This window comes from Lissotriton vulgaris, chromosome 4_1 (assembly GCF_964263255.1).
Source record: "Lissotriton vulgaris chromosome 4_1, aLisVul1.2, whole genome shotgun sequence".
NCBI classification, from domain to species: Eukaryota; Metazoa; Chordata; class Amphibia; order Caudata; family Salamandridae; genus Lissotriton; species Lissotriton vulgaris.
The window spans coordinates 1904073024-1904217202 of NC_141691.1; the positions used below are offsets into that span (position 1 = coordinate 1904073024).

At 43.5% G+C, this 144179-nt stretch overlaps 2 protein-coding genes across 2 annotated transcripts; both read right to left on the minus strand.

Annotated features, from left to right (window-relative positions):
* Positions 1-24648: 24648 nt before the first annotated feature.
* Positions 24649-74751, minus strand: LOC147724692 (vomeronasal type-2 receptor 26-like). The gene is made up of 6 exons (XM_086918087.1): positions 74709-74751; positions 67355-67473; positions 66613-66840; positions 64054-64119; positions 47112-47235; positions 24649-25571 (listed from the first exon to the last, which is right to left on the minus strand). Exons 1-6 carry the CDS (start codon positions 74749-74751, stop codon positions 24649-24651), a joined length of 1503 nt encoding a protein of 500 aa, XP_086774213.1.
* A 7948-nt stretch (positions 74752-82699) lies between these two features.
* Positions 82700-110319, minus strand: LOC147724693 (vomeronasal type-2 receptor 1-like). The gene is made up of 4 exons (XM_086918088.1): positions 110240-110319; positions 102244-102535; positions 83409-84309; positions 82700-82938 (listed from the first exon to the last, which is right to left on the minus strand). Exons 1-4 carry the CDS (start codon positions 110317-110319, stop codon positions 82700-82702), a joined length of 1512 nt encoding a protein of 503 aa, XP_086774214.1.
* Positions 110320-144179: the final 33860 nt, after the last annotated feature.

The following is a 144179-nucleotide window of genomic DNA, read 5'->3' on the forward strand; positions in this document are numbered from 1 at the left end:
TATCCACACACCTTGTACTCTCACCTTAACAATGACCCATCTACCTTGGGAATCAACTTTAACATCCGCTATGGTACAGTCTGCAGACTTTTTGACGATTATCACTAACCCTTTAACTGTCATTAATTGGTTTGTGCATATGCAATGTTCTATCCAAGATTGGGTTTTAAGAATATTCAGCCATCCCTCTCTCTTTAGGTGTGTTTCTTGTATAAAAATAATGTCTGCCTCCCTCAACTTCAAGTATTCCAAAATGTTATTCCCCCTTGGTGTTACTCGCAGACCATGTACATTCCATGATAATACATTAAGAATTTTATTAGGGACTACCATTTAGTTATTAAAGTAAGTTCCCTCTCTCTCCTCCTCCCTTCCCCCCACCTCCCTCCCACTCTCCTCCACTCACCCCGCTCTCTCTCACAAAAATCAAAGGACTGGCTAATGACCCAAATCATAAATAAAAAAAATAGGCTTCGGCATCCAACAATCAGGACAACATTTTTTGGGGATTTTCTCCCTAATCCTACCCCACCCTGTGTGACTTAAGTTATTATCTGAAAAAACAAGCTACAGATGAAATAATAACAGAAGATGAGGCAATACAGCATGAATGTGTCCAAGTTTTTCAGGATCTATATAGGGAAGATTTAATACATAATAAAGAACAGATTAAGTATTTTTTAATGATGTAAAACTGCTGCAGTGAGCAGGGAAAGCAGAGATGAGCTATCGGCCCCAAAAGCATTGGAGGAAGTTTATAGTTCAATTAAGAATCTGAAAAAAAAGCAAAGCGGCTGGTACTGACGCTATACCCAATGAGATACACAGTTCATTAAGGGAAATTCTGGCCCCATTTTTGTTGGATCTTTTTAATTCTATAGATATCTCAAAACAAGACTCCCCACTTTCATGGGATAGCGCAACTATAATTATCCTCCTGAAACCTAATAAAAATCCAAGAATATGCGAATCTTATTGCCCGATTTCACTTCTGAACAGAGATTATTTATTTATTCATAAAATTTGTAGAGCGCGAACTTATGCCCGAGGGCGTCTTGGCGCTAAAAATTTGATTCATGATTCCCTAGTGAGGTTATCGGCCAAGTCATTGGTTAAACAGCCAAGTCTTTAAGTTCTTCCTGAATGACAACAGCGTATGACTCATCAGAATTGACAGAGGAAGGGAATTCCAGAGTCTGGATGCTGCAACTGTGAACCGTCTATCTCCCCAAGAAACTGTTCTCGTACGGGCAACGTTTAAATGAAACAATGTGGCTGATCTCAATTGTCTTAGTGGACTGTATGGAATTATCTGATTCCTAAGAAACTGTGGACCTGAGTTCTGAAGAGTCTTAAAAACCAGGCACATTGCTTTGAATTTTACTCGATTTTTGATAGTCAACCAGTGAAGATTGCAAATAGTTTGAGCAATGGGTTTGAATTTAGGGGTTCTGGTCAACAGTCTCGCTGCTGCATTCTGCACAGATTGCATTTTATTGATGACTCTGGTTTGTGCCTAGTAAATAATCCATTACAATAATCGAGTGACGATAATACCAGTGCACTCACCAGGGTTTTACCTGCAGCGTCAGGTAAAAACGGAGTGATTTTTTTGATGAGTTTCAGCTTATGAAAAGCTGTGGCTGCAACTTAATTTGCATGAGCCGAAAAATTAAGATTATCATCAAATACCACTCCCAAATTCCTAACCTTTGGGACAGGACATGGCGGGGTTCCGAAGGATGAAGGCCACCATACAGGAGACCAGCAGAGGGAAAGGTTCCCAAAAATTACCACCTCGGTCTTTTGGGAGTTTAATTTAAGGGAGCTGGCGGATATCCAGTCCCCAATAGCCAGCATACCCTCCTGAAAACGTTTTGCCACATTTTCTCCATCATTATTAATGGTGATGACCAATTGGGTGTCGTCTGCATAAGAGGTAAGGCCCATCCCGTATTGCTTGATGACAGTAGCTAGGTCCGACACATAGATATTAAAAAGTGTCGGACTCAGGGATGAGCCTTGAGGCACCCCACAAGGTAGAGAAAGCTCACTTGATTGAAAGGGCCCAAGGTAACTGCCTGGGTCCTATCCGACAAAAAAGAAATCAGAAGATTCTTCACTTGCTGCTGGATTCCCATCTTTCCGACACGGTCGATCAAGATGGAATGATCGACCGTGTTATAACATATTCACACAAATTATGAGCAACGTATGATGGGTACAAATATTCACAGTGATCAGAAGGGATTCATGAAAGAGAGACATATGGAGGATCTGATATACGAAGTAATAGCTGCAGTAGATCTTGACAATGACCAAAAAAACCCTCTGTCTATAATAACATGTGATGCTGCAAAAGCATTTGACAGGTTCAATTGGCTATTTTTATATGAGGTAATCAGGTGTTTTAATATGGGGGAAGTCTTTGGGTCAGCAGTTAAAGCCTTATATAGGAATCCTAACACTCGGGTACTAGTAAATGGCGCTTTATCTAAAGTGGTACGAATAGGAAGAGGGACAAGACAAGGTTGTCCACTCTCCCCTACCCTTTTCAATATGTATATTGAGCCATTGTCTATTAAACTAAGGGCATGTAGGGGTATCCAGCCTTTCTCTTGTAACAACTGGGAAAAAAGATTGGGCTTTATGCCGACAATCTCATGATATTTACTACTCAGGTAGAATCAACATTACCCGTAATATGGGAAATATTATATTATTTTGGTACTGTTTCAGGCTATGCTATAAATCCTCAAAAAATATGGAAATAATGCAGTGGAATACTACCTCACAAAGTGATCTTGTCAAAAAGAAGATTAGGTATCTGGGGATTGATTTAGTGCAAGATCTGACCTCATTAGCAAAGGCACATTTTTGACCTGGCCACCTCTAAGGTCAAAAAACAATTGCAGCAATGGGAAAACTTACCTTTATCCTTTCTTGGCAAATCAAACCTTCTAAAAATGTCAATTTTACCAAAGTATACTTTCATTTTTAATGCAATTCCATTAGAATTTAAGACTGAGTGGATTAAAAAAGCACAGGGAGAACTGTCAAGTTTTATTTGGGGCAGGAAAAAGCCTAGAATTGCATGGAGGAAATATCGGGAAAATAAAGAAAATGGAGGTATAGCAAGCCCTGATCTATTACAATATCAAAGAGCCTTCCATTTAAAAAATGTCAGACCATTATTAAAGAACTCAAGCCAATATACTCCCATGTTTCGTGCTTTGACATATGACGCACCTGACCTTGCTAATTATTTTGTATATAAGTTTGGGGATCCTAAGTTAAAAAAAAAATTAGACTAAAGATTCTCTATGGGGCATGCAAATTATGGCGCCAGATCAGGAAGATACTATATATTCCATTTTTATAGTTTTTACGCACCAATATGGCGTTCTCCAGGAACTCCCACATGCTTGCAAGATGCTCTGGCAATTCCGATAAGAGGAAAAGGAATATGCAAATGGGGACAACTATTGGAGGGAACACAATTAATTTCTTGGGAAAAGTTTCAAGAGATTACAGAAAATGCGGTTTCTCGCTTTAAATACTGTCAATTAAGTTGGGCTCGAACTTTGAAACAAGGGCGACTTATAAGGAGACACAGGAGTCTAAAATCATGTTGCAGCCAAGTTTTAAAAAAGAGATCTCCATGTGGTACTGGATACTGGTACAGTCAATAGATGACCCCAAGATTTGGCAAGTAGAAACTTGGAGGAGGCAGCTGCTGGAGCTGGATATAGAAGTGCTTTGGCAAGTATCTATATCGCATTTATGGTATCATGTGAAATCCGCCCCACTAAAAAAAAATCATTTTTTTACTATACATAAGGCGTATTGGACACCTCGAAAGTTGGTGAAAATGGGTTCTCAAATGGTGAGGAAATGCCAGAAATGTGGAGAACCGAATGCAGATGAATCGCATATGTTCTGGTGGTGTCCCTCCATTCAAGAATTTTGGAAGAAAATAGGGGAAGTCCTGTCAGAACTGGTGGGTCAAGAAGCTAAGATGAGCTTGGCTTTGGTCAATTTCGGAGCAATTCCTGAAGAAGATCATATTGGTAACATATCTAAGTATTTAAAGGCTCTTATTTTTGTTTTGATATTGTTGGCACATAGAGAATTATGTATCAAGTGGATTTTAAATGTTCCACCTGTAGAGTCTGAATGTAAAAATTCAATCCATCGGATAGCAAGAATGGACAGGGGAATGCGGTGCAATAAGAGAACAAAATTTTGGAGTTTGCGGGATAATTGGGGCGGAGAAGGCTACCTGTTTAGTATAGTTAGAAATTTTTGTTTTCGTTCTTCTTCTTTTTTTCTCCTCTCTTTTCCCTCTTGGACCTTTCCTCCTGTTCTCTCTTTTTTTCTTATACTCTTGTTTTTGCCCTCTTTTAGTTTTAAGTTTCTATAATATTGTAAAATGTTAAAGGTTAATCCAATGATTAAGTATCAGTAAACACAGGTTATTCTCTTGTTACGGGGGTGACCAAGAAGGATTGGTGACCCCTGGAAGAGAATCTAAGCAGGTGCCTGTGATAAGGGAGATAAGAGAAAACTGTCTGTGTAACAAAGAGAATCCGTGATGGTAGCATCGCCTCCCGTGGGAGTGAGGGGATTCCATTCTGCAAGGGAAGTGAAGGAAACTGGACGGAAACTCTTATATTCCCCATCAGTATACTGATTAAACATATGAGTACAAAAAAAAAAAAGAACAAAAAAAAAGGCCCAGAGTTTATTCCCTGCCACCATCTGGGTTGAATACTTCTCCACAATCTTTGACTCTAATGATATCACAGCCGGTTTGTCTTCTCAGGGGGATCAAATATGTGATTGGGCTTCTGCTCAAGCCTTGAGCATCTGTGTGGGTTTTTTGCTTGTTTGTGGGTCTGCTTTATGGTCTGGTGGGTTGGTGTTTATTGACGAGTTCCCTGATATTGCCACAAACATTGCCTGAAGCAAGCACAAATACTTGCAAGTTCAAAACTACCAGGATTTGCAAATAAGGGCCACTTTTTAAGCTATATGATTTATTGATGGGGGCTACTATTATTTTGTTGCCCGGGCCAATTTTCGTCCCTGTCCAACCATGACTGCATGTCTGAATCCGTTCAAGATGACAGCAGTGTTGTGAATGCAGCGACATGGCGGTGATGAAGGAAACCTCTTTACCAGTAACAAAGTGAGGGGGTGACTGGAATACAACCAAAGAGGGTGCCCGATTCGCCATGGTAGAAGGTTTGGTCATCTCACCTACACTGCACCTGACTAAGCATTTGAGGGATTGAGAATGATAACTAACCCTGTGTATTGACGGCTGCCACGGAAGAAGATTCTGGGAGAGCTCATAGAATCTTCGATAAATAAGAAAATGGTTCACACAAACACCCCAGGCAAATGAGTAAGGGTCCCAATGGGCACACCTGGGACTTCTGAGGAGAACCACTTGAAACTAATATGGGACACTAGTTAGTCTTGCTGCTGGTCCCTACAATAGTGCAGTGGTTTGAAGGATTCAAAGATAAGGGAATGCTGTATCATGATCGAATATGAATGACAGTTGCTACGACACAGAAGTCCTCTGAATTGATGCCATAAGCCAAGCTTACCCTGTGATTGGCTGACACACATTTTTATGGACTTTTGGAGCAATCTTTGGTTGCTCACTGGGAATATGCATATTAAGACCACATGCACCAGGATGTCCTTCTGGGGGTGTTCCTCTGCATCCCCCAGCATTTCACTGTGCCTCGAGGATCATTCCTGGTTATTCCTAGCAGCTGCTTTGCATTCATATGTCTTGGGCTTGAGCTCAATGTTCTGTGTTCTGGCTGCCTAACAGGGCACAACTGCTACTTCCTGTCATCTCTGCACAATGCTATCTTCTGATAGCTAGACATTGATCTACCGTTGTAGTCCATCAAATACGAATACACAGGAATGCTTACTGTGATATATGACATCAGTTGGACCAGTGAAATCAATGGATTGTGGTGCAGGACCCGTAGCAATCGACTATGAGCCTCACCAACACTGATCTTCTAGACAGTCTAGCACTCTAGAATTACAGGAATACTAGGTGATGTAAGTTTTAAGATGGAATCCTTCAGAAATGACTTTTTAATGGAGACTTTGGATCTGGAAAATAAAGTTGCTTAATTGCAAACCATAGGCTTCCAGAATGATTGAACCAATACAGACGAAGCCGAAATTAATACTCATGAAATGTGAGGAGCTGGAGAACAACTCAAATTTTGACAATATTTGGATAGGAGCTCTAAAAGAAGAAGCATATGGCCCTAATCCAGAGGCGTTTGTAGAGGGTAGGTTTTTCTCTTTGCTGGGAGATGGTCACACAGCAGTGAGATTGGACAGAGTACTCAGAGTGGGCCTAAAAACTCAGGGCATGAACAGAGGCTGGGAGATGTTCTCGCATACTTCCATTGCTAACCAGAAAATAAGTATTTTTTGAACCACCAGAAGACCAAGTGAGATCTCTTTCTTAGAAAACTCATATGTATGCTATTACCAGAGATTTTCAAGGCAACCCCTCAGAGTAGTCTCTCGATAAAACGTACCACAGGAAAGCACAGAGCAAGCAAGGTTCAATAGAGATGAATATTTCTGTTTGGGATCACTTTCAAGAAGGGTGGTCAAATGAATTACTTCTCAGATCGAGTAGCTATGGTGCAACTCCTTAACATCCCACTGGAGGATGAAGGTGCTGCTGAATGAAACTTACAAAAGAAAAATGCATCATCTACTGCTTCAGTGGCAGAGGATAAGGGAGAAACCAAGATCAGACAGAAGAAGGGAAGCAAGGAAGAGAGTAGGCATATTTGGTACTCATATGGGGTGAGTGTACTGTACTTGAACTATTCTCCTACATAGTTAGGAGGGGTGAAAGAGTTGCCTAATACTGTACATACTTAGAGTTGCTGCCAGTGTGAAATATTAATCTCCGTCATATGGTAGAAAAGTATTGTAACTAACCCTGGGCGAAATACTACGCTATGCTCACGTAGTTTGTGAAGTTTGCGCGACTTCGCACTACGCGAATTGCACGTAAAACTGTGCAAACAAGCGTAGCAGTCCTTTTTTGCTTGCTCGCAGTCCACAACGTCAAGTTGGTGACCGGGAGCAAGCAAAATGACATCCCGGCACTACTTTTTCCACGTTCGCGATCAGTAACATCAAGTTGCTGATCACGAGCGTGGAAAATAAACCTCCCGGCAAGATTCTCAACGCGGGGAGGTCAGGTTTCTCATTGCGAGTGGTCGCGTATGCTCGCGACTGCTCACGATGAGAAACTACCAGTTTGCGTTGAGAAAGCTGCCACTTGAGTAGAAATTTACTTGAGCAGCAGAAAACGACCCCTTGCACTATGCAAGATGTGGTTTGCACTGATTGCACAGTAAGGACAAGCATCCGGCACTGTGCAATCAGTGCGAACAGCATTTTGCACAGTGCACTAAGCAGTTCGCGTAGCTACGTGTAGTTCACGTAGTGCGAAGCGCACTTCGCGTAGCTACGCGTAGCGCTACTACGCGAACTATGCCCAGGGTTAATTGTAATGGGCTGTGAGTAGAGGGATCTACACCCCTTTCTGTGACATAGGTTTGCTCTATTTGCTAAAGTGGGTAGCGGAATGCTGCTCACCCTCAGAGACAGAAGTGGGTTCTCCATTAGGGCTCATGGGCTGCGTCCCTCTAAAATTCCTACACATTTACATAAAACATGAAATAGATCGATTTATTTAGAGATACGATCGTCTGGGCTGTCTGTTTCAGGCTGCCTCCCTCGCCTCACCTCGCTCTGAAGCAGTAGAAAGAAGCCAGGCAGTAAACCTACTTTCTCAACTGTGATACATAGCGCAGGGCTTTCTGTTTCAAAGGCCTTCATTGCCATTGTGGTCTAAGGTTGTAGGCACTCTGTAGGCCAGTGACGCAATCAGCATCACGGTTTAGGGTGTCTGAGACTTCATTCCTGCATGATTTCAGACGTCCTTCATTAAAAGGAAAAGATCCCACTCTTTCATCATACGTGGGAGTGGATGTAAACACGTCTGATCTGGTGCCTTGTTTTCGGTAATGGTAAGCGTTTGCATGCTAATGTTGTGGTATGTATATTGTGCTGAGACCCCTCATCACGCTAACCTACCCCACTATAACACCCCAGGCCCTCACTGCAGATTGCTGGCCCCGTTAGAAGTGGAGCTGCTGTATTTTGTTCCCCAGCTAAATGGATCCAAATAACGAGCAGGGTTCTTGTTCCTTTACGAAGTTGATCCAAATATCTGAGTCAAGCAAGGTGAGAAATATGTACTTACAGTGGACAGTTCTCTGATGTATTGATATTAAAACTGGCCTTGTCTTCATGCCCCTGAGTAAACACTGATGCCAAAAACATGGATTGACTTGCAAACAATGATTAAAAATGTTAAGGGAATGCATTTTCACGATTTGTTCCTCTCTTATTTCACATGCTTTACTTAATCTTGCATTCCCCAAGAGATAGCTATTTTATAATTTTGTTGTTTATCTGTATTTCCTCTGTGCATACTTTGATGCTAGAGCCATGCCAGGTGTTTATAAGGGGCTTTGATTGAGCGTGCCAGTGCCAAGGCTGAAGCCAAACAAAGTTCCAATGAGTGGGTTGGCCTCCCTGCAGAGCACACAGAATTATGTTCATGTATTCCATTTGCAACTGAAATTCTGTGGATAGATGTGTGACGGGGTGCACAGTTGTCAAAATATTTGCAAGGCAAAAGTAAGAGGAATTAAAGTGCTTAAATTTGAGGGAGTGCAGTGTATGTTTGGGCTGGTGAAGTGAAAGAGATGCGAGGAAGGGCATTTGGGGAAGGGTGAAAAGAGGATGCTGAAGAGGAAATCATTGTTGTTACTCATTTATCTTAAACAGCAAAAACCAATTGACCAAGCCAATCATATTGTCAGGCTAAGTGTAGGTCAGTTGTGTGTCATTTATCAGGTGGCACACTATGGGAATCACAGACATTTATTTGACATGTTCCTTTATAGAGAGGCCCCACTTTTTTCGTCCCACTTAAAGACCTGTCTGCACATATTTCTATATGACTGGTTGCAGCCAGCTGCTGTGGGTGCTTCTTGAAGTCTGGTTAGAGCATATTTTTCCAAAGTTAATGCTGCTTACAGTGCAAGACACTGGGTAATCATACATTTTAAAGGTCCAACGTTGTCATGCTGTACAATTTATATGAATGAATTCTTTATTGTTTAGTTACTCAAAACCATTACTTTAAAATCATTATACGAGGTTATAAAATTACAAAAGGTAAAACCGACAGAGTTTGTACTGCCCAAGGGGCGGGCTTGCGGAGGGTGAGGGTCATGTTGCGACTTAGATCAACAAAGACTCTATGAGCGGAAGCCCTCCTGGGCCATCAGTAGAGTTCGTGTCTGGTAAATGAACTTTCCAAAGGAGGCCATATGCTTTACCGTTGTCAAGGTGTAGAGGAAGATGGTCGCCTCCTTTGCAGTGCGTGTTCCTGATTGTCTTAGAATTGGCCTGAGGTAGAGACTGCGGGCCGTGCGCAGGACCGGGCAGCAGAATAGTAGGTGGGCCAGTGACTCACGTTTGTACCTGCAGAGCCTGCATTCCCGGGCACCTGGGCCGGCAGTACCAAAGCCATAAAGTTCTTTAAGAGGCAGCGGATGTAGTCTATACGCTAAGATCTTGTGAAGGGCTGCGCGGCCCACGGCCTGCTTAAAATGGTATTTGGGATTATGCAGGATTTGTGGTGAGGACAAGGACTCGTGTAGGTCTTTTGTTACCAATGACTCCAGATCCAATTCTCTTGACCGCGCCCGCACTTGCTTTTTGATGGAATGTTTGATGGCAGTGTAGCTAACATATTCTGGGTTCCAAGACTCAGTGGCGAGATTGAGGTGGACCTTCGCCGCCTTGAGGGTGGCCGACCAGGGATTCCCTGGTTCCCTGAAGATGCAATTCAGCGTTGCCTTAAGCGTGTTCTCCTTTGCTGTACAATTTATACATTACAGTAACTGTTGAACATATTAATGCAGGAAGATAATGGGCAGTTTTTAATGTGTTTAATATTTCAAGACTATACGTTCCCACTGCTTTATAAGCCTTGCTTTATCGCTACTTTCATTTGTTTTAAAATGCACTATTACCCAATCTTTTTTTCATTTCTTTCTCGGGAGAGGGACTCACCCTGGACCCCAGGTTTGTCCATTGAACTTTTTCACATCGCTCGCTATATAAAAGACATGCCTAATGTTTATGCCTTACCACTTTCAAATGTCACCAGCCGCCACTGCTTAGAGAGTTCATAGTGTAGGAAGTTGAGCTGTGAGGGCTGACTGTCATGTAATGGTGTACTGTCTATGGGAAGGTACTTTCACTGCAAGGGAATTTTATAATACATTACTTATGTCTCTAACACTATGGGGCATATGTACAAGCCCCTATCGCCATCATACCATCACTTTTAGTGACATGGCGGTGGTCACCTTATATACAAGGTAGCCTTATGCTACTTAATGTGGCTTAACAATGCTAGGCTTAGCGTGAAAGGGGTGTGCTGCTGTGGGCGTTCTACCACAACATCTATTGACTTTGACACTGCCCCCTATTTACAAGGGCAGAGTAAATAGGAGGCAGCACCAAAATTAAGACCAGGTAGTGGTCCCTGGGACCATGCCTGCCCTTATAAAATATTTTCAGAGCCTTTCACAAAGGGGAAGGGGAATTTGTGACTCCATTAAAACCCTCTTGAAGAGGGGGGTAATTTGCGAGTGTTTTGCGACCGCAATTGCGGTTGGAAAACTTTCATACATGGGTTTGAGTGTTGCCATTTGGAAGGGAACGCCCCTTCCAAATAGCGAGTCTTTAATCACTTTTTTGCGAGTCGCAGTTCATTTGCAACTCGCAAAATTGTGTTCGTACATGGCCATACCAATTTTAGCATGCACAAATTGGTCGCTAACCGAATTGCTCGTGCTAAAATTGGTGGTACATCTGGCCCCAAATCTCTGCAATTGCACCCACTCTATCCACTCTATCGCAAACCATCCTTCTCTCTTCTTGCACATCCATTTCTTTACTCATCCCTGTTAAATTTCTATCTTCATTTTCCACTTTGAGTGTGGCGGATTTAGACTCTTTAGTTCTTAACAGCAAATCCCATGGTCCACCAGCGAACATGGTCCTACAAAATTCCTAAGGATTTACTAATCTAAGCACAATACCCGTCCAAATGCTTGCTTAACTCTGTCAAGCCTCAAGTTTACTTTTGCGACTCTGTTGCGGAAAGCTGTATTGTTTCCATTATCTGATAATGCAAAAGTTCATCAACACATTCCTGCTTCTCAAGTTGCTCTGACTTCAGCATTGAGGGATATATTTACAAGGAACTGACGCATCTGCATAGATGCATCAGTTTCCTTGCGCCAGTGTCAAAAGTCCTTGCGCCGCCATGGATGCGCTTTATTTATAGTGCTCCACGGCGAAAGGATTAACAGATGCGTGAGAAATACTGGCGCATATGGTGGCATAAAAGTGGCGCTTTGCTGGAGTTGCTCATGAAAGTGATGCAACTCTAGCAATGTGCCACAACAGATCCACGGCGCGATCGTGCACCGGGACGTCTCCTGTCGTTCCATCGAGGACGAAGGCACCTACTCAGCTCCACCTAATAGCTGTACACCCGGGTCTCCTATTCCCTGGGACCCCCACCGGCTCCACAGATCCGTGCCTCATAATCGAGACGCGTCGCATCCCTGACCATAAATCCACGCGGCAACTTCCATATGTTATCGCCCCCAGCTGTAGCGCTACCAGGATCCCCGCACCACTATCCTGATAATTTAACGTCAGACCCTTTTTACTGCGGTGCCGAGCCTACTGCTGCATCCCCTCCAGGGTACTCGGCTTTTAATCAGGCAGACAATGGTAGTCCTGATGATGAACCACCATTCTTGAATGGATCGAAACGCCGTCGACATGATATGTGGGCTTAACACTAGTTCACTATTATGTGCATAATCTGTTTTGTTCCCCGCATATGTGAAGCAAGCACATTGTAAAGTTTTCTTTTCTTGCTCCATTTTTTGTTACTTGCCTGATATATCCCATGTGTTTGTATTGTCTCCAAGTTTATGTAAGCGTTGTGGATACAGGACTGTGTCCCACTGGTTTATTGTTCTTCAAACTGATTATTGAATTATTGATTAAAATTGCAAGTTCGGCTGGACTTTCTTGTTGTTATAGCGCACATCGTGGCCTATAATTATTACAAATCTTCAATTTTTTGTGTCAAGGGCCGTTGTTTTTTGTAACAACAGATAGGTGAGTCCCATACAAAAAGCCATTCATCATTCCTTACGCCTGGTCTCAGTAGGCATAGAGATTTGGATGCATTGAAGGCATAGAGTGACACAGGGAAATGTAAATTTCACTGCGTCAGTTCTACATGGCTTTTTGCGTGGGAACGCCTAGCCTGCATACATTATACCTGGCGCAGGTATAATGTGACGCAGGGCTTTACAACGTGACTCATCTCCCTAGATGCGCCACGTTGTAAAGTTGCCGCATTAATTGCGCCACCGTTGCATTAAAAAAAGTGTTGTAATGGCTGTGCAAGGGGCTTGTAAATCTGCTCCTGAATTCGCAATTGGGACGGATCCGGATGAATTATGCCACTGTACTGATGGCAACATTCCAGCGGCATTGATTAAATTAGTCTTCTCTGTGGTGTTTGAAATATTGAACCACCAAATCCTGTGTGGTAGACTGGTCGTATATGTTGTTACAGCAGAGTCTTATCCTGGGTCACTGATTTTTTGGTGGATAGACCACAACAACTGGCTCTTGCCTCCTTTTCCTCCTTGGTTAGGTCGCGAACCTGTAGTGTCGCTCAGAGCTCTGTGCTGTCTCCCCTTCGTTTTAACCTTTGCATGATCAAGTTGGCTAACCTCAAATAGCCTTTCAGCTTTGAACTTTCTATGTATGCAGATAACACCCACATTGCTGTGACAAATTCGAGTGATGTCACCTTTAAAAAAAAGTCTGTTGTCAGAATATCCCTCTAAAGTCAAGAGCTGGGTGTGTAACAGCCAACTGAAGGGGAAACGGCCACTACAACGAGGCCGTTTCAACGAAAACCTTAACCACGCATGCATTACAACGCATGCGTGGTTACAACGACAGCCTTTACCACGCATACGTTTACTACAAGGTACGTAGTAAAGGCATGTGTGGTAAAGGGTACAAATAAAAAAAGGGGGTTGGGGGGGGCTTCCCCCCAAATAAAACACTAACCTTTAGACGAGATGTGCAGGCAATCGGTGTTGCAGAGGAAGAAACAGCTGTTTCTTTTTTCCTAAGTATGACGTCACCACGAAGAAAAACGTGAAGAAGGATAAGCGTGAAAATAGCATTCCGTAGTAACGCATGCGTGGTAAAGGCATGCGTTACAACGGAGTTCGTTGTAAGAACATACAACCAACTGAAGTTGAGTGGTATTTTCCAAACTTTCAGAACCTCTACGTTGTAAGGGTTAATTTTCCCCCCATCCCCTACCCCGCCCTCCCTTTTAAGGCTCTAAACTCACACCTTTTTCCTTTGTAAAAAGTCTTGGCATCAAGATTGCAGGCTAAATGTATACTCCGCTTGGTTTCCTCGTATCACAAAGTGCAAATTCTGAATTACTTGATTTCAGGTCGGCTGAATTTTTGCAAATCAGTATACTTGGCCCTCCCTTCTTTTTGGTTCCTAAACTACACATCATTCAAAATTATGCAGCAAGGTTAGGTTTTAATCCAAAAATGAGGAACCATGGGGCATATTAGCAAGAACCTCGTTAAAATTATCACCGTTTTAGCGGAAGGAAACTGCCGCTAAAACGGCGATAATGTGCTTGGCAATAGAAGCCCAGATGCGCATGACATTTAACCTGGGTTTCTATTGGAATTCTATAATGCATATTAGCAAGACCATTATCGCCGTTTTAGCGGCAGTCGGTTTTTTTAACGAGGTTCTTGCTAATATGCCCCCATATTTCTCCGTCTCATAGGTTTGTGCCTAGGCAGTAGATTGAATGTACATCTTTATATAAAGAGTTTTATGCTTCTAGATCCATACTCCTTTCTGAGCAATTTGAGAAGCGTGTTTACGTGGATCCATGGGTCATTTCCTCCTTGACATTCTCAAGTATCAATATACAAATTCATGGGTAGTGATGCCCAGTCAGGATGTGTACTCAGGTGGCTTTTATAATTCATTTTGTTGCAAACCAGTGCCCAAACTGACTCATCTTTTTTACTATTTCCCCAGCATGGGCAATGTTGACTTTTCCATGAGTCAAGCAATCGTCTCAGTTATTCTCAACTGGAAAAAAAACCTAAACTCAAAGCCCTGGCTTCCAGAGTAGAACATCTGCTGCTACCAGGCTTAGACCATCCTGCCCAGTCTCGATGGCAGAGCTGTCTTGAGCAGGGCAGACAATCACATGACAACTTTAGGAAAGAGAGATACGTTGAGTGGAAAAGGTGGGTAGTAAAGGACCCACTCCAGTGTTAGTCTCCATGGACTGCGACAAAATTAGACTACTTTTTATGCACAGTTCGAAGTAATTGTATCAGCTAACATGGCAAGGTTTTTAAGGGGTCACAACACCTTAGATTGGGGGAAGGGAGGGCTGATACTGACCGAGAAGGAGAAAAAGAGGCATTTTCTGATTTTCTAAAGAATATTAAAAGAAGTACTGTAGCAGCTACTGAGCAAGAGCAGGTTCCTGCACTTTTAAGGGGTTAAAGCGTGGTGCTTGAGAGAAGAAATTTAAACATCAGAACGGTGTTGTGAAGAGGGAAAACCTGTGGACATTGTCGGGTTATTATTATAAATTTACCCTTTTTTCTTTCACCCACACATATCGTGCTTCAGCGATTAGCTGGCAGAAGGTTATAAGCAGTTACTGCGACTGAACAGGAGTAATTTGCACAGCATTGTTAGGGCTGATTTAATAACTCAGTTTTCTCCTCGATGTATTGTTAACAATTATTTAAAATGTACATCGAGTGGGCCTTGACTCCACCTTGAGATTTGTTTATCTCTCACCCCATGCTTTTGGCTGTTTGGTATATCATTCCGAGTTGCGTGGGGCGTTTACATTTCAATTCTGAAGTGCTTACATTGCAATGCTTGAAAAACTATTTTACACGTCAGAATTAGACTGAATTATCACACATTGAATTCTTTATCTAACACATGCATTATATGCATCACACAATTTTATTTGGTTTTGGTTTTTCACTGCTGCAGAAACCTTAATTTTAGCATATGGAAGCATATGGACTTTTTGTCTCGGTCGATACAGCTGGCTCAGCATCTCTGGAGGGTAGACCTCTGGTGGATGCAACCCCAGGGTGTCTGTAGGCGTGAGATAAGGCGGTGGTGGCCACACACACCTGCTAATTATCACACAGGTGGAGGTTTTCCTCCAGGGAGGGCTGCACCTGCACTGATCTTAATCAGCACAGAGCCAGCCAGTGCGGGTGCTATATTCAGGCGGTTTAGGATAGGTGTCTACTGTTGTTCTCGTAAAGGCCCCCACATTTCATAAAATGCCTAAATAAGGACTTGGCGCTACTGGCAAGGGGGTGAACAAATGGAACAAACATTGGCAAAACCATTAGGTCTCACCTATGCAAGAGCTATTGGCTTTACAATGTGTTTTAGCCATGCTGTGGGTGTTCAGCATGCGGTGTTCAGCATGGCTAAAAGTTAGTCGTGTAGAGAAGCGTTGAGTGGTGTGAAGTAGGGTTTAGGGTTTATTGAGTGGTGTATAGTGTCATGGAGTGTCGTGTAGTGTTGCATAGTGATGTGGAGTGCAGTGAATTGGAGTAGACTGGATATTGTGGAGTAGAGTGGAGTGTTGTGGAGAGGAGCAAAGTGATGTAGAATGGTGTAGAGTGGAGCAAAGTGGTGAAGAGTAGATTAGTGTAGAGTGACTTCGAGTAGAGGGGCGAAGAGTGGAGGGGCATAGAGTGGAGTAGAGTGGTATGTGTGGATGTGTACAAGTAAAACTATGGCAAGACAGAGGACTGAGGGAGCGCTCCAATACCATCAAATCGTACACATTTTTTATAATAAAAGCAGCAGGATGAAGGAGGTACTGGGTGGAGAGGTCAAGCAGGGAGGCAGGACTGGATGGAGAGATGGTCATGCAATGACAGGAGAGGGCAGAAGGGAGCAACAAAGAAGGGGTAATAAAAACGTGAGGCAGGGTCAGTGACAAAAAAATGAATGTCTATTTGTGGAATGTAACGGGTGAGCACTTAAAGCTCTCCAATACCATGGGCTTTGGTTCACACTATGGCAAGACGGAGGACGGAGCGAGCGCTCCAATACCATTGGATTGTGCAAAAAAATAAATAAACACGTGCTGTTCATGTTTTAACAACTTTTTTTAGAAATGCATTTGTTGATGTACATGTGCATGCATTTTAGTGGTATGTGTGTATGCGTACAGGAAAGATGACCTGAAAACAGAAGTACTCCTATGAAGTGCTTGAAAACAAAGAAAACAAAGCCAACAGATAGAACAAAACACATCTCTTCGAGACAACAAATGCGCTTTCTAGCCAAGCAGTGCATGCTCTGTCTAGCATAGACCTAAAAGATGTTGCACAGGTGAAACTAATTGTCTTTTCCAATGCTTGTTGTGTTTAGAAATGGGGAGATTAAGTGCCAGAAACCAGTCCTCAGAAGCTTGTTTCCGGTCCAGGGAAGACATGGCTTGGCAGTTCGGGCTGGACTGTTCTATGAGGCACAGGTTCAGGCTGATTTGCATATGACCATGTCTGAACTGGGGTGGCAGAGTGGGCTAAAGAACGGTGATGGATTAAACCCAGATCTTTTGACTGGGTGTGAGTGTTTGATTGATTCAGATGCTCCGTCCATCACCACCCCCTTTTGTACCGCTTTTGGCCGCCATAAGTGTGGCAGGGTAGGCTCAGACATGAGTCCCTTGCTCACTTTGCCACTGGATTCAAGCAAGCCGGGCTGAAGACGGCTGGAATGCCAGAAACCGGTCCTCAGAAGCTTGTTTCCGGTCCAGGGAAGACATGGCTTGGCAGTTCGGGCTGGACTGTTCCATGAGGCACAGGGTCAGACTGATTTGCATATAGCCATGTCTGAACTGGGGTGGCAGAGCGGGCTAAAGAACGGTGATGGATTAAACCCAGATCTTTTGACTGGGTGTGAGTGTTTGATTGATTCAGATGCTCCGTCCATCACCACCCCCTTTTGTACCGCTTTTGGCCGCCATAAGTGTGGCAGGGTATGCTCAGACGTGAGTCCCTTGCTCACTTTGCCACTGGATTCAAGCAAGCCGGGCTGAAGACGACTGGAATGCCAGAAACCGGTCCTCGGAAGCTTGTTTCCGGTCCAGGGAAGACATGGCTTGGCAGTTCGGGCTGGACTGTTCCATGAGGCACAGGGTCAGACTGATATGCATATAGCCATGTCTGAACTGGGGTGGCAGAGTGGGCTAAAGAACAGTGATGGATTAAACCCAGATCTTTTGACTGGGTGTGAGTGTTTGATTGATTCAATGCTCCGTCCATCAACACACCCTTTTGTACCGCTTTTGGCCGCCATAAGTGTGGCAGGGTATGCTCAGACGTGAGTCCCTCGCTCACTTTGCCACTGGATTCAAGCAAGCCGGGCTGAAGATGGCTGGAATGCCAGAAACCGGTCTTCGGAAGCCTGTTTCCAGTCCAGGGAAGACATGGCTTGGCAGTTCGGGCTGGACTGTTCCATGAGGCATAGGGTCAGACTGATTTGCATATAACCATGTCTGAACTGGGGTGGCAGAGTGGGCTAAAGAACGGGGATGGATTAAACCCAGATCTTTTGACTGGGTGTGAGTGTTTGATTGATTCATATGCTCCGTCCATCACCACCCCCTTTTGTACCGCTTTTGGCCGCCATAGGTGTGGCAGGGTATGCTCAGACGTGAGTCCCTTGCTCACTTTGCCACTGGATTCAAGCAAGCCGGGCTGAAGACGGCTGGAATGCCAGAAACCGGTCCTCGGAAGCTTGTTTCCAGTCCAGGGAAGACATGGCTTGGCAGTTCGGGCTGGACTGTTCCATGAGGCACAGGGTCAGACTGATTTGCATATAGCCATGTCTGAACTGGGGTGGCAGAGTGGGCTAAAGAACAGTGATGGATTAAACCCAGATCTTTTGACTGGGTGTGAGTGTTTGATTGATTCAGATGCTCCGTCCATCACCACCCCCTTTTGAACCACTTTTGGCTGCCATAAGTGTGGTAGGGTATGCTCAGACGTGACTCCCTTGCTCACTTTGCCACTGGATTCAAGCAAGCCGGGCTGATGACGGCTGGAATGCCAGAAACCGGTCCTCGGAAGCTTGTTTCCGGTCCAGGGAAAACATGGCTTGGCAGTTCGGGCTAGACTGTTCCATGAGGCACAGGGTCAGACTGATTTGCATATAGCCATGTCTGAACTGGGGTGGCAGAGTGGGCTAAAGAACGGTGATGGATTAAACCCAGATCTTTTGACTGGGTGTGAGTGTTTGATTGATTCAGATGCTCCGTCCATCACCACACCCTTTTGTACAGAGATTAAGTGATTTATACATATTCACAAAATGTGAAACTAAGGCCGAGGCTAGGGAGATGATATAGCCTCCTTTCGGAAGAGGAAGTGGCGTAAAGGCTAGTGTTGGCGACTCTATAGCCCATAAACCGGATTCGAGCTTCGGCTTCACATCCTTGATTTTGGGCAAATACTTCCTCTCACTTTGCCTACAAAAATGAATGTATCCTTGCGTAACTGATGCTAATGTAAAGCACTCCAATACCTTCAGCTGGTGTTGGCGCTATATAAAACTGCAAAAAAAAAGAACCTTGTGTTAATTTAAAGCACTCCAATACCTTCAGGTGGTGTTGGCGCTATACAAAACTGCACAAAAAAAGTAACTGGTTTTGTAAAGTGCTACAATACCTTCAGGTAGTGTTGGCGCTACATAAAACTGCACAAAGAAATGTAAAAAAACAAATCGGTGGAGGAGGGGATCTTTGCAAAGGAGTTTAGTGGGGGCAAGCAGCAACGAGCAGGAGGTGGACGGGCAAAACATCAAATGGGGGCAGCCACAGGGCCAATGATTTTCCAGCTATAAACACCATTCTAAATGACCACAAATGGTGCAAACAAGCACACATATACTACCCTCATGTGCGGAAAATGAACTGACTACACATCTGCAAAGTAATATCAGCCATGTACACATACTCTAATCAGCATGTCAGCTATAAACAAAAAGTACATTAAAAGGCACAACACCACCACTCACTAGAATGAAACGGACTAGAATGGGGATTTAAAGCAGTGACAGGGTCAGGGCAGTGATTTGTGGGCAAGCACAAGGAGTTGTGAGGGAGCAAGAAGATTCGGGAGCGAGGAGGTGGGGGAAACCAAAAGGAACAAAGAAGGGAAAAGCTGTGACCAGTGAGGAGGTGATCTGTGGATGGGGCATGAGAGCAGGTGAGAGGAGATGGAGCTGGTAAAAGCACAAGCACTGTGTGGAGTGCTGAAAAAAATAACAAATTGCATAGTGTTCTTTAAAGTGAATGTTGGCTACACACACCGATGAGTGATGGCAGATAGACAGCGAAGGGAAAAGCAGGACGGTGTGAGGGAGGGAGAAGTGTTGCTGAGGCACCAATGGGAGGTGCGAGTTAGCAATTAGCGATGGGAAGGAGGCTCAAAACTTGCTGTAAAAGAAAGAACAAAGTACAACACTCAATATTAAAAAATCAACAAACAGCTTACTAAGCTAAACGCTCAGTCTAAAAATATGCAAAGAACTCAAACCAAAAAAATAGATCCTTAAAATATTCCCAAGCAATATTTAAATATGTAAGACGCACAGCAGCAATATTCCCATACAGTCAACCAAAACGCTTGCTCACAAAGAAAAAAGTAGATCGAAAAAAGCGGATAAAAAGTTAAATAGGAGAACTTGGGCAGAGCTCCACTGATAAGAAAAACACAAGAAGAACAACAGGAAATAGCATGCTAAAACCAACTGAAGCCCCTGGAAAACAAAGTGGCAAGCACACAAACAAATGAAAAGTAAGGCGGGCTGAAAGTCCCATTTAAGATTTATATTTGATTACAAGAGATTCCACAAGAACAGCTCAAGCACTGTGCTGGCGAAGCCTAAAAATGTATTATAGCTTGGGACACTAAAAATCGTTGTCTCTTGGAGAAGTGTGAGAAGTGTGGCTCAATGGTTAGAGCAGCAGACCCTGATGCAGAGGTCTAGCCCGGGACCAGGGTTCAATTCCCCGCCTTGGCGGGTCTTGGGCTCAAAAATTCCACGGACCTGATAATTCTCGCCTCAGTGCCTATTCCAATCATGGAGTCCCACTCTGCAACTCTGGGCAATAGGTTGCTTAATCTCCACAACGGCCCCCACAACGCTACGGATGCCTGGTCTCCACCTTGGGGGTGCCCAAGAGTGGACGCCTCACAGGGAAAGCCAGGATGGGTTCCACAGCGGTATTCGTACAAGCGCCTTGAGACCCTTGCGGGTGAGTAGTGCGCTATACAAGTATCAATTTACATTTTACATTTACATTTCTTTCGGAACACCCAGCAATGGCAAAGCCAATGTGACTGCCTTTAATGTGCTAAAGCATGCAAACAGCATTTGTGCACGCCTGTGTTTTATTTGTTAGCCAGTCAAAGCCAGACCATGTGGCTTTGCCAATGCTTGCTATTGAAGACATTTTGTGAGGCCTGCAGACGTATCTAAAGTTTTGGTGCTTCATAAAGGTATGCACCTGTTACAACGCATTTTTTACTCCGCACTACCATTACAACGCGACTTTTGCAACGCATACCATTACAACGCATTGCGCTGGGGGGCGCTCTAGGATAGGGAATAAGTATAATTTACTATCCAACACCTTCCCTAGGGTCCACGGGGACTGGAGTTAGAATAGTAAATTATACTTACCACTATCCAGCACCCCAAAGCGCTATGCGTTGTAATGGTATGCGTTGTAATGGTCGCGTTGTAATGGTAGGTAGTTGTAACGGTATGCGGAGTAACGTCATACATCCCTTCATAAAGCTTACCTGTTTTTTTTCTAAAAATGTGTAAGCTTCTTGCAATACACCCCTCACGTAATTTAGTTGTGAGTACTGTTCATTTGTCATGGCTTGGGACCTTATTGACATAATATAACATTTAGGCACACACATACAATAGAAAAATCCATGAGAGGGTGAGAGGTGGGCAAATATCTCCACTGCGACCATTTATGTCCTCTTTGTACTGGCATAGGAAGGGATGAAGGACAGCCACACAGAAACACCAGCACAGAGAATGTATTAAATACACTTGGCTTCACTGACACTGTCAGGTGACTTTGAAGCCAAAAAAGTTACAGAAAAAATTCACACTCACAAGGAAGTCAAGGCATCTGAGCATGAGCCAAAATGTTTAGCTCTTCATGGAACGGAACGCTTATTACAGCAGTGTCAGATGTTATGTCATTTTGATAAAATGCAGAAGAAATGGCCGAATGGACCTAATAAATAAGAATGTGTACCACGTTGCAGATTATTATGATTGAATTAGGAGTTGGGGGCCCATCCATTTGCAACTCAAGCAATTTGGATTAGTGGAGTTAAAAGCAACAAACACCAAAACAATTTTTGCTACCATGCATGACACACAGACTGGGAAAATTACACAAAAGGCAGGTTGATGCTGAATGCAGGTAATAAACTTGGGCTGACTAATGGAAATCAAATATAAAAAGGAAGCGCAGAGTAAGATTAATGAAGTATGTGAAATCACAGTTGTTGGCCTTCATCACAGGTGTATATTGTTTTCTGATGGAGTGTTTTGTACGTCAGCTGTTGGACTCATTTAATTTTTATATATAGAGCAAACATTCACCAAAGACATTGTGGTCCTAGGACAGCACCACAGCCAAATAAAGTCAGACCACAGAAAGAGAGCACTACAGTGCCAGATCCTCCGCTATGACAGTGGAGCTTCACCCCACTACTTTTAAGCAGTGTCAAACAGAAACATCAAATATTATTAACTTTGAGTTACCATTTGAGGGCGGCTGGGTGGGCAGGGCTGCTCTGCTCTCGGAGCAGGCCATGGGAGGAGTGATTTGCCTACTCCTAAGTGCACATGTCTGTTTGGCTAGGTCTCATGGGCCCCACAAAATAGTTGTGCGCACTTTCCCTCTTCTCCACACAGGCTACATTAAAGCCTGCATGGAAAACATGCCCAGCCGCCATTCTCTGGCCGATTGTCCAACCATGACGCTCAGACCAATTATGATTGGTCAGGGGAACCTGGGTGCTTACCAATCCCATGAGCAGGAGAAGAGAGTTGGGACCTAGCAGCATGGAAAGTTTATATTCCCCCACCACTTGCGAGCCATGCCACCCGCCACTGGAGCACTAGATGCAAGAAGCAAGACAGTTAGCACAAGAGCTTTAAAAACAAAGAGTTATAAATCTATTGTCGCTGACAAGGGAGAGGTTCAAGAGCTCTAAAGGCTCATCATCCACAGGAATCATTTAGAAATGTAGGGTTTTTAGCAGGTGCATTTACCATAATCACATACAAGGCATGCGAGTATGAGGAGCTGTAATAAGGTTGAACAGAGACTTTGCATCTGTGTAGTAGACTAACTACTGAATGAGGCATAACATTTGAAATTAATCCACTGCTTATCAATGAGCTGGGGAAGGAAGGGATGTTCTGAAAATGGCCACCTTTAGTGATGCTGGCACCCATTGTGAAAGCCATTCCTGGTGCCACCCAGTGACCTCCTTCTATACTCCCACCCTCCAAGGGTGCCCTTCACCTCTCAATTATCCTTCCCCCACATGTATTTTGTTTCTTTTATATAACGTTACCCGTACCAATGTAGGGTGTCAGAACACTTTACATCTCTCTCTCACACAAAAACACACACACACACTAAATAAAGACAATAAATCATACGTGCGTAAATGGGGAATTATCATAAGAAAAAATAAGGTCTATAAGGTGTAGGAAATACGTCATCCACAATGATCGGCAGTATACTTTAAGAATGCTTGGTCTGGCTTTACTAAGAATTTATTTCTACCCAATGCACACTTTTTTGCAAAATTAGGATGAAGAAAGACTGGAAAAAAATAAAGGTTCTAAAACTATGCCTTGCAGTTGGCAAGCAGCTCATTGATGCCAATTCACAGCTCACTGCGTTCTATTGGACTGGACTGGAACCTGAGACCCCACACCCCCGCACCTTGAGACCCTTGACGGGTGAGCAGTCGCGCTTAGCAAACACCTGATTGATTGCTTGAAATTAGAAGGACTGTAACTTATGAACTACAGGTAACAAAAAGGATCTTTATGACAAGCAGTAACCCACTGAGCTATCTAAATAAAATACAATTCTGTGAGATGCTTGTTACACTTGCTTTGCAACAGGCACATTTACCCTCTGCACTACTTTATAATAAGTCTACAATGGACTAGACAAACGCCCTATCTCTCCAGGCAGTGCATTCATCACCAGACATTGTTATTATTGCCTGAGAATTGCTGAATGCACAAGGGACTCTGCAGCAGGTGCTTTTAATCCCGTAAATTATTTAAAAGTACAGCAAACCCTACCGAGCTTGGGCTGAGCGGTCACACCGCCCAAAAGCCAGCCCTCAAGCTGAACCTCCATATTCTGCATTTGCTGGAATTTTCTCAGTTAGATGTATCTCATTCTGAGAATAAACATATTCTTAATTAATTTATGAAACTTCCTGTTTACACTAAGGTGCACATTAATAGAGCCTGGCTGGAAAGGCGATTATTAACTCGGCCCTTAAAATCCGATATGGCAGGGATGGGAATTTAAAAGGTGCGATAACTCTAGCTTATTAAATGTTGTGCCTTCTAAAACTAGGCATAGCCTGCGGAATCATTTTGTTACATATCAAATTCCGCATCTTTTGACTTTTTAGGAGCCTTTTGGTTCCATAAATTTGGTAGGTTGGACCTGCAGGAATTTATCAGGGGAAAACTCTGAGGGTATGATATCTATCAGACCCCTGTCACACCCTTGTCACTGTGATCCTTGTGCACACATGTTTACACAGAGATCGGAATTTAGCCCTGCACTTGTAATGAGGTCCTATATAATCAGTTTTCTGCTGCTTGCAATTTCTATTCAAAGCTGAAATCAAGTTATTGAATTCACAAATTCATAAATGAAATAGTTAAAAGATAAATTATATTCTTTACCTTTTACCTTAAAGGTAAATTAACAAGAAATTAACATATACAAAAAGTGAAAAAGGTTTAATAAATGCCTTCCTTTCTCAAATACTTCACAGAAAATGATGATGACAAAGAAAACCTTCAAATATTACGAATAACAAATTTCACGAAAAGTAGGCCTGATAAGAAAGAACATTCAGTTTGTCTTATAACTCAAGTCCATCAGACTTAGCTAAACGTTTACTAATGCATAATAGCCTCGCCAGTTTATTTTCCAATTTGTACGACCATCTCCCAAAGCAAACATCAAGCATTTTTCTTCACAGTTGTGTTCCTTTTTCCTGAGACATAGTCCTTGCTGTTCATATCTGGCCTGAACAGTATAATGTAACATTTAGGCATAAATATACAACAAAGCAATCCATGGATTGAAGAGAGAATGGCAAATATCTCCACGGCAACCATGTATTTCCCCTTTGTACTCACATAGGCAGGGATGAAGGAAAGCCACACAGAGACAAACACCAGCATGCTGAAGGTGATATATTTGGCTTCATTGAAGCTGTCAGGCAACTTTCGAGCCAAGAAGGCTACCAAGAAACTTATAGTGGCAAGGAAGCCAAGGTATCCAAGCATGAGCCAAAAGGCCACATTCAGCCCTTCGTGGCAATGAATGCTTATTACACCAGTGCGAGATGTCATGTCAGTTTGGGGAAACGGAGAAGCAATGGCTAACCAAACCGTACAAATAAGGACCTGGATGAAGGTGGAGATCATTATGATTGCATTAGGAAGTCGATGGCCAATCCATTTCCGTAAAGAGCTATTTGGAATGGTGGATTTAAAAGCAACAACCACCAATATAGTTTTTGCTAACACGCAAGACACGCAGATTGCAAAAGTGACCCCAGAGGCAGTTTGGCGCAAAATACAGGTAATGTGTTGGGGCTGGCCAATGAAAATCAAAGAACAAAGGAAGCACAGGCTAAGAGCGATGAGGAGTAGGTAGCTGAGATCACGATTGTTGGCCTTCACCACAGGTGTATCACGGTTCTTGATGAAGACAACCAGGATGGCTACAGGAAGGACTCCACTGATGATTGAAAGAGCAGCCAATGTGAAACCCAGACCATCGTGGTAGGAGAGGAACTCGATAGTTTTCGGAATGCATGCATCATGTCTACCATTAGCCCATTGATCTTCTGGACACTTCAAGCACTCAGTGGCATCTAGGTAAACAGGTAAAGAAAACATGTATATATATGATCAGTAAGTTGATTGCTTTTTCTGCAACAATAATTATTCTCAAAACACTTCTACTGTCGTTGCTGCTATTACCGCAAGAATTACAGTCTTAGCCTGCTGTCACAGCCTTTGCTTAGGATGTACCAGGAAGATAAATCAGTTCCACTCATACATTGATTAGTCAAGTCAAAGTAAACTTTATTCAGCTGAAGGCCATACCAGCACACACAAGATGATAAAACGTAATTTAAAATGCCATCTTATACAAGGGTCATAAACAATATCCGTTTATTTAGGGGGGCTATTTTCAATCCTGAGTATTAGGGAAGTAAAAGCAGTTCACGTTTTAGCATCTACATTTAAAGACTACTAGTCACCCCCATACCATCAACCCCAAAGACCACGATCCCATGATCAAGTAGATCAGAATTATGAGTGATCGCTCTTTAATGTGTATTCTGAGTTTGTTTTGATTAAATGCTGATTCCTAATATTTCTAATATTAATCTTTTATAAATTCAGTAGGGTGTACTGAGGCTGTAACTGAGAATGACCCATTTGCATGTGTTGTAAGAAGAGGCTTCATTTTTTAGATTTTCCATAATGTAGTAGGAAATGGTCACAGTAATATCAGTTTGCGCTACATTTTAAAAATAGCCCTGTCCCCTTTGACTTTAAATCTCAATTAAATTGCAGTAAAAAAGTGGGCAGAAACTGAAGTTTCCTCCTGAATCGGTATTATAAATAATGTGCTAATTTCACATGAGGTATTAATGCACCATGTTTTACTATCAACATATTTAGCCAGATCACACCTTGCAGAATCTAATCCTGTGGAAAGTGGTGTGGTAGCTTCTATTTCCCTGGTAATTCCACATTCTTTAGGAGACCACTCAGAATACTGCAGTACTTTTGCATGCCGGTGTTACTGAGACACACAATATCTGATGTTCTGGTAGTGAAATGATGAAATCAAGAGTGAATATATCAATGTTTTGTTAGGCATTTAGAGGGGGGTGCAGAATGCTTTCGGCGTTGAGATGAAGAAAAGCTAAGAATTATAAGCGCTTGACTTCCAACAAAACCCACATATACCTATTGGTTACGTGAACGAGCTCACTGCTTAACCTCCGAAGGAGTGCTGTGGAAGGGAGAAATCACTATTCACAATAAAAACCTTTAATGGTAAGGAACCAGTGGGAGAGAAATAGGGTAAGTAAAAATGTATTAACCACCAGGATGGCTCAGTCTGTTGATCTGTCTTAACTTAACAACAACTGATCTGTTAGAAGTTCAAATGCCTGTCTAGGCTACCATTCAATAGGGTAGTAGGAACATGTCTTACTGAGCTGACAAATTTTGAGTTTTTAGATGCTCTGTATACAAACAAGAAATTATTACTTATATTTAGCTATATCATTAGTTATTAAATGTCTAACATATTAAAGGGGCTAAGTGTGATGACCTGTCTTCCCAAGTATTCTGGTTCCATGTTGGAACCTAGTGTTTGGAACCATATGTCACCAAGGTTCCCATTACTGGTAATTCCAGGTTTGTCAGTTGTTAGATGACTGTTGGCTGGGGCTGAATAAACTATACTTATTCATCTTAACTTGGACTGTCTCAACTTTATTACACTGGCGACGTTTGAGGAGAGGTCCACGTGTGCAAGTCAGCCTCAACAACACGTATAAAGAAAAAAAGAACACTCACTCGGCTGCTGTGTGGAAGAAGGAAAGCTGATTGGCATATTCCAGGGAAGATTACAGCAAAACGAAGGAAGCGCTGTAAATAAGGAAGTGATAGACGAAAACGCGGCGAAAATCGGCAAAGGTAGACCATTTTCTTTGATTTACTAAGGAAAAGGAAAAAAAACGGAGTTTAAGAGTGACGTCGATTTTCGTGGGTAAATTCCCAAAGAAAAAAGACTGTTTGTTAGAGGAAAGTGGCAGACATCTTTGAATGGGGGCGTTTTAAGGATAAAAAGAAACAAGCCCGATCAGTCGAAGAAAGAAGTCTGATTGTTGTGTGGCAGCCATTTTGGATCGGTCTGGAAAAAAAAAGCCCAATCGACTTATGAAAAAAGACCAAGTGCATAAGAGAAGTTGGTGGCGGGCATTTTGATTTTTTTTTTTGTCGTTTTTCGAATTCATAAAGAAGAAGACAACGAGAGAGGCAGGAAATTCGGCGTTTCAACAGGAAAAACGGTATTTGGAAAATGGCATTATAGGAGTTTATTTTTGACAAAAACAGACCTGATGATATAAAAAAAGAAAAGTGGAGAAGAAGAAGGAGTGAAGTCGAAGGAGCATTTTGGACAGACTAAGGGGCATAAGCTGGAAAAGCGACAAGAGGTGTTGAAGAGACTAATCAATCTCAACTGAGTGTGTGTTTTGAAGCCTGTCAACAGTGATAGGCACACCTTATGTGGGAAGGGTGGAGGTACTTTGTTGGTGAATTATAAAGGTTAAAAAAAAGTCTAAGTATATTAAGGTGAATAGGAGTAGCAAAATGCAGAATGTAACTGCGCCTCCTTTCTTTCTGATGGAACCAGGGGAACCACTGATTAGGTGGAAAAAGTGGAAGAAAATATTCGAAAACTATGCGAGAGTGTGTGGTGCGAACTTGTCTGGCGAAAGGAAGCATGCATTGTTAATGCATTGTTTGGGAGGAGAAGGCCAGGAAATTCTGGAGACGCTTCCAGTTCTTTCACATGCAGATCAAAGGGGATTGAATGAGTATGAGGTATGTGCTAGGCAGTTGGATTTGCACTATCTTCCTAAAGTGAGTACCATCATGGAAAGGTACTACTTTGGGTTACGAGAACAAGGCAAGGAAGAGAGTGTTGAGGACTACATTACTGCGCTCAGAAAGTTGGCATCAAGTTGTAAGTTTGGGGTTTTGGTAGAAGAACGAATAAGGGATCAGTTTGTTCTGAGGTGTGTGAGTGATAAAATAAGGGAAGAGTTGTGGCTAAAGGATGAACCTGCACTTGAAGAAGTTGTAGGTATTGCAAAAAGGGTTGAACACATGTTAAAATGCGTTGGAGAACTAAGCAAGGAGAAAAAGGATGAAAAGCCAAGTAGTTCTTCAACACAAGAAGTGGTGTGTCAGGCTGTGAAGAGAGAGGATCAGAAGAAGAAAAAAGAAGTGTGTGAGGAGGAAGGGTTGAAAGGAGAGGCTGATGGTGGTTTTTCTAAAACTCAGACAAGTAAGAAATTCACAACTTCTTTTCAAGGAACTTGTTACAGATGTGGGAGATATGGGCATATGGCAAATGCGAGAGAGTGTCCTGCTCTTAAATTCAATTGCAACGTGTGTGGAAGAAAGGGACACATTGGTAGAAATTGCAGAACAAGAGTTGGGAGAGAAACAAACGAAGACTGAGACTAAGTTAGTTAGCTTTCAAATTAATGATGATGTTGTAGAACATCCTTCTGATTATGTGTTGATTGGGGAAGCACGTGGGTTGATGAAATTTGATTCATGCTCACATGTCACTTTTATTTCAAACGAGGTGTTTGAGAATGTGTTTGGAAAGGAAAAGACTTTGTGTAAACCGGATATAAGACCAACAGGTTATCAAGAACATCCCATAAAAATAATGGGTTACTTTTTTGACTGCATTGAATATAAGGGAAGGTTTACAGAAGCAAAAGTTTATGTGGTGAACAGGGGAGACAACTTGTTGAGTTGGTCTCATCAAGCAAGGTTGGGTGTGAGTCTCAATCCAAATGCTCATCCAGTTATTCAAGTACAGGCTGTAGACAATGTGGAGAACAAGTTTATAAAGAACTTTAAAGAGGTGTTCAGTGAGAAACTAGGATGCATAAAGGGTTATAATCACAACATCAAACTGAAGTTGGGAGCAGTGCCTGTTGCTGCTAAAGTAAGGCGCGTTCCAATTTGTGTAAAAGATGCTGTGGGAAAAGAGATTGAGAAGTTGTTGTCGACTGGGGTTATACAACCAGTGGAAGCAACCGAGTGGCTCGCACCAATTGTGGTCGCGAGGAAGCCTAATAATGAGATTCGGCTGTGTGTTGACCTTCGTGCTTTAAATAAAGAGGTAATAGTTGACAAATACCCTTTGCCAAACATAGAGGAGTTGGTTTCTACATTAGATGGGGCATGCTATTTTACCACCTTAGATATGGCTTCAGCCTATCACCAAGTCCCGCTGAAAGAAGAGTGTCAAGAGCTTACTAGTTTCATTACACCAATGGGTGCATTCAAGTTCTTAAGAATGCCTTTTGGGCTGGTTTCAGCAGCCTCGGTATTCCAGAGAATTATGGAAGATCTGTTCAAAGGAATACCGGGGGTAAGATGTTATCAGGATGATGTTCTCATTTCTGGTAAGAACGAACAGGAACATGATGAGAGGGTTTGCCTTGTGTTGAAGAAAATGTTGGAAGTTGGTTTAACTCTGCGTCAGAGCAAGTGCTAGTTTGGTGTCAATGAGCTAGATTATTTGGGCCACCACATCTCAAGGAAGGGCATATCTCCAAAAAAGGATCTTGTAGAAACAATTGAAAAGTTGAAGGAACCATGCTCGAAAGAAGAGGTTTCATCATTTTTGGGCATGGCGGAGTTTTACAATAAGGTCGTCAGAAATTTCGCAGATAAGACTGTTAATCTGAGGAAAATCATGTGTAAGAATGCTGTGTTTAATTGGACTGAGGAGTGTAGCAGAGAGTTTGATCAGGTGAAGATGGATCTGAGGAATGCACCAAATTTGCAGGCGTTTGTTCCAGGGGTTCCGACGGTTATTGTAACAGATGCTAGCAGTAAGGGTCTGGGTGCTTTGTTGTTACAGGTGAGGAAAGACAAGGAGGTCCTGATAGCTTGTGCTTCGAGGTGTTTGAAGGGGCGGAGTTGAATTACTCTGTCATAGAGAAAGAGGCACTAGGAATATATTGGGCTGTGAATAAATTCAGGAAGTTTGTTTGGGGTTCCTCCTTCACCGTCAGGTCTGATCACAAACCACTAAAGGAGGCCTTTGAAAAAAAGGGGTTAGACTCCATCTCAGCAAGAATAAGGAGATGGGTAATTTCGTTGCAGGAGTTTGTGTTCAAGTTGAGTACATACCAGGTAAAACTAATGTCTCTGCTGATTGTCTGTCAAGGTTGGTGGATGTGGTAGAGAATGGTGAGGAAGTTTTGGCTGACGATTTTGAGGGTGATTTAAAGGTGTGTGACGTTACCTTGGGGGCGGTGAAAGAAGATGCTTGGAGAGAAGAGCTGAGTAAGGATGAGGAGTTGAAGGAGGTCATTGTATTGTTGGAAGGTGGTAGGTCTCGTTCTTTAAAGAAACCTTGGTCTTTGATTGCTGATGAGTTGGCAGTTGTGGATGGTTTACTCATGAGAGGTACTAGGTTGGTTCCACCAGTTAATCTCAGAAGTATTCTGGTTGACATGTCTCATGAGGGACACTTAGGTATTTCAAAGACGAAAGAACGCATACGAATGGACTTCTGGTGGCCTGGTATCGATTTGTTGGTGGAACGCACCGTTAGAGATTGCTCTTCTTGTCAGGCAAGTGATAAAGTTTTAAGGACATGGTCTTCTCCAATGGTTTGCAGGAGGTTGCCTAAGTCCCCCTGGGATGAAATTGCAGTTGATATTGTGGGGCCTTTACATGGTGAGCACCAAACTCCATTTATGTTGGTTTTATTGGATTTGTATTCTAGATGGGTTGAGGTTAGTTTGGTAAGGGAGATTACAAGTGAGTCTGTTATTTCCTTTTTGGAGTCTGTCTTTAAACGTGAGAGTTTTCCGAACTCCATTCTTTCTGACAATGGGCCACAATTTTGTTCAGGGAAAGTTGAGGAGTATCTCAGTAAGTGTGGCATTGTTCACAAGAGGATTTCTTTGTATCACCCTGAGGCAAATGGTGCTTTGGAGAGACTCAACAAAACTTTGAAGGAAAGCATTCAATTGGCAAGGGTCAACAATTTGGACTGGAGAAAGGAGTTACAAAATAGAATTTCAGCATATCGATTCTCTCCTCACTCAACTACAGGAAAAACTCCATTTGAACTTTTCAAGGGTAGAGCACCTAACACTTGTTTATGTCCTGCCTGGATGATTGCAGACAAGGGTGTAAAAAATAATGAGGTGGGGGCATGGAGAGAAAGGGAATTGGAACTACAGAGGAAAAAGAAAATATATGTGGATAGAAGAAATTCTGCTAAGGTTTCAAAGTTTGTGGTGGGGGAGATGGTAAAGATCAGGGCTCCTGTAGGCTGTCAAAACTGGTGGAAGTTTTCTGTTCCTAGAACCATTGTGAAAATTTCAAAAATGCTGTAAAGACGGAGGATGGTCGCATCTGGAACAATAGTCGTGTTTCTCATTTTGGGGGTAAAGGGAAACGTGATGATATTGTTGCTGTTCCTGATCTGTGTACTAATTATTCTCGCAAGAGTGTTAGGGTATGCAGGCCTCCTCTTCACTTGCGTGATTATGTCTAGGTAGTTTCTTCTTTGATTTCTTTATCTTTCTGTTGCTTACTTCATTGCTGGACATATCAACCTGTTTAATGTTTAAGAGGGAGAATTGTGATGACCTGTCTTCCCATGTATTCTGGGTCCATGTTGGAACCTAGTGTTTGGAACCATATGTCACCAAGGTTCCCATTACTGGTAATTCCAGGTTTGTCAGTTGTTAACTGACTGTTGGCTGGGGCTGAATAAACTATACTTATTCATCTTAACTTGGACTGTCTCAGCTTTATTACACTAAGGCCTAGATGCATCATTGTAACATTTTGCGATTTCTTACTTGCGAAAATTAAGGAATCGCAATTAAGAAATCGCAAAATGCTACGCATCAAAAAATCGCAAATTTTATAGCGATTCGGTATTTTTCCTTAATTGCGATTTACAATTTGCGAATCGCAATTAAGGAAAACCCTTCCCATTCATTCCTATGGGCCAAAAGGCCCATAGGAATGAATGGGAAGGCATTCACATTTTGCGAATTTCAAATTGCGATTTGCAAAATGTGAATGCAATTTCAAGGGTGCACCCTGCACCCCTGAAATTGAAATGTAAGTGCAATTTAAACACACACATGACCCAAGGACATGTGTGTGTGTAAATGAAAACTTTCAAATATGCAACTAGTGCATGTTTGAAAGTTTTCGGTAAATTAGCATGAAGTTCAACTTCATGCTAATTTACCCGAATTCGCAATTCCAAAGTAATCATGCATTGCATTTAAGAAATCGCAAAATTGCGATTTCTTAAATGCAATCGCAATTTAAGAAATCGCAATAAAATTGCGATTTCTTAAATTGCGAAAATAGCAAAATGCTTCATGCATCCCAAAAACGGGATTTGCATTCGCAAACGGCCGAAATTTGCGATTCGCGCCGTTTGCGAATGCAAAAACCCTTGATGCATCTAGCCGAAAATGTAATAATAATAGAGATACTGTTAAAAATTGGGTTTCTGGTTGACAGAGGTATGCACCCTGGCAAAGCAGTAACAACAATCCAAGTAAATCAGATGCACACCATAAATTAACCTGTGCTCACCCTCTGGTAGCTTGGCACAGAGCAGGCAGGCTTAACTTACGAGGCAATGTGTAAAGTATTTGTGCAACACCTCTAACAGTAACACAGTGACAACACCACAAAAAATACTTCACACCCATTTATTATTTTTTGGGATTTTTTAAATGAAACAAGACCAAAACAACAACAAGCAGAAGATATGGAAATGTGTGCCAGGGGACTGCTTAAATAAGATGCTTTGTATGTGTAAATGTATGTGCTGTTTCGAAATGGAATCAAACGTGGACAGAAGGAAATGAGTGTGTACACAGCTCCAACAAGCCGGAGGGAAGAGAGGGGAGGGGGGAGGAGAAATGCGACACGGCGGGAAGGGGAGGGGGCGGAGCGGGTCAAATCAACAAACAAGCCGGAGGGAAGAGAGGGGAGGGGGGAGGAGAAATGCGACACGGCGGGAAGGGGAGGGGGCGGAACAGGGGAGGGGGCGGAACGGGGGAGGGGGCGGAGAGGGGACATGCACGCGCCCGTGACTTTTAAGGTCAATGCGCATGCGCATAAGCTTAATGCGCATGCGCATTGACCTTAAAAGTCACGGGCACTGCAAGGAATCGCCACGATTCCTTGCAGTGCAGATAAAGTGTGGATAACTCGCAATACTCTCGCCTTGCTCGATGTGCATGCGCATCGACAGGCGAGACCTAAAAATCACTAGGATCTGAATTTTTAAAGATTAAATGGAAAATAGCGCTTACAAGCAATTAGTGCCAATGGGAGTTATCTGGTCTCACAGGACTGATGAAAAGTCAAGTCGGAGACAGGAGGTACGCAAAGCCTGCTGAATAAAAGTACCTTGATCCTGGTCACACAACTAGATCTGGGGTGCAGCCAAGCGATGTGTTGATCCAGCAGTCAAGGAGATGCATCAATTTTCTCTATGCAACAATGGCAATGTGCCAGTTCTGAAGACGAATCACAAAGTCTGAGATGCGGTGGTTCCAAAGCGAATGCACTGGATTTCTCCACACAGTCAAGAGAATGCATTTTATTGCAGCAATGCAGTGTTCCGATGGCGATGCACTGGTTCCACACATCCCATCTCCTGCACCGTCGACGTTGGCTGCCTTTCGAACAGATAATCCAGTTTAAAACTCTCTGCCTCACCCACAAGATCACGGTTTGGCCCCCCAGATACTACTGGAGCTCTGCTCACGATAGGTTCCCACGCGAGCATTGCCAACAGCAGACTTGCATTTGGCTCGTACTCCTAGGGTACGCAGGAATAGAGCTTGAGGGTGCTCTTTCAGGTCTTTGGCCCCAACTCTTTGGAACTCTAATTCTCTTTTGGCACGCAGCACAAATGGGTGTGAAGTATTTTTTGTGGTGTTGTCACTGTGTTACTGTTAGAGGTGTTGCACAAATACTTTACATTGCCTCGTAAGTTAAGCCTGCCTGCTCTGTGCCAAGCTACCAGAGGGTGAGCACAGGTTAATTTATGGTGTGCATCTGATTTACTCGGATTGTTGTTACTGCTTTGCCAGGGTGCATACCTCTGTGTGACGGGGCACGGGGGCCGGAACCACAGACTACTGCCGAATGGTGGACAGCCACACCTCTTTTACCCGGCACCTTGTCCCCACAGAATATATCAACATCGTGGACCGAAGAGGACGACTCAGTCTGGATTCCGATTAGTAACTCGGAAGGGCCCTTTAAAACTTCTGAGCCAGGTAACGAGTCTCCACCCCCTGAGGGCGTTGCGGCGTCAAAAGCCGGAAAGACAGAATCCTCAGCGGACGGCGTTTCCCAAGGAGCGGAGGCACACGTGGAAGACGACGGGAGTTTCCAGGACTCGGAGCGGAAGGAGAACGACAAGCCAGGAGGCCAACGGTTCCACGCTTCGCCCCGCCACGTTCCCACAGGAGGAGCGTGGCTCCAAGAGGTACGGGGCCGGGTAGCGGGTTGGGTCGGGCGGAAGAAACAGCAGTGAATGTTTCTGTAGAAAAGCCCTCTATCCTTTACCCCTGCACGAGCACTTCCTTTCCCCACCTGTAAGGGGTAGAATAAGTGGTGCACGTACTCACGACGGTTACTCCCTCACTCCCGGTCCGGTGAGAACGTATCACAACATTATTTTGTCCTGACCCTCGTTTCCTTTCCTTTGCCGGTACCGGAGCGGAACCAAAAGACGACTCCCGGTGTGGACCTCGACCACCTGACGTCCCGAAGCCAAAGAGTCAACGCAAGAGGATTACTTTTCTTTGTCCCAATTCAAAAGACTGTGTTTTATGAAAAAGACTTACGTCCCAATAAAGCCTTCGTTAAAACCGTTACTGAAGGCGCCTGTGTTCCTCTTTTCATCAGCCCCACCTGTAGAAACAACAAGCCCCAGTGCAAACCCCAACGTCCCAACCACCTCGGAACACTCTGTCAACCAGAAACCAAAGTTTGCCCCTTTAACATGTTAGGCATTTAATAAATAATGATATAGCTAAATATAAGTAATAATTCCTTGTTTTTATACAGGGCATCTAAAAACAAAAAATTTGTCAGCTCAGTAAGACATGTTCCTACTACCCTATTTAATGGTAGCCTATATAGGGATTTGAACTTCTAACAGATCAGTTGTTGTTAAGTTAAGACAGATCAACACACTGAGCCATCCTGGTGGTTAATAAATTTTAACTTACCCTATTTCTCAATGGGTTTTAAATGCCAAGTCAACATGGCAGTAAAAATGCGCACACAGACTCTGCAGAGCCAGGCCTCATAAAGGAACACCATGCCACGTCCGCACAGCGGGCGGGTGCAGCGGGCACGCCGGCGGAGCGCCAAAGGTGCGCCAAAGGCAAGCCCGTCTGCGCCCATCTGCACTCGACCTGGGCTTAGGGCCACTCCCCCTGCTCGATCCATCCTAGGCAAGTTGATTCACAGATATAGCAGGGATGTACTGATAAAGCTCGATCTGCTAAGAGGTAATGCAACCTGCCCACGAATTGTACCAAATATTAAACCCAGGGACTAGAAACCCTGCCCAAACTGCTTAACTTGTCTACCACATATAAACCCTCTCCCACTCAATTCATTACCAAGAGCTGACCTGGCCATAATACCGGGAAAGAAGATATCGACACAACCCAGGGAAGCCATACCCTGCCAGACAAAACACTTCAGCCAGCACAACGGGATAGAAGTAAGGGTGAGCTGAGAAGTGGCTTACTCAACGTCAGATCCCTCCCCAAACATGCAACCGAGATACAGCTACTGATAGAGTCCAGCAACCTGGATGCCCTGTTTCTAACTGAAACATGGACGGTAGCTGGGCTCGAGTCAGAGCTGGGTCCGGCATGCCCAGTGGGGTACAGGGTCTTCCACAACCCCAGGCTTAAGGGACAAGGGGTGGAACTGGAGTCATCTTCAGGGAAGAACTGAACATCGCTATGTTAGACATTGAAAAAGTATCTTGTGCAGAACTCCTTGGATTCTCAATAAAACATGACTCAGGTCACTGCCTTACAGGCTTGGTATCCTACAGGCCACCAGGGGCCATTATTGCCAGGCAACAGCAGGAACTGATTGGCGTTATTAATAACATGACACTTACTCATAACAGTAACAGATGCAGGATGCCAACGGTGGACTCAAGATGCCGCACCAACCCCTGAATATTTCCGTAGGTATTAAAGAAGTACTTGTAAACTGTTAGTGTGCAAACTTAACTCCTGCACCCACCGTTGCGGGGTGCAACCCAAGAAAATGGGAAGAAAGTCACTGGTGATGATGGAGTTGTGCACTACTAGGATATCCAAGCGGTAATAATGAAGCTCAATCAGTTTCCAGGAAATACCCGGCACCGTGTCGAGACGACTGACTAACAGTACTATATCGTGGCCCTTATCAAGGTGGCGCATGTTTTTGAAAGACTACTTCACTCCATGATGCTTAAGACATGATAGATCAAGACGACCATTGCTCAATTTTGCTGACTGCCCTGACGAAGTTCTAAGAACGAAACGCGTTGGCTGTTGTTTTTACATTTCGGAATCATATCAATAAAGACTTTTACAACAAAGAAACTGATTGAGCTTCATTATTACCGCTTTGATATCCTAGTAGTGCACAACTCCATCATCGCCAGTGACTTACTCATAACAGACTACTAGTGTTGGGGGATTTTAACCTATGGACCAATGGCAAACTAGACACAGCTTTCCACAACATCACACAATCCTGTGCCAATTTAGGGCTAAAACAATGGGTAACCACTCCCACACACAGGGAAGGCAACATCTTAGACCTAATTTTCGCAGAAGAGGACCTTGTATCCATGGGAAAAACTCTACCAGTGGGATGGTCAGATCACTATTTAGTAACATTCAACGTCCATACTCAGAATAACGCAAGGCCTAGGGACAAACAGGTCAGAACCCTTATCAGCCGTGACTGGAAAGGACTATTAAAAAAAGGGGAAAGAGGGGACGCCCTTTTTCAGCTAGAAGCCCTTTTTAACCCGGAGAATGACATTACAGTGAACTATTGTTCGCTCTGTGAACACGTGACCATGAAACTTGATCAAATTGCCGCTCTGAAAGTAATCAGGAAAAGAGGCAACCCTTCCACGCCCTGGTACACGGGAAAACTGAAAAATCAGAAAATCGCCTGTAAAAAGGCGGAAAGACACTGGAGGAGGGACTACACAGAACAGAATAGACTACTCTGGAGGCTGTCAATAACAAAATATAAAAAAGAGATTGCCAAAGCAGAACACTTTGCAGCCATTATTTTGAAAGCACAAATAAGTCACAAGACATTTCTAACATAGTGAGAGAAATGTCCCACCCGAATTGCGCCAGCAGCAACATCAAACCTTCCCAGGAGCTATGCGATGGTCTGGCCTTTTCCTTACGGGATAAAATCATAAAAATAGTAGAGAATATGGAGGACTCTCCCACATACATAGCACAGCATCAGAGCACTGGGGACAGTGGGAAGAAGAGAGAAGGAATGGATAAGCACTCACCACCAAGGGCCATCCTGGACAAATTTGAAATCTCCAGAGATAAAGAGTTTGCTAAAATAGCACTCAGTATCTCCTCTGGATCCCCGCTGGATCCTTTACCCAACAAAGTTATAAAGGAATTTGGGGCTGAATTCTTTCCCTTACTCGGTCAACTATGTGGCCAATCCTTCTGCACAGGCATTGTCCCGATGGAATGGAAGCAGGTGGTTATTACACCCCTGCTAAAGAAACCAAATCTTGACCTCAGCTGCCACAAGAATTACCGACCCATCTCGCTCCTGCCGTATCCAATTAAGATCACGGAACAGCTGGTCAGTAGGTCCCTGTCCCACTTCCTGGAGACAAACGACATCCTAGAAGAGGAGCAATTTGGGTTTAGACCAGCCCATGGGACCGAGTCAGCTCTGTTGATGGTCCTGGACAACCTGCGAATGAGGGCGGACAGGGGTGATTCAGCAATTCTAAATCTGCTGGACCTGTCCTTCGCATTCGACACGGTGAGCCATGACATCCTACTGACAAGGCTGGAAACCTTTGGAGTAAAAGGAACAGCGCTCAACTGGCTGTGCTCGTACCTGGTAGATAGATGGCAGGCAGTGGCACTCCCTCCATACAAGTCTGAATTTGCCAAAGTCCCCCATGGGGTCCCACATCCTTTTTAATGCCTACATGCAACCCCTGATGGGCATCATCAAGGCTTATGATATCAGCGTGATCAACTACGCGGATGACAGGCAGCTGATGATCTCCCTTGATGGTGCCCATGCAGACTCCCTTGATACCTTTCACACCTGCATGCGGGAAATGGCAACATGGCTAAAAAGAAACTTGCTACAATTTAATAGCGGAAAAACAGAGGTCATGCAATGTAAAGTGGGGAGAATTGCCAGAAGCCTGCCTGCAGACTTCTGGCCTTTAGCCTCAGATGGACCACTGACACCAGTACAAACGGTGCGGAATCTGGGGGTCAGCTTCAACAAGAACTTAAACCTAGAGACCAACGTCAATAAACAGGTGAGCAGCTGCTTCACCTTAATGTGGGGCCTCCAAAAGCTGATTCCTCTTCTTCCAGCACAGACTAGAGCAACTGTAGTCAGGAGCACCATTCTTAGCCGCCTGGATTACTGCAACGCTCTGCTACTGGAATCTCCTGCATATCTGATTTCCAGACTCCAGAGCATCCAGGCGGCAGCAGCTAAACTGGCACTCTCACGAGCCCGCCGATCCTCCACTACTTTAGCACTGGCCGACCTACACTGGCTGCCCGTGCCTCAGAGGATCCTCTTTAAATCTCTATGTACTGTTTTTAAAGCAGTACGCGGTCAGGGTCCTAAACCACTACAAAACAAGTTCCAATGGTATGAGCCCACACGGGCCCTTCGCTTCTCATCTACTAACCTTATCAGAATACCCAGAATCAGGAAATCAACCCAGGGTGGCAGAGCCTTTAGCATAGCAGCAGCTCACCTCTGGAATAGCCTTCCAATTGCGATTAGGAAAACCAGTGAATTGTTGCCTTTCGCCAAAAAGGTCAAGACCTGGCTCTTCCCTAAAGTATAACTACCCTAGGAGCAACAGTATCTCCCCGCCATCCTTGCCCCTATGCTGTTCACTTCTTAGTTGCACCTTCTTCCTAAGCGCCAGGATGCCCGTAGGATTGCAGCGCGCTCTATAAATGATATTAATAAATAAATAAATAAATAAATGTTTAAAGTGCTACCTATGTGGGTGGCACAATCAGCGCTGCAGGCTCACTTGTAGCATTCGATTTACAGGCCCTGGGTGCAGGTAGTACACTCTACTAGGGACTCATAGGAAATGTAAAAATACCATTTGTGAATAATCAATCAAATCATGCTTAGGGGGAGAAGCACTTGCACTTAGGCACTGGTTGTTGGTGGTAAAGTACAAAAGAGTCCTAAGGCCGTCTCCTTATCCTTCGAGCTTTAGCTAATTGAACTTAAATTACGATTTTCGCAACTGTTAACCCAGCCATTCTGTTCCTTTATATTTTTCTGCAAAAGAGTCCTAAGGCAAACAACAAGAAATCAACAAAAAGATGAGGCAAACAGGCAAAACATTTGGGGAAGACCACAGTAAGGCTTTCAGTTCAAACGAGTGTCTCCCTAGATGAAAGTGGGGAGAGCTACCCAGGCACTTGGTAGTTCTCATCACTAAGGCGGAAGAACCTGGAAAGACCATCAGCATTGGAGTGGTCTACCCCAAGTCTGTGTTGCACTGTAAATTCCATTTCCTGTAGGGCAATGGATCACTTCAATAATTTTTGATGTTCACCCCTCATTTGCATTAGCCACCCAAGGGGCCTGTGGTCTGCCTGAATCAGGAAGTGAGTCCCAAACAGGTATGGTCTCAACTTCTTCAGTGCTCAGACCACAGTAAAGGCTTCCCTTTCAATAGCACTTCACCTCTGTTCCCTGGGAAATAACTTCCTAGAGATCAAAGCAGCTGTTTGAACAATGGATTCCTTGGAAAAGTCAGTGGGCCTCATTTATGAGGCCTTGCGTCAGTTTTGCACTTCCGATGGGTCACTTTTTGTGACGCATCAGCGGTGTAAAACATGCCTCCTGTTGCGCACTATTTACAAAGTGACGTATCTAAGCAGATGTGTTACTTTGTAAACCCCTGCGCTACATTATGTCTGCGTCAGGTGTAATGTATGCAGTGGGGCGTTCCCCCGCAAAAAGCCTCATAGAAGTGACGCAGTCAAATCTATGAGATTTCACTGCGTCACTTCTAGGATGCCGTTGCGTCAAAATCTTGTGCCTGCCTTACAGCAGGCGTAAGACTGACGCAGGCCCTTTCACATGGGGCTTGCCCATGTGAAAGGACACATTGCTGGAGTTGCGTCACTTTTGTAACACTCTCTAGCAATGCGTCAATTTTGCGCTTACAGATACGACAGAAATACTGACGTGTCTGTAACTCCTTGCGACATGAAGCGTCATACTGTAAATATGAAGCATCAGGTATGTCGCAGGGAGTGCGCACTGAGAAGTGAAGCATCGCTGCTAACACACAGCGATGCGTCATTTCACATAAATGATCCCCAGTGGCCTTAAGCACATGGGCAGTGGACATGGCCTGCTTTAGGGTGTGAAATGCTTTTGGCACGCCTCTGTATAGATCACATTTCTAGGCTGCTCCTTTGGAGTCAGCTATGTCAAGACGGAACAATGGTGCCATATCCCATGGCAAACCTTCTGTAGTATACTGTGAGGCCTAAGAAGGTTCTCACCTCATTTTGGGTTTTGGAGGCTCCCAAGCCATGATAATCTCTATTTTGGCCTGGAAGGGCTGCACAGTATTCGTGCCCACCAGGGTTCCTTTGTGTATCACAGATGCCCTAATTTGCACTTACTGGCCTTGGTAATCAGGCCTGCAAATTGCATGGCCTGAACACGTCCTGCAGGTGAAAAAGGTGGTCTTTTCACAGCTGCCACTGAAGGCAGCTATATCATCCACTTAAGCAGCACTGAATGCATCCGTGCCACCCAAAACCTGGTCCACCAGTCTCTGGAAGGTGGCAGGGGTATTGTTTAATCCAAAGGGGATCACTCTAAATTTGCAGTGGCCCTCTAGATTAGAGAAGGCTGACTTCTCCTTGGCTCCTTCAGTTAGGGGAATCTGCCAGTACCATCACGAAAGGTCAAAGAAACTGGACAGCCCCTAACCAGTCAATCAGTAAATCAGCCAGGGGAAATGGGATGAGCATCAGTCTTGGTGACAGAAAAGAGCATCCTATCATCTACACAGAACCTGAGGGCTGATGTGGTGTAGGTAGAGCATCTTTTAGTACCAGCACCACAGGGGTGGACCAGGGGCTACTGGAGGGTTCAATCATCCCCAAATCCAGCATCTTAGAAACCTTGGGGATATTTACAAGAAAATCGTTTTCAAAAAGCAGGGATGCACTGTTTTTACAAAAATATGGCGCACCCCTACGTTTCCCCTAGTTCTGGTGTTAAAGAAGCTGCCTAGCGCCAGCGCAGGCACCCTGCTGCCAGGTCGCAGGGGTCCCTGCACTGCAGAAGCAATTGTTTATGTGCAGAAAGTCACCTTCCTGCATATAAACAATCATTAATGGTGATTTGCTCATTCTATGTGTGCTGCATTCTGCCTGGCTGATGAGGGCTGTTAACTCAAAACCGTCCCAGGATGCTTGTTTCCGGTCCAGGGAAGACATGGTTTGTCAGTTTGGGCTGGACTGTTCCCATGAGGCACAGTGTCAAGACTGATTTGCATATAGCTGTGTCTGAACTGGGGTGGCAAAGTGAGCTAAAGAATGATGATGGACTCAACCCAGATCTGTGACTGGGGGTGAGTGTTTGAAAAGTTTCAGCACTCCGTCCATCATCTCCTTTTGTACCACTTTGTTCGCCCTAAGTTGGCAGGGTATGCCCAGACGTGGGTCCCTTGCTCAGTTTGGCACTGGATTCAAACTAGCCTGGCTGATGGGGGCTGTTAGCCCGAAACCAGTCCCAGGAGTCTTGTTTTCAGTCCAGGGAAGACATGGCTTTGCAGTTTGGGCTGGTCTGTTCCCATGAGGCACAGGGTGAAGCCTGATTTGAATATAGCTGTGTCTGAACTGGGGTGGCAAAGATAGCTAAAGAATGATGATGGATTCAACCCAGATCTGTGACTGGGGGTGAGTGTTTGGAAAATTTCAGCACTCCGTCCATCATACCCTTGCGTTTGCTATGTTCGTCCTAAGTTGGCAGTGTATGCCCAGACGTGGGTCCCTTGCTCACTTTGCCACTGGATTCAAGATAGCCTGGCTGATGAGTGCTGTTAGTCCGAAACCGGTCCCTGGTTTCTTGTTTCCAGGCCAGGGAAGACATGGCTTGGCAATTTAAGCTGGACTGTTGCCATGAGGCACGGGTTCAAGACTGACTTGCATATAGCTGTGTCTGATCTTGGGTGGCAAAGTGAGTTAAAGAATGATGATGGATTCAACCCATATCTATGACAGGGGGAGGGGAAGGGGGGAGTGTTTGAAAAGTTTCAGCACTCTGTCTATCATCTCCCTGTGTTTGCTGCTTCCTGCAGAACACATAGCGATAGCAAAAAAACAAGGAAAAATTGGTAATTTCTCCTTGTATCACCATCCTCAGACCAGGTAGTACATGGTGTTGGTTTTTAGCTCTGATCTAACTTTGTAAATCTGGGTCAGCGTAAAAAAAAGCAATGGGTGTTGAGGTGTAACCCCCAGCGCAACACCCATTGCCCACCCTTTGCCACAGGGGACTGCAGTGGAAAGGGGCATATTTACAAGGCGACGTTTAGCCACTTTCAGTGGCTTAATGCCACCTTGTAAACATGGGGAATGGCACAACACCACTGGAGCGTCAGGTGGCGTTAGGGGCTTGTAAATATGCTCCCTCATCCTTGATGCTGGCCCTCACTTTGTCAAGCAGCCTGTGAGTTTTATTCTTGCAATGGAGACTGTCTACTGTGTCCACATCATGGGTACTCAGGTGGGTATTCCCCGGAGTGAGAGAAAACAGAGAGGAGAACTGTCCCAGCAACTGGCGACAGTATCCTCTGCTGTTCTGAAATCAGGGTTGAGAAGAGGTTCACACCTTCCACTGACCAATCCTTCTCTTTGGAGGCTAAGAGATCAGGGAGAGATTCACTCTACTTCCTCCCCTCCATCTGTCACCATTAACATGGTGACCTCAGACCTCTCAAAGTGTGGTACGGAGCACCCTGCGGGGATGCCTGGGGGTCTTGATGTTCACCAGGTAGGTGCCCTTCCCCTTCCTCTCAACTATCTCATAGAGCCCAGTCCGATAGTCTTGGAGGGCCCTGGGCTCCACAGGTTCCATCAACCACACTTTCTGCCCAGGATGTAAGTCCACAGGGATAGCCATTTGGTTATAGCACTATATCATCACTTACTGGCTTGTCTCTAAGTTGTCAGAAGCTTGCTTCCACAACTTTGCTATTGGATCCTTAAGGGCAGCATGTAGCTAACTACATCCTGGGGAGCTTTCTTGGAAGCTTGCTTGCACCTTTACTTCACCAGACTGAGAGGTCCCCTTACAGAATTACTATATAGAAGCTCAAAGGGGCTGAAGGTAAACCCTTCTGTGGTAGCTCTCTGTAAGCAAAGAGAAGGCATGACAAGAGGACGTCCTACTTACGCCTCAGGCAGGCTCTTTATCATGCCTTTGAGGGTCTTGTGTATCTCTCAGCAGGCCCATTGGTTTGTGGATTGTCGGGGTGGAGGACTTGTAAGTAACTCTATACTCCTTTCAAATTGACTGCATATAAGCAGACATGAAGTTGGTGCCCTTGTCAGACACCACCTCCTTGGGAAACCCATTCTGGTGAAAATCCCCATTAGGGTCTTAGTCACTACAGGTACAGTTGCAGTCCTCAGAGGGATGGCCTAGGGTACCTTGTGGCATGATTCACCAGTTCCAGGATAAACCTGTGGCCAGATGCTGTGTGGAAATCCATAGGCCCACAATATCGATCCCTACCCTTTCAAAAGTGGTACAAATGACAAGCAAGGGATTCAGGGGTAGGGGGCTTTTAGCCTCTGCACTGCCTTCCCACTGGCCCCCAGGTCAAGCAAGTCCTACAGAAAGCATCTGAGGAAATCTTCCTCCAGGCCAATAAAAGTGGCAAAGGTCTTGTCCAGCACCAGATGTCCTGCCAGGGGTATCTCATGAGCCAGCTCTAGTAGGAATGCCCTGTAGCATTGGGGAATGACCTGTGCCTTTGTTGCTCCGGGCACAGGTGTTGTAGGCTCACTATACAGGAGGTTTCCCTCCCAGTTAATGTGATGATTCCCAGAAGCATAACCTACAGACTAGGCTTTGGCCTGTTGCCTCATGCCCTCCAGGGTTGGGCACTCCTACTGTGCCTCTCAGAACTCCTCACTGGTGGGACCCCCTTCTATTTGCCATCCAGGAAGTACTACCAGGTCACCAAGGGAGGCAATGTACTCTGGGTCAGCCTCCTCTGGCACCCCAACCACCTCAGCTAGGAGACATTCAGGGGTGGGTTTCCCACATCCCTTGGCCTTCCCTCTTTTGGCAGCTGTCAGGGCCATTCTTTTAGGCTCCACCCTTCCTTGATGCCCTTCCTGGACAACCATGGACCTGGTGTTAGCACATATCTATGAAGGCACCCCTAACAGTTCCAGTTGTAGCTTTACTTCACTTCCTTCCCGGTAGTGTGCTCAAGATAATTTCCTAACAAACAGTCCACAGGCATGGCAGGGCTCACAGCAACATTCAGAAGACCTGAGACCCCTCCACTCTGAGATTGAACAATGCCACTAGATAGTGACCCTCACAGTTGTCAGCCACCAACCTGGTGATATACATTGGGTATAAACTGCTCTGGGGCCACCAGCTGACTCATTACCATAGTCCTGCTGGCTCCTGTATCCTTCAGAGCCTGAACACCTTGCCTGTTGATGGTAATCCACTGCCTATACCTTGCAGCATTGGAGGGCACATGGGTTTTAGGAACCATTTCAGTTTCATCCAGGGACACTAAGGTAACTTTAGGAAAACTGTCAAAACGTTTGAGGAAAGCTCCCTACCCCCAAGTCTGTCAAGTCTAACACATACACTGATAAAAGGTAAGCTTAACAAAAAGTTGATATGAGGACCATGCTTTTAGCACAAAGGTTTCTTTCAAGGCACCCATTGAAATCTTGACCCTAGGATGTAAATTCCCTTACTCTGCTCATAAGCTCCTCTTCCCAGCACATTTTTCAAACTCTTTGAAACCCCATTTCACTGACACCTTCTAGTACCATAGAAGAATCACCCTTTTGCACACACTCTTCACATTCTTTATTATGTACTGGGTTAATGTTTACTATTGTACTCCTAATAACTAAAAATAAAATAAAAGGAAAATGAAATATATGTCAATAGAAAATTATCCATGCAAATTACTGAACATATATTTTATTTTATGGGAACATGGATCTGGCATTTATCTGAGCAAATACCTATTGGACTGCAGAACATTTACCCACTTACTGTATTAAAGAGCAACTAACTACCTTCTGACCCCGAGTTATGAACTTTATATCTGATGAAAAAACATAGTTATCACTTGACACTTGTACAGTGCTTGCCAGTCGCATAGTCACTTGAAATTAAATACAGTCCACACCATATATTATTGAGTGCAGCAACATCCTTTTTATTTGTAACCTGAACTCTATTAGCAACAGCTGTGAGATTTTCAGTATAAAACATTGTAAGTGAAAGTCTTCAGAAAGATATCGGATCCCGATTGTGAAATCAAGTTGTGGATATTTGAGTGACCACAAAGGGCCCTTTTTAGCGCTGGGTGGATGGAGGCATATGACAAAAAAGTGGCAATGTCGATGTCAATGGCATTCTAAATAGAACATCTGCCAATTTTGGACAAATGTACACTCTTTTGCAAGCTTTAAAGAAGGCTTTTTGGTATCCATGCATTGTCATATAGTTACCTAATACTTAGAAGGGAGATGGTTTATGGGGTATTTCACATAGTATATAACCAGGCACCTATTAACCTGAAAAAAATGCACAATAGGCAGCATTTTCAATGCATTTTTACTTTCTGATTGAGATACTTTGAAATTGCTCATAGTGTATTGTATTCATTGGGTAACTGTCTGAGGTCAGTCTTGATAAATAGTAAGCAGGACAGACCCAGGACATACAGGACCCGATTCACAAAGAGCCTCTGCTCTCGTGGCAGAGGTCCCACAGTCGTGGTGGCGGGTAAGCACTCGTGGAGGGACCTCTGCAAGGAGAAACTGCAATGCGGAGGTCCGGCTAAGACTGTAGGGTCTCAGCCATGAGTGCAGATGCCCTTTGTGAAACGGACTCATTCAAAATGATGAATTTGAAGATTTATGCCCAGCATGCCAGATACTTGGTTCTCCCTTGATTCCCTCAGGCTTGCTCTGCCATACTTGATGGCCTATCTCATGTATGTCTTACAATGAACCTACCAGTTTGATTGGAGATCTCGCCCTCAGAGCACATGACACAATCAAAACAGCAAACTGGCAGTCCAGGCCGCGTCACCCTTCTATGTCCTGGGAGGCATGGGTCGCTGCATTTCGACTGTGGGATCTAGAAAGAATCTTTGGCACAATGAAAACTCAGAAAGAAAACATTATTTTCTGCAAGGTATAAAAGGTCATAATAATCCTGGCCTGCTTATTTTGTTTTCGTACCACTCCTTAGAAAATCTTTCAAAGCAGCATTTATATAATTATTTTAATGCACCCTCTTGGTGTACTGCAAAAAGCAATATCTTTAGTAGAAACCATCTGTGGTGTAAGTGTGTTCAAAATGGTTCATGCACGCATGAAAGTAATACCACAACGAGAGAGATATTCATGCCATTATCTACCCCTCTTTCAATGCATGGATGCATGACTCCTCCGAATATAACAGATAAAGACTGTCATAAACCATAGAAGAAGAAGCTACACCATTGGATTCAAAGTGATCACTCAGAAATGTATACAAACCAAAGTAAAACAAGAACACAGGCAAGGAGCCAGCCTCAGGTCTGAAGGTCCATATAGTTTGAAAGGTGCATCAATCACATAACAAATGATAACATGGAATAATGTGTAAGTTCAGCTCACTACAACAGCACTTCTTCAGGCAAAGATTAGGGTCTACATGCTTCCGTGAAAGAAAAAGGTGGATAAAGAAATTGTTGCGTTATATAAAACAGGGTTAACCCACATGTAGTCACTGGGACCTGGGTGAATAATGGTTAAATATAGAGGGGTCCCAGACTAGGAAAGAAAAAGAATTGAAGAAGGTAGTAACAAAATATGTAGCATAAATCAAGAACAGAAACAAATCTAAAGTACAGTGTTTTTATTTACAAGGTACTGCAAACCTAATTACTGGTTGTACGTTATACATAAAAAAAATTCTAAATGTTTTTTTAAAATTAGCCCACAAGTACAAGGGTGGAAAAAGGGGGGAAGGGAAGTGTTGTGAAGGAGTTCCGTGAGGAAAATAAAGTAACAGTATTCATTCAAATGACAGATAAATCCAATACTCTCTGTTCATAAGTACAATTTTGAGGTTGTCCCCTAATTTGGGGCCACATTAGCCTGCAACAGTCAACACAAATTTATTAAACCAGGCTTCCAATACAGCCATACAAATCCTGCTAGCGGTAGAAGCTGGTGTCTGAAAGTGTAGCCAGTCTACGTTTTGACCCTGATTCTTGTGGGGGTAGTTTCCCTTACGATGCGGGTCTTCGTCAGGACAAAGAGGGGTGGGAGTTGGAAGTGGGCAGACCTCCTAGGGGAAATAGAGAAAAACCTATTGAGTGAGGGTCTCCACGATAGATCCCTAACACACCATAGCGGGAGAACCCCACTTTGGAAGAAAACTTAACTTAAAACTCACATATTGGTACAGAGGATTAAAACATGATCTATCTTAAAGAATGATCTATCTTAAAGAATGGCACAGCCAACAGGATACATGATAACCCCATCGGATTACCATGATACGCATTACCCTCACTGTAGCGAAAGTTATAATAAGTGGTTAGTGGTTACCGTAGGCTCAGGACAGTATGCCGCAGGCCACGAAGTTCTATTCACTCGAACATGGCACAAGTCTAATGGGGCCACAAAGTGAGAAACATTAAGTAACCTCAAAACAGGCCAGAAAAGATGACTTAGAGGGCCATCCATACTCATGATTTACCTCTTAAATGGAAAAAAGGGTTCCTTACAAATATCCAAAGTAGACCGTGTCCGCTCGTTACTGTGAAGAAAATGCCAGAAAACTTCTGTAAGAAAAGGGATCTGCTGGTGAGGTAAACAACATACACAGCAGCAGAGTGGAATACTGTTAAATGCAATCAAAGGCTCACCTATCTGTGTGATATGTCAGTAGCAACACGGGATGAAAAACTTTTCAGGTTGCAAAAACGGCAGCAAAAGCTAATGTTTCTGCTCGGGTCGTTTTCTGGAAGAACAAGCAGGATTTGTACGGCTGTATTGGAAGCCTGGTTTAATACATTTGTGTTGACTGTTGCAGGCTAATGTGGCCCCAAATTAGGGGACTACCTTAAAATTGTACTTATGAACAGAGAGTATTGGATTTATCTGTCATTTGAATGAATACTGTGTTCCTTTACTTTCCTCACGGAACTCCTTCAAAACACTTCCTTTCCCCCCTTTTTCTACCCTTGTACTTGTGGGCTAATTTAAAAAAAAAGGATTTTTTTTTTGATGTATAATGTACAACCAGTAATTAGATTTGCAGTACCTTGTAAATAAAAACATCGTACTTTAGATTTGTTTCTGTTCTTGATTTATGCTACGTATTTTGTTACTACCTTTTTCAATTCTTTTTCTTTCCTAGTCTGGGACCCCTCTATTTATAACCACTAAAGAAATTGTTGATCAAAGCCCATAGTTATTATTCTTAGTTGCAGGAAATATCAATAATCAGTGTACAGGAGTAGAAATTTAAATAAAATAAAGTATTTTTTTCAGTGCATTTTTCCAGTAGATATTACTCTTAAATATGCCCCATCATCACCCATGTGTGGTCATAGTGATTTAGTGAGGGTAATGTCTCCAGATTGGGTTCCATTTTCCCATCATGTTATAACAAGAATAAACCAACTCAGTTACAGAGTTGTGACTTTTTGGACAATATCCAGCATTCATTTCTCAAATTTGCTCTAAGAGCTCTTCATAATATTAGGACTGTACCAAAGTTATTTTATCTGTGGAGTTTGAATGTTGCTACTGCTATGGGAAGCCTATCTGAGTAAGATGTTGTCTGAGCTTTTCTTGATTATTTTTAGTGTACCTACAATGATTGCAACTATTTTTGATGTTTGGAAAGTTGTGGGCACCAGACATACTTTGCATGTGCCTTGCAGCCCTCAATTCGTTTCCACCAATTCCAGCCATTTTAAGCAAGGTTGGAAGCACACATTTGGGGCCAACATGAATCGTGGGTGGGGAGGTGGTGAGGGGGTCGCGCTGAGGTGTTCCGCAGGGGATGGGGGGAATTAAAACATTTTTTAAAACGTACCTTACTGAGTCCTGCACCACCTCCACTCCTGGCCGGGTCCCGCGTTTTCCTGCCGCTTTCTTGCTCTCCTGCCTCTGGCAGGAACAGAAAGAAGGCAGCCTCCCTCCCCTCCCCTAGGACAATCGCAACTCTGAAATTGCAGCGTTGTGATTGGTGAGGACGGCGCCCATCCAGGCACATAAGGAAAGGCAATTTTCTCTATGTCCGCTGCATGCAGCCTACTTAGAGAAAATCCAGAGTGTTCATGACTGGTTTGGTCGGCTCCAGAGGGCTGACCAAACAGTCAGCGCCCACAACATTGGGCAAATGTCTCCTCCCCGACTCGCCCAACCGCCTCCAACCAGGCATTCCCTTCTGCAGAAACATAAAATGGTATTTGAATTAACATTTTATGTTTCTTCTTCTTGCACTACGAGAAAGCAGTGGGTCAACGCTCCTCCGCCCTAATGGAGGAGCCATCCCTGGAAGCGCATAGTTTTGTAATGTTGTGAAACTCTTTGTTGCACAAAACCGTAAAAAACAGTTTAATCACCTGGGAGTCTGCTGGGGCATTGCAGACGAGTAGGTATGCGCCTCCAGTCTGAGCAATTGTGTGCTTTTGGAGACCGTTAGGAGGACTGGGTGTGAATCTGCAGTGTTTTTGACTGTGTCAATTGGGATTTGCCATGCCACCAAAGAGAGCAATAGTTTACCCTTCAGAATCAAAAGGGAGTTTTTTTTGTCCAAAACCCTCCACATCCACAGTAAATGTCAACCCTGGGGCAACTGTGGATCAACACACATGATCACAAACAGAATCAGTGCTATTTGAGGTCTCACAGCACTTTTAAAAAACTGCTAGACGTGCAACAAATACATTCCACAGTTGAAGCCACAAAACAAAAGGTAGAGAGCTGACAACTGATGTGAAATCCATGACGCACAGTTTATGGAACACAAACTTGTAATACAGTATCAAATCTTCTTAAAGATTGTATTAGTGTCATAATACACAGATGAGAGTGCTGGCGGTCCTACCCCTTTTGAAAGGGTCCTTTTGAATGTTTTCAACAGAGAGGTTTTTCCAAGAGAACCTCAAATTCATTTGACAATATCAAAGTGATCCGGCTTCTCACTGAATAGTAATGAAAGACACAAGATGGAGGAAGAAAACTATTGGTTATGCAAACAAAACATAAGCCCTGACCATGGTAGCAACAAAGAGGAACAGACACTATGAAACAGAATTCACTAGCTTCCAGACCTGTGGCCACACAAAATAGAAAGCTTTAGGACACTGAAAAAGAGTCCATATTGAAAAGTGCTAGAGCACTTGGTTACTTTGTCACATACTCATCACCATGAACCCAACATAAAAGGTCGATGGATCTTTGATGTCGACAGAGATGCAAAGAGTTGAAGTCAATTTTAAACATTACCTTAAACATTATCAATTATCATTACTTTAGTTTAGTCAATCAATACTCTATTTCGCATTTGTTTCCAATGCATAAAAGTTCATAAGCCACAAAATATCAAACACTTAAATTACAATAAAAATTCTTAAAATGTTAAAATTGAAACAATTAAAAACATGACAATAATTTCATTAGTCAAATTAGACACAATCGCATAAAGTGATTATACATAGGTTACAATGTTTCCCTTGTGGTCCCCTATACATCTCTGATCGTTGGGAGGCATCTGAATTCTTTCTCTTAGCGCATGGCCTCACATATCTTCATACAAACATTTACGACGCATTGCTGCCCATAAAAAAAACGATGCATGTGCATAGCATACATAAGGGTCTTTTAGTTTTTGGATAAAAGCAAGAGCCAGATGATAATGCCTAAACCTGTACATTCGTAAAAGGGGTAGAATAAAATCGTTCCTCTGCTTGGACATAAAAGAAACTGAAGAATAAAAGCTGTGAGTTAGATTTTGCTGCCCTCCCATCACATGGGCAAGATGGAAACTCCTTCAAAGAATATGCATTTTTAGGAAAACCAAGCTTAAGTGGGATATACTTTAGACGAAATCTTGTCAGTAGATATCTATGCTGGGGCTCCGATACAAAGGTCAAATAAGCCTGAGTTCCCCTGTTTGTGAGGGGCAGCGCGAGGTACACAACGATTGTGCTTTTATATTTATTTTTCTCCAAACTGTCTTCTCAGGGCTTTGGTTAAAACATCTTCCTTATCCTGGCCTTAAGAAGCGTGCACACAACGACGGAGAATCGATCAGACTGTGAAGACTGGTGCTGAAAAGGTGGTTTTCACATAGTTCAGCCATGATATCCTATGGTATGATCCTTTATTAAAAAAATCTAAGAACCGTTTGATTCAGGGGAACACTTTCTCTTTTCCAGACCGAGATCCATAGTAGTCAGGGGGCCAGTTTAATATGGTCCGTGAGGTATGACAGGCCTAGTTCACTGTGGGGGGTGTAATTAGTGCAGGAGAGAGGGCGTGATAGCAATCTTTTACAGAACGCATCCTCCACCTGCTGCAATAGCCCCACATCAGTCATGCCCCAGACCCATATGTAGCTACTGCTTTCGCCTATAGTAGACGTTCAAGATCTCAGGAATAGATCTGGCTCCCAATTTTTTTGTGAATTTAATAATGGCCGCAATACTATTTTCCAACTTGACGTTTCTAGTTACGTTTCAGTGCAAAATCTTTAATCCTAGATTACTTAACAATTTTTTCCTGACCTAGTGATTAAACTTTTTCCCCAATTACCATCATTTGGTCATTATTTTCTTATTACATTTTTCCTGTTACCTAATATGGAGTCGACTTTTCCATTCTGCACTTCACAGCATTTTTTTTTGTAGTATTTGTTGTTGTTTTGTTAAACCGATTGCTGCCTCCTTTTAATTTGATGTATTTCACAGACAAAGCTACAAAATATGAACCAGAATTACTCTCACTGATACAGGTGCCCAGCCATAGCACTTATCAAGGCAGCTGAATCGCATTACCTTAGGTTCACACTCAGGGGTATATTTACAAGCGCAGCGATGCGCCTAAAAAATGACAGCTCTGGTCTGACAGATTCTTATGTCATGAATGCGTCGTATTTACAATACAATGTACCATGGCGTAAGGAGTTAGCCAGCATCGGAAAAACCGATGCTAATGCCACACAAGTTATGGCAGTGGGGGATTACTGTAAAAATGAGGTGAACCATTTAGATGATGTCTTCCGAATTCTTGGTTGCTCCTCATGGACTGGGCAGATTTTATGTACAGCCATTTCACACAGCAGAAACATGAAAAGAGTGGAGTTAACTACTCTGCCGTAAGCAGTAACTGTTGTGGAGACTATTTCACAAAAAACAATCAGAGCCCTATATATTCAGAAATGTCACATTCTTTGGGTTCTGATATTTTTTCTACAGGATCTTAAGATTTCCCTGGGGCATAAGGTTTTAAGTTTTGATAGCGAGTCAGCACTGTCATTGTTCTAAAGGCACACTAATATGCTGCAACCATTACAAGTGTGACCTCTATGTATAAAGAGAGATTTAAACACTTTAGAACTAGTATTAAATACACATAGGCCCATATTATGGACAGGCACACTCCCACTGTTTGATCCATGTTGTGCATTTTAATAGATGGATTGAGCGCAATCAGGGATAATGCACCCTGGTATAAATAATGCACTAGCCTGAGACAAGCCATGAGCTTGTGCTGCCCAGGGGCTGCAGATTCAGTGAACTACAGAGTGGCTGACTGCAGTAGCCCCTCCATCTTTCTCTGTGAAGGAGACAGGCATCTGCTCTTTAACCCTTTGAACGCTCAAGACGAGCTCAGCTCGTCATGAGCCACCGTGCTCGTGTGCTCATGATAAGCTGTTCTCGTCATGATCATTGGAACGCTCACACGCTGGGCTAATTCCCCTGCTGTGAGAACGTTCTACACAAACAGGTGTGGTCATGACGAGCTGACCTCGTCATGAGCACTGAGGCGATGTCTGTGCCCCCCTCCCCCCAGCACAGCGTTGGAATGAGCCTCGCATGCAAGGGGTTATAGAGGGGAAAGAGAACCCACCTTCTGGTGGGTGCAGTAAGCGAATACAATCACCTGCAGGCTGATATCAGGGGATCCATGCGACCCCTTGAGAGGGCTGCCTTCGGGGGTGCACTGATGATGCATCAACTTTTTGTCAGTACGCCTCCTAAGGCTCTGTTTGTCTTTGCACCTCTGTTTGTAATAGGACCCAGAGGTAAGGTGATTCCTTCATTTGCACGCGGCAACCTGCCCAATCTAATGAGGGAACAACCTCTCAAGAAAGCTTTGCGCTATACGTGCACCTACGCTATCAGTATTACAGAAGGGGATTCATAAGCCCTTTCTGTAATACCATAGTGTCCTGGGAGCACACAAATCTGGCTCTCCTCCTTGGTGTGCCCCTAGGGCACTATACATAATAAGGCTCCATAAGTTCTATAAGACAATATTAACAAATACAATAAAATCTCTGAGAACCTGATATTGCACATCCATGAGATTCAGAAGAGTCCATTCAAATATTATATTAATACCATCAGCAAGACTGAGTTAATTTCATTCTTATATGCCATGCTGACTGTAAAACATAGATACAGCAAACACTACATGAATGCTGGTGTCCATTTTGCATGTGTTCAGTGTCCCCCTCCACTTTGAAACACACAACAGCAGCGTAAGGGACTATACAATTAGATTTGTGGTATGCCCCATAAAAAAAATAAAAAAATGTTTCTTACTTTGTTGGCAAGCTTACAAACCGGACAAAGACGAGCACTGGATCTATTAGTTAGTCATCTAGAAGTGCATTTTGGCACAGGGAGGGTACCAAGTCTAAAAATTGAAACTTTCATTAGCAGGTGATGTCAGCCACGCCCTTATAATAGCTATACCTTAATATTTGGTCTTCAATATTTTTAAGCCTTGTTGGGGATCGGCTTAGGGGGTGACCAAAATTTACCTATGCCCAGGGTATGCAACCATGATCTTCAGTAGGCAACCCACACAATCACAAGAGCACTTCGCCTGGGTACAACATTTTGTAACGCTTCACTGTAAACAATCAATTCGATAACTGCCCAAATGTTTACCCAATACAGAAGTGGTTTTAATTTAGGAAAGAAAGAAATTGGTTTTAAAGCACAATCAACTCTGAATGGGGGGGTCCGAGTACTTTTAGGGGCATTCAACAGTTATTTAATAAATTAGTTATCGCTCTTATCCAGCACTTCTAGCATTTGATGGTCCCTAAGTTTGGAATCATAGAGAGCTGCTCTAATAACTCTTGCCCTCTATATTTCTGTAACTGTTGATATAGAAAAAGTAGATGAGCAATTGGCCAATGTAAGTACGGCAGCTGCTCTATAATTCAAAAGAAGATAACTTTTAATAATTTGGGGGACCAGGTGCTTGATTATGAGTGTCTGATGCTGAAACAATCAAAATCATGGGAAAAATCCTTTGTGACAATCAACTGTTTGAAGGTATAGTTAGACGTACGATGCGGGTCTGGCAAGACATTTCTAAAGCATACTCAATACTTGATCTGAATGAATGTACCATACTGTGGGGTACCCCAAGACTGTCTGACATATTTTTCTGACTCAGTCGGGAGAGGGTGGCGACATTGCGGCTTGACTCGTCTCGAGCAGCTATATAATGAGCAAGGTTTTAAATCATTTGCATCACTTAGAGAATATTTTGGTGTAGCACATCACACGTTTTTTAAATTTCTCCAAGTTAGGGATTATTTTATTCGAGGAGAGGACCTTATAGCCCTACCTAGTATAACTGAGCTAGCACAGGTAATCATACAGACTTCTGGTAGGGGGTCTATAGGCTGCTAAGGATGATGGTTTGCAGGTAGTAGCTAAATTCAACCAAATATTTGTAATTGATATTTTAAAAGGGGATCTACATGAATCGTTGACTACAATCGATACTGCCGTTACTTCAGTTAACTTGAAATTACAGCAACATCAGATTATGTTTAAGTTGTACTATACCCCTGAAGTTATCTCTAAGTGGACGCCGACAAATGTTTTTTCAAGGACACACTGCCCGAAATGTCAGGAATACGCCACTGATCTTCGACAAGTTCATCATGTGTCAAAAGTTACATTTTGGGATGAGGTTACCCGCGTTCTAAGTAGTTTAGCAGGTATAGACATTCAACTAACTGCGAAAGAAATATTATTGGGGATAATAAATGATTCAGGCAATATATATATATCTACGTCACTGTTTCAATTATTATAGCTTGTTCCCGCCTTTGCATTGCCGGGATGTGGATCCAGAGCACCTGCCCGAAAGTTACTACATTTTGGGCACTTCTTAGGGGGATTTATGAATTAGAATAAAATTGGCCTCAGCTAAAGCCTGGGGTCCTAGGTCAAGAGTTAAATTTGCAGGGATCTGGTCAAGTCTTCATTAGGATTAGTTTCGATAATGCTTATACTATTTAAGTATGTGTCTAATTTTTAATGTTTTAAAAAAAATATTGTTAGAGCATTTTGTCCCCGGAACTTTAATTTGTGTTTTGATGATTGCATGTATACCTTCTACTCTATTGGGCAATGTTTTGTTTTGTTTTTCTGTATTCAACTGATGGCTAATAAAACTAAAAAAAACAAAAAACTTTTTGAAGGTTTGAGCACCATGAATTTTGATTTTACTGCATTTATTGCTAGTCCGTTGTTTGCACAAAACTCAGCACCTCCTTAGAAGTATTTTAAGACCCTTGAGTGTTTTGGATAATAATAATGTATCATCCAAAAAAGAACCTTTAGGTGTGCAATACATGGAAAGTCATTAGAACAATGTAACAAAAAATCCTAACATCCATTCGGCCAGACCCGCTCTAAAAAGTCTTCACTGGCTGCCAGTGAGGCAGAGAGTGGCCTTTAAGGTGCTATGCTTGGCGCACCGCGCCTTTTGGAAAACGGGCCCTGCCATAAACACCGGCCTGGTCACCCCCTACCACCCTAAGAGGAACCTTCGGTCGACGGAGGCATTCCTCGCTGTTGTTCCCAGAGTGAAGCGAGCCAGGTCTGGAGGTAGGCTATTCTCCTTGAACACCGCCAGGCTTTGGAATGCTCTTCCCATCTCACTCCTCTCCAACCCAGACCTCCTTGCATTCCGTAAAAATCTAAAGACACTGCTGTTTGCTCAATCCTATGTACCTTAGCTCCTTTTCAGTCACTTCCCCTCAACCCAGCGCTTGGACGCCTGCGGGCAGCAACCGCGCTTAATAAATACTTTTACAATACAATACAATACAATACATTCATAATAATTGAAAAGAGTTCAGGGGCTAAAATACAATTTCTGGTGAACTCCCCATTAATTTGTATCCTCTGTGTTAGTTGGCCGTTTGAGCCCCACTGAACTTGGGTAGGAATTTCTGAATACAGTTGGATTATTATGCGGGTAGATTTGAAGGCACACAACCTGTTCTGTTAGCACCCCCCACCCAAGTTCAAACCTCAGAACATAAACAAAGGTGGCCTGTAGATCCAAATAAATCCACAGACAAGTGCCAGTCACTTATACCAATAGTCTTCCACTTGATTACCAAAATGAAGAGAAAAACCTTGTCTACGGTATTGACCTAAGAGCAAAAACCAGCCTGAAAATGGGAAAGTATCTGATTTTCCTCGATCCATAAAATTAATTTATCAAGTACCTGTTTACTAACCTTCTGGACTCATCAGGTAATAGCTCCCCGGTAGGCTATTTGATCCCTTTGAATGCAGTGGAACAATCTCAGCATCCCTCCAGGATTCCGGGGTTGGCTCATCATTATGTTTGTGTTCAGCAGTTTTTGGCTATATGGAGCCCATACCAATAGTTGTAAACAAACCAGGTCTCCAGAAATTTTGTCCAGACCAGGGGCCTTACCTGGATTTTGTTAATTAATGGCATTTACAGTATACATTAAAGAAACATGAACAAAAGAAGAACTATCTAAGTTTCACGGCTTTAATTCTTTTGCACACTTGACTCGCTTTGGTAAATCTTGCAATGGAGTCTCTTACATCTTAAAGAAATATGACTCCCACTCATATGGCCGAATATGTAATTTGGTTCAGGTCACCCTCCGTGACTTACAATGTACCAACATTTCTTAGAATCATGAGATTGAGAAGCCTCTAACAGGTCGTCCCTGATTTTATTTCCAATTTATTTTCATTGATCTTAGAGTTGATCTATAGTCAGCCCTAGCTTCATGTATATTTTTTCACCTTGACTAATTGTAAGACCTAAAAGAAAATTGCCAATTCTGCATTCACTATTAAACCATCCACTTGTTTTATGAGTTCTATAACATGGTTTGACTTAGCTAGAAAAATTGCTTTTTAATAGTCAAATATTGTGTGGGCATTAAGTATCCAAGAATTGGAATCACACATTAAATTAAATAACTCAAAGATGATATATTTCAGATATAACAAGTGGTGAGGTAGCTATATTTCCAAAATAGATGTTGTTATGGTTATCGGAGATATCAATTATACTACCTACATTCCTAATAGAATCTGCTTGATCAGCAAAGAGGTCCCCCTTCATTGTTAATATAACAGACTCATAGTCACTCTCCTGTCTGAGGTAGTCTTCCATATCCACGATTTTGTGCCAGTTTTCTAAGTCTAACATAATAAAATCAATGTTGCTTTGTAGGACTTACCTCTTAATAGTAGGTTTATCTGTGCATCTGATAGAGAATGACCACTGCATGCTCAAATGCTATAGATCACACTCAGGGCAACAAGCTGGATAGCCAACTTAGACCAAGATATTTTATTTGGTAAAGCAAAAGGGGAAACTCTCCAGGTCTCATATTACTCCTTAGTAGTATCATAGGCCACCCCAAGGAATTCAAAGCATATATTTACGTTACCTACAACAATCACATAGTTGTTTTTGCAGCATTATTCTAAGAGGTCACCAAGCTGTTGAGAATGATAGACTTGGTGTTAGTATGGAATTTCCCTTTTAAAGATGTTTATTAAGATAATTTACTTCCCACAAGAGAAATGTATATTTAATCCCAGGACAACATCTGAGTATGTGTTAACTGACATGAGTTTACAAACTAGGGAAACTTTAACCCACACTATGAAACCCACGCCGGTTCCCTGGCACAGCGGTGGTGGTCCAAATGGCCGGATCAGAATAGGGCGGCTGCTGGACCCCCACCTCCGCGCCATTGTGAGACTGGCAGTCAAAGACTGCCGACTCGGAATCGACCCCTAAGTTGCTTGCAACTTGATTGTGATATTTCTCTAATACTTTGTGCCACTGTGTCAAAACCATTTGACAATTAAAAACTTGATGCTTGTTGTGTGGGTATGTTTCTATACAAGATTTGTGATTCCTTATCTACAAATAGGGAATCACAAAATCAAGTTTTCGTACATCAGGTCTTTGGTTCAAAAGTCTCATTACTATATATAAAGTGCCCGGGGGCATAACAGGCATGTGCACCAATTTATTTACCCCCCTGGGCACTTTGGAATTACTGAAGGTGCTGCAGATGCTTGGGTAGCCCCTTCTATGATACAGATAGCGCTGGTACACATGTAGCACCAGTTCGATCTCAAGAGAGTGGTACCTCATTTGAGAGAGGGCATGGCCCAATGCAAATGAGGGGATCTCTTTACCTCTGCACCCGTGCTGTATGATGCACTCGGACGCAAAGGCAAATAAGCTGTCAGGAGGCGCACTAACAGTGTGCCCCAAAAAGGTGGCACACTGATTGTGCACTCCTTGATGACATCCCTCTGGAAGAGGTCGGGGTCCTATGGGCCTGAGGGCGGGGCATTCAACATAATAGAATGCACTTTCCCCGTTTGCGCATAGCGCACTTGTTTGAAAGTGCACTGTGGTGCAAACAGGGAAGGTGCACCCTATATGTATAGGGCCCCTGGTGTACACCAACACTGGGTGCGACATGTCCTGCACCTTCTTCACCAGGTACCAAATAGCAACCCTACAGATCGAGACAGCAGACCATGGAATTGGAGCTAATTGTCAGGATCCAAGGTATTGTTCCTTATGTTATAATATCCAAAATGAAGTGTAAAGAGTAGGCACATAACCATCGAATCTGTTCTCAGATCCCAGTCATTTTTTGTTTATAAACAGATGACAAAGGTCTATGGCAGATTTAGAGTTTAGAGAAAACACAAAGCAAGGATGCCTTGTGGCCTCAATAGAGATTCTTTCCTGGCATACTTGGGCACTGTTTAGCATAAGGCCTGCTGCTTTTCCCAAGAAGACATGTACATAAAACACAAGCTAGAACATAAATACTTTTCGTGACAAACATGCAAATTAAATACCTTACACTTCCCTCTTGATTTATATTCCACAGACTCCTCTGAGCGACTATCATAGTCACATAATGGGAGAGGAAAATCTTAGATAAAATAGGGTATGCCAATCAAATAATCAGAGCTGTTTTAAGGCATGGGCAAAGTGGGCTGTGGCCCAGGGCACTGATTTCAGGGGGTCCCCTGATAGAGCCAGCTCTGTTATGCAGAGTCTTGCCCTGATGACCTTGAATAGTTTTTTAAAAGATTGTTTTAAATACCGTTTTCCTTTATTTACATTTTTAATGTAGGTGATGTGTGAGATTATATTATATTAATTTTGCAGAGAAACATTGTGTCTCTGTCTAATGCAACATCCATAAAAAGTTTATTTTAGGTATAAACAGGAACGGACGAGGGGGGCAGACGTAGTCTGGCGTTAAAGAAGATTGGAGCTGGCTAACGGTGCTCTGCAGTGGTTACTGTAGAAGGACACTTTTCCACTCGGACTCGGCATCCTAACACCATTGCTCCACATGTTTCTTCTTTACGATGATGTGTTGAGAATTCTGATATGCTGCTGCTTGTCCTGGTAAACGGTTACCAATGCATCTTCATTTTTCACTTTTGGCGCTGCATCTCCCTGACAGGTTTCACGCCCACAATTTTACATAACACACATTTTGCCTAACATGCATCTGGCAGCGCTGCAGTCTTCTATCTGCCTAAAGCTATATTGACTTGCTTTCGACTGTGTTTTTCATAGCCATATTATCTTATTGGGTTTCAATGTCTATTTCACAAACCTTTTCAGCATTATGTGGACTCTTTCAGTTTATCTGCCTGCACATATTAGTCATCCCTAATATATAATCCCTTTCACTATTTCTTTAGTTTTGCTGCCTATAGATGGCAATATTATCTTTCAACGAAATATACTTGGTTCTCTACCTATGCCTAATTTGTTTGCCAACTTGTCATTTATGTATATGTGGAGAACCAGGACTGCAGAGGCAGCTCTTCCAATCCACTGTTGCATGCTAAATCCCTAGTTTTGTCAACTTCTAACCCATTTTCCATATTACAGTGCAATATGGAGGATTCGGATCACATTATTTTGAATTCTACTTCTGGGATTTATGTATCAAATGCAACAAATGCTCCTCTTCCAAATACTAAGTCTCCCACTAAGCTCATTCCTTCCTCAGCATCTGCATCAACCGAGCAAGGTACAAAATACCTTCCCTCACCTGCTAAATCTCCCCCACTAATAGCTTTGGAGAGGCTTTTGGAGGAGATACAAGCTCTTAAGCCTAATGTGGAAAAAACAAATAAACACATTCAAAGCCTGGATGATCAATGGTCTGCAACTGACTCTATGGAACGGCAAGTGGAATCTCTATAAACAACTTCTCAACAACTTATTTCTATGCTGAAGGAAATCTCTCAACTTCAAAAACAGGTGAAGAATCTTGAAAACTGTTGTAGGCACAACAATCTTCGCATTTATGGCCTGTCCGAAAGACTTGAATCCGATCCTATTGCTTTTTTCCAAACTTTTCTTCCGCAGATTCTTAATTTACTTGAAACACCACAATTGAATATACAATGGGCACATAGACTTAGTCATAGTTCACGTTCTTCATTACCCCCTCATAAGCTAGAGGCATCATAATTTATTTTTGGGAATATAACGACTTGTTGAAAATCCTCCAGGCAGATAAATTCAAACGCTGTATCTCTTGGCAAAGCTCTCCATCGTTCTTCTCTCAAGACTATGCTAAATCTACGGCAGATAAAAGGAAATGTTTTCTGCCCATGCATCCAGCATTATCAAATCTTAATGCTAGATTTGGATTCATTCATCCATGCCTCTTTAAGGTGACTTATAAAAACAAAACCACTACATATGAAGATCCTATTTCACTGCAGTGATTTGTAGACAATTTCAAAGAAGAAAAGATAGAAATTGCAGGGTTGTCTTCTACTTGATATATTTTGTTTATTCTAAACATTGTTGTTAGCAATTGTTTGAAGCAATGTTCTGAAAAACATGTATGTTTTCTCTTTTATGTTTCCTTGCTGGGTGTTGTTTCTCCTGTTTTACCTATTGCTGTTATCATACATTTGGATATTTTTGTTCTCCCTTATCGTCTGCCCCAAGTCTCGGTCAGTTGTACCATCTTCCCTGTGTGACCTCAATACCCTCCACCCCTGTTTGTGTTCTTAGTATGTTGATTTATTTATTTTGTCCATTATATTTACCCAGTATTTCTACTGTCTCTCTATGTTCCCTTCCCCCTCTTTTCTCTCATCTTCCTTTTCTCCCTTCTTATCAAGAATTTCTACAGTTCTTATTACTTTCTGTCTATGTTTGAGAGCTTAGTTTGCTGTTATATTGTATGTTTCAGAGTTTATAATATTAAGGCTTTAGTTGTTCCTACTTCTTTTTTTATCTTTTGATAAATGACGTCACGTATTATTTCTTGCAATGTTAAAGGTTTAGGTTCACCCATGAAAAGGCAAAGAGTACTTACCCAGTTATCTAACCTTAAGTCAGATATTGTGTTCCTACAATAATCTCATATAATTGCATCCAAAGTTCTAAAGCTTAGATGACAATGGGTGGGAGGTGTTTTTTCCTCTCCTGGTACGAGCAAAAGAAATGAAGTTATTTTTCTAAGTCATAAAACACTCAATGTTACTCTTCTCTCTTGAGATGCAAATGATGAAGGTCGTTGGTTGAATGTAAATCTAACAGGTAATACCATACCTTTATGTTTGTTTAATATCTATGCGCCTACCAAAATTGATAATGATTTTTTGCCTGTCTGCCTGCTATATCTGTTAAGCTGATGTCTATTCCTACACAATATGTTATTTATGGCAGTGATTGCAATTTAGTTGTTGAGCCTCATATAGTTCGTACCTTTAATGAAACTTTTGTTCCTTCCCCTTTGGATCAACAGTAGCTTCACTACACTCCTTGACCAACGATCCCTTGTTGATTCTTGGAAATGGTGTAATCCAGAACTGCGAGGATATACAATTTTCTCTCATACACATCTATCCTAATCTCTCATAGAATATTTATTTGTCTCTAAATTACTATCATAAAACATTCACCATGCAGATATTGGTTCCATATTAATTTCTGATCATGCTCCAGTAATTCTGGATTTAGAATTACTCCCTATTAATATGACCAAAAAACAATGGTATTTTAATACTTCTTTATTAATTGACCTGGTTTTTACCTCTACATTTGAGCCTTTTACTACTGAGATATGTAACTGTAGTAGTCCTATAATATTCCCTTTCCTGTTATATGGGATGCTTTTAAAGCTTCAGCCAGAGATTTTATTATATCTTACATGCCTAAAAAGGAGAAACTTAATTCTCAAAAAACGCTTGAAATTCTTAAGCGTGTCAAATAATTGCAAAATCTCTATAACACTACAAATTCTGGATCAGATCACAACAGTCTTGTCATGGAAACATTTTAATATAAAAAATTATCTACAGAAATGGCAGATTCCTACATCCTTGGAGGCAGTGCCCGCTGTTATGGAGGACAAAACAAGAGAGGTAAACTTCTTGCCACTTATCTTAAAATCAAAAAAGAACATATCTAAATTCATTATATCTTAAATTTAGACTCTTCCCCAAGCGTTAAGGATGCTGACATTTTAGTGGAATTTAAGAAACATTATACTAATCTTTATACTCCTGATTCCACTCCAATTCCATCTGCTGTACGCATTACTTTTCTTCTATTTAAAAACAGTTTCCAATGGATATTGAATTTACACTAACGGAGGATGATATTTCTTCAAACGATGTCTCTAAAGCACTGAAATTAATTAAAACTGGTAGAGCCCCTGGACAAAATGGTTTTCCTGTAGAGATTTATTCCTACTTTTCTAAATCTCTTCCTCTATATCTTTTATTTTCTCATTTTATCTCCTATAAGGGTTCAAGTGGTACCTTTCATGAAGCTCTCATTTGTCTAATTCATAAAGATGGAAAAGACCACCATTTCTGTAAGAATTATAAACCCATTTCTTTAGTAAATATATTTTTACAAAATATTTGCTTAAAGTATTGCTCTTCGACTAAATCCATTTTTACCCTCGCTGATTTGCAAAGAGCAATAAGGCTTTATTAAAGGTAAATCTATTTCTGATAATACTAGAGTTTTCTGTAATATATTAAGTAAATCTAACAAACACCCTTACTCATTAGCGGCCATTTCCCTTGATGCGGAAAAAGCTTTTGACCCTATGGATTGGTCTTTTATTTTTCATATACTTTCTTGGTTTGGTTTTAGTCCCACATTTGTTTCCTATATATCTTTATTATATACTGCACCAACAGCATTTATTTTTGCTAATGGTTCTATTTCCTCTTCTTTTTCTTTAAGAGGAGGGGTTTGTTAGGGGTTTGTTAGGGGTGTCGTCTTTCCCCACTTCTGTTTATTCTTGCATTGAATATACATTTTATTCTCGCATTGAATATAAGTATGGTAAGTTTATGAGTGTGACTTGTTAAATATAGGTTCCATCCAAAGGGAACATTTCTTTTAAGTAGACCTCAAGGTCAGCCAGCACAACTCAAACTCTTTTCTTCTTATATAAAAGACTCATGATCATACCCACTATTCTACATAAAATGAATCCAGGTGTCCTATCTCACGGTTGGTCATGTATTGCTACCCATGCTGATCTATTTCATATGCTTTTTACATGCCCTTTCATCCACCAATTTTGGCTGAGGGTATGGTTTCAAATTAATACTATTTTTAATACACACTTCCCTTTTTCTCCTATACTTATTTTTCTAGGTTCTCTCTCAGAACATTGGCACTCCCTTACTTGCACCACCACAATAGTGGATTTATTCATCGCAGTTGCCTTTTGGCAAAATTCTAAACATTGAGAACAATACTCACAGCTTTCTTTTCAAGTTTGGTGGTATAGTGTTTGCTACAGATAGGATCCTGCATATGTCTAGCCCCTATCCCTTCTTATTAAAAGAGAACACATATGGTCACCGATAACTATCTTCTTGGATACTTCTGCTCGTAATTTTGCTCATCACCAGCCATTATTGAAAGAAGTTCCCAAACCACCATGAATTGTTTTACTTCACCTACTTCTGCTTATATATTTTTTATGATCTTATGTTATAGTGATTATATTGACAGTTTGAAATTTTATTATGCTCTGTAGTTGCCCTCCATGCCTCTCAGTTTCTCACCATATAGTCTTATTTAATTCTTGCTCTCTTCCATATACCTTTAGTTATGTTCTAACTTTTTCATATATGCAACCAGTTGATTCCATTGACTGTTACTAAACGTAGATTGTTCCTTTGTAGTTTTTACTTTTGAATTTTCAAATTTAAAAAAACAGGACCTCACATATGAGAAATGGAAGGGGTCACAGAGAATATTTGCAGTAATATTACTGAGCTGCTGCTGTGTTACAATATTGAAAACACACTATCCCTGAATATTAAACATAAACACATTTAGAATTTGGACCAGTGTGCTTGTGCGCTGTCAATGACCTAGCCAAAGAGGGCATGGAAAAGCTGAACTTGCATCATAAATTCAAAGCTGTTTCAAACAGGTGTCACCAAAATAAGTTTAGCTCAGGGCCCCCAAGGTCCTTTAGATGTCCCTGCAAATAACCCAATCACAACAACAATTACAGCAACTAAAACAAATCATAAACCACACTTATGGTGCAGCCAAAACTCCAGAGGATATCCAGCATCCCTATCCATGTAGTATCCCATTCTAAGGGAAGTAGTACAAGCAAAGCAACATGATCACTTTGTAGCACTATTCAGTAAAGGTCAAAGTCAGCTACTGAACAAAACATTCTTTGCAAGGCTAACCATATGTGATTTTAAGTAAATTAAGCCTTCACTGTTTGCTACTGCTTATTTGACTCTTACCAATGACTGTTTACTATATTTGCATGTTCAGGTGAATATAGTGAAGCAATGTAAGGCTACACTGTCTTGTACTCAGTGATCCTTGCAGAAAAGTAAATAGTGAGTTGTGAATTGAAACTGAAGGAATAATCCCTTACCTGTCCTTGCTCGGTAACATTGAAAATAAGATCATCATTCATTAACAGTCGACTGCTGTCCGAGGCACTTGCATCAAAGAGTCCAACTGTGATGTACCTGGCATCCCCGTGGGGGTCCAGCTGCCAGTTCACAATGTCATACTGCTCTGGAGGGTCGCCATGCTTATCAAAGAAGACCTCGGCCCCAGCTGGGTTCCGGAAGCGCACGCGCTTCAGATAATGGAGAAGCTGAAGAAGGAAGAGGGACAATCATCTCTACTTACAACACATGAAAAAAAATTGTGGTTGTCTTATGGTTTTACACCGTCAATTACAAAAGGAATGGTTTTAGGTGACCAAAAGTAATCGAATGACATTGAATTTTTATTTTAGAGGTTAACAAGGGAAGAAAGCAGGTCATGCGAACTGTTTTGGTTATGTAGGTTGCGCCTCAGTGAAGAAAGAATAAAGAACAAATTACTTCCCTCCGGTATCGCTCTTTTTGGAGGAAACTCTAACAACAAATTCCTCTTCTTAGAATACTCCCCAGGTGCCAGGCAGGTGGTGCCGTCCAGTTCCCCTCTGGCTCCACCCTAAGCTAGAGTGGAGACACATATAAATGCCACCTGTCACAATCCCAATCACCTGAAAACCAGGAACCACAGAAACGGAGGAAGTCCCCCACTCACCTTCAGACCAATCCTCCACTCTAACTATACCAGGATGGGCGGTTGATCCTAAGGGGAAAGAGAAGTGAGTATACCTCACAAGTTTTGGGGGAAATGGTGAATGGTGGAGTATCCCAGAGTTCTCCGTTGGGGATAGATGGAACAGAAGACAGTGTCTGGCTCGTTTGAGTCTTGGGGTCGCTGGGGAGGGCCACTGTTTGGAAGACACAAAAGAAGCAGATTTGAGAAGGAAACAAGAAGAAGGTATACACACAACAGATTGAGAGAACCTACTCTACTGTTTAAGAGTACACAAAAAATTGTATGCACTCACCAAAAAAATCAAGATAAAAAGATCTTTGTTAGAATTGTCCTTGAGCAGGGTACAATCCAGGGAAGGAGAAGGCGTCCTAAAAGTTCATTGGGACAGTGCACTGAAAATCAATTTATAATGCCAAGGAAGGAATCACATCTTTGGATATTATGGTAATGTTGCGATGCTGTACAGAGGGGACTGTACCTAATCAAACCAGAGACAAAGAGGAATCGCTCCTGCGGTATGTACTATAAAACGTTAGCGGTGTTCCCGACAATGGCCTGGTGAGAAGTGTAGGTAATAAATAAAAGAACCACTCCTGTGGTCCTCCTTCTTGCCTGCGTTTCAGTGCTCGCGGTAGCAACCGGGCACCATGGGGGAGATATGCCAAGGAACAGCTTCTACTTTCCTTGATGGATTTTGGGGTGCACCAGGACGGGAGAAATAATAAAGAACTGGTCCTGTGGTCTTTGTTCCCATGTTGCTGTGCTCGCGGTGGGGGCGGGACACCATGCAATCCAGGAAAATAAAAAGAAACTACTCCTGCGGTCTTTGGCATTTGCAGTGCTAATGGTGGCGGCCGTGCACTGAGGAACAGGAAACGACACAGAAAAGGAACCGCTCCTGCGGTCTTTGGTGATGCGGTGCTCATGGTGGCGGCCATGCACCGAAGAACAAGAAGGAAACAGAAAAGGAACCGCTCCTGCGTCCCTAGGTGATCAGGAGTGCACCGTAGATATTGGAATGAAAGGAGAGCAAGTGGGAACAGCGTTCTCACTCAGCAAAGATCCATGACACGAAGTTCGATAAAGTCAAGCAACTCGAGGTTGCTTCAGGTATTTCCATTATAGTAACACCACTTGTCACATGGTATGCCTTACTCCAATGAGGACGGAGAAGGTGCATTAAAGGGAAAGTAGGAAAAGAAAGAATGAAAGTGCATTATACTGATCACAGTGAGTGTGACACATATTCAAGTGGTAACACCACTTCTCCATGCTGACATCATTTCTTGCTTGGCTTTCTGCACTCTCTAATGTGGAGCGGAAAACATTTGCTGGTAACAGTGTGCCAATCCATAACTTCGGACATTTTTCCTTGTTAGTAAGAGGCCTCTCCAAAAAATGTGGGAGGGAGGTGAGAAATATGAGAATATACACCAGAAACAGTGTTACCATGAGAAAGTAAAGTAACATGCTCTTCTGACTGATACTTCTAACCCTTGAATCCTCACTTTGCAATAAATACCAAAGCACCATCTCCCATGTTACAGCTTGCCTCCCAACACAGTGATAGTAGCCTTGGTCCTGGTGGAATGAGGTCTCAGATCTTCGGGAGGCCACATTTTGGCCAGTGTATGGTATCTATTAATGCAGAGGGTTATTCACCACAACAAGGTCCTTTTCTACACCATCTTCCCTTCTACACCCTGGAGAACCCCACAAAAACACTAAAGTGCATATTTCTAAGTTTTTGCTTTTTACCACGTAGTTTGGATTCGCGGTAAATAGCGACCTCAGATTGCAAATTCGCAATCTTGGACTGGTTCATGCATTGCATTTAAGGAATCACAAATTACGATTCCTTAAATGCAATCGCAATTTGAGAACTCGCAATTATTTGCGAATTCTTAAATTGCGAGTGCATGAACCCTTGATGCATCTCAAATGCCATTTTTGCGTGCGCAAACGGCCTAATTTTGCGATTCGCACCGTTTGCGCTCGCAAAAATGCTTGATGCATCTACCTGAATGTCTTTATTTGTCTGTTTTAAACACATAAATAAAAGGCATTGTCATTTGCAATGCCAATAGCTAAAACGCTCGCAAATGCGAGACCTATTGCATTGCAAATGCTTGTTTATTAGACTAATAGTGGATAACTCCTGTTATCAGGCACATCGGAATTAACAGACCACTCGTAATCAGGACTTCTGCTTACTCCAAAGTTAAATATGAAGTTTTGTTAACTTTACTAGATATGCATAAATCTTGAACCTTGCAAGACATCTTTTTCACTCTCCAACGTCAGTTAACATATGCGCGAATATTACTGTAGTGGTGTATCTTTATTTTTCACGTTTGTTATACAAAACAGCATGCATCTCCCTTGCAAACAAACCCCATACATACCTCCCATACAATACTCGCAACAGGCAAGGCAAACAGCAACAAAATGACAAAGATATCTGAGTTCCTAGAACTAAAAGCCCCATTGGATTGGAACAGTGCAAATGGAATAGTTGGGAAAGAGTTCTAACGGTCGAATATGAAGGCTTTCAATATTATACTTGTAGAAAATAAGGTTCAGGACAGTTTGATTGCAACATTTACAAATCGTGCACATAAGCACAACATCCCACATTCTCAAGAATGGGGATAGATAAAACTGGCTCACTCTTTCAGAAAGGTACTGGTGACGTCACCCATAGATCTGCCACAATCTACAACCCGAGAACAAGAACAAGGGGCACCCTACTCACTAGGAACCAGGGTATGTCATGTGTAACAGAAACAACGGTTCCAGAGGAAAGTTAGGCTAATCTATAATAATAGTCAAATGCACAATCGCAATCACAAAGACGGGTTGAGGTGATGTCAGAAAAAAAGAAGGCCTTGAAGACTTTATATTCACATTAATTATTTTTATCAGATTTGTAAAATTCAAATTGATATATACACAGACCAAGAAAAAAACAATCTTGCTTTTGTGTCCCCAAAAAATTGTGGTAACCAAGTTACACACGTTACATGTTTTTTCACTGTTTGTTTTATGGTTTCATTTCACTTGGAGACACAAAAGCACAATTGTTTTTTTCTTGCTCTGTGTATTTATGAATTTGATTTTTACAAATCTGAAAAAAAGAATTAATGTTAATATAAAGTCTGCAAGGCCTTCTTTCTGTCTGACATCACCTTAACCCGTCTTTGTGATTGCGATTGTGTATTTGATTATTATTATAGATTAGCCTAACGTTGTCTCTGTTACACAATATACAACCCTACATTATTTACACACATTGAGAGAATATAGAGGGACAATTTCAGACATATACTCTGGCAGCTCTTTCTCGCAGGAAACCTCAGAAACACTTCATATAGCCTGGGAATTCAATTTAGAAACACAATTTCAGGAAGGAAATTGGGAGAAAATACTAGAAGAACATAACAAGGGGATGAGAGTGGGGACAGTCAAAAAACTGCAAGTAAAGCTTCGTGCAAGCCTGGGTCTCTGAAGGTCTTGGGGTACACACATGCTCGCAAACATTAATGTGTTTTTAGTGACCAGGGCCAGAAGTATACAGGAACAGTCATGTACAACATTCATGCAGAGACTTCAAACATAATCTAAATAGCAGGTCTTCTACCCCTGAAGGCAATCAGGATGGATTTATGATAAATGACAAAGAGGTGTGATGATTAAGAACTGTGCTCGAGTATGAACTATCCGGTTTTCATTTTCATGGACGGAGTTTAAAATGTGCAATGGGACTTAATAAATAATTCCAAGCAATATTTCCCTATTTAGGGCCCGATTCACAGAACTAACTTAAGACAAAATCCTAAACTTACTGCTTTTGGTATTAACAGAAGTTAGGATTTGGTCTTAAGACAGACTTAAGTTAGGATTCAGTCTTAGGTCTGTTTTAAGTCTGTCTTAAGTCTATATTAAGTCTGTTTTAAGTCTGTCTTAAGACAAAATCCTAACTTCTGTGAATACCAAAAGTAGTAAGTTTAGGATTTTGTCTTAAGTTAGTTCTGTGAATCAGCCCCGTAGTGTTCAGGAAGTCTTGGACTATGTTTCTTCGAAACACTTTCAGTTTTATCCATCTATCACTCCCAAAAGTCTGCACATTCTCCTGGAAAGAATCTCACTACAGACCACACACCAACTAATCATAAAAGAATGATAACAGGAAAAAATAGCTGATGATACAGGAAGAGGCCAGGTTCTTTGACAGGTATGTCAACAAGTATGCTTATTACTTTCACAAAGTGAGTAGAAACCATTATACTAACTCACACTTGAATTAAGCACAATAGATATTGAGGTATCTCAAACCGAAAGTAAATGTTATCTCTCTTTATGCACTTTGTAAATTAGGTCTGTAAATGTAACAGAAATATCAAAAGCCAGTTCTGAAGGCACATATGACAAGTGTTTGTCCAAAAGAAATAGTTACAACTGTCAACAATATTTCTGGTGGATACGTAATCTTTTTGCAGGGTCTTCACTTTCTGAATTATCTTATGACGTTTGAGGTTGGTCCAGAAAAGGTTTTATTTAGCAGTAGCTCTCCAGTGCCGTCTTGTAGTTCCATGTAACACCAGCCTCCGCTCTGCCTCCAAGAATGACCATATTTATGTATAGTAGGCATTAACCGGTAAGCTGATGTCAGTTCCTGGATGTTTTCTGTGCTCCCAAGGAGGCATGTAGAGAGGAACCAAGAAAAAAAAGGACAGCGAAAAAACAGCACAAAACATGTTTGCATACCTTGAGATCTGAATATTCATAGCACTAACACAGAAGGACAAGGTACTCAGTAATACTTTCTTCTGATAGATGCATCTTCCTGCAAATTCATCACTTCCTCAAAGTAGTGCCAGTAAACCAAGAAAGCTATGTAGCATATCTCAGGCAAACGGCCCACCACTCTGTGTCTGGGACATGAGACTTGGTAAACGAATGCATTGATGACTATGTTGCTGCCCGGTAGATGTTTGCACCTGAGAGGCCTGTAGAAAAAGCCCTGGTGGCAGATATGGCTCTAGTGGAATAGACATAAATGCCACCCAGAATGAGACAGCTTGACATAATGTATTTAGTCACTGTCTTCTTTTTAGCGCAGGTGAAGTCCACAAAAAGGTGATCATCCACTCTATCATAAGTGTGGTTGATAGAGTCAGACACTGCATGACTCGGGTCCATTCTATGAAATTGGTCCTCCTCCTTGGTTGGATTTGGAGGAGTAAAGAAAGATGAAAGGGTAATGGACTGGAGCATATAAAATGCAGAAACCCCTTGGGTATGAAGTATGGATAGGTTCAAATGAACATCATATCCGGGATGAAAACTGTTATAGGTGGGCCAACTGAGAGAGCTTGAAATTCTACAGCCCAATGCACTGAAGATATTGGCACCAACAAAACTGTCTTCAGTGTAAGAAGGAAACCCGGTCAATTGTGCATCGGCTTGAATAGTTATGCCATAACAAAACAAATGGCTAATCAAAGGAGTGAGAGAAACAAGTAAGAGTCAGATCAAACAAGTGAAGTAGGCATTTTATAAAAGCATGCTACATTACGTAATCCAAACTGGAAAGGGTGAATAAACAGAATTGATCTATGAACTAGGAAGGTTGATCAGGGAGACAGGTAATTATTGTCTAGGTTACCAGCTAGCAATAGTCCCTGTCAGCCCCACCTGAGCAAGGGACAAAGCAAATTGCAAGATGTCTGAAAGGTAATATCTAAGAGGGTTGAGGTCTTCCTCACTGAACAAACATGATCTAGAAACTTGCAGAGATGGATTTTGGTAGCAGGCTTCCTGCCACCAAGATTACACATGGCAAGGGGACTCTAACTAGCATAACTTAATCTCCATGTGTTCAGCCTCAGTGCATGGAGACTGTGGTGAAAGACCTGGCCATCCTGTTTCAAGAGTAGGTCCACACTGTATGGGAGATATAGAGGAGGCTGACTGCCAACAGATCAGTATACTAGATACTCTGCACCCAGTCTGAGGCAATCAGAATCAGCTGTCCCCCATCTTCCTCCATATTATGTAATACATTTGACAGGAGGTGAATTGGTGAAATGCATTCAGAAGGCCCTGAAAAACCATTCAGAGGGAGATATATGGCAGAAAACTGAGGACACTTCTGATTGTGGGCTATGGTGAAGAGATCCACAAAAGACACCCCCATATATGAAAAATATTGCCTCTAATTGAATCTGCTTCTGTTGAAGATGACCCCTAGACCAACCCCTGCTCAAAAAGAATTATAAATTTGCTGGGAGATCTAAAATGGAAGATCAGGAGAGTGTGCTGTAGATCTGCTATTCATGAAGTTTCCAGAGGGGTGTCAACAAGCTCACTGAAAAGCTGCTCTCCATCAAATGACATGTGCATAGGAGTGGCTTGGTTTGAACGTCTACCTAAATGTCAGTGGAATACATTCAGGTATACCAGGCTGGTATGGTGGGACTAGATGGACTACCCTATCCTTCAAGTCTACGTGATACTTCAGGGTCTGCTTTGAAACATACAAGCTGATACACCCATTCACGATAGAGCTGTCGGAGGCAAGATGGCGGCCGCTTGAGTGGCCGGTGCAGAGCGGCTATGAGGACGCGGTTTGCATTGTAGCCCAGAAACTGAATCTAAGCTAGCTCACATGGGCGGCATGATTCGTAGCTTGAAACGCACCTGAAAGTAGGAATTTGGCGACTTACAGGCTTGGATGAGATGCTGGGTCTCACTCGTGTCAGAGTATCGAGGTTGCTGCTTTGGGCGGTCCGGCGGGCGCTGAAGTCTCTCACTCTCGCCCGCTACACTTCTGGAAGAGGGTGGAGCCAACCGCGGAGTCGAACGTGGAGCACAAAACTGCACCCTGGTACTCGGAGGCCCTCAGGAACAAAAAGCGCCAATGCCGCAAAACTGAAAGAAAATGGCGTTTAGACTACTCTATGGAGGACAAAACTCAATACCGAGAGGAAATAAAAGCCTACAAGAAAGAAGTAAAAGCTGCCCAAGCGGCATACTTTTCTGACAAAATCCTAGCCGCAAAATCTAAACCCAGGGAAATCTTTCAAACTCTACAAAAACTAACTAAACCTCCACCCCCCAGTGTATACGAGGAAAAATCTGTTTCCCAATGCAACGACTTGGCGGAATTTTTCTCGGCTAAAGTAAACAAAATATACACTTCCTTCCCAGGCACCACTACTCATCCGATAGTCCTGGATAAAACCAGGGGAACAGATCCCGCTCTAGCCCCTTCATCCACGCTTGACCACTTCCCTTGCATGGATCTCGAAGTATTAGAGTCCATGGCTCGGAAAGTAAAGTCCAGATCTCCTTCTGACCCGGCACCCCCTGAAACCATGTTGCTGGCATCTCAGATTGTCCTACCGATCATCAAAAATCTTCTGAACGCCTCCATCGCTTCCGGCATCGTCCCCCCTGCCTGGAAACAGGCGATGGTGCGTGCTCTGATAAAAAAGCCAAACCTGGACTCATTGGACTTTGCTAACTATCGTCCCATCTCCCTGCTACCCTGGGTAGGTAAGATCGTGGAGAAATACGTTAATCTCCAGTTGGTTAGCTTTCTTGAAGACAACCAGCTGCTAGATACCACCCAGACAGGGTTCAGGCCTAAGCACGGAACAGAGTCCGCCCTCCTAATGGTCATCGAGGAGTCCAGGAAAATTCTTGACCAGGGAGGATCAGTGGCAGTGATCTTCCTTGACCTCAGCGCGGCATTCGACACGGTCAGTCATAACACCCTACTGAACCGTCTTTCGAATGTCGGCATTGTGGGCAAGGCTTGGCTCTGGTTAAAATCTTTCCTAAGTAACAGGTCATTCCAAGTGTTTGACGGTCAGACAGTGTCCTCCAGCATACCCCTGAAGTGTGGAGTCCCCCAGGGCTCCTCTTTAAGCCCCGCGCTGTTTAACATCTATATGAGGCCATTGGCTGAGGTAGTTCGTCCGCATGGAGTTAAGATCATTTCCTATGCGGACGACACCCAGCTGGTGGTTTCATTAGCGCAGGAGGCTCAACAACCACTCTCAGGTGGATTAACAAAATGCTTGGATGAAGTGAAAGCCTGGATGACTCTGTCATCGCTAAAGCTCAATGGCGACAAAACAGAGCTTATGCTCCTAGGCCCTGCCGACCCTATCCTTTTCAACTCATTATGGCCCACCTGTCTAGGCCCCCCCCCGGTCTCGAAAGAAAACATCAAAAGCCTAGGGGTGTGGTTGGACAGGAGTCTTTCACTGAACACCCAGGCCACAAAGCTCTCTGCCACCTGCTTTGGACTACTCAGGACACTGAAGAAAGTTCTTCCTTTGCTCCCAATGGAGGCAAAGCAGATAGCCATACAGGGCATCATACAATCCTGATTGGACTCCAACAACGCCCTCTATCTGGGTGCTCCAGAGTACACACTAAGGAGACTGCAGCTAGTCCAAAACTGCGCCGCCCGCACTCTATTACAGATCCCACGCAGAATGCCAGTTAGAACAGCACTGACCAGCCTGCACTGGCTCCCAGTGTGGAAGAGAGTCACTTTTAAGGCAATGTGTATTGCGCACCAGGCCTTCTGGGACTTAGGACCCCAAATTACTCGAAGCCTTGTAAGCCAGTATCGTCCAGGCAGAGACCCGCGATCTAGCCAAGCTTTCATGGCAACAGTCCCTAGAATCAAAAGGACAAGATCGGGTGGAAGAACATTTGCCTTCAATGCCGCCAAGATCTGGAACTCCCTTCCTTTGCATTTGAGATCCAACCCCGACTTAGTCTCTTTCCGCAAACAACTAAAAACACACCTGTTCAATTCTCCGCAATAAACCTGCTCTCCTTCCCCCCTCCCCCCGGCTCTGCAACCTCACTCACCTTCCCACAGATACCTCTAGCGCTTGGACGCCTCAGGGCAGCAATTCGCGCTCTAAAAATCCACTTTCATTCATTCATTCATTCATTCATTCATTCATTCAGCTGTAGGAGCGAGGAGAAGCGGCACGGAGTGGTCAACGGAGCTCATAGCCGTTCAGGTTTACAAGAGAGGAATCACCCGCAGAGACCCCAGCGCGGAATGGCGCCGAAATTGAATCAGGGTACAAAATCCGCCAGCAATAGAAAAAAAATGCAGAAAGAGGAGGCTGAAAATGCAGCCCCGGACGTCATACGCGGTGATGAAAATTCTCTGCCTGATCAGCAAAAAAAAAGGCAGCAAGGAGCACCTAAGACCCGGCTGGCAACGGCGTCAGTTTTGGAATTGCTGGTGAAAGCGGGTAAGGAGAGGGGGGCTAAAGGCACGGGTGAGAGTAATGCTCCAGATGTAGCTCACAAGTTGGGTGCCAACTGTATCCCCCCCGATCCAAATGCCGGAAGATATAATCTCGACAGAAATTGAAAATAAAGCGGAGGCAGAGGCAGAGGTGGCAGATCCAGCACGTTTACCCTTAAAAAATGAAAACTTGGCGGCTACTGATATTCCACCAGCTCTAGAGCAGCATATAAATATCCTGCACCCTCAGGCTAAAAATACTAGTGGGGATATTATTAATGCTGAAGGATAGGCAACTGACTTTTTAAATCCCCCATTAGCCAAAGAGGAATTAATGTTAAACGGGGCAACAGGAGGGACTGGATGCGATAAGGAAAATGATCCAAGTGAAGCCTTTTTCTCTGTCTCTGATGGGGGTGAGTGGTCCGAAGAAGAAGAGGAACATAGCTCTTGTGTGGAGACTGACACTGATTTGGAGGATAATACGCCGGCCACCACCATGAAGGCAAAAAAAGCTGTTTGGAGTCAAGAGATGGTGCAACAGGAACTAAGCTGGGATCATTCTTCAGCTCAGCCCCTATTAGGTAGCCCCTTGATAGAACAGGCGCAAATGTCACTACTTGAGACAATACATCAAGAGATATTAGCACATCATGAAGAAACACGCCAAGACAGCCGGAAATCACAGGCTGCAATGAGAAAAATGCAGGGAGTAGTGCGGAAACTTTCTAAGGCATGTGCTACCACCGGGGACAGAGTGTCAAATCTAGAAGAGAGGGTGGTTTCAACAGAGACTGAGATGGCAGCGGCCACATCCAAGGTAGATGCTCAGAGCTCCCAAGTGATAGATATGCGGTGGAAGCTGGAGGAGATGGAGAATAGGCTCCGGAGAAACAATCTGAGAGTTTTAGGAATTCCCGAGGGAACAGAAGGGTCAGCTATAAGAGCCTATACTATCAAACTCTTCCAGCAGGCTTTCCCCGAATTGCCCGGTTGGGACTGGTCAAAGGAGATACAAAGAGTGCATCGCACCCCCTTCAAACTAAGAAGAAATGCTAAAGAGGGGGATAAACCTAGGGCGGTGTTGATATTTCTGGGCAATTTCATACTTCGCCAGGCAATCGCGGAAAGGGCTAGACCTGATGCCAGGAAGAACTGTGATGGGGTGTCCTTTTTTGTTCGCCCGGACTTCTGCCACATGACAGTAGAAAGACGCTGGTGTTTAAGGGGGTTGATAAAGCCCTTTCAAGATAGGAAACTCCAAGCATATTTAATAAACCCAGCCCAGCTAAAAATCATTAACAAAGGGAAAACAATATACTTCTCATCTGAAATTAAGGCCAAGGAGTATCTGGATAGCCTTGATAAATAGACACATATAGTATTTATACTCCTATAGGCTAATGGACAGAGCCCTCAAGTGCGCGAATGTTTAGATTGTTTTTACTTAATTTTTGTTTTCATTATTCATTATCCATTTTTTGGGCTGTTTTGTAATTGAGTAAAGTTGTTTGATGTACTCATCGCAACTGCATGTCCATCACATGCACAAACTAGAGTTGTGCGCCTCACAGTGTGGGTGGGCGAGCAGGGGGGATTGGGTGGAGGGGTGGGAGGGTAGGGGGGGTGGAGGGGGATGGAAAGATGAAAAATGAAAAAGGGAGTTCCAAGTGCATCACCATGATTTTGAAGATATTCGGACATAGGGAGCAGTTGAGAATGAATAACAGGATCAAGATGGTATGTCAAACTAAACGCCAGGATGTCAGACATTAAAATATGTACAGTGAACATGGGGGGGTTAAATGATTGGAGGAAGAGACAAAGATTGGCTTACTTTCTTAAGTTTAATAAAATTGATGTTTTATGTCTCCAAGAGACACACCTCCCATGGGCAAAGAGGAACCTTCTATTAGTAAATGAGTTTGACTTGGTCGCCTGTTCACTACAATCTTCAATGATTAGAGGGGTTGCCATTCTGGTAAGGAAGTCTTTGGGAGGTGTTAAAAAGGTAAAAGCAGATAATTGCGGTAGATGGGTGATTGCAGATCTGGAAATGGGCTTTACCATTTGCGTAATATGTGGCTCGAATGGCGATGATCCAGAGATCTTTGATTTCCTAGAGATTGAATTGGTAGGCTGGTTGGCACCCGTAATAGTTTGTGGAGACCTAAATATCTCAGCCAATTGGGGGGAGAACGCAAACTATATTGGTCGGAAGCCGCAGGTCTATAGAGCAATCAAAGCTTTGATGGAGTCAATAGACTTAGTGGATATTTGGTGAGCCCCTTAATTCTGGTTTCACCTACTTCTCAAACCCAGCTCAGAAGTACTCTAAGTTGGATTATTTGTTTATTTCCTCTTCAGAGATTAATAGAGTAGCCATATCTAAACTACAGAGGGTGCTCTCGTATCATAATCCCTTAGTTATTACATATCAGAGGAGCTGTAGTAGAAGAGCTAGACCTCCATGGTCTTTTGAGAGGAGACTATTGGAGGATGCTAGATTTATTTCCCACATCAAGAGCTGGTCCGATGACTTTTTCTCTGCTAATAGATATAGTTCCTCCCGTAATATAGTATGGGACTCCTTTAAAGCGGCTCTGATAGGAGAAACCATCAGCTATTCGGCTAAACTAAGGAACGAAGACAGGATGGCCGAATTGAAACTATTAGAGAGACTTACAACTATAGAAGAAGAACATGTCAAGGCTATTGCTTCGGGCGGGGATGGTAGCAATAGTCATAAAGCACTTATGACCATTAAGGCAGATCTTCAGAAAATGACTACTCAGAAGGCGATGGGGGAATACCAGGCTACAAGAACTAATCGATATGAAACTGGCGAACATGCCGGTAGAGCCCTGGCCCTCCAACTTTGGCAATAGCGGTCTAAAAACACTATTAAGAAGATAGTAGAAAGGGGCAGAGAATATACAGAAACCAAAGACATTCTGCATGTTTTTAGAGACTTTTATCAAAGTCTATACGATGAGGAAATAAGGGATGGAGAACAACAGATAAACTTAGAGGATTCAGGCCCACGCCTTGATGCCTCTCTCCAAGAGGAACTAGATAGGGACATTACTGAATTGGAGGTTAAGGCTGCCCTCCAGGAGTTAGCCCCAGGGAAAGCCGACGGTCCTGACGGCTTCCCCCTGGAGGTTTATAAATGCATTGAATCAGAAATCGTAGATCTGTTGGTAGACCTTTTCAATGGGATAGTATATACGGGACAGACCCCGGATTCATGGAAAGAGACAAACATCATCATCTTTCATAAAAAAGGGAAACCTAGTGAGAATCCGGGGTCTTATAGACCGATATCTTTGATTAACTCTGACACCAAGTTATACTCCACGATATGGGCCTCGAGACTGGGCAGGATTATTGGCGGCCTTGTCTCCCCCTGGCAGCATGGGTTTGTTCCCAGCCGTGGCACGACGGATCATACCAGCAGAGCAATAGCTATATTCGACGCCCATGCTGCCATGGGAGACGAGGTCGCCATGATCCTGCTCGACGCAGAGAAGGCTTTCGACCGTGTGGTCTGGAGCTTTCTCTGGGACATTCTGCTAGGAAGAGGCTTTGGGCAGAAAACTATTGGAGCATTGAAAGCAATGTATCAAGATCCTCTAGCGAGAGTCACTGTCATGGGCGAGAAATCTAATATGTTTTCTATAAAAAGGGGAACTCGCCAAGGATGCCTGTGCTTCCCAATTCTTTTCTCCCTATATATTGATCCTCTTATTCAGGCTATATTGGGGTGTCCTAGGCTAAAGCCGGTGATAATTAACAGTTTTGAAAACAAAATATTAGCCTATGCAGACGATCTGGCTGTATTTTCTTCTGACCCCCAGCAGGCAATGTCAGTTCTGGTTGATCTGACAAAACAATTTGGTGCCAATTCAGGGTATTTACTGAATGAAGCAAAGACTCAGATTATATGCACAAAGAATATAGTAAAGACAGATTCCAGATATGTGGATGCAGCAGTGTACTTGGGGGTAACAATTAATGCTGCAGTCGAGAAAATAATGGAAGGAAATTATGTACAACTTATTAAATCAATAGAGACTGACCTGAGAAGATGGGATGGTCTGCATCTCTCATTGATTGGAAGGATAAATGCGGGCAAGATGTCAATGTTCCCCAAGTTATTATATCTCTTCCGGGCCATACCACTATTTGTCGAGGAAAAAATAATGCTGAATCTGGAATCTGTGTTTATTAAATTTATTTGGCAATACGGCAAGATTAGGCGGTCTACAAACCTCCTCTCTCTCCCAAGGGAAAGGGGGGGACTAGCTCTTCCCAACCTAAGACTATACCATTGGACAAGTCTTTTAACTCAATTGACTGTTCTCTTCAGCCAGGCGCCCCCTATAATAATGTAAGTCCCGAAGTTTACCAACCCCCCTCTATTTATGAGCTATTGTTAGGAAGAAAGGCGCTGGGCATAATGCTCTGTGAGGTAGATCGTAGATTTTATAAAAAAGCGAGATATAAAATCATTAACAGTGTCTGGAGGGTATGGAAGTTTAGTAGAAATCTGTGTAATATCCCCAAAATTAATCCATATATTCATATTTGTAATTTTAGTCTTTTTTCAAGATTAGGGGTAGAGAGGACCCTAAAAATTTGGAGGGGGATGGGAATTAAGACTCTACGGGAATTAATGGATGGGGATGGGATTATAAGCTTTGAGGCTTTACAAAAGGGCTTTGGAATTCCAGATAATCATTGATTTGTATGTGCCCAACTGGCTCGCCCCCTGGAGGCTATTAAACCAAAACCGCCACCCCCAGGTAACAGTCCCCTCTTGGACGCATTGACTAATGGGTGTAAAAAAATTAAGTCTATATATAACATCCTTATTTTTGAGATCCACGATGATGTTGATAAGACCGAGGTAGCATGGTCCAATAAACTTGGAAACCCAAATGTAGACGTTGACCTGGCCTTGAATAAAAGGATATTTAGAGCCACAAATTTAAGAGCCCAGCACTATAAAACGGTGTTTAACCTGTACTATACCCCTGCTAAATTATTTGCATGGGGGGGCAAGAGCAGATGATACCTGCCCAAGATGTGGGGGGCACAAGCAGACTTACTGCATATGTTTTTCAATTGTAGACTCCTGACCCCAGTGAAGAATGAGATCGAAAAATTTTGGGAGGGGCTGCTAGGTCACAAGATCGATCTATCCCCTACCCTGATGATCTTGGGCACCGATTCTAATCTAAATTTGGGCAAGGAGGAAGAAGCTCTGGCCTTTATATCTGTGGCTGTGCTTAGGATTCTGATATCAGCTGGGTGGAAGGATACTGCTGCACCGTCTTTCCAAATGTGGCTATCCAGGTTTCTTGGAATACATAATATTGAGACATGATTATATGAGCGAAAGGGGGTGAAAGCACAGGATTTTGGAAGAAGGCTTTGGGCCCCGGTTACTAATTGGAGGCAGATTAATGCAGCAAATGTATGAATTGTTACCTCGCACAATATTTGATATTTTTATTCGGAAATAGGCTTTTTATAACTGAATATTGATGGTTTTATGCACTTTTTCAAGTACTGGCTTTAAGTATTTATTTAATGAACCTGTTGATCAATTGTTGTTTTTATGTCCGGATTAATCTAATAATGTATTTTACTTATGTGATGCATTTTGATTCCCAATAAAAATAAATAATAAAAAAAAAGAAACATACAAGCTGTCACTGACCAAATACGAAAAGTGCTTCTTCATGTGTTACAGTAGACCTACCACTACCAGCTTTGCCTGCTAAACCAAAACATGGACATAACCTCCAGTAGACATGCGGAATTTGCTGGCACCCAGGAATATAGACCTGGTGTCTGGAGGGGTCCATAAGGAAGGCATTAGTGTTCATCTTGGAAGATGAAGCCTGAACCAACAAAACTCTCTAGCGGTAAGTGCGAGGACAAACACTTTAGATCATAAAGGCCTTTGGGGTCTGGCAATATGTCTGTGGACTGCGTGTTCCCAAGAAATGCTTCACCCAAGCAGCCAAGACGAATACAAACGTAGATTGTTTAGGAAGCAAGGACTCAACAACTGATGTGGCAGGATGCAAAATTACTGTCAGAATATTTTCTCCTCATAGGGAAAGGTGAGCTCTAGAGCTTCTGTAGCCTTGCTCTCCAGTGTGGTAATTGAGGACACTTCCTCTGTGGCAGACCTAGACAGGTATGAGATATCCCCTTCTGGTAAGGTATCCATAGCACTAGCAGTTTGCAGGTTAAAATAACAGTCAGTATTGGAGTTAAAAGGAAGGAGCAGATTGTTGGCCTCTGAATCATACTCTTCTGCACAGTCATAATCTGTATCAGCATGGTTATGGTTTCAGAGTCAGTTCCAAGTAACTCCTCAACCGGGACAAATCAATGGGACCTACGAAGAGGCTGTTCATCAGTGCAAGCTCTTACCTTCTCTTTAGCTACAAATAGGCCGTGGTCAATCATACAGCATCACGTCAGGAGGTTCTACTACCTGATTGGACCAGGAATTATGCCAGTGAATTGTTAATTTCAAGGTCATAGATTGCCTGTTAGAGCATGTCATTTGGGAGTTTAAATTGATAATTATGTATTATTTTAAAAAAGAAAAGCAATATCAACAAATTCATACTATAATTGGCAAAATTGCATAATTGTAGCATGTGCACTATGACACCAGCAATAATCGCATACATATACGTAAGCATTAGAATAACTGTGTCCTAGAATATTGCCAGTGTTTCTAATACAGTAAATTCATTTTGTGCAATATTATAGAGATATCGTAGGCTTACAACATGGTTTGTGTTTGTGAACTTTTATTGTGAGGCTTACATTATTCAGCTTGATTCTATAGACTTTTACCTGCCATGGCTCAAACTTAGTAAGACTGGCACATGTTCCATTGACAAAAGGTCCTTTTCCATTCTGACAAGTGTCCAGGTTCTGTAGGGCATGAGCAATAGCAAACACTGCATTGTAGGTGGCATATCTAGTTCTAAGATTTAGAAAATCAAAGAAAGAGTTATTTGCATTCTTGAGGTCTTCTGATCCTGTGCAAGCAATGGCTCCCTTGCTTGACTTATCAGTTGTATGATTTACTTCTGGCCACCTGCACACAAATATATCCTCCCAGAACTCATGGATGAAGACATCACTTGCTGCAGTGTCAGGGTGCATGCCATACACATGTTCTTTGAAGCCAGGCATATCTCCTCTTGAAGGTACTAAACCAATGGTACCTTCAATGGTTCGCCATAAGTCTTGTCGGCCAAATATGGGAGAAACAGACCACCCGTCACTAGCAATCCAAATCTTCCTAGTAATATTTTGTTTAGAAAAATCCTCCATAAATGGAAAGAGGCTATCATCAGTAGAAAATATGATAATCACATTGGCCGTGGTGGTTTGGATGGTGTTCCTGATGCTTTCACTTTTCCGGCTGGAATACACGGTAGGTAGAGTGTCATAGAACGCAATGCAGATGCCCGCTCTCTCAAACTCTTCTTTCAGGATCTGGCTGCCCTGTAGGCCGTAGTCATTCTCCTCTGCCAGGATTCCCACCCAGTTCCATTTGTAGCGAGCCATCAGCAAGGCTATGACCCTCGACTGGACTTCATCATTAGACACTGTACGAATGAAGGATGGGAAATTGTGTTTGTCTTTCAACAGTGGTACGGTGGCTCCATAACTGATCTTAAAAAAACAAAATAGTAAAGTAGTAAGATGAGTGCTCAATGGGTAGGAGCTACTGCTGATTAGATATCAACTGCTACTTCCAGAAAATCTTATATCAGTGTATTTGACCTTCAAATAATTCATGCATTTAAATAGCAGCTGCAACGAATCTCTAAAATATCAGGGATGATTACAGAATTGGATGATGATGATGCTGCCTGTACTTGCCTGCAATACATTTATCATAGATTTAGGTATTTTCCAGACTCCATCCATTTTGGGAAATGTAATCCATTACAGAAATGTGTTTGTGGTCACATTAGGCAGTGAAGGCAGAGATATAAGAATGCTGTTCCTTCAAAAATAAACACTTTCATTCAGAACCTTGAATGAAAGATATGTTCATATATGCAATATAATATAAAGCAGGTGCTAACAAAGCTATTTTTCCATGAAGAATTAGGCAAATGTTATGTCCTATTAACTTGTTAATGTGTATTGTTTGGTTCTATTACTCTGGTAATCAGACCTTAGCAACTACTACCTCTGTCACTGGATTCTGGATTGTGGAATCTAGGGGCAGTAGTGGCTTTGCTGGACGAGGAACGGCTGCTGGGGGTTATTCTTCCTATACTTGAATAAAGCCTTTATTTGAAGACAACTGCTATTGACTCTTCTTAAAATTGGCGATGAGGATGGGATACACCCTATGAAGAAGAAGAGGACGAAGACATTTTTTCAGCAGTTTCAACTTTTCTTCAACTTACCTGATCGGGGCTAAACAGACTCAGTTCATATGATTGCCACTTGGTAAGCTTTGAAAACCCCTGACAGAAATTTCGGAACTGCATCCTTTCTAGGAGGGTATATAAGTAGCTAAAAAACGTACATTTTGGTTGCTTGGCGGTTGCGTGTGAAGCCTCTGCGTGCACCTGCGCCATTCGAATCATCACAACCATGCGCAAGTGGGATTACTGAGTGAGCCATCTGTTGTCATCGTCATCCTTGATGTGTGCCTCAGAACTGTGATCCTGGCTTTGTTCCTGCATGATTACGTTTGTAGTATCACGTACAATGTGCAACGTGCCGCCATTTTGAAAGGATAAAGTATTCCTGTGTTCCTGTTTACACTGTTTACGTACTTACTTGAACCTCGTTGGTTGAGGTCACGCTGTGCGTGCTGCCATTTCAAAGGAAAATTGCAAAAAACACAGTTGATGGACAGAATGTAGAACAATGTCATACATTCACCCCAGTACAAGGATCTGGGCCTAAATCCATCGTTTTGTTGCACTCCACACCACCCTGGGTTAGACACTGGCTATATGCAAATCAGGCAATTAATCAAAGATTGGGGAGTAGGGTAGACAGTCCATTCATTACCCCAGTAGCAATGGTATTGTAATCAAAAGAAGAATGGACACTTGTTACCACTTTAACCATTGGTTAAGATGGGACACTCTCATAAACGCGGTGTTACTCGTGCGGTGTATGTCTTTCTTCCGCCCCTCACACGCGTTATGGCATTCATCATCGAGTGTTCCAATAACGTGCTATATGCCAAGCCTCAACCCGAGGCAACCTCTGGCGCTAGTGGTAGTGTCCAGAGATAAGGGAAGGGGAAGGTAAGGCACCCAGAGAGAAAGATAAGAAGCATATACTACACCAATGAAAGTTTTATTAAAAAGGTGAAGTATTGCTATTAAAATTGGTTGCGGTATAATGGGAGGTCACTACAACTCACAGATTCCCTCACCTGGACACAAAAACAACACACGAATTGTAATTCGACCCATGTGGTCTATATGATCCAGTGCCCATGTGAGAAGAAATATATCGGAGTGTCCCATCTTAACCAATGGTTAAAGTGGTAACAAGTGTCCATATATATGCAAATCAGCTCTGACCCTGTGCCTCATGGGAACAGTCCAGTCCAAACTACCAAGCCATGTCTTTCCCAGACCGGAATCAAGCATCCAAGGACCGGTTTCTGGCTATCAGCCTTCATCAGCCTGGATAGCTTGACTCCAGTGGTGTGAAGAGCCTGGGACTCACGTCTGAGTATACCCAGCACACTCGGGGTGAAAATTGCAAAAAACACAGTTGATGGACAGAATGTAGAACAATGTCATACATTCACCCCAGTACAAGGATCTGGGCCTAAATCCATCGTTTTTTTGCACTCCACACCACCCTGGGTTAGACACTGGCTATATGCAAATCAGCTCTGACCCTGTTCCTCATGGGAACAGTCCAGTCCGAACTACCAAGCCATGTCTTTCCCAGACCGGAATCAAGCATCCAAGGACCGGTTTCTGGCTATCAGCCTTCATCAGCCTGGATAGCTTGACTCCAGTGGTGTGAAGAGCCTGGGACTCACGTCTGAGTATACCCAGCACACTCGGGGTGAAAATTGCAAAAAACACAGTTGATGGACAGAATGTAGAACAATGTCATACATTCACCCCAGTACAAGGATCTGGGCCTAAATCCATCGTTTTTTGGACTCCACACCACCCTGGGTTAGACACTGGCTATATGCAAATAAGCTCTGACCCTGTGCCTCATGGGAACAGTCCAGTCCGAACTACCAAGCCATGTCTTTCCCAGACCGGAATCAAGCATCCAAGGACCAGTTTCTGTCTATCAGCCTTCATCAGCCTGGATAGCTTGACTCCAGTGGTGTGAAGAGCCTGGGACTCACGTCTGAGTATACCCAGCACACTCGGGGTGAAAATTGCAAAAAACACAGTTGATGGACAGAATGTAGAACAATGTCATACATTCACCTCAGTACAAGGATCTGGGCCTAAATCCATCGTTTTTTTGCACTCCACACCACCCTGGGTTAGACACTGGCTATATGCAAATCAGCTCTGACCCTGTGCCTCATGGGAACAGTCCAGTCCGAACTACCAAGCCATGTCTTTCCCAGACCGGAATCAAGCATCCAAGGACCGGTTTCTGGCTATCAGCCTTCATCAGCCTGGATAGCTTGACTCCAGTGGTGTGAAGAGCCTGGGACTCACGTCTGAGTATACCCAGCACACTCAGGGTGAAAATTGCAAAAAACACAGTTGATGGACAGAATGTAGAACAATGTCATACATTCACCCCAGTACAAGGATCTGGGCCTAAATCCATCGTTTTTTTGCACTCCACACCACCCTGGGTTAGACACTGGCTATATGCAAATCAGCTCTGACCCTGTGCCTCATGGGAACAGTCCAGTCCGAACTACCAAGCCATGTCTTTCCCAGACCGGAATAAAGCATCCAAGGACCGGTTTCTGGCTATCAGCCTTCATCAGCCTGGATAGCTTGACTCCAGTGGTGTGAAGAGCCTGGGACTCACGTCTGAGTACACCCAGCACACTCGGGGTGAAAATTGCAAAAAACACAGTTGATGGACAGAATGTAGAACAATGTCATACATTCACCCCAGTACAAGGATCTGGGCCTAAATCCATCGTTTTTTCAAAGGAAGCAAATTCATTCTTCAGCATCGGCATCGATATTTGGAATTTCGCCACATCTGCAGTTTTCGTCATTGGTGACACATTAGTTTACCGGCTGCTGTGTGATTTAAGAGTTGTGGCATTGTGTCAATGGCTGAGACTTTATCTTCGTTATTAACGACAATTTTGACCGTTTTTAATTCCGGAGTTTTCATATTCTCACTTTTGATATGCACATTATTTATTGTTTGGATGTCCTTTACTCTATGAAGTGAACTTTCTCACTATACTGTTTACAACAATACATTGTTTTAGAAGAACGTCCATTTCTGGAGATCGGTACAAAAGGGGGTGGTGATGGACGGAGCATCTGAATCAATCAAACACTCACACCCAGTCAAAAGGTCTAGGTTTAATCCATCACCGTTCTTTAGCTCACTCTGCCACCCCAGTTCAGACATGGCTATATGCAAATCAGTCTGACCCTGTGCCTCATGGGAACAGTACAGCCCTAACTGCCAAGCCATGTCTTCCCTGGACCGGAAACAAGCTTCCGAGGACCGGTTTCTGGAGATCAGCTTCAGTGATAGACATATTGTTTGTACACCTCGTTGTGATTGCCTCATTCAAATCTTTTGAAAGTAAGTGCTTCACCATGACAACTCAGTCTATTCCTCCACCTCCTGTATTTTTGGAAGAACCTGGTCCTACGTGTATGGATTGGGAAGACTGGCTAGAAGCCATCAAGACGTATCTGGAAGATTTTGGTGGGGAAAGTAGAAAATTAGCAATTTTGAAACTAAGCCTAAGAGTAGAAGGGAGGAAGGTATTGAAAACTCTTCCCAAACCTATTATTAGAGTTAGGAGTACTGGAGAAGAGGCAATGGAAGAGGGTGAAGATATTTATGAATTAGTCATTACAGCGTTAACGGAGAACTATAGAAAGAAACTAAACATAGTAGTAGAAAGACAATTTTTCCCCGCAAACAATTACAAGTGGAAAAGATTGAGCAGTATGTAGCAGCATTAAGAAGATTATTTATAACATGTAAATTTAGAGATCTTAGAGATGAGATAATCAGAGATCAATTGATTAATGCTACTAACAATTAAAAAATCCAAGAAAAGTTACTGGACTTAAAGGATCCCACATTAGAGAAGACTTTAGAAATTGTCAAACGCATTGAGAATACATTCCAATATGTGAAAGAATTATCAAAAACAGAGTCTAATATTGAAGCCAATACACCTAAGATATGGGATGTAAGTAGCAACAAGAAAGCTGGGCTTCAAGAGGATAACAAAAACAACAGTGTTAAGAAACAAATTCTAATTTCAAGAGGTTATGTTACAGATGTGGGAGCAATAGGCACACCGCTGATGCTACTTATTGTCCTGGACTTAAGAGCAGATGTTACAAGTGTAAAAAAATAGGTCACTTTTCTAGAGTTTGTAAGGCAAGTGACACTTCTCGTACTAAACAAATAGTGAATGTCATAAGTGATACCTCAGTAGTGAATTCAGGAAGTGAAGGTGACATAGAAGTTTTAGTGGTCAATGAAATAGATGCCACTAATGAGAAACTAAGCAACATATACTGTCCACCCAAATGCATTATTTGTATAGACAACAAAAAATTTGCCATGTGGGCCGACTCATGTTCACCTATCACCTTAATTGATAAACAGGTGTGGTTAGATTTGGGTTCTAAAGAATTAGAAATGGCTGATGTAAATCCTGTAGGATACTGTAGCCGAAAATGTACTTGGCTATTTCATTACAAAAATTATGTTTCACAATAGAGAGGCCACGGTTGAAATATGTTGTAGAAAAAGGTACGTCATTGTTGGGTTGGTTAGAAAAAACTTTAAATATCGTATGGTATCCCGACCATACTTTACATGTGTTGATGACTGAACTGCAATGTATTAATGATGAGGTTTTATTACAACCTGAATCCAAACATATAACATCTTTCATAACTCCTGAAGGTGCATTCCAATTCATGCGTATGCCCTTTGGACTGGCATCTGCTTCAGCATTTTTCCAAAGGGGGATGCAAGGAGTTTTGAAGGATGTCTCTAATGTGCTAGTCTTTCAAGACAATGTTTTAGTGTGAGCTAAGGACAATCTTCAACATGATAAGATTTTGAGAATTGTATTTAGCAGATTGGAAGAAGCTGGTTTAACTTGAAGTTTACAAAAATGCAAATTCTGTAAATCTCAAGTAGATTATTTGGGTCATACTCTATCCCAAGATAGTATCAAACCTAAACTCAAACTGGTGGAGGATTTAGAGAAAGCTCCCATTCCTCAAGATAAGGACCAGTTAAGCTAATTTCTTGGCCAGGCAGAGTATTGTTCGAGGTTCATCTGTAATTTTTCAGACAGTGTTTTTCCTTTACGTGGACTAATGAAAAAGAATGCAATGTATGTGTGAACTGATGAGTGTCAAAGGCTTTTGACAATGTCAAGGTAGCTGTTGCAAAAGCCACCGCCTTAAAAAAAAACTTTTAATCCCCATGATAAAAGCATTATAGTACCAGATGCCAGTGGGTATGGTTTGGGTGCAGTCTCAATGTAATCACATGAAGGGAAAGAAAGAGTGGTAACCTTCACATCATGCACACTCAAGGGTGCTGAGGGCACGTATTCCACAATCGAAAAAGAGGCTTTAGCGTGCTGGTGGAGAGTACAGCATTTTCGTACTTTTGTCCGGGGCACCAATTTTGAACTTCATACTGACCACAAACCCTCATTTATATATTTTCTACAGCCAGTGCAGGAAGAGCCTTACCACGCTTAGCCAAGTGGATTTATCGGTTACAGGAATACAATTTTGTCTCAAAGTACGTCCTAGGAACCAAAAAATGTAAACGCTCATTGTCTATCTCATTTACCGGTCAATAAACCAATTACCAACTAGCATATGAGCAGAGACAAAACGACAAGTTGGTTAAAAAACCAAGAGTGTTTAAAGAAGGGATGTATGTGAGAGTACACATAGGAAATTCCTCTGGGAAAGGTCATTCTAAGTTGTCTGAAATTAAAAAGGTTTCCGAGGTTAAAGGCGATTCTATTAAACTTTCTGATGGAAGATGGTGGAATTCCAAGCATGCTTAAAATTCAATCCTGAGGTAGATGACCAATTGTGTATCTCCAGAAGAAATCTCAGTACTCGTTCAAGGGTACCACCTAAAAAGTTTCAAGATTACATATGCAATTAATGTATGTATTTCTGTAGTGAAATAAAATGTTTTTTTTTTGCTTGCTGTTATTGACAGAAAGAGGATATATGTTATGCCCTATTAACTTGTTAATGTGTATTGTTTGGCTCTATTACTCTGGTAACCGGACATTAACAACTGCTAGCTCTGTCACTGGATTCTGGATTGTGGAATCTAGGGGCAGTAGTGGCTTTGCTGGAGGAGGAACGGCTGCTGGGGGTTACTCTTCCCATACTTGAATAAAGCCTTTATTTGACAACTGCTATTAACTCTTCTTCAAAGCAAATAGGTATACAATTGTTTGTATTACTATGATTAACAATGAAGAAGTCATCCTCTGTTAGTGCAATGCCAGGTGGGCTAAGCTCAGACCAGTAAAAGAAAGGCATCCCTTGAGAGATCATAGTCAGTTCGGAGCCACAGCTGCCTCAAGTTCACACTGAAGTAAAGTGACCTTTATGTAGGTGGCCGTTGGTGGCCAATGGAAGGTTGTCATGTTTGGGTACAGACCTCACAGATGAATGTGATAGCCACAGTAAGATGGTAGCACAGGTATCCCTGTGTCTACTGCCACCTGCAGGCTGTATTATAGAAGGAGTTTATATTATGGATCATGCCAGCACACATATTGTGCAAGCACAATCATAGGGATTGTTCTCTTATTCACCTGGGGGCATGTCTCCAGGCACACAAGGGACAAGGGACCACTTTGCCTTTGTATCTGCACCATATTAGAGATGTGGGAGCAGAGGCAAATGAGTAGTTAGAAAATGCAATAGTGAAGCACATAGATGTGGCGAACAGTTAGTAAGCCACCTGAAGGTTTCTTCACAGAGGGCCTTGCAGGGATTAGAAGAGCCCACACCCCAGGCATCCTCCTGCAGGGTGGGGCAGCAGCACACAGCATCCGCTGGGTGGAGGATCCCTGACCTCATTTAAATAAAGGTCTGTTCTCCGTCTGGAAATGAATGTCAGACCAGAGCCTTCTACAAGATATTAACCTTTCACTAGCAGCTATTAGAGTGCAGGCATGAGTTTGCACCTCCACTCTGAACAGAGAATTCACTGTAATGGTGCAAATTGTCTGGTCTGCACCCTGCACTCCCAGTTCAGGGTGTTCTTCAGTGCAGAGTTGGACGTGGGCCCTATATGTAATATGGCCAGGGGTCCCCTGTATAGCCATTGTGTGCAATGCCCAGAGAGCTAAAGCCTGAGCCAGGCTCCATCTCAAGACCACACTGAGAAGCAATCCCTGTTCACTGCTTCCAACATGTCCAGTCTGCATATCATACATTTATTTGGAAAAATTCTGAGTTATATGTATTAACGTTAGACACCTGAAAAGCAAAAAACAGACGCCCAGTGCAGCTCTTCACACAAAGGTCACTTGAAAGGATTTTGCTTATTGAAATCCAAATGCTGTCTGGGCTAGCTGCCCACATAATTCAAGACATCATTGATGATATCTTTCTCACAGACCTATAACATCCCAGCTTCATGAGATAATAACAGCCAAGGCACACAAGAGGCACCCCACTCACCCTGAGGCTTTTACATAACTGAGATGAGCCAGCATAGCATGAATTTGAAAGGCGGCATTGTTTGGTGATACACCACTGATAAAAGCTTGGTCTTCCTCACTAAGAAAATGTAGGCTGTCACATCAGCACTGCATGATGATTCCTGGAGTTGCATTAGCCAAACAAACCAACGTGGAATGTAGTTTAAAGGATGGGTCCCCCATGTTATTTGCCAAGAACTAGACAATTAAGTTCTGCTATAGCTAAAGGTATTTGAGAATGGAGTAAAGAAAAAGCCTCAGCTAAATATACATGGGACACACATCTGCAATTATCCTCAAACTAATAAGCATACGAAAGCAAAGTCAAACACAGAAACACTCTATTCAGTAGTAAATGTATTGTTCAAGACGCCATGATACAGTCAATACATCACTTGGAGAAGTGTGGCTCAATGATTAGAGCGGCAGACCCTGATGCAGAGTTCTAGCCTGGGACCAGGGTTCAATTCCCCGCCTTGGCCTCAAAATTTCACGGACCTGATAATTCTCGCCTTGTTGCCTATTCCAATCATGGAGTCCCACTCTGCAACTCTGGGCAATAGCTTGCTTAATCTCCACAACGGCCCCCAACGCTAAGGATGCCTGGCCTCCACCTTGGGGGTGCCCAGGAGTAGACGCCTCACAGGGAAAGCAAGGATGGGTTCCACAGCGGTATTCGTACAAGCACCTTGAGACCCTTGTGGGTGAGTAGTGCGCTATACAAGTATCAACTTTTATTTACTTTTAATGAGCATCATACTCCTGAACAAGAATGTCATAATTTGATGTATTCACGAATGCAAGGAAACAGATGTCGTTTTTTTCTGGGTTTATATTTTTGGGAAAAATTATAATAATGAATAATGATTTTTATGCTGAATCCAATATGCAAATGATGAGCTAACATCATCACAGTTGAAACAAGTTTAATATGATATATAGACGAGTGTTTATTAATGCAAATTAGCTATGTTACATGTATATGAAAACAACATCTTGGATGAAATGGATGCTGTTCTTATGATGTTCTGTCATTCACTCCTGAATTCTATGTCAGGACCGGGGGCTCAGATTAGGCTATCCTTTCTTCACTTTATTTTACCAGAAGCCATTTAGAAATTCCCCCAAAAAACATAACAAACTACATTTCCCATAAGTCCTCAGGATATGGAAGAAAAGTTCATCATTACATGTCCAATCAGGGTGTGAGCCCTCCAGCACTTCCCCCAAGGACTTTCTATCCTCCTCTTCCTTCGCTGCTCCAGCTGCTTAAGACAAGTGTTTTTCTGATGTCCCTCATGTTGCGCTATATTTGGTGTATTATATGTGGATAAACTGTATATTCTGGTATGTTATGACGCTTTCAGTGGTTTCACGTTTTGTACTGTTTTAATAATTCTTTAATTGGTATGCTGAATCCAGACGCTCTGCTTAATCCCTGGTCAGCAGGATGTAACCCTGCCCCTAAGGTAGTGTTCTACATTGCCGCTAGGCTGCAGAGACTGCCGGACACAGAGGTGAAGAGCTGCCTCAGAGCAGAATGCCCTAGGCCGGCATTGGAGGGTAAAGTATCACTCATGCCAGAGATAAACGCTAAGATGGCCAAATTCTTGGCTAAAATTGTAAGCAATCTATAGAAGGGAATTGACCGCTCTTGGTGCACCTGCCAAGATAAGCTTTTAGATGTTGTTTGCCCTTTAGCAAACATTCTAGATATGGCTGAAGACGCCAAAGCTTCTTGGGCTCTTATCTCCCCCAAGGCATTATCCAGTTGGGCCATGAGGGCGATCATCTTCCTGGGGAATGCAAATTCCACAATTTCCATGCAGATGCGTTATTCCCTCTTAATAAAGATCTATCCAAAGCTGGCCGAGCTTGCCACCTCAGAGGCTGGGCCCATCACGAAGGGTAACCTCTTCAGGGATCCTTTCTTGTAAGAGTTAAGAACATTTGTGAATTCTTTCAACTCCCTGGACAAGGCTCAGACTTCCATCAAACCTATCTTTAAATCTTGGGTTTTTGTCGGAGCCGGTCATGGCAGTTGGCGCTCGGCCAGACGTGCTTACCAACAGGCTCCCTATAGGGGCCCAGAATCCCTCAGAGGACAGTGGCAGGACCCAACAAAGTTTGGGAGCTTCTAACCCACAAGATCATACCTGAGGCGGTGAAGTGGTAGAGGGAGGGGCAATGGCCCCTGCAGCATTCAACAAGGTGAGTGTTTAGAACTCAGTGGGCATCAGCATTGGGGGCAGGCTGCAACTCTTCTCACACAACTGGGCAGCCCTGACCATGGAGGTTTGGGTCCTGCAGACAATAGCAGGTTTCCACATAGAGTTCTTTGACTGCCCCAATCAAACCTCCCGCATCAAGGGGCAGATGGAGCTTATAGATGGGGAGATTTCATATCTCTTAGCAAAGAGGGTGATAGTGTCATCCTCCCTTCATCCCTGGGGATCCCTTAGCAACATTTTCCTGGTGGAAAAGTGGGATGGGGCCATCAACCTGTCATAAACCTCAAAGAGTTCAAAAAGGAGAGAATTCATCTCCTTAGTGATCTTCTACAGAGTTTGGATGAACCGCCTGGACCTCAGGGATGCTTATCTCACAATCCTGATATTTCCCCCTCACAGGCGGTTTCTACAATTTCAATGGAGCTCTCAGATATTCTAATTTACCTCCCTCCCTCTTGAGCTATCCTCCACTCCATGGTGTTTCACTAAGGTGATGGAACTGTGGTGCAGCACCTGTGATTGGTGGGAGTCAGGCTAATCGTCTTTTGGATGACAGTCTCCTTATGAAACAGGGCCTCATAGACTGAGATCTCACCTGCAAATGACAATTGGTGTCCTGAAGTCTCTAGGTTTTGTGATCAACGAGTTGAAATCTATGCACATTCCATCTCAGAAGGTCCAGTTTCTGGAGTTCATGGTGGACTCATTCGAAGTTTCCTTAATACTTACCTCTCGTAAGCTCTCCAAGATCAGACACGAACTCAAGCGAACCTTAGCCAGGACCCCGATCTCTCGTCACCATCTGGCCAGAGAGGTAGGCCTTCTCTCCTCTTCAGTGCAAGCCATCTTTCCAGGCCCTCTGCACTATTGAGCATTGCAGCACCTTGCATCTGCGCATGGGTCTATCATACTCCAAGGTCATTCCCCTGTGAGGGGAAGCAAAGACTGAGCTGCAGTGGTGGATCACTCATATGGAGGTGTGGAACAGCCATGTCATTTTTGGGTCTCAGCCATATATGGTAATCGATTCCATTGCCAGCAGCGCAAGCTGTGGTGCTCAATGTGGAGATGTTATCCACAGGAGGAAAATTGTCCCCGGACAAATGAACCCTTCATATCAACTGCCTGGAGTTGATGGCAGGGTCCTTTGCAGTGAAATGCTGGACCAAGGACAAGGTTCAGTGCTGTGTTCTTCTCATAATAGACAATGTGGCAGCTATTCCCTATGTCAATCACTTAGGCGGACACGTTTGAAGGCCTTGTCTGGTCTAGCCCAAGATCTCTGGGCATTCTGTTTGGACAATCAGATCTCTATTGGCGGAACACCTTCTGGGTACCTCCAATCAGGTAGCAGATTGGCACTCTCGCCACTGGCAAGATGCCAGTCTGTGGAGATAACACCAGATGGTTTTTCAGGAGCTTCAGGCCCGTTGGGGCCCATTCTTGATATACCTCTTTGCCTCACGGTGCTGGATAACCAACTGGAGAGATACTGCAGTTGGCATCCGGACCTGGAATGTTCATGTGTTTCTCCAGGACTGGAGCATAAAGAAGGGTTACTTATTTCCCCCCTTGCGATGATTATGAGGCTCGCTACTCAGATGCGGAGGCAGTAGGCGGATCTGGTAGTGATTACCCCAGTTTGTAGATCTGAAGCTTGGTTTCCAGTTTTGATGAAACTTTCTTGGGATTTTCCAATACATCTACCCCTTTTTCAGGATCTCCATCTGGATCCCCACAGGAATCCTCTTCACCTGCTAGTCATGGGGTCCCTCCATCTTATGGCGTGGTGGATTACAGGGAGCATTGTAGAGAGCCTGGACTTTCTCCAGAAGCTAACTCGCCGCTTGCCAAATCTTGGGCCAAAAGCACCAATAAGAGATACTGTTCCACCTGGTCAAGATGGGGGGTTGCTGCCATCAACGACAGGTAGATCCAATTGAGGCCGAGATGTCCATATATTGAAAGTTTTGGCCTTGTTGTTGACAGAAGGCTTAGCTTATAGGTCTTTTAACACATTCAGTTTGGCCATTTCGTCTGGACATGTTCCGGTAGATGGTCACCCAGTGGGAGAACATCTGCTGGTATGCAAGCTCTTGTGGGGTATTAGGGTGTCTGCTCCACTTGAGCCCAGACACTCCATCCTTTGGGGTCCTCAACCTATTTAAGTCATGGTGTTCGAAATAGGTATCTGTCTCGGAAACAGTTGTCAGCCAAATTGGTAACTGTCTTATGCTTGATTTCATGCACACAGTGTATGTGAGAGCACTGGACCTGACAGGTAGAGTATTTACTCCTGAGGTTCTTACTTTTCATATTTCAAGAATGGCAAAGTGTAATTCTAGATCAGTGTCGTCCAGCTTTCCTGGATATTCCTAAGCTGTGTTTGGTATGTGTGCTCAAAGTTTATGAAGTTATGACTGAAGAACTACACCCCCAGGGTGTCAGAGAGTTATTTATTGCTCTCACAAAGCCACACATGGAGGTTTAATCCCGGACTAAAGCCAGATGTGTCTGCTGGGTCAAGCAGGAGACAGGGATAGATACATCCCATTTCGGAGCCCACTCAGTAAGGGGGCGATGGCCTCTAAAGCATTATGTCTAGGGATGTGGCTGGAAGATATTCTCAATGCCATGGACTGTTCTTCGGAATCCACATTTAAGAGATTCCACTTTAGGCCGGTGGTAAGCCTGTCATCCTTGAAAGCGGATAAGCTTTAAACTAGCCTAATCTGTGCCTCTGGTCCTGACATAGAATGAAAAATGTCCTACCTACCGTTGAGGAATGTTTTAATTCTATTATTGACTCCGAGGCAGCGATTAGCCCACCCTTGTTTGAATTCCGGCCCAGTATATCTACGTAGAGATGTAAGCAAAACATCTGGGCTCTTTAATGGCTTTCATTTACTGTTTGGCAATATCTGCTGATTTTGATGGTGCTCTACTGTGCTTTGAGGTTGTTGTTGACGCTTGACTTGGTTAGATGTTACACAGCCTGTGTTTACATTGCAGGAACGGAATCAAGTAAACAGGAGTGAGTTGGAAATTCACCTGCTGTGTTCGCAGGAAGAAAGACGAGGATAGGACGTCCCGGGGGAAATTGTTGGCGGGCTGGCACCCTGAATGGACACTATAGTGTTGACATTTTCTTCCATTTTCCAAGCACTTATGGGAAATGTATTTTGTTATGGGATTTTGGGAATTCATAAATGGCTGCTGGTAAAATAAAGTGAAGAAAGTATAGTCTAGTCCTTGCTTCCGAGTCCTCAATAGAATTTAACCTTTCCTTTATAACAGCCAGGACATTCTTTTATTCACTTTCTCCCATTCTGGCCCACTGTTCATCTTCTTTCCTCACAAGTTCTACAAAGGATAAAAGCTGATGTAATCGGTTTTTACTGATGTGATTTCAATGAAATTTCTAGTGTTCCTAACTGTTGCAGTTAACAAGGCCCTTCTGTTGTTCCATTAATGGGCATAATCCATACTTATATAATAGAGAGCCCAAACCTTTGAGGCGGCTAATCTCAGGAACCACAGCACCAATCACAACACCCAATACAGCGTTGGAAAGGGCAGTTGCAGCAGAAGGACATAGGCTATGCAGACGCCCACCATATACATTTAAAAGGTAAAAGAAATGTGCCAGCAAAGTAGTCCCTTGTGGGCGTGTCTGCGTTGTGCTGTGGGGGTGTGCTGAGGGCGTGACAAACGCTGGGGGCGTGTGGTATGTTCCGCCCTTCATGCCATGTCTCATATCGTGTGCTAAAATCCCACCCTGCTCCCTTTAAATACCCTTGCACCCCATAATCATAACCCACCCTTACTCCTTAAAATACCCCAACACCCTTAAACACTAACCCATCTTAACCCTATAAATATACCCTGTACCCCAAAACCCAAACCTATCCCTAAACCCTAAAAATACCCCTGCACCCCAAAACCCAAACCTAGCCCTGAACCCTATAAATACCCCTGTACCTCAAAACCCAAACCTACTCCTGAACCCTAAAAATACCCCTGTACCCCAAAAACCCAAGCCTAGTACTCAACCCTAAAAATACCACTGTACCCCAAAACCCAAACCTACCCCATAACCCTAAAATACCGCTATACCCCAAAACCCAAACCTAGCCTGAACCCTTAAAATACCCCTGTACCCCAAAACCCAAACCTACCCCTGAACCCTAAAAATACCCCTGTACCCCAAAACCCAAACCTAGCCCTGAAGCCTAAAAATAACCCTGTACCCCAAAATCCAAACCTACCCCTGAACCCTAAAATACCCCTGTACCCCAAAACCCAAACCTAGCCCTGAATCCTAAAAATACCCCTGTACCCCAAAACCCAAACCTACCCCTGAACCCTAAAAATACCCCTGTACCCCAAAACCCAAACCTAGCCCTGAAGCCTAAAAATAACCCTGTACCCCAAAATCCAAACCTACCCCTGAACCCTAAAATACCCCTGTACCCCAAAACCCAAACCTAGCCCTGAATCCTAAAAATACCCCTGTACCCCAAAACCCAAACCTAGCCCTGAACCCTTAAAATACCCCTGTACCCCAAACCCAAACCTACCCCTGAACCCTAAAAATACCCCTATACTCCAAAACCCAAACCTAGCCCTGAACCCTAAAAATACCCCTATACTCCAAAACCCAAACCTAGCCCTGAACCCTAAAAATACCCCTGTACCCCAAAAACCATACCTATCCCTAAACCCTAAAACTACCCCTGTATCCCATAACCCAAAACTATATCTTAACCTTTAAAATAGAGAAGTGTGGCTCACTGGTTAGAGCAGGCAGACCCTGAAACAGAGGTCGACCCGGGACCAGGGTTCAATTCCTGACGCGGCAGGGTCTTGAGCTCAAATGTCCATGGACTCGATAATTCTCGCTTCGGTGCCTGATCTAATCATGGGTTCACACTCTGCAACTCTGGGCATTAAGCTTGCTTAATCTCCACAACAGCCTCCCGCGGCGGGATGCCCGGCTTTCACCTTGGGGGCTATCTCACAGGGAAAAGCCAGGACGGGTTCCCAAGGCAAGTGCCTAGAAACCCCTGGGTGATAAGCGCTATATAAATCCAATAAAAAAAAAAAAAAAATACCCAAACACCCCAAAACATATACCTCGGTACCCCAAAACGTATACCCCTATACCCATACTTACCTTATCCAAACATTTAAAAAAAACATGCTTTTACCATTCATGCATTTACAACGAATTTCGTTGTAAATGTATGCGTGGTAAAAGCATACAAAATGTAATGCCATGCGTTATAATGGCATTGCGGAGTCATGGTACTTTCGTAATGAAAGTATGCGGAGTGATGGTATGCTGAAGAAAGTTTCAGAATAATGGGTGTTTACCCTCCCCCGGTAAGTACATTGGTGGCACGGCGGCCCACATCTCCAGCAACATACTCATATTTTTTCACCACCCATTTGAAAAATGCACAGGTCTCTCTCATTGATGGGCAGCACCGACATACAGTTTTAGACACACCTCTGGCCACAAGTTCTAGAATTGCGAACTTTAGAGCTGGGGAGCTACCTTCGAATCTCGGCATCAGCTCAACATCTTGTGATTCCAGGCAAACCGCTTTGTCTCCCCGTGCCTACCACAATTGAATGTGTTCTTCTGTAATGTATATTGTGCTAATGCCATGTTGTTGAGTCCGCACTATATAATATTGCAAGGAAAAATAAAGTAGGGAAACTCGAGTTCACACACTACTGAACGCGCACTCTTAAGTGCATCAGCAGTGCACTGTGAATCGGAGGGTTTCACAGGCCTGTCACAGATAAGAAATGCTATCAAAACGAAATCCTACGAAACAATATACTACTGGCCGACAGCAATTCATACCCGGACAAGGTCGAGACGGGCTGCTAGTCTTATGTATTTGTGTGAAGCGTCACTGTTTAAATATGTCATATTAGTTTGAACATCTCTGGATTGCAGTAGAATGGAAGATGCTGGATGCTTTCTTAAAATGGGATAGTGCGTATGTACTTAAATTGGATGAATAAGTGGAAGGTTGTATTTCCTCAGAAGGAAAATGAAGTGAATGACTGATATTTATGGTATTTAGCACTATATTAGATTGTAATATGGGGTCTAATTGTGAAAGCTTTTTAACTTGCAGGAATATGTACTAATGATATAAAGCAATTACATTCACATTGTCCTATGCACTTGTATTGGGGATGGCATAACACCTTCCTTCTGCCTTGTCTGCCTCATGCTCTAGGTCAAAATATATGAATGAAATAAGTCCTGGTCCTCAAAAGACTATGGCTAGTGGTCACCACCTGCAACGACGTCACAAATTAAGTTCAAACAAGGCCTCACATTACACTTCTTAGTACTGTCGTCTGCAGATGGCCACCACTCCTGGGGCTTGGCTGATATATGTTTTGTGCACATCTCAGTGGAGATTCATGACTCTTGAACACTCTTTGATTGCTCAGATGAAGTGGGAAGTGAAACGGAAGAAAGCCCATGAGCAGATTTCTACTTAGCCTGTCATTACAAGTGTTCGGAACTCCTAAAGGTCCGGAGAAACATCACGGACCTGTCAGGTTTCCCTCGGTGGCTTCGGCTGCTGAAAGCAGCAGGGGAATTAAGGAAATGCCAGAATGGGACACTGAATGAACTGTACCTTTGGTAGTTGTTCTTCATTGCACAAGGGATGCTCAGGGATCATTCTGCAATCCCTGTTAATTGCAAACCATTGGAGTTAAATGGGCTTCCAGTATCGTTAAAACTAGGCTTAGGAAATTAACACTTCCTGCACCAGGGCACTCTAAATGAAGCTCTTAGTATGGCCATATTTGGTTAGATCATTAGTTAGGTAATTTAAATAGCACACAATACAACCAATGCTGTCTCAAGGCACTGTCTGCCACTTGTCTGTAAGTGTCTCTAGATAAGTATATTTTAGATGCAGGAAGTCTGAGATTTAAAATTTAACTTGTGATGCCACCACTGATGGATTATAATATAATTGTTAAATTGCGATAGCATTACTAGGTGGATAAATATAATATGTCACTGCCAGCTGTAGACTGGAAGGATATTTAAAGTCACTGAGGAGTTCATTGCCACATTAGCTACACGACCACAGGCCACTGTGATTTATACAGGTACAAAAAACTGAGTGTATTTATAACACACTTTCAATATATTTTATTATGTGGTAAGTTGTACAAAATACTTCAGTTGGAGAATGATTCTATTTTTGAAGCAGTAATTAGAATAAGCATTGACAAATCCAACGGGTCTCAACTTAAAAAAAACTGAGCTATCAGCCTTACCTTGATACGTGCATGTGGTCAGTGAATCTGCTTTTGCTTTTTACTTCTATTTGATTCTACAATTACCTTTGTTTATCTTATTTAAGGTCCTATTAAAGTAGCACATTCACTCTTTATAGCACGCATTGTACACCTGCATGTGATTGGTACCTGTGGGTATCTGTGCAGTCCCAGAACTCTGGCCATGGGGATAGATGCAAGGGAGGATGCGTCCCCAATCACAGCAGCCATTTGTGTCTGGTGGTGGCACCTGTAGTTTGCCACCGGCTCCCCCTCTCCGGTCAGCAGCCAGGCGGTGCCCTCCAGGGCTCGGACGATGATCCCACAGGAATCATGGATCATGAACCCCAGGGTGGTGTTCGGCAAAAGCCCTGAGCTGTGGTTAATCTGATGAATGGCGAAGATCACGGCCTGCACCCAGCGATAGGACCGCACTCTGAAACTACAGAGAACATGAAATCAAACATACATTGTTTTTGTGCTTATCTCACCCGCATCTGAAATGCAATGACACATACACACCAATTATACTGTGGGTGATCGTTGATATGTGTGCATTGTCAAACCTCCTGGTTTCAAAATGTAAGTCATTTCTTTTTTTTATAGATCACCAATCTTGTTTTTGTAATTTTTATAAACGTGACTCCATTGAAACAAATCCTTGTGACATTAAGGATCTAAAAATCAACACACAGGCGCATAAAACAGAAGGAATCGGTTTTGCACATTTTTGCTACATGAATAATAGGGAATGGGCAAATAGATGTTGTATACTGAGCGATACAGTGGCCCCGGGGACCCCATCCATGGGACCAGCTCAATCAATCAAGCAATCAATCAGTCATTTATCGGCAAATACCCTTGAGGGTCTTAAGGTACTGGAGTTGCTGGCTGCTGCGTGGCTATCTGATCGCTCAAACAAGCAGGTCTTGAGTCCTCTACTGAATTGGTGGAGCGATGAGGTGTTCCTGAGGTGCAGGGAAAGGTTGTTCCTAGTTCTGGCCAGCAAATGTGAGAACTTCCTCTGCTGTTTTCTCAGCAGGTCTGTGGTATGTCTGCGAGGAAGATGGAGGTGGATCGTGGGTGTCTGGTTGGTTGATGGAAGGTCATGTTTTTGTTGATGTATGCTGGTCCTTTGTTGTACAGAGCTTTGTATGCATGGGTCAACATCTTGAACTGGAATCTCTCAAGGACCGGGAGAAGGGTAGCTGCTTAGGGTGGGTGCCCAATGTGGGAACCCGGGGCATGGCACTTTACAACAAAAAGGCAATGCTGGTAGGGGTCTTGGGTCTCCCCGTGTGACCCCCAAAAATTATTAATGGCTTGAGGTGCCCTGAATGGGCACTGGGGCACTGGGGTACCTGGCAGAAAATATAATGCCAGCTTGTGGGTGGCCCCAGGAAATAGGACCGTTAGCAGGGAGCCGGCTTGTTCATGGGGGATGTGGGTGTCCTGGGTGGGACTGGGACATCCAGAATTTTGTTTTTTTTAAAGCCAAAAGTGAATATTAAATGAGCAGCAACATTTATTATACACTGTCCTTTATGGAGTACCCCATAATGCCCTGGTAGAGTTACATACATATATTTTGTTGGAGGGGCAGGGACATCAAAAAATGTTTTTTTATTGTGGGGTAAGGGCTTTAGGAAGAGCTGCAGTGCCACAGAAACACTAGAAAAAACATAAGTCTTCTGAGTCATTGAAACCAGGACCCCAGGAGAATGTACTATTTGTTTCTAAAGTATTTTCCACGCTAGAGATTTTTGCAGTGCCACCAAGAAGCCTGATGAATTTTATGTGTTGAAGATATATCACATAAAATACCCTGGATTGTTTTGTACAGGAAGGGACACCTCCCATCACAAATAATCCTTGGATGCAAGGACAACACAAACTCTTGATAGAGTAGTAGTGCTTGGTGCCAGCCTGACCAGGAGGAGTAAGGTGGACGTCAAGTGAATGATACAGCCAGGATTGTGTTCCAGTGTGATCTAGCCAGGTGCACGCTTGGGCTGATTTGAAGGATGCCAACTCATGTCAGTCACTCTTACAATAATAATACATAAGGGATGTTAGCGTTCTTTTCTTTCTGTGGCTTTATGTAGCTCATACTTCCAATCTCCCAGATGTGCAGTACGCAAAGGACATCAAAATGGAGCGGAGAAGCAAAGATCATTTGTTGGAATTCATGAATAGTTCAAAATGTAATTTTAGTTAGGATTAGGAAACTAGGAATGGGCTATCTGATTTAAAAAGGACCATGCTGTGCCTTTAAAAAAAAAATTGTAGACAGTACCACCGGTCACAGTTTTTTATTTTCTTTCTTCCATAAGCACCAAAGAGCAAGAAGACTCCTTGGCCTGCCGCCACCACCACCAATGCTGCAGCAAGTGGGATGACCACCACCAGTGCTACGGCAGATGGTTCTGCTGGCCCCAATAAGTAATGTTTAATATTTCTTTCTATTCCAACTAGTAAAATATGGCCTTGTGTATTCTTACTATTTGCTTTTTTTTCAACTCCCATTCTAATGTTTATTATCGGTATATCTCCCTGTGTTTTCTCCATTTCCTGTTTCCACAGCTGACTTTCCCCTGTCTGTAGCTTTCTTCTGCTCCCTTAATCAGTAAGCTTTCCCTTGTTCCTCTTGCATATGTCTTGTTATGGAGTACTAAGAGGAGAATAGATTTTTGATAATGTAAGAGGATCGCAGCGAGGCTCAATACACCAAATATGTTGGTTGAAAAAGCTTTCTTGATCAAACAGTCAAAAGTACAGGGGCAGAGATAGAGTTGTCATGGACCCCAATGTTGCCTTATACTAGCAGTTTCCATGACACTGCAGCATGGCAGAAATGAGAAACCACAACTAATACCATAAACCCTTGCATTCCCTTTCTCCCTTATCCTTTGTGTGCCCTTATTCCCTAAACGTATCCCTCATTAGGAGAAAAATGTTTTTTGTTGACTCACAGACTACCTGGTTTTTAAAATGTTGTCAACCAAGACAAAAAGTGACAAACCTCCTAAAGTGATACTTTTGATAGAAAAAAGATACAATATATAGCTAACCTCACTGTTATGAGGTATTGTTGCTGTACCTTGTGCGAATACTTAGGTGGCTAATCTGGTACCTAAAATGGGTCCATTATATTTTTCTCTAGGCACACAACCCACCACTGCCGCCACAGCAAGTGCCAGCCAGCCAGGCACTACAGAAGAGGCCCAGCAGTTGAGGGAGAGGGAGATTTAGAGTTTGGCGGATGGGATAATATGTGATAAAAATATATCTCGCTCACTGTACTACCGTTAACCTGATATCACTTTTTGAATATGTTGGTGTTCTAGCTTAATTCCTTGCACTCAATGCTATTGCATTATGTGATGCAAGGGCATGAAAACTTGGTCCAGGCTGTGACTATTTACCACATCTGAATACAATTTCAATAGCCCTAAGGGATTAGCAGTGTTCTTCTTATGTGCCATTATGGACAGTGTAAACAAGTGTTTGAGCTGAGCATCACAATTCGTGTTTTTGTGTTTACTTTCTTGATTGGCTACTCCTGATGCTAGAGCTGGCCAGCAACTACCATCCCAGCAGGAGATAGCCATCCGACCATTGCACCAGAAGTTGGAGGCAGTGGAATATCACTGCTGGTGGCCTTGGGGGAGGAAGGGGAGGAGACAAGGGTCTCAAGTTCCCTGGGCCACCAGCAAGGCTCACATCCAAAGCCAGCACCACCACCACCTGCAGCCAAAGTCCACTGCCACCTCGAACACCACCAGCCCCTCTCCTCCTCATCATCCTACACACTCCTCCACGGCCCCATACATGAGCTTGTGCTGCTCAGGGATGAGATGGTGCTGCTAAGTAGCGGGCAACAGAACCTGGCCTGGGAGGTGGCAGACATTTAAGTGAACTGGGTGCCATCAAATCCCTACTTTACTGAACTTCTTTTTTGGTGGGCAGGCCTATTGTGGGTGGAGAGGGTGGGATGGGAAGTTGGGGAAGGGTGAATGGGACATTTGGAGGTTTGCTTACCGATGGACGGTGGACTGTTGTGGGTGAAATGTGTGGGGAAACAGTTGGGAAAAGGGTGGATGGGACATTTGTGATTTTATTTTGCTAGGGGAGGGGTGTGGGCATGTTGTGGGTGGAGAGAGCGGGATTTTGGAAGGGAAGATGCAGTAAGGGTGAAAGGGACTTTTATGCTTTAGGAGAGGATGGGCCTTTTGTGGGTGGAGAGGGTGGGTTTCGAATGGGAAAAAATAAATGGGATTTATTTTTTTCTTAAACACAGTCCGTCTTTGCATTGTTAGTTAGTGCTGCTTAGCACAGTGGTTTTGTGATGAGAGCGGGAAGAGAAGCTGCCCTCTGAAATTGTTATACATTATGCTGTACATCGCCTATTTTTTCTAGACTTTCCCTGCCTGAAGTCACTTGCCAACCATTTATTCTTCACTAGGTTACTTACTTCTTCCTGCAGTCCAGTTATTATACGCCACCACGAGAATGGCACTGGGAACAGAAAACTGGTTAGTTAACATCTGTTTCAGTTTATTGCTTGATGAGGTTTTGCAGCACCCAACCACCCATTGATACTGTATACTAGTTAGTTTAGTTTCTGCCCTTGTCCTACCCTCTGTAACTATTGAGCACTAATTGGTTCTGCCAACAACTTACACAACAATCTCAATCTTATTTATCTCTCCTTTCCAAGAACAACTTCAGTACATAGGCGCCTATCAGGATGGCGGACGGACCTGCGTCCATCCGCCACCCCCGAGGTGGAGGGACCGTCCACAGGGGCAGCGGCGTTCCCTCCCTCGGAATTAGGATGTGACCGCCACCCTGGCGGTCACATCCCGTATACTTAACATTGCCGAGGGTGCTGCTTGAAGCAGCACCCGCCGCGAGGAGAAATATGCATGTTTTCCCTTTGCATGCACAAAGCGGCAGGCACCGCGTGGTGCCTGCCGCTTTGTGCATGCACAGGCAGGGGGGTACCATAGGTACCCCCCATGTGCACCACCCACCCCCCTTCACCCTGGGGGCCCACAACGGGCCCCAAAGAAAAGACCATATGCCTTTTCGTGGCAGCATTGCCGCCGCGGAAAGGCATGTCCCAAAGCAAATCCTATTATGGCTGGCGGTGTCTGATAGACACCGCCACCATATTAGAGCTTTTCTGCCGCGGTCGGAAGGCGACCGCAGCAGAAAAGCGGCAGACGATCTTCCCGTCCGCCGATGACCTCCCAGTCATCCTAATCTGGCAGGGGGTCTTTACAATCACCGCAGTGGTAAATCCGCATCCTCCGGGCTGGCAGTGGCTTCCGCCGGCCCAGAGGATGCGAATTCACCGCAATCCTAATCGGCCCTTAAGTTATTAACTAGTTCTTCTTACCTGAATAGATTAAGCAATTTCTGCTACCTCTCTCAATCTTCTCAAACCTTATTGTAGGGTTTCCCAAAGGGCTTTCTTAATGTTGGTGGTCGTAGTGGGCTACTGCGAACAGGGAAGACATCAAAAACCGATGTTCCACCCCCATCTATCCGATAGGATCTTGAACTGGCATCTTTTCTGGATGGGGAGCCAGTGGACTTCTCTGAAGTGGGGGTAATGTGGGTCCATTTGGGGAGGTCAAGGATGGGTCTGAATGCTGTGTTCTGTATAGTCTGGAGTCTTTTGAGGAGTTGGGTGGAGATTCCTGCGTAGAGAGCATTGCCGTAGTCTTGGGGGATGGTGATGAGGTCTTTCTGGTGTTGATAGGGGTCCATCTGAAGATTCTGCAGAGCATGCAGAGCGTGTGGAAGCACGAGGAGGTGGCTGAGTTGACTTGTTGTTTTATTGCTAGTTGGGTGTCGAGGGTGATGCTGAGGTTGCGTGAGTGATCTGTCTGCATTGGTCGAAGTTCTGCTGGCCACCAGCTGTGGTCCCATACAAAGGTATTTTTCCTGAATATCAGTACTACTGTTTTGTCGGAGTTGAGCTTAAGGCAGCTTTCTCCCAACCCTTTGGTAACGTCTGTCATGACGCCGCAGAAGTTGATTTTGGCATAGGTAGGGTTCTCAGTGAGTGAGAGGATGACCTGACTATCGTCGGCATAAGAGATTATGTTGAGGCTGTGGGATCTGATGAAGTAAGCGAGGGGGTCATCAATTGTTGAATATGGTGTTGCTGAGAGATGATCCTTGGGGTATGCTGCAGGTAATGTCCTTGGGTGCGGAGGAGTAGGGAGGCAGTCGGATTTTCTGTGTGTGTCCTGAGAAGGAAGTGATCCATTTGATGGCATTAAAGTGTATGCCAGCAGTGTGGGTTCTGTCGATGAGGGTGATGTGTGAGACGGTGTCAAATGCAGCGGGAGGTCAAAGAAGATCAGGGCTACATTTTCTCTGCAGTTGAAGAGAGATCTAATGTCGTTAGTGCTTGTGATCAGTGCGGTCTCAGTGCTGTGGTTGATCCAGAATCCAAATTGTGAGCCGTTGTGTAGTTGGTTGAGTTCCAGGTATCCAGGTGAGTTGTTGGTTGATGGCTTTGGTGAACATCGCTAATGTTGCATGCATGCGCTTAGAACCTTCCTCAGCTCTGAGACCTGCAGATAGCTGTTGCCTAACCCCCCCACAAAAGAAATCTAGTGTGCAGTGATACACATGTTATCAGTTGCTTGACAACTGTCTCACATGTCTGTCATCAGTTGTATAGTGTAAATATCCCTCTGCTGCATAGTTGTGTCAACCAGTTGCAGCACATCATGATGGAGCGCTGAAACAACAACTCTGGCAAAATAGGTCCGACTGGGAATCTTCTATTTTGGGCAGACGGCCCCTACAAATTATAAAAATCGCACTCCTTCCACAGAAGAAAAAGTGAGGAGGTCCAGCATTACCATTTTAGCCAGCTCCCTGTTGTACGAATCTGCCGCTGGGTGGTTGCATTCGTACGGCCCCTCCTGCCTAAACATGCCAGTGTTAGCAGTTTGGATTCTTTTCTTTTGTGGTGTTATTGACGCAGGAGACTTCCTGAGATAAACAGGAGGTGGTAGACTCAATGGGCATCTTGGGGGAATCACTGTATGAGGCCGCGATATCTGCACATGTGTTTTGTGACATTTGGAGGTTGCTGATGGAGGTGACATGGGACAGGGCTGTTTTGTTTAATGCCGTCATCCTCTTCTTTCTCATGATCACTATCCTCTGTCACTGTGAACACAGCTGCTTCCCTTCTCTATTCACCACCAGCACCCATCTTTTTAAGGTGCTCCTCCCACTGGATTGTGTGATGTTTGCTCAAATTAGATGCTTGGCCTCCGGTACTGTAGAGCAAAATTGGTTTATCCCAGCGAACAATGGCATGTCAAAAGTAGCATATTGTAATGTTATCCTCCTGCTAGCTAATTGTAAAGAAGTCCCAACATGAGGAGGAGAAAACTTTTAATGTGCAACTGCCAATGCCTGATGAACTGGAGATAGGTGATTGTGTTGTTTGCCTCTCTGTAGTGCATACTTCAACTGTGGTAGTGGTGGATGCCAGGCTCAACGGGGGTCTTATAAATATGGAAGCCAGCAGCAGTGGTGGTGGAACCACATCCATTTGAGCAAGTTCAATTGAAGGGGTCATCTCAGTGTCTTCTGAGCCACCCTTCATACTGACAATAACTGGCTTGTTCTCATTACTACCAATTTCCATAATCCAAGGCTTTCAGGAACTTTCCTTTTCCCTTGTCTCTCGGGCAGGTCTTGCACTCTACTGAGGTCCAGTCCAGGAACAGACCCTGAGAAGGGGGGTTAGGAGAAGATGATGGAGAACCCTTTCTTTTTATTGCTGGAGATTGTGAATAGCTACATCTTGCTCAGCAGGAAGATCAACCCCTGTGCTGTCCCTACTACTTCAGGAAGAACTGCTGCTGGCTGTGGCACTTGCTGTCCACTTTCCTGCGTGGATTGGGTACTAGTTTGCGGCTGAGACAAATCCAGGTCAGACTCACTACTAGTCGCCATATCTGCAGTGGCTGCATTGTTGAGAGGGCTTGGCTTAGCCTTAAGTTGGGGTGGTGCTGTTGATGTGAGAGTGCTGCTTCCAGCCTTTCGCTGCCCGTCGGAGGATTTAGTAGGTACACCATGTTTTCTGAATCAGGTGGAGGCTGACTTGCCAGTTGTGGCAAAATCCTCCTTCTTCACCTTCTCACTGGCCACTTTCTTGGCAGGAACATCCTTCTTTGAGACCATCTGCAAGTTCTTTCTCAGATCTGGCACTTGGCACTTAGCTGCACAAGCCAAAGCAGAGGAGGACTCAGCTGGTGTGCGTCTCTGTCAACCTTCAGTCTGGCTGTACTGTGAGATTATGTCTTTTGTGCACCTAAAAGTAAAAACAAACAAGAAAAGTTTTCAGGGAAACGTGGCATTGGCAGTGTAAATCTACAGACAATTTAGATTAATTTAGTGATTCTACATCACAAATAAATAACAATAGTGTATCCATTCCAAACCCTAATAACATAATATTTTAATAACATGGATCAAAAAGTTTCCTTTATGTGCCTCTAATGACTAAAAGACACTGTGGTAGGCAGGGGTTCAGGGTGTGGGCCTATGGGTGCAGAAGGGAAATGCAATAATCCTTAAAACAATTTTTGCTACTGTGCATGTACCCATGCCCAATTGCAGGTGACTGGTGCAGAGGAAAAACAGAATGATCCTTAAAAGAATTATTGCTGGAATGCAGCTATGACAGGCGGTGGGTGTAGGGGGAAAATGGAATAATCCTTAAAAAAAAAGTATTACTGGTGTGCCTATGGCAAGTGGCTGGTGAACAAGGAAAATTGAATAATCCTTAAAAATTATTGCTGGTGTGCGCCTATGGCAGGCTGCGGGTGCAGGGGGAAAATGGAATGATCCTTAAAATTATTGCTCGGGTGCGCCTATGGCAGGTGGTGGGTGCAGGAAGAACATGAAATAATCCTTTTTAAAAAGTATTGCTGATGTGGGCCAATGGCAGGCGGCGGGTGAAGGGGCAAAATCGAATAATCCTTAAAAAAATGATTGCAGGTGTGAGCCTACGGCAGGGAAAAATCAAATAATGGAAACAAAATAATTGCTGTTGTCTCCCTGGTGGCTATGAGAACTCTTATGGGAGGCAAGGAGGCACAGTTGAAAATAGGTGAAATGCATAAAAAGGCACTGTGCATACATACTACAATCATCCTCAAGCCCATCAAAAACACCTTAGGAAAAAAAGAAGAAAATGAAGAAAAAACAATCAATGGCCCTAGAAAAAGGCTTTGAAAAGTTAAAAAAAAGAACATATTTGCTAAACAAAATGTCAGCTGGGTACATGGCCACCAAAAGAAAAAGGAATGGACAACTAATAACACATGCAGGCCTGTATCAAAAGTAAAGCACAAGGGGCCCGATGTAGGTAAATCCCATTTACCGAATTTGAAATACCGAATTTTACCGATTCGGTATTTCAAAATCGGTAAATGGGATGTAGGTCCCAACATCTGGAATCGTTACCGATTCCTTACAAATTTGGTATTTACCGATTCGGTAAATACCAAATCGGTATTTGCTATTGAATCCTATAGGCCTTTGAAGCCCATAGGATTAAAGTCAAATACCGAATTGGTATTTACCGAATCGGTAAATACCGAATTTGGCAAGGGTGCAGGGGGTGTCACTTTGACACCCTCTAGCACCCCCAAAACGGGCATGTGTGCAATGTGGCACACAGACATGCCCTAAGGGCACGTCTGTCTGTCACATGGCACTTGTGTACATGCACAGATGTGCATGTACACAGGAATCGGTATTTTACCATGGATTTGTATTCCATGGTAAAATACCGATTCTGTAAGCCATGTGCTGATGGAACATTGGCTACCTACATTGCATTTTCGGTAATTTTACCGAATCGTTATCATTACCGAATCGGTAAATATTACCGATTCGGTAAATTTACCGATTCGGTAATGATAATGATTCGGTAAAATTACCGAAAATGTGCCCCTACATCTCGATAGCCCTTTACCGATCGGAAACGGCCGAAAATCGGTATTTTCGGCCGATTCCGATCGGTAAAGGGCTACCTACATCGGGCCCATGGACTACAAAATGGCAGCCGACCACATGGCCACCAAGGGCAAAGGCATGGACAACAACTACAAAGTGGGTGCCAGCCACAAGGCCACCAAGGCAAAGGCATGAACAACAAGAACACATGTAGGCATTTGGCAAAAGCTAAGCACAATGACTACAAAATGGCCGCCGGCCACATGGCCACCAAGGGCAAAGGCATGGACAACAAAGAACACATGCAGGCCTATGGCTAAAAGCACAAAGACAAAACAAAATGGTCACCCTGAAACATGGCATGGGGACAAAGACAAAAAGGTGTTGAGTGGCAAACACACACACAGGCCACACAAAAAATGACCTCTTGGCCAGCAGAGAAAGGAGACATGGTAAACAAGAAGAAACGACTACCATTAATTCTGCAATGTCAACTTTAAAAGTTCACCAACCACGGGCATCTCAAGGAATCAAAAATTACTTCATGAAAATACTTCAACACTTTTCAGAAAAACATTAAAAAAACAGTCAAAGACCATCCATAAAAACAATAATCAATAGATGTTTTAAAAATATATATATACTACATAAACAACAGTTGTTTAATATATATAACCAATGCCTTGTGAAACAAGCTAGCCGGCAGAGGCCCATGGCATGGGCAGACTAAGTCCCTCAGTAAAATAATTGAGCAGACTAGTCCCCACTTTAAAATCAGCAAAATAGTAGTGCAACCGTAGTGCCTTAGAAAAAACAAAACAAGTTAATTCAAAATAGACCCCTACTGCAACTTCAGGCCACACACAATCAAATAAAAAAATGGGAGTAAAAATGGGAGTAAAAACAAAAAGGTACAAAAAAATCTAAAAATACTGATGTATTTACTCCATCAAACACTGAGTTCTACAAAAACTTGTAAAGTATAGTTAAAGAACCTAGATTGCAGAATATGGAACAGTAGAGTACCCTAAAGCAATGCGAAACGGCGCATTACACTACCTTGTGTCACTTTGCATCAAGGGGGTGTTCCATAGGTGGTGCATGCTCGTTCCCATACTACTACCCATAGGTTTTTACCTAAATCCCTATCTACAAAGTACTGTAGACAGAGATTTGGGCGAAAATCCTTCACCTCCGCGAGGCAGGAGTAAAGAGGAGAATTGCTCATTTTTCCTCTTTTTTTCCCCACTTTGCATGTGTGTTGTATTCAACAGCACACATACAAAGTGGAAATACCTTAAAGCTTAGTTTGTGGACTAGAAGAGACCCTTTCCAGCACAAAACCTATGCTTCCCCTAGCCTCAATTTGTCTGTGTTCGTGTATGCTATCTTGAGTTATATGTGTATGTTGTGTGTTATATCTTTGGATGTGGTTGCTACATAGCTAAAGTGTTGTGTAGCCAGACCTAAAAAGTGCTTTCATAATAATTTATTGGAACTATATGACTGAAAATGGCAAAGCTTGAGACCACGTATGGCTCATGTGCCGTGACCAGGCAGCAAATGGACAGACCAGATGAACTTGCTGCTGCTTACATTATGATATTTCAGAATTAACCTGTATAACGAAACATGCGCCAAAATTAAAATTACAAAACATCAATGACAGTACAATCAAGAAAGTTGAAAACACATGCACACAAGTCTCAATGACAAGGCCATCCTCAAAATAACAATTGCTCACTTCTCTTTACAAACTAGGTTCGTTTGTAAGTTCATATCCAAACAACTCAATTGAATTTATGCAGCGATACCACATAAGTAGAAGTTAGCGCTACGAGGCCTCCGGGTAGTATGCGCTTAACAAAACTCCAAAAAAAAAAAAAAAGTGGAAGTCCAAAGTAATCAAGAGGTTAAGAACCACAGCTCTAGAACAATAAAGACTTACACTCTCAGGTTCAGAGAGGGCTTAATTGGGGATACAACACACAGATATTACTTGAGGGTCACGTTCCCCATCATCATCATCAACTCAAACCCAAGAACAAGGACTTGCTTGATGTATTATTAGTTGTTGGGCTTGGTCTTTTCTGCAGGGTCACCCCCAAACCTTTTGACTTCACCTGTCCTATTGTTTTGCTGAATTATTTTGTGTTGGCCTTAGAACTCTGTGCACTTTACTACTGCAAACCAATGGTAAAATGCTTGTGCTCTCTCCTCTAAACAGGGTAAAATTGGCTCACACAGCATATTTAATTTACTTATAAGTCCTTTGAAGAGTGGTATACCATATGCATAGGGCCTGTACATTAAATGTTACTAGTGGGCCTGCAGCACTACTTGTGCCACCCACTTAAGTAGCCCCTTAAAATATGTTCCAGGGCTGCCACTGGAGACTGAATGCAGGTATAAACTTCTAATTCGACTTGGCAATATAACCTTTCCAAGCCTTAAACTCCACTTTTATTGCATATAAGTCACCACTAAGGTATGTCGTAGGTGGCCCATAGGGCAGGGTGCAATGTAAATGAAAGGTTAGACATGCACTTATATGTTTTACATATCTTGGTGGTGAAAAACTCCTATGTTCATTTTTCACTACTATGAGGCCTACCTCTCCCATAGGATTGGGTTGCCTTATTATATTTAAGAAGTGTTGACTTTTGATTGGGAACAGGTAAACATTTCACATTTGGTGTCCTAGAAATTGTAATTAAAAGTCCTCTTTAATGGTAAAGTAAAATTTTGAGATACAATTTTGAAAATGCAACTTGCCATTTTCCTGCCCTAGTTCTTTGGTGCCTGCAGCCTGTCCTAGGTCACATGCCTAAGTGGAGTTGACAGATGTACTTTCCTTATTCCGTCCAGGCAGCCACACAATAGAGTGATTAGCAGTGCCTGGATAGGCCATCAACTGGCAGGATGAGGGGGCGGAGCTGGGCACAGCCCCACTTGCAAATGAATAGGCTGTGCTCTGCCTTCACACAAACACACAAAAGACATGCATTGTTCATGCAACCAGATTAGAGCCAGGAAAGGGAAGCCAGGAAACTTCCATCACTTTAAAAGAAATGGTCTAAAAACATCTCCTACTTCAACAGAAACACCAGGTATGAAAACTGGACTCTCAGACCCACTCTTCAGTTCACTTTCTGGACCTGTGAAGGACTCTCAGAGAGCTTCCTGCTGCTGTGTCTTGCTGTGTACTCCACAAGCCTACTTTGCTATACCTGGTAGGACTGCTTTGCTTCCTTGAGCCTGCCTTGAACCCTCAGAGGCCTAACCTGCTGCTTGAGTCCTGTTTTGACAAATGAAAACAGGACTACCAGTGTCACTCCAAGTGCTAGTTGGCTGCCCTTCTGATCAAAGCCTCAGGGCCAGAAAAGGCTCTAACCATCTTGAACCAACACTGGACCCAGTCTGAATGAGTCCTACCCCCCCCCCCCAAATTATACCCCTCCAGTCCTGGACCTTAGGTGATGGTGCTAAATGTGGCCAGATAGACAAAATCCAAAGCTTGGTACTTTGAGCATTGTTGCTAAAAACTTCTCTGAGAACCGAGAGAAGACTGGGACCAACCTGCTCATCTATCCGCCCAAGGTGCATGACCAGTAGGTCTGACTTCATGGCAGCTCCCGCTATGTTCATCTATACAGCACTAAATCCTGTTTGTTTGTCCTCCGTTCAAGGGGTCTCCAGGGTCGTGAAACTCTCATTAGCTACAGCCTCCCGCCTCATCCAGCTGGTGATTCTTGACTTCCAAAAAAGAGACTAAGGGGCGTTTTTTTTACAAGAGATTGACTTAGGGCAGAGATGCAAGGCTTGTAGCTGCACTGCCCTATGCGAATTTGAAAGGGCAGGAATACACTGTATTGCAGCAGATGTGGAAAGATGAAAGAACAAGGAGGAATGTAAACCTTTCTCCCCGTTATGCCTTCTCTGGGGAGGCACAAGGTTTTGGTGTTGGCCCAGGTTTACCTGATATTGTAAATCAGAGGCAGTGTCAAATTCTATGGGTGGTGAGTGGAAACACCCCATTTAACACCCATGGAATGCCTCTTTCACACAGAGTAAGGCAAGGCAGCGACTTGCTCTGCCTCACTCTATATCTACAAGGCCATGAAAAACCACACAGGGTGGTTTCATATGGCTTTTAGAAATGGCTACTTACTATGCGCCACCAGAAAATCACAAACATTGATGTTTCTGCAGCCCACAGGGCTTGTAAGTTAGTTTGAATGTAGAAATCTTCACCGCAACTTCATATAACGGCTCTCCAACAACTACACTTCCTCCTCAGACACCGCCTGCAGCCTTCCTGTGCTGAATTTTACCGGCTCAGAACATCTTTCTAAGAATTTTCTTCAAAGTTCGACGGTAAGCGTCGACTGTGTCCAATACACTTCTTGTATATGACCCACACTCCATCGCAGTAGGTCATATTTTTCAACTTTGATCCATCTCGCACAATCAGATGTCTGCATTGGGGATCTATGTTGATACAACGCATGTTATTACAACGCATGCTTTTACAACGCATTTTTTACAACGCAAAAACTTTTACAACGCATGTATTTACAACAAATGTTTTTACAACGCAGGTACCTTTACAACGCATACCATTACAACGTAAGTATTGGTAAGTATATGTTAATTTTATAATCGTAAATTAATTTAAAAAAATATAATTTAATGTAATTTAATTTAAATTTAATTTTAAATTATTTTTACCCTGTACCCCTGTACCCCCAAAACCCAAAACTGACCCTGAACCCCAAAAATACCCCTTTACCCAAAAACTAAAAACTGACCCTGAACCCCAAAAATACCCCTTTACCCAAAAACTAAAAACTGACCCTGAACCCTAAAAATACCCCTTTACCCAAAAACTAAAAACTGACCCTGAACCCTAAAAATACCCCTTTACCCAAAAACTAAAAACTGACCCTGAACACCAAAAATACCCCTTTACCCAAAAACTAAAAACTGACCCTGAACCCTAAAAATACCCCTTTACCCAAAAACTAAAAACCTGACCCTGAACCCTAAAAATACCCCTTTACCCAAAAACTAAAAACTGACCCTGAACCCTAAAAATACCCCTTTACCCAAAAACTAAAAACTGACCCTGAACCCCAAAATTACCCCTTTATCCAAAAACTAAAAACTGACCCTGAACCCCAAAAATACCCCTTTACCCAAAAACTAAAAACTGACCCTGAACCCTAAAAATACCCCTTTACCCAAAAACTAAAAACTGACCCTGAACCCCAAAAATACCCCTTTACCCAAAAACTAAAAACTGACCCTGAACCCCAAAAATCCCCCTTTACCCAAAAACTAAAAACTGACCCTGAACCCCAAAAATACCCCTTTACCCAAAAACCCAAAACTGACCCTGAACCCTAAAAATGCCCCTTTACCCCAAACATATAACATTTAAAATATAATTATATACTTACCAATACTTACGTTGTAATGGTATGCGTTGTAAAGGTACCTGCGTTGTAAAAACATTCGTTGTAAATACATGCGTTGTAAAAGTTTTTGTGATGTAAAAGTTGCGTTGTAATGGTATGTCGTTGTAAAAGTTGCGTTGTAAGTGATGTTTCCCCTGCATTGGGCGCTTCCATCTTTTAGGTGCTAGTTTTTACCTTAAACGTTTAAAATGTATAACTCTGATTCTACTGCTTGGATTTATGCAATTTTTGTTGTCAAGTATGTTTTTACTATTTATTCTATTTTTCTAAATTGGTGTGGGATTTTTCCTGTGTTGTGTTTTCACTTTATTACTGTTTGTGTGTTGCATAAATACATGACACATTGCCTCTAAATTAAGCGTGACTGCTTTTGTGCCAAGCTACGAGAGGGTTAAGTACAGGTTCATTTATTTACTTTTGTAGTTCATTTTGACAGGTATTGTGGCTGGTGCTTGAACAGGGGAATTTTATTTTCTTGGGCATGTGATCCGACCCTACCATCAATAACATAATTTTTAATGAGTTAAGATTAAACCCATATACACACATCTATTATTTTATGATTTGAAATAATTGGCTCTACCAAGTTTGATCTGCCACAAATTTGTTTTGCCATTGGCAAGATGATCTGTCTATTGCCCACCTGGTGGAAACAGACAGATACGTTTTGTAGAACATCTTCTACAAAGAAGAGAAACAACCTGACAATCATAGACAAATGCATACAGGCATTTGAGAGTCAGTTCATGTAAAAGAGAGTGTGTGTATGTATGCATATGTGTAAACATCTGTGTGTGTGATTGAAAGTAAAGCTCAAATGGCGTATGATGTCACGGCCGCTGCCCCTGCTGTTTTGGTGAAACGACGTTCATGCAGAATGCTTTTTTTTAGGTTTTGACTAGCCAATGCTTACGAAAACCTAATGAGAATAGTACATGGGGCTTGGAATCCGCCCCGTCTTCAATTGGCTAGCTCCATAAATGGAGGCTAGCCATTGGAAGACACGTTTGTCCATCAATGCAGGACCAGATTCGGGGGCGTTCCCGAGAATTTTTGGCTTTTGGCGACGTCAGCCGAAAGCCAGTTCTCGGGAAAGCCCCCGAGTCTGTTCCGGCATTGACGGCACCCGCCCTCAATACCATCCCTTGCCGATTTTTTGGAGCCCCCTGGCAGGTGCCCACCCTGCCAGGGACATTGCCGCCTTTGAGCGAATGCCACCTCGCTTTATATTTTAATTGAAGCTGGTGCCCATCCGGACATTGCCCCGTGTTTACACCGCCACCCGCCCGGTGGGAGATTAGGAGGCGCTGTCCGGCCTCCCGACCCCAGGGCCGCGCTGCGATTGGCCGCGACCCGGAAGTCAGGCAGGCCGGGGGCGGGACAAGCGGAAGTGCCGGCCTGTGTTGCGTAGGTGCGTCACCAACTTTGAGGGGGCCAAGCCAGGCTCGTCTGAGCTGCCGCAGTAAGGTAAAGGTAAGCTCTGGGGGGGCAGGGGTGTTCTGCAACCCTGGCGACATGCTCACCTGCTGCCCCTGTCTCCGTGGGCCTCTGTGGCGAGCTGGCCGCACCCACATCTCCGGAGAACAGAGGGCCGGACTGTGCCCTCCTCGTCCGCATTTACTCATCTCACGGTATTCATTCATGCATCTCACGGTATTCATTTCTTTATCACACGGTATTATTTACGTATCTCACGATAATTCTGTATTTTTATTTTCCCCCTTTATGTAAGTATCTCCGCGCTGCCCGCGGCGCGCCCGCTCTGGCGCAGATTAAAGCGCCCTCCCTGGCTCGTTAGTGCGGATTAAAATCAGACACACATGAGCGGAGGCACAGCCCCTGCCTCCCCGTGTGACACTGATGCTGCACCGCCCTCCTCCCCGGGTGACACTGTTGCTGCGCCCCCTCCTGCCCGTGTGACGCTGTTGCTGCGCCCCCTCCCCCCGGTGCGACACTGGTGCTGCGCCCCCTCCTCCCCGTTCCCGCCCCCCTACCGCTGCCTCGCTCTCCGTGTCTAATTGCTAATTAAGCCGCTCTGTTCCCATAGACTGTGATAATATCAGACTTTTCCAGCTGCGCTCGCAGACACCTGCTGCGCGCGCCTCACTTCCTTACGGTGCCTTCACTTCTCTATAATATCCTGACCAGTCCGCAGCCTTTTTTTTAGCCGGATCACCCCCCCCCCACCCACCCACCTCACTCCGGAACGCTCTAAACCCCTGCGCTCACCATTCTAACCCCAGAATACCTAAATCCCCTCTCTTACCTATACCAGTCCAGCTGCACCCGCTCACTCTCGCTACTGTAGCGCCCAGTAGCCTCTCGATTTCATGCAGGAAGTAAGGCACTTTGTGGTGTGTATGTAGTTTGAGGGCAGAGAGTTGTAATATACATTGCGTGCAACATCTAACTGGCTCCAGAATGCTCTCTCCCTGACCTTCGGTGTACCGTGAAGGGCCGGCGCGAACTGGACCTCTAAGTTCCCCTCTAGTCACGCTCCTGCCATTGCTTGTTTCGACCTTTTAAAATGTGGCATTGATGATGCACTTAGCACGATTGCCGTGAGCGGCAGCGCCTGGGGCCTTAGTCCTTATGACGTTTATTTGTCGAGGTGAATATAAAAATATTGTCCTTGGAGTTTTTTGCTTTCGGCGCGAGTTACCTCCATCAGTCAGGCGGTACATGAAAGACCCAGGCATATTTGTCATGGTGTGGACAGGGTTGCCCAAAAGCTTAGCGATGCTGGACGCCCCTCCCCTTTCCGATTTCCCGGCTTGGAGTTAAAACCTTGTTGGCGGCGGACCCTCCCCCACTTAATGCTGGACATGCCATGCGTTCTGGCCAGATCCCTTCACTGTTGCTCCTTTTTACTTCAAAAGCATATGCATCCCAATCCCCTTAAACAGCCTTTTTTGCATTTTCGTATTTTTGTCTAGGAGTAGACCCCACCCCACCGTGACTTGCTACCACTTCTGCGTGCTCCCGACCCGCCACCCCCCCTCCACCCCTGTATTCCTTCACTTTCCTTGCACCCCCGCAGTCCGGGACACCCTCACCCCACCGGCGCCCACCCTGCCCCCATCCCCCCACGTCCTTCAGACATCTGAGCCCCCAGCTCCAAGCATAGTCCCCATCTTGTCACGCCACATCCTCTGCTCCTGAGCCCCAGCCCCGTCTCCGCAACCCTCAACGAGCCTCTAACCATTCGCCAGCGCCCCCCTTTTCCGACCACCCGTTGTTAATGTCAGCAACAGAAAACCTGTAAATTGGACTGCAGTCTAGATTAGAAGTGGATGCTACAAACTGGCCGAATACAATATACTAACTGAGAATGTGTGGCATGCTAGTGAAAATCAAATAATAAAGAAAACATAACACAGCGTGCTAACCAAAATGCACTATTCTGCAGTTTTGTCAAAAAACAAGTGTTGCGAGTAGCCAACTCAAAGGTATGCTTTCTTTGAAATCTAAAGGAACTAAGGAAAAATGCCCTCAGTTTTGTAAAGCGCTGACTTTCATCTTGCAATCACGTAGTAAATAAAGTCAGTTACTAACGGCAGCCCGCGTTGAACACCATCCGACATGTGAAGGGTATAGAGTGAACGGTCCTAGGTAGTTTACTAATTCGGAAGCAGTTTCGTTCAACTTGCAGAAAGTCGCGTTGTATTTCACTAGCACATCCAGGTTACACATAGGGTGCACACGCCCTCCGTACATGCCTTTCTTACACTGCTAACTCTGAAGTGATCCTTTGGATTTCAGACAATCTGATCTGTCATGTGCACTTTCGTTGTACTATATATAAAGTATTCTGGTACCCAATCTTTTCCTTAACTGAGAACGTAATTTGTGCACTCCTCCACCCATCTCCTGCCATCCTGTCTCCCTCCGTTCCCAGCATGCCCACCCCGAAATGCAAACGTACTCCTCCGCATTACTCTTGCCACTGTCATAACCGCCGCCAATACACCCTTCCTGAAAACCATTCTTCGGACTTTAATTTGTTGTTCATTGCGCTCTCACTGCCGGGAGGAGGAGTAGGATCTTGGGTGGTAAATAAAAAAAATATTGCACCAATTTATCCAGAAGCATTGTTTGGAGGGTACGTGTAAAAATACTGTAAAACGTAAGATTAAAGTCGGATGCGGTTTCCGATAGTAATGACTCATTGTAGCAAGCCGACTAGCAATCGTGATGGGCATGTGAGGCCATTGAAAAGGAGCGCCGCATTTACTTCCGCCTTAGTAACGCGTTGGACGGTGACGTCTTCTTAAAGCCCCAGCCATGTACTGGTGTCCATCCCCGTTGTATTGAAAAACGTGTTGCTATAGCTCGTCAAGTTTACTGTGTATGAAGTGGCATGTTTTCGATGTGTTATGTCTTAAATCACTTTTAAATGCTCGAACTCCGTCCAGATCGTGGGTTCTGGTAGCAAGGTGAATGTAATGCATTTTGGTCCAGTAGCCCCAGCACCATTTTGGTCACTTTGTATCACATCTTAATGCCAAACAATACCAGGCGCACGCACGGAGCATGCGTAATAACACATTATGATCTTACACATGACGTGTCATTCTGACAAAATTACTCATTTTAAGTACCTTATACTTGGGGGGGCTTTGTGTGGCTGTGTGTGTGGGGGGGCTTTGTGTGGCTGTGTGTGTGGGGGGCTTTGTGTGGCTGTGTGTGTGGGGGGCTCTGTGTGGCTGTGTGTGTGGGGGGCTCTGTGTGGCTGTGTGTGTGGGGGGGGCTCTGTGTGGGTGTGGGTGTGTGTGTGGGGGGGGCTCTGTGTGTGTTTGAGGGGGGGCTCTCTGTGGGTGTTTGTGTGTGTCATTTGTGAGATAAAGCTAGTGGCATTGTAAATGACAATGCCATTTATTTATGTTAAAAAAAACATAAATAAAAATAATGTCAAGAGCAATGCCAATAGCTCTAACTTTAACAAAGGCAAAACCATTGCATTGGTAAATGCTTGTTTTAAATAAGCGACCTGTAAGGATTAGGATTCACAATTGGGAAAAGCAGCTCGGCTGCCGACTCGATGCGCGGTGAGAGAGGATGGTCTCAGGTGCAGCGGGAAGCGCTGGGCGCGAGAGAATGGGGTTTTAGGGGGGTGGCCGACCATCGGGAGGCCTACCACCCCCGGGGCCTGGAGGAAGGGGAGGGGAGAGCCTGAGCACTGGGTTTCCCGGGGGGTTTTGGGCTGGTTGGGCTACTTGCTACGGTTTGGGCTGCTTTTTCGGCTGGGTTGTTGGGCTGGTTGGGCCAGGGGGTATTTCTACGGCCATCTTGTGTCACTGTCCACCATTTAGGTGGCAGTGACACAGCGGCCGAAGGGGTTCCCTGGGCTTGTGGTTTTTGCCCTCCCACACTCCCTCTTTTTTCCTGTTCTTACGGGGATGTGCTTTTTCATGGGGGGGACCTGGTGGGTGGACCCTGTCTCGGGGAAAGGGGTGCAATGGGGTTCTTTTTGCCCTGGGGCTGTCTGTGGGTAACAGGGTTTTTTTGTTGCGGTGGTGGACCTGAGGGGGTTTGTTGCGAGCCGGTGCATCAGGGTGGTAGGTTGGTTGTTTACCGTGTCGCTGGAGCAGGTGCAGGTGTGCTATACAAGAGATTGGGGCTTTTCATAGAGAAAAGGGGCTAAGTTGGAGCACTGGAATGGCTTGTACAGGGGATGTGGTCAAGGAATGTTTAATTCAGAAAGGAGGCATGTGGCGGAGGAGATGTTGTGGTTATGTTGTGAGTATGTTGTGTTGGGGGGGATATCTTTTAGGGGAGGGGGTGGGGAATTCGTTGAGGTATTTCTTATTTAGTGAGGATTCGTTTTGCTTGGCGCAGGCCAAGGTTATTGTTTTTTCAGGATGCACCTGCTTCCAATAAAGCGGCCTTTGTCACACCTTACTACAGTGTCTGTGGTCGGTCATTCCCCCTCCCCGCCCTCCTGGGTGGGCCCCAAGGCGGGGTGAGGCAGCCCGGCGAAGGTCCGGTGCAGGGCTTGGTGAAGGAGGCAGGCGCTTCTCCGACCAACACGGCGTCAGAGCGGGTCTGGCATAGAGCGGCCCTGGAGCTCCGAAGGGGGAGAGGAGCAGCGGCGAAGATCTCCTTTCGGGGTGTAGGAGGCAAAGGCTTTTACAGAGAGGAGGCCAGCAATACCTTCTCACAGGGAGACAAACCTCCATACAAAGGCAGCCTCTTGAAGGACTTCGAAGAGAGACGTGTCTGCGAGGAGTGAGACACAGCGCCCCTGCAACCAAAATACTCTGACACAGAAATTAAGAGAGGTAGGAGGAAAGTGCTATCTGGGGGCACGCCAGCGGAGAGGGTATCTAGATATGCTCTCCGCAGTTTAGTAGAAACGCTGGGTAAAGGAGACAGTAAGGTGGAATGTAAACTTCTGAGTTATAGAGAAACCTTTGTAAAGCGAGAGAGGAGGCAGAAGGGTGAGAAAGGTCAGAGGGGAGAGAAGGGGAGAGAACAGAAGTAAGAGCAGGGGTCCCTGAAACTCTACACACCACAGTCAAAAAAACAATACCCTCTGTTCCAAAATTAAGACATAGAAAACCCCTACAAAAACCCCTACAAAAGAGTTTGCAGGAATGTAAAAATCACCCCTTCTCTTAAAATCTATTTTAGAGTCTTACCAAAAATATTAATTTTGGGTGAAAATACGATGGCAGGCCTCAAATAGTGACCAGGAGAAACAGGACAGCTAACATCCTCTGAAACCTACCCAGACTCCCCAGCCGGGGGAGGGGGGGAACACGGAGCAGGAAGGTTACAAATAAACTCCGGAATCATTTCAGAAAGTTTAGTCCCTAATTTTGGAGAAAATGAACCTGAGCTGGGCCAAAAACACCCAGATGAGGAAGACTCATCAGTCGGAGCACTTTTAGCAGTATTATCAGCTGAAATTAAGAACAGATTCGAGATTTCAGAGTCTAATCAGCTGGAGATAAAAAAGGCTTGCAAAGTAATGGAAAGGAAGATAGATGACCTCAGTAGTAGAACAACAACACTAGAGGAAAAGTTAAAACAGCTTAGGGAAACGGTGCAGGCAAATTTTGCTGAAATTGATAAATTAAAGACTGTAGAAAAAGAGAATATGGACAGAGTTGAAAGGTTGGAAAATTTCCAGAAACGCAACAATTTGAAAATTCTGAAGGTGCCTGAAGGCAACGAAAGAGATATCATCAAAGCATACGTCGTAAAGCTGATTAAAAACAAGCTCCAGATGGAAGAGTCAGAACAGGAATTAGCAAAGGATATTCAACGCGTCCACAGAGATCCTTTTAGACTCAATTCAAACAGGTCTAAGCCTAGGAAAATCTTATTACATTTCTTAACTTACTAGTTGAAAGAGAAAATCCTCTCAAAAGCCCTGGGGATGAAGTCAATTGAGGTAGATTGAGTCATATATGAGATAAGATCGGACGTCTCTGTTACCACCTCTAACAGGCAATGGGAGATGGGGCAAAGGATTGATAGTCTAAAGCGCTTGGGTGCCTCAATACAGCTAAGATTCCCTGCTTATTTAAAGGTTATGCTAAATACCAAGATGCACTTTTTCAATTCTGTAGATAAGCTAGATGATTTTATTGAAAGCTTACAATCAGGTAGCTAGGCCTTTCAGCTTTGAATATTGTTACAGAAATACAGCAGTTCCTTCTTCCTTACTTCGTATTAGAACCCAAGGGTATGAATTAAATCTAATAAAACCATCAATAAGTTAATAGAAAAACCTATGGGCAATCGCATTCAGGTATTATACTGATAACTTTATTACAAATTACTTTTTATCATGTATGTTCCGAGGGGGGGCACCCATATGGCTGTAGGGAGCAGTGGGAAAAAATGAAAAAAAAGATCCTCTAGAGCCTCTAAAGTATTTTTAGTACGGATTCGTTTTTCTTTGCCACTGTGCTGGGTTTTAAATCTCCAAGAAAGATGGATGAGAGGAGAGGGGAGGTAATAAAAATTATTTCATAGAATGTAAATGGTCTTAGGGTACGAGGGAGGAGGGAAAAAATCCTTCAATATCTAAAGGATTGTTCACCTCATATTATTATACTGCAGGAGACCTACTTATCAGAAAAGGAGGGTGTGGATCTCTTCAAATGCCAAAACTGGATCTCCCAAGTAGCCCGAACATCTCATTTGGCTGTAACAAAAGGAGTGGCGATTGTAGCAAAAAGAGGGTCGCAAATTGCGTTCGGGCCCACATCTCGGACAAAGCCGGAAGATGGTTAGTGGTTAAGGCAAAGGTTTCAGGTAAAGCCTTTACTTTAGTAGGATATTACGGCCCTAACCAGGACGATGTCTCCCCTTTGGGGGATTTATCAGCTGAATTAGTGGACTCCTCTGACCCAATTATCATGGCTGGTGATTTTAACGCAGTTTTAGATTATACTCTAGATAGGACTTCAAGAAGCAGAGCTTGTGTAAACCCAAAAATGTCATTGTTTAATAATAAAATAATGGCTCAGTTGGGACTCTGTGATATTTGGAGGCAGAAGGCGGGAAAAAAAAGGTTTCACATTCGATAATCAAAAATATAGACACCAGTCTAGGATAGACTATTTTCTTGTCGACAGTGATCTGACTAAGTGGATTCAGAAGGTCGAACATGTGGTAGTCCATCTGTCGGATCACTTGGCAGTGAATGTGCATCTAAAGCTATACAAAAAAGCCTCCCAATCTAGATGGACTCTAGACTATACAATTCTACAGGAAGATGATGTTATAACAACACTGACTAGAGAAACAGAAGAGTGTTTCCAGTTTAATCAGGGATCAGCCACTAATGGAGTAATCTGTAACACTTACAAAGCTTTTCTAAGAGGCAGATTAGGGACATTTGCGGCGGAAAAAAGGCGTAGATACCATAAAGAGGTGTTAATAGTTGAGGAACAGGTTCGGCCCTTAGAGAAAGATCTGACTGACCCTAAGACAGATGAAGAAGCCCAGATAAAACCTATCCCAAGAGGTGCAAAGAGAGAAATCTAAAATGGCAATAATTCTACTTGAAAGGGTGAGAAAAAAATGGGAAGCCAGCAAACTGACCCATTTTGAGTACAGTGAAGGCTGTAGTAAACTGTTGGCCTGGAAAGTCAAAAAAGAACAGTTGAGGAATAGGATTGACCAGGTCCAATGTGAACGTACAGATGTCCTCATTAGTGATAATGAGGAGATTGAGCAAGCTTTTCATAAGTACTACAGCAGGGTATATCAAGAAGGCTTAAAACCAACTCAAGATGAGGTCGAAGTATGGTTAGGTCATGGATCAAATATTACCCTTACAGGTAATAAAAGCAGGCTTTTGAATCAGGAGGTCAAGGAAGGGGAAGTTGAGCTTGCATTAAAACAAGGAAAGAATGGTAAAGTCCCAGGCCCCGATGGCTTGCCCCTTGAGGTTTAGAAAGCTTTGACAAGTACAGTAATACCCATCTTTTCAGAAATTGTTTATGGCCTCTTCATTAATAGGGCTGAAATGCCAGCCTCTTGGAATGATGCAAATATCTCCCTAATTTTGAAGCCTGCTAAATGTCCAAAAAATTGTGATTCGTATCGGCCAATATCATTATTACATTCGCAAAGATATTGGCCGACAGGCTGAACGGACCCATGACAGAGTTGATCCATACAGATCAAAAAGGTTTTATTCCTGGAAGGTACCTAAAGGAGTTAACTCATTCATTGATAGGCTCGATAGATCTGGCATCTACCTATGAGCTTCCACTCACGGTATTAGCTTTAGACACCACTAAAGCTTTTGACCGAGTGAACTGGGTCTTTTTACAGGTAGTGGCAAAATCTTCAAATCTTGGCCGAAATTTTTGCAGAGTATTGGAAGCCATATACAGGCCGCCAAAAGCTAGATTACTGATTAATGGTTCCCTGACTGGCCCTGTTTTCATTAGTAGAGGCACGAGGCAGGGGTGTCCCTTATTGCCACTCTTGTCCAATTTATATATAGAGCCTCTGGCTAGGAAAATAAGGGAAGACTCAGAGATTCAACCTTTTCATTTTTGAGGGCTGGAGTAAGAAATTGGCTCTTTTTGCAGATGATATTCTCATTTATACAACCAACCTTCAAAATATTTTAAGTCGTATTACTGTATTAACAACAGAGTTTGGGAAAGTATCGGGATACGACGTAAACAGGAGCAAGACCAAAATTATGTCCTGGAATCTAGAAGCAGGGAAAATTGTTAAAAAGGAGGCAATGAGAAATTTGGGAGTCATAATTCCACAAGATATTTCTAAATTAGCAAAAAAGTATTTTAAAAGGGCAAGAAAACAGATCAGTGGGCTCCCAGAAATCTGGGCACCTCTTCGTCTTACTTTGTTAGGCCGAGTTAACCTGATAATTCTTTCAAAATTAACCTTTTTGTTTGATACCATCCCCCTCCCCTTTGAACGTTAAGCACTCAAAAAGTTGCAAGGCCAAACAAGTAGTTTTATTTGGTCGAGCAGAGGTCCAAGAATAGCTTGTAAGAAATTGAGAAGGAGGGTGGAGAAAGGGGGCCTATGCGTTGCCAGAATTGCTATTTTCTTCATGGGCATTCTTATTAAAAAACGGGAAAATGTTGCTAAACACACTCATATCATCGGAAATTGGGAGATTGCTGGGTGTTATGTCAAGACAGGAGCCTGGAGGCAGCCATGGTTTTATGTTCAAATATGCTGACCCCAAATACTTTAAGAAAGTTAGGCTGGAGATTTTGAGAGGCCTAGCAGAGACCTGGTATAGGGTCAGAAAGCTCTAAACATACCATATTCTAGCTCTATGGCTTCTATCTGAGACTCACCAGGTTCACCGGGTTAGACAAAGGATGCTCTAGCTAGACCACTGAGAGAGGCAGGTCTAACTAGCTGGAACCATATCATACTTGAGGCTCAATTAATAAGCTGGGAAACATGTAATCAGCTGTTAAATCAGCAAGTATCCAGATTCAAGTATATCCAAATTCAAAGTTGGTTCCAAGATCCAAGTTCGGTGATAGGAAATCCAAATGAACTGGAAGATAGGCTAATGGCCGAGGCAACTATCAAAAAAGAACTTGCAATGATCTGCTGGCTGTTGGTTGAGTCGGAGTATGGAGTTTTTACATTGCCAACAGAATTATGGAGTCTTCGCTGGAAAATAAGTGGCACATATCAATGTCTATGTTATTTAAAATTGTCAAACCTGCGCACCTAATAAGAAATCCCCTTTCCTCCATCCACAGAGCCTATTGGACGCCTAAGAGGCTCTCAAAGTTCAGAAGAAGAGCTGACGTTGCATGCCCTAAGTGCAGTAGTCTGAAGGAAGATGACATGCATATTATTGTGGAATGCCCCGAGATTCAGTCATTCTGGAAAGACGTGAGTAGGGCTCTGTCCACGATCTTGGAAACTTATATCAAGGTAAGCGTTTTGTCAGTCATTTTTGGCTGTGTAGACTCCCTCGAAGGAGCCACAGAGAATAAATAAGGCTAAGTTGTTTTTTTATTCCATGCTGCTGGCACATAGAGAAATTTGTAAGCAGTGGATATCAACATCTCTTCCCAGGTTTTTTGATTGGTTGTCCTCTATTAAATATATGGCCAGTTTCGATATGAAGGCTTTTAAGAAGCACAATTTTTTGGTCTCCCTTATTGGAGTGGTGTGAGCAACAAACGAATCTTGATATCCAATGATTTTGCCCTCTCCGACTCATCTGTCTAACCTGGTTTCTCTCCCCTATTTGCTTCCTAATTCTGTGCTTCAGTTCAAGGGGAAAAACAGTGGAGTGATAGCAAGCTGGTGGAAGTTGGAAGATTGCGCTTCAGGCAAACCAGGGTGGTAAAGATTGGAAGCAACTTTCTCCTCTTTCCCCTCTCCCTGCTTCCAGCACACATGCATAGAGGGGCTTTGTACCTCCATTCACGGGTGCAAATGGAATGGTGTTTTTAGAGGCAAATGAGGATAAAAAATTTAAAATAAATGTATAAAATAAAAAAAATGTGAATTGGTTAGGGTATCTTGCCATGGGCTGTGATATCACTGTCCATGGTTATCAACTAAATTATTGAGTATTGAATACCCGCCTAGGAGGTACTCTTGCATATGTTGAATGCTTAAAATACCATTCTTACTACTGAAGAATTAGCAAATTAGATTATGTCCAGACTAGAAGCAGTGATGGGTTCAGCAGCTGATACTGTGCCCCCCTCCCCTTTCCCACTAGAAAAGCTGAAAACAGAATGCATTTATATAGAGAACCGAGGGCTCTTGAAGTCTGTAGTCAGAAGGTCGCACAAATGTCAAAAAAATGAGCTAAAAGCCAGGCTGACAAGCATGATGTCTAAATACAGAAAATCCATCAATGCAGCTGCATTAGAATCTTTTAATCTAAAAGTGCAGCGGTCTCTGGGTTCAAAGTGGTATTTAAAATTCTTCATCAATTGGATCCCTGTGAGTCACACTGCCCTGTCTGTACCAGTAGTAAGCAAATGGGTTGGTGATTTAGCTGTCTCCATGATCAGTAAATTATTTTCTTCAGTTTCTGTAGTTTTGTCAAAAAACAAGTGTTGCGAGTAGCCAACTCAAAGGTATGCTTTCTTTGAAATCTAAAGGAACTAAGGAAAAATGCCCTCAGTTTTGTAAAGCGCCGACTTTCATCTTGCAATCACGTAGTAAATAAAGTCAGTTACTAACGGCAGCCCGCGTTGAACACCATCCGACATGTGAAGGGTATAGAGTGAACGGTCCTAGGTAGTTTACTAATTCGGAAGCAGTTTCGTTCAACTTGCAGAAAGTCGCGTTGTATTTCACTAGCACATCCAGGTTACACATAGGGTGCACACGCCCTCCGTACATGCCTTTCTTACACTGCTAACTCTGAAGTGATCCTTTGGATTTCAGACAATCTGATCTGTCATGTGCACTTTCGTTGTACTATATATAAAGTATTCTGGTACCCAATCTTTTCCTTAACTGAGAACGTAATTTGTGCACTCCTCCACCCATCTCCTGCCATCCTGTCTCCCTCCGTTCCCAGCATGCCCACCCCGAAATGCAAACGTACTCCTCCGCATTACTCTTGCCACTGTCATAACCGCCGCCAATACACCCTTCCTGAAAACCATTCTTCGGACTTTAATTTGTTGTTCATTGCGCTCTCACTGCCGGGAGGAGGAGTAGGATCTTGGGTGGTAAATAAAAAAAATATTGCAGCAATTTATCCAGAAGCATTGTTTGGAGGGTACGTGTAAAAATACTGTAAAACGTAAGATTAAAGTCGGATGCAGTTTCCGATAGTAATGACTCATTGTAGCAAGCCGACTAGCAATCGTGATGGGCATGTGAGGCCATTGAAAAGGAGCGCTGCATTTACTTCCGCCTTAGTAACGCGTTGGACGGTGACGTCTTCTTAAAGCCCCAGCCATGTACTGGTGTCCATCCCCGTTGTATTGAAAAACGTGTTGCTATAGCTCGTCAAGTTTACTGTGTATGAAGTGGCATGTTTTCGATGTGTTATGTCTTAAATCACTTTTAAATGCTCGAACTCCGTCCAGATCGTGGGTTCTGGTAGCAAGGTGAATGTAATGCATTTTGGTCCAGTAGCCCCAGCACCATTTTGGTCACTTTGTATCACATCTTAATGCCAAACAATACCAGGCGCACGCACGGAGCATGCGTAATAACACATTATGATCTTACACATGACGTGTCATTTTGACAAAATTACTCATTTTAAGCACCTTATACTTGGGGGGGCTTTGTGAGGCTGTGTGTGTGGGGGGACTTTGTGTGGCTGTGTGTGTGGGGGGCTTTGTGTGGCTGTGTGTGTGGGGGGCTTTGTGTGGCTGTGTGTGTGGGGGGCTCTGTGTGGCTGTGTGTGTGGGGGGCTCTGTGTGGCTGTGTGTGTGGGGGGGGGCTCTGTGTGGGTGTGGGTGTGTGTGTGGGGGGGGCTCTGTGTGTGTTTGAGGGGGGGCTCTCTGTGGGTGTTTGTGTGTGTCATTTGTGAGATAAAGCTAGTGGCATTGTAAATGACAATGCCATTTATTTATGTTAAAAAAAACATAAATAAAAATAATGTCAAGAGCAATGCCAATAGCTCTAACTTTAACAAAGGCAAAACCATTGCATTGGTAAATGCTTGTTTTAAATAAGCGACCTGTAAGGATTAGGATTCACAATTGGGAAAAGCAGCTCGGCTGCCGACTCAATGCGCGGTGAGAGAGGATGGTCTCAGGTGCAGCGGGAAGCGCTGGGCGCGAGAGAATGGGATTTTAGGGGGGTGGCCGACCATCGGGAGGCCTACCACCCCCGGGGGGCTTTGGGGCCTGGAAGAAGGGGAGGGGAGAGCCTGAGCACTGGGTTTCCCGGGGGGTTTTGGGCTGGTTGGGCTACTTGCTACGGTTTGGGCTGCTTTTTCGGCTGGGTTGTTGGGCTGGTTGGGCCAGGGGGTATTTCTACGGCCATCTTGTGTCACTGTCCACCATTTAGGTGGTAGTGACACAGCGGCCGAAGGGGTTCCCTGGGCTTGTGGTTTTTGCCCTCCCACACTCCCTCTTTTTTCCTGTTCTTACGGGGATGTGCTTTTTCATGGGGGGGACCTGGTGGGTGGACCCTGTCTCGGGGGAAGGGGTGCACAGGGGTTCTTTTTGCCCTGGGGCTGTCTGTGGGTAACAGGGTTTTTTTGTTGCGGTGGTGGACCTGAGGGGGTTTGTTGCGAGCCGGTGCTCAGGGTGGTAGGTTGGTGGTTTACCTTGTCGCTGGAGCAGGTGCAGGTGTGCTATACAAGAGATTGGCACTTTTCATAGAGAAAAGGGGCTAAGTTGGAGCACTGGAATGGCTTGTACAGGGGATGTGGTCAAGGAATGTTTAATTCAGAAAGGAGGCATGTCGCGGAGGAGATGTTGTGGTTATGTTGTGAGTATGTTGTGTTTGGGGGGATATCTTTTAGGGGAGGGGGTGGGGGGTTCGTTGAGGTATTTCTTATTTAGTGAGGATTCGTTTTGCTCGGCGCAGGCCAAGGTTATTGTTTTTTCAGGATGCACCTGCTTCCAATAAAGCGGCCTTTGTCACACCTTACTACAGTGTCTGTGGTCGGTCATTCCCCCTCCCCGCCCTCCTGGGTGGGCCCCAAGGCGGGGTGAGGCAGCCCGGCGAAGGTCCGGTGCAGGGCTTGGTGAAGGAGGCAGGCGCTTCTCCGACCAACACGGCGTCAGAGCGGGTCTGGCATAGAGCGGCCCTGGAGCTCCGAAGGGGGCGAGGAGCAGCGGCGAAGATCTCCTTTTGGGGTGTAGGAGGCAAAGGCTTTTACAGAGAGGAGGCCAGCAATACCTTCTCACAGGGAGACAAACCTCCATACAAAGGCAGCCTCTTGAAGGACTTCGAAGAGAGACGTGTCTGCGAGGAGTGAGACACAGCGCCCCTGCAACCAAAATACTCTGACACAGAAGTTAAGAGAGGTAGGAGGAAAGTGCTATCTGGGGGCACGCCAGCGGAGAGGGTATCTAGATATGCTCTCCGCAGTTTAGTAGAAACGCTGGGTAAAGGAGACAGTCAGGTGGAATGTAAACTTCTGAGTTATAGAGAAACCTTTGTAAAGCGAGAGAGGAGGCAGAAGGTTGAGAAAGGTGAGAGGGGAGAGAAGGGGAGAGAACAGAAGTAAGAGCAGGGGTCCCTGAAACTCTACACACCACAGTCAAAAAAACAATACCCTCTGTTCCAAAATTAAGACATAGAAAACCCCTACAAAAGAGTTTGCAGGAATGTAAAAATCACCCCTTCTCTTAAAATCTATTTTAGAGTCTTACCAAAAATATTAATTTTGGGTGAAAATACGATGGCAGGCCTCAAATAGTGACCAGGAGAAACAGGACAGCTAACATCCCCTGAAACCTACCCAGACTCCCCAGCCGGGGGAGGGGGGAACACGGAGCAGGAAGGTTACAAATAAACTCCGGAATCATTTCAGAAAGTTTAGTCCCTAATTTTGGAGAAAATGAACCTGAGCTGGGCCAAAAACACCCAGATGAGGAAGACTCATCAGTCGGAGCACTTTTAGCAGTATTATCCGCTGAAATTAGGAACAGATTCGAGATTTCAGAGTCTAATCAGCTGGAGATAAAAAAAGGCTTGCAAAGTAATGGAAAGGAAGATAGATGACCTCAGTAGTAGAACAACAACACTAGAGGAAGAGTTAAAACAGCTTAGGGAAACGGTGCAGGCAAATTTTGCTGAAATTGATAAATTAAAGACTGTAGAAAAAGAGAATATGGACAGAGTTGAAAGGTTGGAAAATTTCCAGAGACGCAACAATTTGAAAATTCTGAAGGTGCCTGAAGGCAACGAAAGAGATATCATTAAAGCATACGTCGTAAAGCTGATTAAAAACAAGCTCCAGATGGAAGAGTCAGAACAGGAATTAGCAAAGGATATTCAACGCGTCCACAGAGATCCTTTTAGACTCAATTCAAACAGGTCTAAGCCTAGGAAAATCTTATTACCATTTCTTAACTTACTAGTTGAAAGAGAAAATCCTCTCAAAAGCCCTGGGGATGAAGTCAATTGAGGTAGATTGAGTCACATATGAGATAAGATCGGACGTCTCTGTTACCACCTCTAACAGGCAATGGGAGATGGGGCAAAGGATTGATAGTCTAAAGCGCTTGGGTGCCTCAATACAGCTAAGATTCCCTGCTTATTTAAAGGTTATGCTAAACACCAAGATGCACTTTTTCAATTCTGTAGATAAGCTAGATGATTTTATTGAAAGCTTACAATTAGGTAGCTAGGCCTTTCAGCTTTGAATATTGTTACAGAAATACAGCATTTCCTTCTTCCTTCCTTCGTATTAGAACCCAAGGGTATGAATTAAATCTAATAAAACCATCAATAAGTTAATAGAAAAACCTATGGGCAATCGCATTCAGGTATTATACTGATAACTTTATTACAAATTACTTTTTATCATGTATGTTCCGAGGGGGGGCACCCATATGGCTGTAGGGAGCAGTGGGAAAAAATGAAAAAAAAGATCCTCTAGAGCCTCTAAAGTATTTTTAGTACGGATTCGTTTTTCTTTGCCACTGTGCTGGGTTTTAAATCTCCAAGAAAGATGGATGAGAGGAGAGGGGAGGTAATAAAAATTCTTTCATAGAATGTAAATGGTCTTAGGGTACGAGGGAGGAGGGAAAAAATCCTTCAATATCTAAAGGATTGTTCACCTCATATTATTATACTGCAGGAGACCCACTTATCAGAAAAGGAGGGTGTGGATCTCTTCAAATGCCAAAACTGGATCTCCCAAGTAGCCCGTACATCTCATTTGGCTGTAACAAAAGGAGTGGCGATTGTAGCAAAAAGAGGGTCGCAAATTGCGTTCGGGCCCACATCTCGGACAAAGCCGGAAGATGGTTAGTGGTTAAGGCAAAGGTTTCAGGTAAAGCCTTTACTTTAGTAGGATATTACGGCCCTAACCAGGACGATGTCTCCCCTTTGGGGGATTTATCAGCTGAATTAGTGGACTCCTCTGACCCAATTATCATGGCTGGTGATTTTAACGCAGTTTTAGATTATACTCTAGATAGGACTTCAAGAAGCAGAGCTTGTGTAAACCCAAAAATGTCATTGTTTAATAATAAAATAATGGCTCAGTTGGGACTCTGTGATATTTGGAGGCAGAAGGCGGGAAAAAAAAGGTTTCACATTCGATAATCAAAAATATAGACACCAGTCTAGGATAGACTATTTTCTTGTCGACAGTGATCTGACTAAGTGGATTCAGAAGGTCGAACATGTGGTAGTCCATCTGTCGGATCACTTGGCAGTGAATGTGCATCTAAAGCTATACAAAAAAGCCTCCCAATCTAGATGCACTCTAGACCATACAATTCTACAGGAAGATGATGTTATAACAATACTGACTAGAGAAACAGAAGAGTGTTTCCAGTTTAATCAGGGATCAGCCACTAATGGAGTAATCTGTAACACTTACAAAGCTTTTCTAAGAGGCAGATTAGGGACATTTGCGGCGGAAAAAAGGCGTAGATACCATAAAGAGGTGTTAATAGTTGAGGAACAGGTTCGGCCCTTAGAGAAAGATCTGACTGACCCTAAGACAGATGAAGAAGCCCAGATAAAACCTATCCCAAGAGGTGCAAAGAGAGAAATCTAAAATGGCAATAATTCTACTTGAAAGGGTGAGAAAAAAATGGGAAGCCAGCAAACTGACCCATTTTGAGTACAGTGAAGGCTGTAGTAAACTGTTGGCCTGGAAAGTCAAAAAAGAACAGTTGAGGAATAGGATTGACCAGGTCCAATGTGAACGTACAGATGTCCTCATTAGTGATAATGAGGAGATTGAGCAAGCTTTTCATAAGTACGACAGCAGAGTATATCAAGAAGGCTTAAAACCAACTCAAGATGAGGTCGAAGTATGGTTAGGTCATGGATCAAATATTACCCTTACAGCTAATAAAAGCAGGCTTTTGAATCAGGAGGTCAAGGAAGGGGAAGTTGAGCTTGCATTAAAACAAGGAAAGAATGGTAAAGCCCCAGGCCCCGATGGCTTGCCTCTTGAGGTTTAGAAAGCTTTGGCAAGTACAGTAATACCCATCTTTTCAGAAACTTTTTATGGCCTCTTCATTAATGGGGCTGAAATGCCAGCCTCTTGGAATGATGCAAATATCTCCCTAATTTTGAAGCCTGCTAAATGTCCAAAAAATTGTGATTTGTATCGGCCAATATCATTATTAAATTGCGATTACAAGATCTTCGCAAAGATATTGGCCGACAGGCTGAACGGACCCATGACAGAGTTGATCCATACAGATCAAAAAGGATTTATTCCTGGAAGGTACCTAAAGGAGTTAACTTATTCATTGATAGGCTCGATAGATCTGGCATCTACCTATGAGCTTCCACACACAGTATTAGCTTTAGACGCCACTAAAGCTTTTGACCGAGTGAACTGGGTCTTTTTACAGGTAGTGGCAAAATCTTCAAATCTTGGCCGAAATTTTTGCAGAGTATTGGAGGCCATATACAGGCCGCCAAAAGCTAGATTACTGATTAGTGGTTCCCTGACTGGCCCTGTTTTTATTAGTAGAGGAACGAGGCAGGGGTGTCCCTTATTGCCACTCTTGTCCAATTTATATATAGAGCCTCTGGCTAGGAAAATAAGGGAAGACTCCGAGATTCAACCTTTTCAATTTGAGGGCTGGAGTAAGAAATTGGCTCTTTATGCAGATGATATTCTCATTTATACAACCAACCTTCAAAATACTTTAAGTCGTATTACTGTATTAACAACAGAGTTTGGGAAAGTATCGGGATACGACGTAAACAGGAGCAAGACCAAAATTATGTCCTGGAATCTAGAAGCAGGGAAAATTGTTAAAAAGGAGGCAATGAGATATTTGGGAGTCATGATTCCACAAGATATTTCTAAATTAGCAAAAATTTATTTTAAAAAGGCAAGAAAAGAGATCAGTGGGCTCCCAGAAATCTGGGCACCTCTTCGTCTTACTTTGTTAGGCCGAGTTAACCTGATAATTCTCCCAGAATTAACCTTTTTGTTTGATACCATCCCCCTCCCCTTTGAACGTTAAACACTCAAAAAGTTGCAAGGCCATATAAGTAGTTTTATTTGGTCGAGCAGAGGTCCAAGAATAGCTTGTAAGAAATAGAGAAGGAGGGTGGAGAAAGGGGGCCTATGCGTTGCCAGAATTGCTATTTTCTTCATGGGCATTCTTATTAAAAAACAGGAAAATGTTGCTAAACACACTCATATCATTGGAAATTGGGAGATTGCTGGGTGGAATGTCAAGACAGGAGCCTGGAGGCAGCCATGGTTTTATGTTCAAATATGCTGACCCCAAATACTTTAAGAAAGTTAGGCTGGAGATTTTGAGAGGCCTAGCAGCGACCTGGTATAGGGTCAGAAAGCTCTAAACATACCATATTCTAGCTCTATGGCTTCTATCTGAGACTCACCAGGTTCATCGGGTTGGACAAAGGATTCTCTAGCTAGACCACTGAGAGAGGCAGGTCTAACTAGCTGGAACTATATCATACTTGATGCTCAATTAATAAGCTGGGAAACATGTAATCAGCTGTTAAATCAGCAAGTATCCAGATTCAAGTGTATCCAAATTCAAAGTTGGTTCCAAGATCCAAGTTCGGTGATAGGAAATCCAAATGAACTGGAAGATAGGCTAATGGCCGAGGCAACTATCAAAAAAGAACTTGCAATGATCTACTGGCTGTTGGTTGAGTCGGAGTATGGAGTTTTTACATTGCCAACAGAATTATGGAGTCTTCGCTGGAAAATAAGTGGCACATATCAATGTCTATGTTATTTAAAATTGACAAACCTGCGCACCTAATAAGAAATCCCCTTTCCTCCATCCACAGAGCCTATTGGACGCCTCAGAGGCTCTCAAAGTTCAGAAGAAGAGCTGACGTTGCATGCCCTAAGTGCGGTAGTCTGAAGGAAGATGCCGTGCATATTATTGTGGAATGCCCCGAGATCCAGTCATTCTGGAAAGACGTGAGTAGGGCTCTGTTCACGATCTTGGAAACTTATATCAAGGTAAGCGTTTTGTCAGTCATTTTTGGCTGTGTAGACTCCCTCGAAGGAGCCACAGAGAATAAATAAGGCTAAGTTGTTTTTTTATTCCATGCTGCTGGCACATAGAGAAATTTGTAAGCAGTGGATATCAACATCTCCTCCCAGGTTTTTTGATTGGTTGTCCTCTATTAAATATATGGCTGGTTTCGATATGAAGGCTTTTAAGAAGCACAATTTTTTGGTCTCCCTTATTGGAGTGGTGTGAGCAACAAACTAATCTTGATATCCAATGATTTTGCCCTCTCTGACTCGTCTGTCTAACCTGGTTTCTCTCCCCTATTTGCTTCCTAATTCTGTGCTTCGGTTCAAGGGGAAAAACAGTGGAGTGATAGCAAGGAGGTGGAAGTTGGAAGATTGCGCTTCAGGCAAACCAGGGTGGTAAAGATTGGAAGCAACTTTCTCCTCTTTCCCCTCTCCCTGCTTCCAGCACACATGCATAGAGGGGCTTGGTACCTCCATTCACGGGTGCAAATGGAATAGTGTTTTTAGAGGCAAATGAGGATAAAAAAATATATATATATAAAATAAAATAAATGTGAATTGGTTAGGGTATCTTGCCATGGGCTGTGATATAACTGTCCATGGTTATCAACTAAATTATTGAGTATTGAATACTCGCCTAGGAGGTACTCTTGCATATGTTGAATGCTTAAAATACCATTCTTACTACTGAAGAATCAGCAAATTAGATTATGTCCAGACTAGAAGCAGTGATGGGTTCAGCAGCTGATACTGTGCCCCCTCCCCTTTCCCACTAGAAAAGCTGAAAACAGAATGCATTTACATAGAGAACCTATGGCTCTTGAAGTCTGTAGTCAGAAGAACGCACAAATGTCACAAAAATGAGCTAAAAGCCAGCCTGACAAGCATGATGTCTAAATACAGAAAATCCATCAATGCAGCTGCATTAGAATCTTTTAATCTAAAAGTGCGGCGGCCTCTGGGTTCAAAGTGGTATTTAAAATTCTTCATCAATTGGATCCCTGTGAGTCACCCTGCCCTGTCTGTACCAGTAGCAAGCAAATGGGTTGGTGATTTAGCTGTCTCCATGATCAGTAAATGATTTTCTTCAGTTACGAAATCAATGCTGCCAGTATTAGAGATTCATCTCAGTGCTGCTATGGTTTTGAACACCTAGGACTATATATCAAAGTATTGAGGAAACTATATCATGGGTGCAAAATATCACGGCATTAAAGTGCAGTAGTGTGGCTCACTGGTTAGAGGCGGCAGACCCGAGAGCAGAGGACGGCCCGGGACCAGGGTTCGATTCCCGACGCGGCAGGTTTCTGGACCAGGGTCAGCGGACTCGATAATTCTCTCGCCTCGGTGCCCACTCTGATCAGCGATCACACTCGGCGACTCTGGGCATAAGCTTGCCTCATCTGCACTAACGGCCCCACCAGACCGCCGGGGATGCCTGGTCTCACCCTGGAGATACCCATTAAGGGACCATCTCTCAGGGAAGCCAGGAAGGGTTTCGCAGCGGTCGAAGCGCGGAGATACTCCTCCGGGAGTCTATCCTAGCGCTATATAAACCCACAATTAATTAATTAATTAATTAATATAAAGAAACAAAATATGGTGAAGGTAAGTTGAAATAGGTAGGGATAGATTTTCTATATTTAATTCCAGATCTATGTATTTTGAAGATACATTTACTGTCAAGATGCATAGATGTGAAGTACAGTAAACTAATACTTACCTATATACACTTACCTTCACGATATTTTCTTCACATTTTTTGCCACACAATATCTTTTCTTCGATATTCTGGTGGAAAGCCACACTGAGTCGAGTTCACCAACCTGGAGTAGTTCTGTCATTTGATATCCATTTCAACCAATCACAGAGGGAGTGTTGCTGAAAGTGGTGAGGGCTCAAGAACCTTTTTCTGTTCTGACACTGGGTGACTGAAGACTGTGGTTAAGGACGCTACATTCGCAGCTTTTGCAAGCCTGATTTCTGATTCATTGCTATGTAGAAAGGTTCCACTTTCTAAACAAGCACTGGCAAAGTGAATAAGTCTCAGGTCAGTCAAGCAGGGAACGGGGAATGAAGAGAATGTGGGGGAGGGGAGAGACAGAAAAACAGGGAGAAAGAGCACAGAAACATGCACTACAAAGGGGTGCTGAAAGAAAAATGAAAAGTCAGCTCAAGTCAACAGTGTAAGGAAACAACTCATCCACTCAAAGCCCCGAAAGGCCACAATGCTCCTGAGCTGGACAAGTACAAGAATATGGAGGAAAGACATTTCATTATGAGCAAGGGGTTGACACAATTTCTGCTCTAAGGGGTAGATTTATATATTTTTCACACAACTCAGTGCAACAAGGGAAGTTGCTGCATTGCGTTGCATGAAAAGGCATGCCCACTTTGCATGTCATTAGCGATAATTTTCGCTGGCATGCAAAGTGGGCCCCAAGATGATTGCTATCTCCTTAAAGCTGTCGCTAACTGGTGTTAGCGACAGCTAGGTAATAGGGCGATTACATTATCGCCGCTTTAGCGGGAACAATACCAGCTAAAGCGGCGATAAAGGCCCTTGGTAATACCATGAAGGCTCACACTCCCCGAACGTCAGGGTGTCATGGCAACAGCAACAGGTGGAACCTATTGGGTTGATTTACGGCAATGCCTTGTAGCCTCTCTGTTCAAAGGCCTGCTTCACAGGTTCAAAACAATGCAGAATCAGGTGGTTCACATTGTGATCCAAACTCCTGCAAGATTCTAAAGCTGTTGCATTGGCTGCTGAAGGCAACATGTATATCTGTTATATTAGCTTCTGTTGTACAGCTATCAATCTGTCCATTAGCCCTTATGTTCTCAAATGTAGATGATAAGTTCTTTTATGTGCCTTCAGATCTCAGAAAATGGCCTTGCTGCTATTCCAATGCTAAGATCAGAGATGGTGATAGGAGTTCCATTGTCAAGCCATCTACACATTGGCCAAAGGCATTAGAAGAATGGAGGACTATTTGTCGTGCAGAAAAGTGAAATACTTTTTCTTATTCTAGTACAGTGCTGGAATGCCGTTGTCTTGAGCGCCTTCTGAATGGATTGAATTGGACCTGAATGTTTGAATGAGAGTGGATTGGGTGTAGGAAGGAAGCATACACTGAGGGTGTCATGACCACAGCCACCAGTGTGCGGATTGGCTGAATACAGATCAATGCGCTCACTGCTCCTGCCAGAAGTGTAGCCTGTTCATGTTAAAATAGTAAATATGCTTCCTTCCAAGCAGTGTCTGGTGTATGTGTGTGCATGTGTGTATGTGCTGCATGCATGTGTGTGTTGTGCGATTAAAGACTGTAGAAACTCTGATCAATATCCTCTCGTTCTATGCGCCTTTGCTGTTGTTGACAGTTCTCAACATTGCTGCCTGAAAGAATGATTTTATTTCTTCCCATCCTGTAACTTGTTTTTTATTTAGACAAATATCCACATTCTAGTATGCTTTTAACAAGGTTCCTTCCCACCAGAACCTGTCAACAAGACATACAAAGCCAAACCAGAGACACATATATGGAACCTCCCAATATTCAAGCAGGAAACAGTTATAACGTTTGATTCTGATTTACAGAAAGGGAATAAAATGCAAATAAAAAAAAAGTGTTCTTCTCCCGAGCTGTAAATGAAGAAAGTAATTCACGAGAGGAAGTATACATAAAGCCTCTTGTTAATCACAATTTAATTAATTCCAAGTTTACACAAAAGCAACTCAATTAACAACTACATTAACATAGATGTTCCTTATATTTGGGAAGATGAGAGTCGAGAACATATAAAATCACAGGTTTCATGTAAGTTTGCAGAAATCTATAGTTTATGCACAGAATAAGTTACTTTGATAGTAGTTACATTAGAATTAGCCATGACTTACTGTGCTGCCGTGACTGAGGTAAGCTGCTTTGTCTCGCTTGTTTAGGAGACTTTAGCCGAGTTTGACTTCATCATAACTCCTTACGTGGACGTGATTCACTTTTCTTTGTGGCTGGTGGAAAAAGCTCAGGTGTAAGCAGCCCTCACTCGTTGAACACTGTAACAAGACTATTTATGTACATTAGGCATGGGCATTTATCTAAGTGTGCATGTGGGTATATATACCGAGTACTTTATGTAACATTAGGACAATGCAGTAGCCATTATGTACATGTTATAAGTTGCTTTATGTGTAAATGCATGCCAGTTTTTTCAACTGTTTTGTGATGATACCTAGTTACAATTTTAACAAGCTCTAGATGTGCTTTGCACACTTCTGTCATGTGTTTCAGTCGTGACGCTGTTGTGTATTCTACAAGGGTGGTGTTTCAGCTTCCTGTTGGTCGGTGCTGGAGAAGGGAGCTCCCTATTGGCTGTACTGTATGTGGTGTGTGTTCTGGAGTGAAGCTTGCATTCAGTGGCATAGCTAGACCTACTACCACCCTGGGCAGACCCTAAATTGGCCGCCCGGTGCAGGTAAGAGCGGGGGTAGTGAGTGTCGGATGACTTGGTCTGGGGGGTGGGGCGTGTGTCTGGTGGCCGGCGGACAACTTGTTCTCAGGCAGTGGGGGATGGTGGTAGTCGACAGACACAGTTTGCTCACCTTCGAAGCTCCCCTCCAAAGCTATGCCACTGCTTGCATTGACCCTCCTCCTCCTGCTGCCCTTGGTCAGTGTAACCTATAAGAGAAGGGAGCATCCAGGGACAGCCCGTGCTCAAAAAATGCCCTGTGCCAAACAAGATTTGGGGCACCATCTAATCCCCACATTCAATGTTTCACTTCTCTCTCCATTGCACTTCTGCCTTAAGTGACATATAGTATACCACGAATTAACAGAACTGCTGTTTTTCCTAGTCCCTCACTGCTGTGTCCCAGTTGGTGCTGGGCAGAGCCTGCTCTGTTGCCTGTCGCTGTTGTATGGCGCACTCATTATTTCCGCATAGAGAGAGTCAAACTCCTGAATCTAACTGTGTGCTTTATAAATGTACTTTACTCATGAATAAACGAATCATTGCTTCCATTCCAGTTGTATCCACTGCCTTTGTGAGAAGGTCCCTAGCAGTGGATGTTCTTAAGCGAGCCTGTGTGAGAAACGGCTCAGAGCTGAATTATGGGAAATCTGTGCCTTGCCTCCTGCGCTGCTCCTGACCTTGTCTTCCCCTTTGCTCCTGCAGATGATCTTAGTGGGTGGGGGAACAGAGGAGGTTGTGTTCACAGGTCAGTAAGGTCCTTGGTGATTCCTGTAGCAGGGACCAGCCTGGTCACACACATTTCCCTGTCCTCTCCCTCATCTTAATCACCTTTCCAGGTGCTAAATTGGAGGTGAGAGGCTGTAGGAGGGGGCAGGAGTGAGACTGGAGAGGTAAAGGGAGGAAACAAAGGAAGAGAGTGAGAATCTTTATAGAGAAAATGAAAATGCGCTGCCAGCCGGCAATAAAATAACATGAAAGCAGGTAGTTGCAGAGGCGGGCCCCCGAAGGGGGCTCAGGAGCCGGCGCCATGACCTGGCGTCGAGCCCCCAGGTACGAGGGGGCCAGGGACCTCAGTTTGGCGTGAAAACAGGCACGCCAAACAAAGAGCAGGGGAAGCCCCCAAAGGTCCCCCCCATCACATCGCGGCTAATTGGGGTGCAGGCGAGTTTCAAACCACCCAATGGTGGGAGGGGGGGCGTGAAGCACGATGGCAAGCCGGTGGGGGGGGGGGGCATATAAACGCGGCTCCCCCAGGTATGCTCCTATCTTCAAGGAGCGGGGGGAGCTGCACGGCGTAAGGAAAATCTTGTCCCACCCACCCACACCTAAGGAACAGCAATGCCGCAGGGCTAGGAAAGGAAGGAGGTGTGGTGATGGACTACGCTGAGAACGGGTGGTACAGAGGCACACCGGAGGGCGGTGCGCCAGAATAGGTCCACTCACTTTCAGATGCCGCACGGCTGGGTGAGGTGGCCTAAGGACAGCGACTCTGAGATGCCTTATGGCTGGGTGACATGGCTACCAAAGGAAGGGGT

Coding starts and splice junctions, on each gene's coding strand:
- LOC147724692 (XM_086918087.1), bottom strand. CDS start 74,751: ATGCCGGAAGCGATGGAGGCGTTCAGAAGATTTTTGATGATCG. Junction 67,474..74,708: donor CAGAAGATTTTTGATGATCG/GTAGGACAATCT, acceptor TCTTCCAAACAG/TGGCCCTCCCCAGCGACCCC. Junction 25,572..47,111: donor CGAGATCTCCAATCAAACTG/GTAGGTTCATTG, acceptor CTGTTTACCTAG/ATGCCACTGAGTGCTTGAAG.
- LOC147724693 (XM_086918088.1), bottom strand. CDS start 110,319: ATGGTCTCAAAGAAGGATGTTCCTGCCAAGAAAGTGGCCAGTGAGAAG. Junction 102,536..110,239: donor GATTTTGCCACAACTGGCAA/GTCAGCCTCCAC, acceptor TGTTCTCTGTAG/TTTCAGAGTGCGGTCCTATC. Junction 82,939..83,408: donor TCACAAACACAAACCATGTT/GTAAGCCTACGA, acceptor ATGCTGATACAG/ATTATGACTGTGCAGAAGAG.